General features: G+C 37.9%; 1 protein-coding gene and 1 long non-coding RNA gene across 2 annotated transcripts; one reads left to right on the top strand and one right to left on the bottom strand.

Moving 5' to 3' along the window:
• Window positions 1-549: 549 nt before the first annotated feature.
• On the bottom strand, window positions 550-114,024 carry ntn1b (netrin 1b). The gene is made up of 6 exons (XM_022665111.2): window positions 112,342-114,024; window positions 56,093-56,281; window positions 38,571-38,720; window positions 34,349-34,402; window positions 25,349-25,423; window positions 550-4,853 (listed from the first exon to the last, which is right to left on the bottom strand). The coding sequence occupies exons 1-6, from the start codon at window positions 113,411-113,413 to the stop codon at window positions 4,531-4,533; spliced, it is 1,863 nt and encodes a 620-aa protein (XP_022520832.1). The 5' UTR covers window positions 113,414-114,024; the 3' UTR covers window positions 550-4,530.
• Window positions 61,680-66,600, top strand: LOC125784407 (uncharacterized). The gene is made up of 5 exons (XR_007427200.1): window positions 61,680-62,018; window positions 63,447-63,502; window positions 63,649-63,696; window positions 64,722-64,814; window positions 65,352-66,600. It is a non-coding gene; the product is annotated as an uncharacterized LOC125784407 (long non-coding RNA).
• Window positions 114,025-115,124: the final 1,100 nt, after the last annotated feature.

The following is a 115,124-nucleotide window of genomic DNA, read 5'->3' as shown; positions in this document are numbered from 1 at the left end:
AATAGAAAAGAAGCTGTTAATGGCAACAGACTAAACTCAGTTATTATAAGTTAGTTCAACTCAAAGATCTCAGTTTGAACGTTTATATATGCGCTAAAATGGGCAACTAATTCAAAATAGTTGAGTATTGTTAAGAAATATCCAATTTTATGTAAAACAGAGTAAAATCATTTGGGTTTATACAACGTATGGGTTTACAGTGTGGATATAATGGATTCTTTTCTGTATTAATGTTATTATCCTGGAACTTTTAAATGCATGTATTCATGGCACTATGGAAAAGTGCCATGAATGGAAAACACTAATGGCTGCTGAGATGTTTATGACAAGATTTTTGATTACTGGTTATATATATATATATATATATATATATATATATATATATATATATATATATATATATATATATATATATATATATATATATATACTTTCTTTGCCTAACTAGCCATTGGTTAGGGGGTATATTATTGCTTATAATGTGGATAATAATGAAAGCAAATAAATAATTGATAAAAAAATACATAATTCTTATCATTACACCACGTGTGTATTCAATGTTTACAAGGGTTTATTGAAAACAACTTCCATTTTCTCACTATCTGCACGTCGAATGGTTACAACTCGTTCTCGGCACAACACCCAATCCCGTCGCGAGACAGAAACAATACCCAGAGACAATAAATGATAGCAACAATAACAAAAAACAAAGGCATGTAAATTCAGGTATCATTAAATATATTCATTTTTTGTTTTTTTATGAGAACCATTATATATTAGTATGCATTACAAGACAAAACACAGCTTTTATTTTATTTCGTTTTTTTTATGCAAAGAATACAGCTAAACTCCATTTACAGGTGGGTGAACAATGAACAATGGCTGGGTCTTCATTCAGAACCTGTCCTGCTGGATAATTCTCCGCACAGGAGAGCTGGAGAATCGGTTGAAATGTCCATGTTGTTTCAATGTATTTATTTATATATGGCTCTAACTGAGAGAATGCACTAATAATATTCATTCAAAGCCAACACTAGAGTTCATAGCTTGACGTTCATAGTGGCTTTTTAGTGAGTGCACTGTGTGTTGGACATTCTGTGTAAAGTACACACACATATATATATATACATATATATGTACTGTAGAATGTAGTATGATGTTAAAGAAATATATGTATATATATATATATATATATATATATATATATATATATATATATATATATATATATATATATATATATATAGAGAGAAATTGCTGAGTGTGTATGTGTGTGTGTTCAAATATTTCATTCTCAATAGCACAGATACTGTACAAATTCCTCTCTATCATGTAAACAAAGCAAAACACAACCCTATCAATCTTATTCTCGTGTTTATGGTACTAAAAACATTCTGGTTAATAACATGAATATACTCTAGTTAATGTTATACAAAAAAATATAACTATACAACTATACAAATAAAGACCAATAAAGAACAATCAATACCTTCCACAGAGTACCAGCAAACTGTAGGTCTATGTATGTATGAGGCAAAACAAGTCATATTGTCATATTATCATATATTGTCATATTTTTCTGATCCTGTCCAAATATATTATAATATTATGGACTAAACTATATAGCTGCATGACCCAGCGAGTCATGATTAATGAATGAAGTAATGAAGTTCGTACAGGTTACTAACGTTTCACGTAAAAAAAAAAAAACAGGAGGTTTCGGTGGTTGTAGTCTGTGGACGCCAATGTTTCGGGGTGTGCTCGTGTCTATGTTACCTTCTGGCTCTCGCCTTTTAGGGTACAGTCCCTCCTACTTATTTATATTTCTTATATGTTTATCACTCACTGGAGGAAAAAAAATGGTTTTCCCAAAAGCTTCTAAACCCAAAGACCATTCTTAAATGGTTAAGCGAGCATCACCCTAAAGACTCTCTCTGACACTGGGATTCTTTTTTGGATCTGGATTAGAATTTGAATTAATTCTGAATTAGACTAAAAATGGGATGTGAGAAAATATCGTTGGGTTTTGTGAATTTCAAATGCAAAATTGTCAAATTTTTAAATGAGAAAAAATCATATATTTCTAGTTTTCACACTTTTAAAATGTTTATTTTTCACATTGAACCTTATTTTTCTAATTTGCCTACTTTTAAATGTTCAAAATATTCATTTTTTTATACGTTCAATATATGTTTATATGCTTTTTTCCAATTTACCTTATTTTACATTTACAAAAATATAGATGTTTTTTCCAATTAACAAATTTTGCTTTTTTTAAATATTTGTATTATTTTATGTTGTTTTCTCTCAACACTCATTTTTTTCACACTCAAAGACATTTATTTTCAACATATTTAGATTATCTTCAAAATTAAAAAAAATTTAATTTCTCATGTGTAGCCAAATTTTAGGTAAACACTGACTGTAAGTATTCAGGAATCACGAGCCGTCCCTGTGAGCATCAGTTATCTTGATTGATCTTGATTTATATTGAAAGTAAGACCGGATCCCTTTGTGGAAACGTTGTCTTTTTATAGCTGTATCACATTCCAGGATGAGAAAGGGGTTAAAACTCTGTTCTTAGACTCACACTATGGTAATCTATGGTCAAACATGTTATAATGTACACTGCAAAAAATATATCACTGCATTAAAAAACAACATTCAACTTACATTAATAGTGGTTCAAGCAAAAATTTGACGTATATCACTTTTCCATGGCACATTCAGAATTGCTGAAGAAGCAATGAGGTATTATCTGTGATGCTGCAGGTGAAGGTGGGGGTTATAGAAGTATATAACATATATACTGTATAATTACAGCATACTGTATACTGTACTGTATACTGTGTTTAAGGTCAATTTGTTTTCCATTTTTAAAAATAATTTTACATTTTCAATTTTTTTTTGTAGATATTTGTACAATTTATTTTTTTCTTTTAATTTACCTAATCTCACACTTTCAAAATATGTAGATTTTTGAAAATGTACCTAACTTTACATTTTCAAAAATATTTTTTCCCCACTTTACCTAATTGTATTGTTTTTTTCCAATGTACGTAATTTAAATAAAAAAAAAAACTAAAAAAAAAAAATTCCTTGATTTAAGTATTATTTTCTCCAATTTACATAATTTTATATTTTATAATTTACCTAATTGTACATTTTCAAAGTATTACTTTTTTCAGTGTATATAATTTTCCATTTTCAAAAATTATTTTTTCCCTTAATTTACCTAATTGTACATTTTCAAAGTATTACTTTTTTTTCAATTTACATAATTTCCTATTTGAAAAAAAATAATTTTCCCTCAATTTACCTAATTGGACACTTTGAAAGTATTATTTCTGCCGATTTACATAGTTTTACATTTTCAAAAAAATAAAAATTTCCCCTTAATTTAGCTAGTGGTAAATTTTCAAAGGATTATTTTTTTCCAATCTACATAATTTTCCATTATTTTACTTATCATCCCCCAATTTACCATATTGTACATTTCGCTAATTTTCCATTTTCATAATATTATTTTTTTTCCCAATTTACCTAATTGTATTTTTTTTTTCAATTTACATAATTTTATATTTTAAAAATCGCAGTGAGGTATACATGAGCTGTTAGTTTATTCTTTATACTCATCTTGCAGATACCAGTTTGTTTAAAGTCAATATACAGTATAGTGTATAACTCATATATAACATATGATGTATAACTTCCCCAAGATCACTTTTCTTTCATTATTAGACCATGTGACCAGTACAGATGAGTAGAGCACATATATATGTATTTATACCCCAGGTAAAATGCCCATGTGGGGGCTGTATGGGGAATCCATGTTGGCCCCATGTATGGACGTCAGTGATTGGCCCCATCAGGGTCAGTGGGTTAAATATGGGTTAAACCTGATCTGAGATTGGGACCCATGTGAGATTGATTGGGCAATGAGGGCTGAAATGATGGGGCCCATTTTTTGAAAGCCTATGCCCACCTGGAACCCACCGAGTCCACCCACGTGAGCCCCTCATGAGCATGTTGGCTGGGTGTTGGCTGGGTATGGTATGAGCTTGGCAATAACTTGACAATGACTCAATATCTCCCAATCAAATCTTCATCGCCTCAAACAATTAAACACAGTCTACAAGGGCTTTTCAAGCCAGAGTTGGGACACAGTAGCTAAAAAAAATGGCGGGAAATTTGAGGCTAAATATATAAAAAAAGAACCAAAACTGATGGATCGAAAATGACTTATGAACATACTGTATACGTAACATTAGGTGCAAACTCTGCAAAAAAATCCACAATATGGAACAAACGATAAACCCTCAAATAAAGACAGCTGAGGACGAATCTGTGAAACTTGGGGTTCCTTCACAACAGTTCCTACAAAAGTCTAGTAATATCCATCTGCTTAGCAGCGCTCAGTCCATCTCATCCCGTGTCTCTCTCTCTCTCTCTCTTTTTCTCTTTCTCTCTATCTCTCCTTTGTTTTCTTCCGTTATTCCTTCTTCTTCTACGTTCTGCTGCCGGGCTCCTCTAGCACTTGCCCCTCTTGTCGCGCTGCTGGAACTTGCGGAGCCGCCGGGCCCACAGGTCCTTCCAGGGGATCAGCAGGCTGCCCTTGTCGGCCACCACGCCGCTCTGGCCGCGCGAGTCGTCGTCGTCCGAGCCCAGCAGCAGGTACTTCTTCCCGGGCTTGATCTTGGGGCACTTGCAGGCCACGTCCTTGGCGCGAACCCAGAGCAGCTGATCACCCCGGCGGATGCGGTGCTCGCCCTGTTTGTAGACTGAGATGATGTTGATGGTGAATTTCCACCACTCGCCCGCCTTGTCTCCTTTCAGCACGTGAACCTGGACAGCTGGGGAGAGACAGATACACAGACAGAGGTTAGAAAATACAGCATCAAAGAAGTGAAAAGTTTGAATATCATTCCAAGCTTTTTACTCTTAAAGTAAAAGTGTAAAAGTGCTGGTTTCAAAACTTCAGCAGCACTACAGGATTCTATAGTGCACTACCCCCCCTCCCCCAAAAATAACCACATTTTCTAAAAGCCATAATGACCATAATGTTATATAATGTTATATATATAATGTTGATAATATATCAATGCTAATGTTGATAAATGTCAGATGCACTAGGTTTCTTAGTTGGTAAAAGCTTAGAGATGGTATATGTTTATACTTCTCTACATCCAATCACAATCAGATCTCATCATTCTATCTGGATGAAGAGATTTATCTGGATAGGGGTTTTATTGAACGATGAGAAGCCGGAATGAAAACGAGCTGAAATGAAATAGGAGTAATGAGGCTATTTTTATTAAAATGTAAGGAGTAGAAAGTTCAGATAATTGTGAAAATTATGTAAAAATTAAAAAAGTAAAAAGTAATCTGAAAAATAATAATTACTCCAAAGTGGAGGACAGTGACTGAACTGCTGTATCTGATCCATTCTTTCCATTGAGGAACATAGTGAAAGAACTACAGTCGGTAATTATAGAACTACACATTGCTCTGATATTCTCAAAATATGCTCTAATATGCTGAAAAAATGGAAAATGGGTGTAGAAACAAGAAGAAGTGATCATGTTTTGCTTGATGGGTATATATATATATATATATATATATATATATATATATATATACATACAGCTCTGGAACAAATTAAGAGACCACTTTAATTTCTAAATCAGTTTATCTGATTTTACTATTTATAGGTATATGTTTAAGTAAAATGAACATTGTTGTTTTTTGTTCTATAGAGACAACATTTCTCCCAAATTCCCAATAAAAACATTGTAATTTAGAGCATTTATTTGCAAAAAATGAGAAATGGCTGAAATAACAAAAAAAAAAGAAGCAGAGATCTCAGACCTCAAGTAATGCAAAAATAAAAAAAACAAGTTCATATTCATAAAGTTTTAAGAGTTCAGTAATCAATATTTGTTGGAATAACCCTGGTTTTTAATCACAGTTTTCATGCATCTTGGCATCATGTTCTCCTCCACCAGTCTTACACACTGCTTTTGGATATTTTTATGCCTTTACTCCTGGTGCAAAAATTCAAGCAGTTCAGTTTGGTGGTTTGATGGCTTGTGATCATCCATCTTCCTCTTGATTATATTCCAGAGGTTTTCAATTTGGTAAAATCAGATCTGTATGTATGTGCTTTATATGTATTCTTCCTGTTTCTGGGAGTTTTAAAATGTCTAACTTGCTTTCTCTCCTCCTTTTCCCTCGTTCTCTCCTTTCTCATCCGACCCCTGACCTTCCCTTGTTGTCCTGGCCAGCGTGTTCAGTATTGCAGCAACAGTTGCCATAGCGCTCACAGCCAAAGACAATGCATGCCCACAGTGAGTGTTCGGAGCGACCCCTCCCCTTCCCCAGCGGGACCTGCTGTAATGCTGGACTACAGTGGACGGAGCCTGGAAATGCTCTGCTTTCCTCTATTAGCCCATAGAGAAGGGAAGAGGGGGGGGGGGGTGTGGGGTGAAACTCATATATTATATATAGATGTATTAAACACAGGGTGATCTATTTTAAGCATTTATTTCTTTTATTGTTGATAATTATGGCTTACAGCCAATGAAAACCCAAAATTCAGTGTCTAGAATATTATATAAGACCAATTGGTTACTTTTGGTTGGCAGTGTGGGCAGTGTGCCAAGTCCTGCTGGAAAATGAAATCCACTTTTATCTCCATAAAAGTTGTCAGTAGCAGAGGGAAGCATGAAGTGCTGTAAGATTTTGTGAGAAAACAAAACTGCACTGACTTTGGACTTGATAATAAAACACAGTGGATCAACACCAGCAGATGACATGTCTCTCCAAACCATCACTGATCATCAGTAAATTTTACATTTCATTTGTTAATCAAGGGAGCAGAGACTGGAGGAAGAGTGGAGAGACACACAGTCCAAGCTGGTTGTCTAGTGTGATGTTTCCACCAATCAGTAATGGTTTGGACTTTAGACTCACTTTAGGCTCTGCCCTTTAATGAGTGGTAAATATATATATATTGGTTAGAAATAATAGATTAAAAGTACCAAATTAGGAATTTAAACCAAATTTGTAACCCCCCCCCACCCCAATTTACATGGCCAATTCCCCAATCCACTCATTAGGACGCCCTCTATTTATCACCAGTGATGCTCCAACACCAGGAGGGTGAAGACTAGCACATGCCTCCTTCGATACATGTGAAATCAGACTTCGCCTCTTTTTGAACTTCTGCTGATGCAGCATTGCAGAGTAGCATCACAGCGCTAATGCACGGAGGAAAGCAAAGCTACTCAGTTCCGATACATCAGCTCACAGACGCAGCCTTATGCTGATCGACATCACCCTTTGCAGTGATGAGGGGAGAGAAAGAGCGCCATCTACTGTACTCACCCAGAGAGAGTATAGCCAATTGTGCTCTCTCAGGGCTCCATTAGCTGATGGCAAGCTGCATGAACAGGATCCAAACCAGCAATCTCCCAATTATTGCAACAAAGCTTTTAACCAAAGAAAAGCTTTCTATTAAAGGAAAGTCTTTTCTTTATTTTTTTCTAGTATTAACAGACCATTTACAGACACTTTATGCCACCTGTACATGTATTATTGGTCTGTAATTTGTAAAAAAAAAAAAAAGGATATAAGAAATCCGAGAGCTTGTTCAGACGAAGTCCTGGGTTAGTTAGTAAAGCTGGAACTCCATCAGGCTGGTGCAGTAGAAGTGTGTTATGCAGGCTGGCGGGTGAAGCTGGACAGCGGCTGTGTAAAGCAGCGAAAAGGTCAATAAATGACTTAATCTATAGAAAATACCGGCGCATACTTTACTGCGGAACCAACGCCGCACCGGCTACACCAGCATCACATCATCCTAAACACATGCAGTCCAAGCCTGTGAGATAATCTGAGCTCACAGGATGAAGTGGTTTGGCGGGGAATGTTCTAGAAAGACCCCGGGGGGTGGGGGGGTCTACCTAAGAGTGCCTATTTTACAATTAGAGAGAACTGACCTGCCTGGGAGAGAGAGCATGCCCTCTGGTGCGAAATGAACAAACGCTAACAGAATTTCAGCAGAAACACAAGAACTTTTTAACACCATTCACAGAGCAAATTAAGACAATGGGAAAAAGCACTTATAAAAGCATTTTTAAAATGATAAACTTTGGAGTAACAAGTATTTTCTGAAAAATTAATAGGGGTTCTCACTTTACACTTCACCAAGCCTACAGTACTGAGCAGTGCTACAATACTTCCTTACTCAAGTAATTAACTGAAAATTTTACCCATTAGGGCCATCATTTTGCTTCCACTTTGTTCAGTCTGATGGTAAATCAAATTATTTTGAGTAAATAATCCCATTAAATGGGCTATGAAAATGGTAACTTGCTCTTATGGCCTACAACAGGTAGGCAGTGTTCTATTAACCATCATATATAATATAACTGAATAAGGAAAGGTATCTAAGGAAAGGTGTCCACACACACACACACACACACACACACACACACACACACACACACACAGTTATTATACAGTAATTAACCAAAACGTAAACGTTTACGTTATAAAAACATTTGGAAGGTAGATTTAATACATTTAAGGCATATTGAGACCTTTTTAGATAAATAAATTAGATGTAAGGCTTTTAAAGACTTTTTAAACTTTTTTAGAGACTGCAGACACTCTGATACACACACACAAACACACACACACACACACCCACCCACACACACACATGTACACCAGTGCTGACAGTGACCTAGCAGAGGTGAGGCGTGTTTTAGAAATAGGCTATTGGGGGCATTATGTAAAAGTGACAGGGGAAGTGCTGTATTTCCCCCTCTCCTCTTTCTGTCCCGCACTGTTGAATGCGAGCGCTGTTTAGCGACGGGGGCACGAATCGCCCCCTCTAACAGAGTGGAATGTCCCGGCGGGGCAGCGGGGGGCCTGCTGTGAGCAAATTGCACCCAATTTGAGAGAAGAAAAGAGAAGTGTTAGTGTGAGGAGAGCGCACTCCCACGGGCCCGCCATTCATCCCCCCGGCCCGCTGGGCCCGGGCCCGCTCCTCCGGCCAAAGAGAAGAACACAGATAAAAAGAACGGAGGGGTTTCAGAGGAGGAGGGGGGCTGTGAGGAGGGGAGGCCACTATTTATCTTCCCAGCCACAAAGAAGCTTCCAGAAGAATCGTGGAAGTGTTCCGACCTCATCGGCTCGCCGCGCTCCAGCAGCAGTGTGAGAATCCTCCAGCGGAGCCTCATTCTCCTCTCGCTCTCGTCTCACTGTAGGAGCCAGCCGTGAGCCAACCGTGAGCCAGACATGAGCTCACAGCCTGGGTACCACAAGCACCAAACAGCACACCACCACCAGAATCAGGGTGAACAGATGCAACACCAGTAATCCCGGTGTTGTGCTGAATTCAGCACCCCTGCCAGGAAAAGCATCCTCTCTCTGAAAGAATTTCTAAGTAAAGTTAAAGCACTTTTTTTCAAGAAGATGGTGCGTACGCACTGCCAAGAGGGGGTGCTTTTCATGGGGGTGGGGGGGTGCAGATTTCGGCATTATTATGGTGCGAAATTCAGCACTCCCGCCAGAAAAAGCACCCCCTTTCAAAGCGAATTCCTAAGTGAAGTTTTATCAAGAAGACAGAGTGTACACGCTGCCGAGAGAGGGTGCTTTTCATGGGGGGGGGGGGGGGGGGGGGGGCAGATTTTGGCACTACTATGGTGCCATTGAGATCCATCAATGCAATTATTAAAATCTATGATAATATTCTTTTTCACACATATATCTGAACTTTCTACTCTTTACATAAAAACAGCCTTGTTACTGCAATTTCATTTCAGCTCTTTTTTTTATTTCGGCTTCTCATCGTTCAATAAAACCCCTATCCAGATAAATCTCTCCTCCATCCAGATAGAGTGATGAGATCTGATTGTGACTGGATGTAGAGAAGTATAAACATAAACCATTCCGACATCCTATTGGTTTATACTGTGATCCATCACACCTGCAAATCACGTCCCGCCCCGCCCCCCACAAACACTCCAGTAAGAACATAGCAGACGTATGTAGTCTAGTATGAAGATGATCCATGCAGAGGCTCAGTGCACTATAGGACTCTGTGATTTGGCATATGCTTTTGTTCTTAATGGCTTTATTTTTTCCCCCTTTTTACAGTACTTTTACTTTTAGATTTCAAGTAGTTTTGAAACCAGTACTTTTACACTTTAACTTAAAGAGTAAAAAGCTTGAGTTGATGCTTCAACTTCTACAGAAGCATTTTAAACATTAGTATCTATACTTCTACCTACAGAGTAATGAATGTGAATACTTTTTTCACATCTTTAGATTCTTTTGACTCTATAGATACAGATAGTTTATTGTGATCAGCCTCTATATAGAACTTTACCTATGGTAAATATGTTCTAGACTAGTAGCATCATATTTAGTTGTAGTCTGTTTTGTGATTCTGCCGTATCCGCTGTTACTGCAGTGCTGAGATGGCTCAGGCTCAGTGACCAAAAGCCAACATGGCTGCGTCCCAAAACACAATTAGATCTGAGTGAATAGGGGACAAGGGGATAATTCCAAATCAGAGAGAGAGAGAGAGAGAGAGAGAGAGAGAGAGAGAGAGAGAGATAGAAAGAGAGAAGGAAACAGAGAGAAGGAAAGAGCAAAAGAGTGGAAGAGAGAGAGAGACAGAGAGAGACAGAGAGAGATTTTTTTCACATTTACATTAATTCATTACACACTCTTCAAACAATGGAAGTCAAACTGATCCTCAGTGAATCAACAAAGATAAGATTTATGACCTAAAAGACAAAAACCTTTCAGAATTAAATCAATATAAATCTCAATTATCAGAAACTGTTTGTTTTTAATAAAATAGATACTGTCTAGTCTGTCAAGTATTCGGGATGTTCTTGTAATATATTTTTTATGTTTTTAATTGTTCTTGTAATTTTTAGTTATGTTACTTAGTTTATGTTACTTATAACATTTCCATAATGTTTTATCTGTTTTTATAGTGAATGTTAACTGTTTAACATTGAGATGCACACCATTATTATTATGTCACATGTTTTTAGAACATTCCTGACACATTATTTCGGTAAAGTTATAGTTTAACTTTGCTCAAACTTTTTTTAAATGTTACTAAACGTTCTGATAATGTTCTCTTTTAGCTAAGTTGTTACTTTTGTCTCCTGAGTTAAAAAAAAATCATGTATGATAATTTATTACTTGAAAAGTGGCCTTCGGTTACTCTTTGTAACAAAGGCAATTTACATAACAGATTTAATACTATTTATAAATGTAATAAATAAACGTGTGAAGTTTCAGATCAGAATAACACACGCTGGATACAGCTTCATTTTGCTGGAATGCTTTGCTTGAGTTTGAGTGATGTTTGGAGGTGTGAGGACCACACAGGGTGAAGAAGAAGAAGGCAAACTAATTCTTTACCACGTAATTTGATTAGCTGAGACGTTCTCGTCGCTGTTACACAGCCGTTCTATCATCTTGGTTGTCATTATGCCAAACCCAGCGACACCAGTGATTGATAGAGTGAGTCTATGTTGCCTGGGAAAGCTGACAGGGTGAATCTAATTATGCAACACATTCCCATCAGAATAAATCTGGTTATACGCGCATATGATATCATAGGTTATACATGTTTAAGAACTCAAAAAAATATATATTTATATTCTACAAATATGACTTTAGTAATATAAGTAGCATATAAAAGTATTTTATTTTGATAGTAAAGTGAGTAGAAAATATATAAATAGGTAACAATTTATATGAATGGTCGATTATTGATGCATCATAGATGCTTAACCAACTGACAGCAAAAAGGGTAAAGATATGTACCATTTAACCCTTTTTTCTCCGTTTTTGTTTTCAGTTCCTCTTTCAGGTCTTATAACACAGTAATAATATCAGACAGACACATGCCCTGATCTCTTTTACTGCAGAAGACATACGGCTGCTTAAAAATATAATCATTTAAAATGTAAAAGGAAGCAGAATTGTTATATTTTCCTGGAACTGATCATGTTTTGGTCAAAATTTTACCAATTGCCTGTTTTTTTTTTTTTTTACTTATTTTTGAATGTATAGACTTTAAATATATTCACACCATCACAAGATATCTTTCCAGAAATATTTGGACTAGAGTGTTTATGAGTTGAAAAAGCATAAGAATATTGATGATTTGAGTTCATTACATGACTTATTAATTATTACCTTGATAAAATACATGGAGAAACAGCATCAGGCGGATTTATTTATTTTTCTTGATAATCAATAATCACACCTCTAGGATACATGTAGATACTAAAAACCTGACACTCAGAGCAGCCTATGCCCTTCAGTATTTTAATCAGGACACACAAAGAAAATATACTATATACAAATATGTAAACTTTTTAGTCTAAATAAATAAAAATATTTAGTGCAAAATAACTACTTAGTAAAAATGTGCAAGTAAAATAAAAACTATATAAATTAGTGCGCACACCATACCTAGCTTTAGTTTGAGTAAAGCAGGCAGTTTCACACCTAGTTTTTCTGTGAACACTTTTGAGTCTGATATTTTACTGATATTATTTGGTTTGAATCATCATATAAATATGTTTGAAGCACTAAAGGTAAATAATATTGGTTGGGGAAGGAGATCTCATCTCTTTTTTAGGTGTTTCTCTCTCAATGGGTTTCTTGTAGATTTAGCTTTACCGCACTGGGATGTTATTATCACTATTTTTAGAAAGAGTAAGTTCCGCCCTTTCTAACCACATATGGATTATGTTTATCTGTGAAGGGATTCCTGAGTAATTAAGCTACTAATATATTTCATTTGAAAGCCAGACGATTTTGCATCATCAAGTTCTTGACTCACATATTCAGTTGATGATAATGTTTATAATCTTTATCATCTTTATAAAATATCAGAACAAAAAAGACTTTCACTGAAAGGTACTCTATTGTACCTCAAAATAAGATACAGACTCAGCAACAAGCTTTGTACCCTTTTAAGTACAAATCTGTACCTATTTTTCTTACCCAGCGACAACGCGACAGGTGACCATTCATTTTCTATGGTAGGGTGAGATTTTCTTAATTTTATGCAAATGAATTATGACGTGGTGAAGCGACATTCTAATCATTTCTTTGGTCAGAGGTCCTCAAGCTTCTGCTCTCTGAACTTTTCATTCCTTTCGCATTTCCTTCCTACCACACAGAAACCGCCAAGAGCCTCTCGAGCTCGGGAGTCACAGCAGCAGAATAAAGTGGCCGAGCGATTCCTCATATTTGTAACATTTTACTTCCAAAACGTATATTTTTCAAGCGGTAATAAAAATGACTTGATGGCGAATGATATAAATATATCATATATATATACAGTACAGGCCAAAAGTTTGGACACACCTTCTCATTCAATGCGTTTTCTTTATTTTCATGACTATTTACATTACAGTAGATTATCACTGAAGCATCAAAACTATGAATGAACACATGTGGAGTTTTATGTACTTAACAAAAAATTAGCTGAACCTCCACAGTCACCGGACCTGAACCCAATCCAGATGGTTTGGGGTGAGCTGGACCACAGAGTGAAGAAGACAAAGGGGCAACAAGTGCTAATAAACACCTCTTGGAACTCCTTCCTCCTTCAAGACTGTTGGAAAACCATTTCAGGTGGCCACCTCTTAATGAAGCTCACCGAGAGAATGATGCCAAGCGACAAACGTGGGGCAACTCGATGAATTTTAGTGCGAACGCAGGGTTAGTGTGTGGCCCATTTCTCTGTCTGGACTGGCTGTAGAAACTTTTGACTGGGATTCCCGCCAATTTATTTTCAATTACGTGTAATGTAATTTAGTATTTTTTAGACTTGAATAAGTCGGTACTACTCCTTGAAACTGAAGAAGTTGCTATTAGAGACCATGCAGTGAAAAATTCAGAAACTACAGCTTACTTCCTTCCAGCAGTTATAAATTACATACACTTATAAATGTGATGATGTTCTCAGATGTTGTAGGACTTATGTGTTGTAGGATTGTGGCCATGGTATAGAACAGTAGTTCTCAATCTTTTTAGGCCATGTACCACCAATCAACAAATTAAAACCTAAAACCTTCAAATACCACCTACAAGCCATTTCTCAGAAACGTGTATAGTTACCATACACACTTAGTTATTTATACACAGTAATTTAGATGTGTATTCCACACGTATACATGCCATCATATATTTAGGTAATTGTTCTTCACCTGGTGTGTGGAGCTTGCACGCTTTTGTAGTCTGTAAGTTAGTATAATTAGGTTGATTACAGTATCTTATCATACTGAGATTCTCAGAATTAAGATTTAGACAGAGGAAAATAGACTACAGGAGATCCAAGCAATAAACTCCAGAGTTTTTTTTTTTTACCTTCTTTTACTGTAATGTAGTGCAGAAACTGTAGTGAACTGTTGGTGATTTTTGGTTGATAGAACCAGAGACTGTAAAAAAAGATGGACGCCGTGTCGCCGTTCCCATTCATTCAATGAAAATGAAGCCAAAATCTTCCGCCATGTTGGTGATCCTGAAACCCGAGTCTGCGCAGTAGAGACCAGAGGAGGGAGAAAGACTGTGGAGAGACAGCCTACTCATTTAAATAACCCCGCCCCTGAGAGCTGCCTCGAGGTCACAGGCTGCAGAGCAGAGCGGAGCTGATGGTCTGTTATTGGTAACCAGCCCTTTTGAATAGAGCTGAATAACGTTTTTAAAAACTAATTCTGTGGGGATATAAAACATTGACAATATAAGCAGAGGTTACACTAGCTGTTGCATTTAAATAAAGCAGGTAGAATTACAGTATATTAGAAAAAAACGTGATTGAAAGTTGTCTGTTTTGCCATTGAAACATATGGGGATGGGTGGGGTTACACAGCTTTCTGAAACTGAACAGCAGGGGGCACCCGACCTGTGGTGGCTTCACTTTTGAGAGACGATGCTCTGTCCAGCTATATACAGTCTATGGATAGAGCAGATCTTGGGTTTTACAGTAGGACCAAGGAAACTGATGTTAATGATGATAAAACTGTAGTTTTGAGAGCTTTCATACAGGTTCTAATGTGTAAAAACTAAACACTAACTAATATCATGTTAGATAGAAAATTACAGATACGGGAAACTTAGAACTATAGATTTCAGTTCTTAATATTTCAATGAAAGCAGATGTTTTTCTGAGGTCTTCTAGTTAGTGTACCACCTTGGGATGCTTCAAGTACCACAAGTGGTACCTGTACAACTGGTGAAACACTGGTGTAGAGGAACGTGTGAGGAAGGGGTGGATGCAGGGAGAATGGGAGAATGGTAGAATGGTAGAGGGAAGCTGCCGGGCCTCCTGCCGCTGATCTGTGTTGGGTAGTGGCAGTGTTGTGGGCAGTGTGCTGGGGCGTGACCCACGCGCTCCACACAAGCCAGCCTAATCTAATTAGTGCGCCTGATTAGCGCCCTGAAGCTCCGGCTCACACCCCCGCTGAGCCGCCCTACGCCCAGCCGCTTATCACACCGCTGACTGCTGGCCCTGCCGCCAGCCACACACACACACTCTGACACACACACACACTACACACAAACACTCACACACACACATGGTGCTTTGATTCATTGTGGTTCTCTCCTGGCCCTGGACCAGGGGTGGGAGGCGGGAATGCAGGCCTTTATGCTCGCTGTCTCCGGAGAGACCGGCAACAAAAGAGGATCAGCAGGGAATATTTCTCTCTCTCTCTCTCTCTCTCTCTCTCTCTCTCTCTCTCTCAGATTTAACACCTGACGTGGGCTGGTGTCGGACTGGTGAGATGGACGAGGCTCTGTTTAAACTGGGTGTCTCCCACTCCGAGACAGGGACAGACACAAACACACACAGACAGACAGACAGAGGGCTTTAGGGGATCTTTTAGAGTCTTTGAGGGAACCAGGGTGGGCAAATACGCAGCCCACACAAAGTGACATGATTGAAAACTCTCAGGCTTGGATTCAACCAACGAGAGCTCAGAAATAAAACCCCAATTTACAACCCCAATAGTTCCAGTAGCGTAACAACATTAAGTATTTTGGCTCCATATGGTCAAAGTTTAGAGTTAAAGCGACAGTCTTTAGTCTCGTTTTTGAGAATTGTGGATTTGGGGATTTAGCGACCTCTCTGGTGAGAATATGTAATCACACAGAGTACTTTTAATGTTTTAATTTATCATACTGTAAATAAAACAATGTTGTTTTGCTCATTTCGTTGATTAATGAAATACTATCAAAATGTAGAGTGCAGGAGACTTCAAGTGGTCCAGGGGTCTAAAGCACTGCCACTATGACTAGGAGATCGCTGGTTCGAATCCCGGTCATGCAGCTTGCCTTCAGCTACCGGAGCACAGAGAGAGCACGATTGTCCTTGCTCTCTCTGGGTGGGCAGATGGTGCTCTTGTTTTCCCTTCATCACTCCAAAAGGGTGATGTCGATCAGTACAAGGCATCTGTGAGCTGATGTATCGAAACTGAGTCGCTGGATTTTCCTCCGAAAGTGCGCTGTGATGCTACTCAGCAATGCTGCATCAGGAGCAGTTGGAAAAGCTGTACTTAACCATTAGTTACACTGTTATTACCATCACTTTTAACGTGTAACTACACAGTTATTAGAGACACTTATTATAAAGTGGGACCCCATCTTTTGCCAAGATTACAATCAAGTTTGTCCATGCTTTGGGCAGCTTATCACAGCTTATAAACACTTTTTGTTGCCAGCTTCATGTCTGTTAACGCCAATTCTTTTAACAATTTTTTCCTTGCAAAAATACTAAAAAAATATTGGCAAAAAAGCGTTTTTTCACTTTGTATTGTTGCCATTCATTCTCACAGCACTTAAAATATGTTTTGGCACCAAATAATCAAATAACGAAATACCTAAATGATCCAAATAAAAAAGTTTGCCTTCAGGCATCACAACTATGTCGAAGAAAGAAGAACAATGATGGCAGGAACTGTGTTTTCAACCATTTCTAAGCAGTTCGACCATCTTCATAAAGGTCAAAATGAAAAATATCTCCACATGCATTAAAAAATGAATTATGGGAAGGATCACGACAACTGGGGTTCCTTTTTTTTCATCCTCCCAGTTGTTTCAGAAGGATCACATTTTCTCCATCTCTTTTTATTGCCCTATGAATGAGGAAAACAGAAGAGTCCCCATATTTCCACGCTCATTTGGACGCGTTTGAAAGCGCTCGTGACCGTTTCTCCCCTCCCCGGCTGTGATTGATGAATTGGGAGGCTTTTTGGGAGGCTGACAGCTCTGTATAGGAACAGCATGGCCCATTTGCTGCATGCGATGCGTCTCGAAAAAATTACCCAGCCGCCCAGAACGCTCAGCGCTGAGCCCTGAATGAGCTGTGGAAGCTCCCAAGCTCTGTCCCACTGATTCATGCTGGATCCAATACAACTTCTGATACTCAATAAAGTTCAAAGTTCTGGGGGTATGAATGCTATAAAATGAGTTTAATTCACGATTGTGATTGGACGATTCTGTTCAAAGTGTCTGCCAGGCTCTTTTTTATATATGTATTGGGATTATTGCAGATTTTTGGATGTTTGAAATCATTAATATGGTGAATCAGTAAAGATAAAGTCATTATCTGCCCTTTGTTTAGAGTAATCATTGTACCACTTTTTCTTTTTGTCTTTTTAATAACATCATTGTTTGTTAGAAATTATTCTGCTAAACATTAAAAGTGCTTCATTTGCTTCTTTATCTGAATATCAAGTATATCTCAAATAGACAGTGTTTTAATTTATTTTTCTGAATAAAATGACCCAACTGCTTGACATTTTGCACCAGGAATGGCAGAAAGTTACCCAAAAGCAGTGTGTAAGACTGGTGGAGGAGAACATGCCAAAATGCATAAAAACTGTGATTATTCCAGGGTTATTTAATTAATTAATTTCTGAACTCTTAAATCTTTATAAATATGAACGTGTGAAAGCTGTGCATCTTTTTTGTTATTTCAGCCATTTCTCATTTTCTGAAAACAAATACTCTAAATGACAATATTTTTATTTGGAATTAGGAACAAATGGTGTCTGTAGTTTATAGAATAAATTAACAATATTCGTTTTACTCAAACTTATACCTTAAAATAGCAAAATAAGAGAAACTGTTTCAAAAAAATGAAGTGGTCTCTTAATGTTGAGCTGTATACCTAGTTGTTTTTTTTTTTGTGAAATGATTGGAAAAAAGAATAATACTGACTTAAAATGTGAACTCTGGGTCATTGAGGAGGCCCAGACTCAACGTCTCATTTCTGTAGTGTTTCTCATGAAAAGATATACAGATATACAATACAATATTTGTAGATATGTGAGAGGTGCTCTCACTCTTGGGAGATACTCTATACATTCATACACAGGCAGGAGAATCTGTAATCAGAGCCATCCTGAGAGATACTGAAACTGTATGTGCTGAAGATACCGCCGCCACATTCTCTCTTTCTCTAGTGTTCTCTCTCTAAAGGGAGCAATACTGTGGTCAGGAGACACAGTTCTGGCTCCGTCTGGATCTCTTCCTGAACATCAGCATGATGAACAGCTCCCCTGCGCTGAACACAGCGAACAATGTACGAACAACTGCTGCTTTAGAGACAAGAGACACCAGGTAACTTTATAGCTCCGACTCGAAAACACAGAATAGAATCTACAGAGAACCATAACCTCTGTTAATAAGGTTCAATCCCATTTCACCTCTTGGTCCTACCTCTTACCCCTACCACTTACCCTTACCCCTACCACTTACCCCTACCCCTTACCTCTACCCCTTACCCTACCCCTACCCCTAGCCCTTAACCCTACCACTTATGCCTACCCCTTATCCCTACCCTTACCCCTACCCTTTGCCTCTACCCTTTACCCCTTACCCCTACCACTTACCCATACCCCTTACTCCTATCCCTTTCCCTTACTCTTACCCCTAACCCTTACCCCTAACCCTTACCTCTAACCCTTACCCCTACCCTTTACCTCTACCCTTTACCCCTTACCTCTACCCCTTAGACCTACCCTTATCCCTTACTCCTATCCCTTACCCCTACCACTTAGCCCTCCCACTTACCCCTACCCCTAACCCTTACCCCTACCCTTTACCTCTACCCTTTACCCCTTACCCCTACCCCTTAGACCTACCCAATACCCCTTACCCCTACCCCTCTGTCTTGAGGGTGTTGTCCCAATTCTTGTTAGGATGGAAGGATTGGGGGTCAAAAGGAGAGGGCTTGTTAGTCCTTCGTACTAAGATTTGGCACACTTCAAACCGAGGGATATGAGAACCACTGGTAAAATGGCAACACATAAGTGACGCTTAGCACTATTTTACCAGAGTTTAATGTGTAGTTTCAAGGTTTATAATTAAATTCTTCATAAAAAGGATTTCTAGTAGATTGTCTCAGTAGCTAGCTAGCTATCTAACTTTCAACAACAGCGTTCCGAGATCCACAAATTTGAACAGTTTGTCGAAAAACCCTTCAGACTGCTTGTGCACTTTTTAGGTTATTAATGCCTTGTTTTTAATGTTTGGGCTCTCGGGTTTCTATCAATGAAAGTAGTGTGGAGCTACTTTGAGCCTTTATAATGGTGGAAAAAGCGATTTATCGGGGCAAGTCTGAATGGTTTTGCACAAACTGTTCAAATTTCTGGATCTTGTAACACTGTGGGAGAACGGAGATGTGCTATTTATCAAAGGTAAGTACTTTTTATCATGTTTTCTCATTTAAAGTTCTTCTTTAAATGATGCAACCGACAGCAGAAGCTGCGTCATGTAAGGGGGAACAGAACAATAAAATGAAATAAAAGCTAATTAAAGCTAATTTCAGCTCCCCATCACAGAGGAATCACCATCTCCCAATACGCCCTAAAGGTAACCAGTTAATCAGCAGCAGCAGCTAGGTTACTGAACTTTAGCGCTCCTGATGACGTATCGGATGCTTGAAGGGATGCCCCAATTCTTAGAGGAAGGATTTCACCCTTTCCTCTTCTAACTCTGTTCCAAGGAGAAGGGTTACACTCGAAAAGAAGGGGTAGGGGTAAGTGGGGAAATGGGATTGAGCCTTAGATTCTCCGTCCCTCGTTCTTCTTCTGCAAGAGCTGTTTTAGATGATAGAAGTAATAATGCAATATCTGTCATTCTCTGCCCACAGCAAGGTTGGCCAGGATCAGGTCTGGAAGGCAGGCGTGGAGTGATTTTAAATGACTGATTAAAAGTAATAAGAGGTAATGAGATATTAATATTGATATGCTGCTAATGATGTACCGACGCTCTGCACTCTGGATGGCCTCTGCGGCTGCAGTGGTGCTTTATCAATACTAAGAATGCGCTCATGTGTGTTTTCTCTTTCTTTTCCTCCCTCCCTTTCTTTTCTGCTGTCCTAACAGAAATGGGAACGGCAGGAACGAGCTCAAGATGTTACACCAAGAAGTCAAACATCGCCACTGTTTCCCTGAAGTCTGCACACAGCTTTAGCTTTAGCGTAAATCATGCAGTGACAGATACAAGTCCAACTGACATTACATTCCCTCTGCTTAGAAACCTAGAGGATAGTTTAGTGTAGAAGAGTCTAGTAGTGACTTTTCACAACTGCCTCTATAGTAAACACGGTACCACTTTAAAATAAGACTACCTTTATAAAGGGTTAATAAATGGTTTACAATTAGTTTATTAATGGTTACTAACTAGGTTGTAAATGCCTTAAAAATCATTAATAATCAGTTATGTTGCTGTGGGTTCACTATTTGGCAAACAACAGGTCTATGTACATTTCTACGTATGTGTTATAACTGATTATTAATTATTTTTAAGGCATTTACAACATAATTAGTAACCGTTAATAAACTAAACCATTTATAAACCCTTTTTAAAGGTAGTCTTATTTATATAAAGTGGTACCGTAAACGGTACACAGATACAGATTAAGCTTAAAAGTTTGTGACTTCTTTAAAATTATCTTTATTTCTGCGTAAAATGTGACTGAAAACGTTTATCAGAGTCCTAAAAGTAGATAAGAAGAAGCAAATTAAACAATTGAGACTGCTAAGTATAAAACCTGTCATTTATTTATTGCGGAAAACAATACTATATTACATTAACAGAAAAATAATTTGAACCTATACAACTATTCAATCATTTGAAGGTAAACGTCTATTCGGATAATTGACCTTTTTGGTTTGAATGATTAGCAAGATGTTTGGAGAAAGAAAAACACTGCATTTCAGCTTAAAAAAACATGGTGGTGGTTGTATCATGGTTTGGCTTTGTTTTGTTTCGCTTGCTAAAATTTATGGAACAGTGAATTCTGAGCTAAACCGGGAAAATTGAAAGGCAAAAATGTCATAAAATCTCTATGTGAGCTAAATCTCATTCATTATAAATGCTCATGTATTTCCTAAAGAATCTGATCCAATATTCCTTTCAGACGATTGTTTAGTAGAATGGCTTGTGTGCTTAGGGTCATTGTCTTGTTGCATGACCCACACTCTTTTAAGTTAGAGCTTTTTTGGAATTTTCCTTTGGATGTACATTTTTCAGATGCATATTTTGCTGGTATAATTCTGAATTACCTGTAATTGTTCTTGCCATCGCGGCCCACATGCAGCAAAACAGCTTCAAACATGATACTACCACCACCATGCTTTACAGGGGTGATTCGTTTTTTTATGTTGAAATGCAGTGTTTTCCTTTTCCACAAATATAACACTTCCCACGTAAACCAAAAAGATGATTTTTGGTCTCGTCCATCCAATTAGAAGTTCATCTTCAAATGAAACACTTACTTTTGCCACTCACAGATATGTAATATTGGATTATTTACATTTCTGGAAAAAAATAAGAGATCACTTAAAATGATGGATTTCTTTGATTTTACCAAATTGAAAACCTATGAAATATAATCAAGAGGAAGACGGATGATCACAAGCCATCAAACCAAACTGTACTGCTTGAATTTTTGCACCAGGAGTAAAGGCATAAAGTTATCCAAAAGCAGTGTGTAAGACTGGTGGAGGAGAACATGATGCCAAGATGCACGAAAACTGTGATTAAAAACCAGGATTATTCCACCAAATATTGATTTCTGAACTCTTAAAACTTTCTGAATATGAACTTTTTTTTGTTGCATTATTTGAGGTCTGAAAGCTCTGCATCTTTTTTGTTATTTCATCCATTTCTCATTTTGCTCCAACATATACAGTATCTATAAATAGAAAAATCAGAGAAACTGATTCAGAAACTGAAGTGATCTCTTTATTTTTTTTTAAACGTTGTCTTGCTTGTTTAGCTTCTTGGTTCTCCTACTGTTAGGATGTTTGTGAAAATCTGATATTTATGCAGAAATATAGACAATTCTATTGGTTTAAGCACCAAAGCACGAGGCATTGTGTTAAACTGAATATATACTGTACATAATACCAACTCAATGTGAATAAAAATGGCTGTATATTTGAGGGATGTTCATATATCTGCGGTTACTCTGTTGATAACATGATAACACTCTAGCTTGCCCTTCAACTGGTGGTCCTAAACTTTCTACAGAGGCAAATCAGAGACGCTGAAGGATTTGTGACCGTGCCGCTGGTTCGAGGAACACGTCTTTGGAAGGTGTGATGGCGTTTTTACGGCTCTTATAAATCCTTTAACCTCTATCAACACATATATGAGCATGGGTGCTCATGAACTCTGCTCAAATCTGCGATTCCAACAGGAAACAGCTGTCCCCTTTGTCCTCTGGAGGCTGGGAGACAGTCTGAGCACGTCCGTCAGGAGAGCCGTGCTGGGCCATAAGCTTTGATGCTATAACTTAAACCCATAGCCCATGAATAAACCATCAGAGCTATAGGGGGCAGAAAGAGAGAGAGAGCAGCTGAAGAGAGTGGGAGTGGGTGTAATTATTTGCACTATTTGCACAAGGACGCTGAATTGGATGTGAAATTGTTTCACAACTGTATGTCTGGACATTGTTGATGCATGGCCAACCAATGGCTTCACTTATTGTCAGAAAAAAAGAAAAGAGTTGCACCCAAATGGACTACAGAGATGGGGACTCGAGTTTGTGACTCAAACTCGAGTCGCACTTAAGTTGCAGAAGCAGACTTCAGACTCGTGTTTTGAGACTCGTGAACAATCGTGGTTTTCTGTTTTTGGAGTATGAACACTGAGGAAACTGTGAAATGTGGGACTAGCTTCTATGGACCGATTTAATGTGGTACACGGCGCTCTGTTGTGTATTTTTACATTTTAATTATTTCACTAAAACCGTCACGCTGCCGCTGATTCTTCTGTTCTATAGGTGTTTGGTATCATTAAGCTGGTAAAGCTTTATATTCTGGCTGTTAAGCTGCTGCTTTGAGATTAATACAACTTTAGTGTCTTTTAAATTGTTGTTTTTGTTCATTTATTATTTTTTTGTTTGGTTTTGTTGCCCAGATGCAGTTTATTTAGTTTATTTACTTTTTTTTTTGTAATATTACTTTATTATATTTCTGCCTGTGTTACTACTATTTAGTTTTTATCTTCTAGAATTCTTTAGATTATATTTCTTTTAGCTTTTTGAGCTTTATTTAGTTGGCTATTTTCCAATTTCATATTTATTTTTCGTTCATTCTCTTCTATCTGTTATTTACTTTGGGATATATTTGCGTTTTTTGTAATATTACTTTTTTCTTTTCCTACTGCTGTATTGATTATTTAGTTTTTATATTTTGCAATTCGTTATATTATATTTCTTTTTTTAGCATCTTGAGCTTAGTTTAGTTGGGTATTTTCCAATTTCATCTTTATTTTTTTGCTTTTATTAAATATTGTTATTAGCTTATTAGCTTCCAGCTTCTTGCTAGTTTCTTTGTCATTTAGCATACAGAACTTCTCACTGATCTTTTCAATAAATGTTGATTTATTAATTTAATAGCTGTACCTAACTATTTTAAGCCAGACAGACACTGTGTGATTTTTTTAATCGGGTGCAGAGAGCTCATCCGCACGTTCGAATGGTTTGTCCTGTAGGAAAACGCACTCAATTTATATGCCGACACTGTAAAACTGTCCTTTTAACTACAATTCTGAGATGTACGTGCTGTACTTCATCATTTCTGCCCCAAAACTGTCCATTATCTTGCTTGGAAGAAGCGCCAAGTCCTGTGTCTTGTGACTTGACTCGGACTCGTGCCCAAAGACTTGTGAACATCTCTGATGAACAACCCAACTTTATGTTCTAGTAAGGTCCTGCAACCAGCGGCCATACTTTTTCTGAATGCAATCTCTGGTGCGCTATTTCAACAGGACAATGCTCGTCCTCATAATGCTTCTATTTCAAGAGCTTGCTTGATATTGCCAGACCTATACCTAACTGAAAATGTGTGGAATGCTATTGGACGCACTATCAACACTCTACTGTAAAATATGCAGGAATCTACTAGGAACCTCTACTAGGAACTCTGAGACATGCTAAGACATCTGTCATGTAGCAATATTGAATATACATGCATTACTCATGCATTGAACATGTGTTACACATGTGTTACTAGCTACTTCTGTGTGTGAAGCTCAGTTAATATATTCTTAGTCATTTATTATTTTTCTAAACCTTAATATTCCCTCCGAATATTATTACAATCTGATACTTCCTTCTGGTTGCATCCACAGCTCTGAAAAAGAGACAACTTAAAAATGATGAGTTTCTTTGATTTTACCAAATTGAAAACCTCTAAAATATAACAAAAACGAAGATTGATGATCACAAGCCATCAAACCAAGCAACGGCTTAAATTTTTGCGCCAGGAGTAAAGGCATAAAGTTATCCAAAAGCAGTGTGTAAGACTGGTGGAGGAGAACATGCCAAGATGCATGAAAGCTCTCAAACTTTATGAATATAAACTTGTTTTCTTTGCATTATTTGAGCTCTTGATCTTTTTTGTCATTTCAGCCATTTCTAATATTCTGCAAATAAATGCTCTAAATGGCAATATTTTATTTGAAATTTGGGAGAAATGTTGTTCATAGTTTATAGAATAAAACAACAGTGTTCATTTTTCTCAAACATAAACCTATACATAGCAAAATCATAGAAACTGATTCAGAAATTGAAATGGTTTCTTACTGTTTTTCCAGAGCTGTATTTTTGCAACCATTTCTTTGTCAATAAATGCATTTTATGCTTACTCATGTAGATCCATACTACCCTCTAAAGCTACTGACTTAAAATATGAACTCTGGGTCATTGAGGAGGCCCAGACTCCACGATGATAATCATCCACAGGGATCAGCCCTGTCTGAAGTGTCGTTCACTCACCAAAGTCCTTCTTGCAGTACTTCTTCATGGTGACCTTCATTTTGCCCTTAGAGGCTTTGCAGTGGGAATCGCAGTCTGTGAAAAGGAAAGCAAAAGAGAAAACAAATCAGATGGAGCTTTACAGACAAAAAAAGGACAATGGAAGACCTCAGTAGACCTGTTCAATCTTGGGTCTTGGGCCATTCATTTTATAGAGTCCATTGGGTGCCAAAGCCCAGAGTCCCAGAGTCCCTGAGATCATACTCTAGTTGACGAGCACTTTTGAATTTGAATTCTGCTCTGCAGTGAGTCACTCGGATGCTCCTCAAAAGTTGGGATTGTAGCTTGCCAAACTGTCCTGACAAATTCTCTCAAATTTTCAAATTCCAAGTGTCCAAGAGTTTACTTTGTTCTACTAAGAGTTCTACTCATGTGTAGGGCTGCAACTAATGATTATTTTGGTAGTCGACTAATCGGATGATCATTTTTTCGATTAATCGATTAGTCAACGATTATTTCTGCCATGTCCTCCATCTCTAAAAACAACAGAAAAACTGCTAAACATGAGATTTAAAAGGCATTTAAATGTCCACATGTTGTTTAAACATGGAGAGTACTGATATTTAGTGAATAAATATGTAATCTGTTGTGTTTGGGCACTTTTGGAGACACAGACCAAGTTTCTTCTTTCTTCAGCACTTTGTGTAATTCAGTACTGTTACAAATTATCGATTAGTCGACAATGAATTTTTGACATTGTCATTATGTTTATATTTTGTTTGGCATTATGTGATTTTGTGGTCATGGTCCAGACCTGGGTATAGTCTAAGTCAATCGATTCACGCAAATCAACCCCCATCCAACCCAAACCATCTATTTTCCAGTGAGAGTCCCCCAGTAGCTATTGCTTACTAAAGCAGTCTGAAGCTTAAACCCAACCCTTAACTACTATTGTTATTTCCCCTCCAACCCTCATTACCCAGGCTAGTCCCCCAGTCCCTCAATTCCCCTCAGTTCCCCCTGCTCTGTCCTAGACCCTGAAATTAACCATGTCAGCGCAGGGGCTAAGGAGGTTATTCAAACTCAAAGGAAGGCCACTGTGAGGGGTGGGAAACACTGCCGAGAGTTCTCCTCCGCAAGGCCCTTGATTTAATTCAAATCAAGTGAATTAAATTAAGCCCCACTCCATTCACTTGTAGAACCTGGCCTATACGCAACCCAACCGAGTGGATCTCAGTTTTGGGATTGAATGGTTTGAGCTTGCTATGCATTGACTCGCTGTCAGATCAGACTCCAGGACCTATGATTAATAGCTCCCGCGCTCAGCACGTCCATTTGAAACCGCCGCGGCGTCCCGAGCCACGGGCCGTGCCAGACGACCTCGACGATGGCTGCTGTCGAGTTGGGTCGGCGCCAGGCAACTTTTGGACAGAGGCCGGGCTTAAACCAGGCCAGACAGGAAAAGTCCCTATCGACATCTCTTTCTTGACGGACACAAATTGGAAGCAGAAAGTCTCTCGGTGTGGCTACCTCACGCAGTTGGAGGTTTCTCGTTTGGGTTTAAGAAGGGGCATTAAGAAGGGCATTGGTGTTGGGTGCAAGAGGAAGAGAAGAAGAAGAAGAAGAAGAAGAAGAAGAAGAAGAAGAAGAAGAAGGAGAAGGAGTAGAAGGAGTGAGGGAAATGGGAGATGGGAGAGAGAAGACCTTTCAGCTTTTCGCCTGAATATGGACAAACTTCATTATTTTTTTTTTTCCAGGGCCTCTGTTCAGCCCTCCCTTTTCACTGCCCTTTCTATTCCGTGTGAATGAGGTTGCCTGGGCGATGGCGGAGCAGGAAAAAAACGCCACCCAGAAAAAGAAGTTTGAAGGGGGGAAGAGGGGGAGATAAGGTTTTGGAGAAGGGGGTGGGTAGGAGAAAGAGAGAAAGTGAGAGAAATAGAGAATACGAGGTAGAAATTGAAAGATGGAAAGAATGGCAAGCGTGAGACTGTACTGTAGTTACTGTAAATGTGAATATCCAAGTAGAAAGAAGCCTTTCTAAAAAGAAACCAGCTTTCCGATCGTAGAAAAGCCAAAAAAAGTGGTCAGAAAATAAGGTAATTATGGAAAGGCAAATGGGCAAAAAGTGGTAAAGATAGATGACAACCCTGAAGTAAATGAATTTGATGAGTCCATATCAACCACGCCTGATTTCCATGTAAATGTACTATGGCGGGATGGGAGAGCTTTGTGCACCCGCAAGGTCCATCCTCCCCCATCCTGCCTCTCTTTGATATGCCCGGGCTGCCATTAGTTGGGCTACACAAAGCCCGGCACTGCCCATCCCACCCACAGCCCTCATTAACACCCGGCCCCCGCTGGGAGACAAACGGCTGCTTTGTGTCCCCTCTTAAGCAAGGCCTTGCTATAGTCCACTGGTCCACCAGGGGACCACACCAGAGGTTTTTAATTCAGCACAGCTTTGGGGGGAGAGGTTCCAAGCTTTTTTTATAGACCAGTGGTTCCCAATTCCAGTTCTCTAGTTCTAGTGACAATTTCTTCTAGTGGTTCCCAACTCCAGTTCTCTGGTTATCCAGTTTTGGGGACAATCTACAATACAGATTCACGAGTTCACTCCAACAGATGATAACCAGTCACTGGAGTGGCTTGATTAGGCTACTTGATGATTTGATGAACTGGGTGTAAGGGTATGTTATGGATGATGAGGTTATGGAATTCACTGCTTGAATGCTGCAGGGTTTCTGAGCAGTAGTCTCAAATTGTATACCAACATGCCAAAAGTCTGGTGGTCTGATGATCATCAGGTAGATCATTCAGGGGAATGACCATACCCATTTACCCATGTTGTGAGGTGTTATCTTGTGAGTGAGGTTAAGAACTGCATATAATAAACTATTAACAAAGTATCAGTAACATATCAACAACAATCAGTAATGTAGCAGTAGTAAAACATCTAAATACACTGAGGTAAATATTGAAAAGAAATACACTTAATTAGCTACTTCCATTACCCAAATCCTAATCTTAACATCAGATCAATTATTACCCTAATCTTAACCTTAATCCAAACACTAACTCTAATCCAAATCCTAAAATTAATATCAGCACAATTATCACCCTAACCTTAGCCTCAATTCAATCCCTAACCCTAATCCAAAGCCTAATCCAAACCCTAACCCTAATCCCAATCCTAAAATTAACATTGACCAAATTATTACCCTAAACTCAACCCTAATCCAAACCCTAACCCTAATCCCAATCCTAAAATTAACATTGGCCATATTATTACCCTAACCTTAACCTCAATCCAAACCCTAGCCTTAACCTCAATCCAAACCCTAACCTTAACCTTAACCCTAATCCAAACCCTAATTCCAATCCTAAAATTAACATCGGTCAAATTATTACCCTAAACTCAACCTTAATCCAAACCCTAACCATAACCTCAATCCAAACCCCAACCTTAACCTTAACCCTAATCCAAATCCTAAAATTAACATCATCTGAATTATTACCCTAATCTTAATTTTAATCCAAACTCTAACCTTAACCCGAACCCCAATCCAAACCCTAAATCCCAACCTTAACATCAGCCCAAACATTACCTCAACTTTAACCTCAGTCCGAGACCTAAACATGACCATCACTCTTACCCTTCTTCTAACGTCATCCTCAATCTAGAACCTAGTTCTAACCTTGATCTAAACCCAAACCCTAAATCTGGACCCTTAATCCAGTTAAGAGTCTAATCCAATTAATATCCAGCTACAGATTGGAGTCAGTAGCAGGTCTGTAACTGCTTGTTGAGCACATTGACATGTTTTGGATGGCGTGTTTTAGAGCTGTTAAATTATCAATGATTTCCTAAGTTAACATCTATTGACTAATTCTAAATAAAGTTAAAAACAACTAGAATTCAGTAGATATACTGAATGTTTTGATGCTGCTACATCTCAGAATAAAGTGTAACACTAAAAATATAAATGCAAGGTTTCATTTCTCCAAAGTTCCATAAACCCAGTGATTATTCCGAAGCAGAAATCCTTCTGCAGAAGAAGCAGACCCCAGTCTCTAATTCGAGATGTGCTGTCAGGGTTTGGTAGAACATCAGAACGCAATTACTGCGCATTAGCAGCCTCCTGTGGAGCTGACACTGACCAACCTGCTGAGATAACAAGTGTGAAAATCAGCTCGAGAGCAGCGTCTCTCTGCTAATTCTGCACACACAAAGACTCCATGGTGAAACAAACCCATACAAATGAAGCATGTAATCAGATTAGAGCCCCAGCGAGCCTTTAGTGACGGAGGCTGGGGATGCTCTGAAGAAACGCTGAGAGAGAGAGCGCACCAACCAGTCGATACAATGAAGAGGAGAACTCTTACTTTCCTTATTGCAAGCTTATTTTCCTTAAAATGACACCAGTGATACAAATCATGAATAGGTTTTGACTCTATAGGAAATCTGTAGAAACTGTAACAGAAAAAAATGAAGTAGTTGCACCCAGAATGAAGGGTTGCATTGCAAAGCAATTTGAAGTAAAGGCAGAATTTACGAGGAGCAATAAATGATATACATTACTGTATATACTGAGCTATATACACATACAGAAGTAGTACGTAATGCCTATGTAACTCAACATGCCCAATGTCTCAGCATTTAAAGAGTTGTAGAGGTTCCTAATGGAGTCCTATGATAATCCAACCATCCCATGCAGCTCCAATGTTCTCACGCAGTAGGTGTGGTTGTCAATTTCTGTAAGTCTTCAGCTGACTCTCTAGGATTCTTCCTCACCTCATTGAACATTCTGCGCTGTGCTCTTGCAGTCATCTTTACAGGACTTTACCACGGCTGGGGAGAGTAGCAACAGTGCTGAACTTTCTCCATTTGTAGAACGTCTGTCTTACCGTGGACACATGAACATCAAGGCTTTTAGAGATACTTTTGTAAAACTTTCAAGCTTCATGCAAGTCAACAATTCTTGAACGTAGGTCTTCTGAGAGCTCTTTTGTGCTGAGAGGCATGATGCTTAGGAACAGCAAACTCAAAACTGGTGTGTGGTTTTTATTTATAGAGCAGGGCAGCTTTAACCAACACATCCAATCTCATCACATCCTGACTCCAATTAGCTCTTAGAAAAGTCATTAGCCTAGGGGTTCACATAATTGTTCACCCTGCACTGTGAATGTTAACATGCTGTGTTCAATGAAACCATGCAAACGTATAATTTGTTGTGTGGTATTGGTTTAAGCAGACTGTGTTTGTCTATTGTTGTGACTTAGATGAAGATCAGAACAAATTTAAAGACCAATTTATGCAGAAATCCAAGTAATCCCAACTGTAGATCAAACATTATTAGTAACAAAAATTAATAACTAATATTTCAGGAGATCTGTAGTTGAACATCTCAGTCAGAACTTGTATTTCTGGTGTCATTTTCGACTGAAAAAGGCTTGCAGCAGGAAATACATCTCACAGTGTCACATCACGGCTCTCTGTTCGACATGCTTGTTGCATTTTCCATCATGGAAAAAAGCAAATCATGTGCATCTGCTGTTAAGACGTCCTGTAAAATGGAAAAATTCTGGGAATCACAATATTGGCAAGCTTCCTCTCCAGTTCTCTGCCATGAAACGGTTATAGTCTCAGCCCTCGGGTCAGAACGATGACAAAAATACAGAATAGAGAGACGAGGAGAAATATGAACAGATAGAAGGAGATAGAATAGAAGAAAGAATAGACTCTCTCAAAGATGTTGTCTCTCTCTCAAAGAAAAAAATAATAATTAAGATCTATATCTCTGGTCTAGTGGCGACAGAAGATCCAGGAATGGCTTTTTTTTGTTGATAAACATGAATTTACACACTTACACTTACAATTATTTAAGTTAGAGCAAATGAACAAGTTGAATAACAAGCGCATCTCTATAAGGGCTTTCATTATACAGTATTTGCCAGATCCTGACAGTAAAAAACTGATAAGACTGCATGAAAAGAACAGATTAAAAATAATTAAGTAGTAGATTTTGTTGAGTTAATATGTTTAATTGTGTCAAAATAATACAAAAAAAACAGGAAAACAGCCCAACAGACTTTAGCTCTATTTGGACAGAATTAGTTTTACATGAGCAGATAATAGTATAGGAGTAATGTAATTATTAGTATTAAGTTTCTCAATACTTTAGACCTAACAGCTTTGACTATATTCTAACCCAATTTGTATATAGGGTTAGGGCTTGCTATATTTGTTATTAAGCCATAATGTGATGTTAAATTTGATATATGTTTTTTTATATATATATTTTGCAGTTCAAATCAACTTAAAATGTAATTTTAGACTTAATTCCATATAAACATTTAGAACTGCATTTTATCAGGAACTGCATTTTGTCTCTTCAATATATGCTCTATATACAGCTCTGGAAAAAAATAAAAAATAAGAGGCCACTTAAAAATATTAGTTTCTCTGATTTTACCAAATTGAAAACCTCTGGAATATAATCAAGAGGAAGATGGATGATCACAAGCCATCAAACCACCAAACTGAACTGCTTGAATTTTTGCACCAGAAGTAAAGGCATAAAGTTATCCAAAAGCAGTGTGTAAGACTGGTGGAGGAGAACATGATGCCAAGATGTATGAAAACTGTGATTAAAAACTAGAGTTATTCCACCAAATATTGATTTCTGAACTCTTAGAACTTTTTGAATATGAACTTGTTTGTTTTGCATTATTTCTGTTATTTCAGCCATTCCTCATTTTCTGCAATTAAATGCTCTAAATGACAATGTTTTAATCAAACATATACCTATAAATAGCAAAATCAGAGAAACTGATTCAGAAACTTAAGTGCTCTCTTAATTTTTTTTTTTTCAGAGTTTTTGACAGATGTCACCAAAAGTCTGTGATCCAACATGCGATAATTTAAATAATGCTTTCTGTGCATCAAAAATTGTTGTAAAATAAATGATACTGAACCGATGGATATACAGTATTCCATTTTTATAATACAGAAAACAAAAACAAAAAATAATGTTTAAATGTGTAAAATGTAATTTGCTTTACATAGCATTGCACATCAATAGAGATTTCTGAGAAACAGAAAGAAAAAATGGAGGAGAAAGAACTGTTATCTGAAACGTCATCTCACTCAAAACAAACCCTTCTAAGATCTTTATCCTTTTTCCATGTAAGATATCAAGTGATAGCTTTTTTTATGCTGATAGACATGAATGAACATTTGATATTTTTATCTAAGTTACATCAAATAAACAAGTTAAATATATATATTTTTAGATCCACTTTTTCCTGGCTGAAGTTGCAGTTGGTCTAGATCTACCTGGAAATACTTGTTGCATCTGAAGAGATTAAACACTACAGAAAAAAAACGATTAAGGGACACATATGGAATTATGTACACTCTAAAAAACAGAGGTACGATATGAGTACTTTTTTGTACTCAAAGGTACACTCTTTATAATTGTACCCTTAAAGGTACAATATTGGTCTTTACAGGGTCAGATTTGTTCCCTCTGAAGTACAAAGTAATTTTTAACAGCAATAAGTACAAATTTGTACCATTTAACTAGACAAAAGGTACATTCAGTGTTCTGCATCACTGTACTAATAAACAATATATATTTTAATTGCACATTTTTTATTTGAAAGCCAGACAATTTTGCATCATCAAGTTTTTGAGCCGTATTTAGTTGATGATAATGTTTATAATCTTTATAATCTTTACTGGCACAAAAACCATGGGTACAAAAAAGGACTTTCATGGAAAGGTACTTTTTTGTACCTCAATATAAGGTACAGCCCCAGCGACAAGCTTTGTACTCTTTTAAGTACAAATCTGTACTTACTTTTCTTAGAGTGTAGTAAACAGTAGTAAAAAGTGTTATTCCTCCACATTAATCCCCTGATCTAAAGCTGATGAACTGAGATGGTGATTTGAGGTGATTTAATTGGGATGAGCTGGAGCTTCACAGCCTGAAGGAAAAGCAGCAACTATTGTTCAGCACCTCCAGGAACTCCTTCTTTCAAGACGGTGAGAAAACTATTCCAGGTGACTCTCCCTCATGAAGACACTGAGATTAAAATCTCACCAAGAGTGTGCAGATCTGTCCTCAAAAATATTCTGGTTGGTAAAACACTTTTTGGTTACTAAATAATTCAGCATGTGTTCCTGTAGAGCTTTAATATAGTCTTTAATTAAATTTAAAATGTAAAAGATCTTAAAAACACAGAAAGAAAACATACTAAATGAGAAGAGGTGTGTTCAAACATATCACTGGTACTGTATATTAGCACTATAAGTGGGTTTTAGAATTTTGAGAACCTTTTTGGAGGTGACTTTTTTTTTGTACAGTGCCTAAATCAAGTAGCCACTCCCATCTCAGGCATTTACTCTATGCTGAATTGATCAAATATTTTATATTTATTAAATAAAAAAATAAATATAAAAAAATCCTAATAATTCAGATCTCACATTCTGCCATCTACTTGCTTGTTTTTATTCATTTTTTTTATTTCTTCGTTTTATTTCAGTGCTACTGTATTTGTGGGTGAAGTGTTTTGTTGAGTCTTTTCTCTAACAAGAACAAAAGACCTTTAGGAAAGATAAAGACCTGGAAACCTTGGTCCTCTGGTCCTCCGGGTCTTTAACAGGAGGCTTAACAAACAAAAAACTGAACTATTATTTATTTATTTATTTATTTAGGGTGAATTAAGAGTAAAATGGCCAGTTTTTGTTTTTTGCTTTCTTGTTGTAGCAAAAATCTATTTTTTTTTCTGTAATTGTGAAGCTTTTCATTTTGAATTTGTAGTTTTACAACAATTGCCATATTATTTATTTATTTATCATTTAACATTATTTTTTTTCTTTCCATCCAAAAAATAAAAAATAAAAAACCTTGCACAGCTAAACAATGCCATTTGACCTTATGTCCCAATTTTTTTTTTTATAATTCTTTATTTCCCTCTAGTTATTTATATATTTAATTAATTTATTCAGTAACTCACCTGTTGGCTCCTCTGCACTGGTGTAAGTAGCTGTGGGGGAGGCCACTGGAATCTCTATTGATAAAACAAGGACAGAAAAACAAAAAAGAGACAAAATTAGAGACAAAAACAACAAAAATACTCTCCAAAATCTTCTCAATGCTTTTGCTTTTCCCATTCGCTCAAGATTTCTTTTTTTTTTCTTGTTTTATTAAACAGAAAAGAACTATTAAACTGCACTTCGCTCTGAGAGCTGCACGTATTGTGCAAAGTAATGATTTATGGAGACGCTGAGAGTCTCAAGGTCCTTTTTAATAGGAAAGTTATTGATCACTGATGAAAATGCATGTATTTGATTTTATTAGTCTCTATTTACGCTCTACACTGTTCTCTCTTCGCTCTTCGCTGTCTGCACTGCTGGCTACAGTAATCTCTCCTCCGCCGAGGGGATTCAGCAGCCGGTAAAAGTGTAGTTGGCTCGACATCTGACATCAGAAAAAAAAAACTTTATATCAACCTATTAAGAGTAAAACACATTATCTGGAGAAGCACATGAGAAACCAGATCTCTGCAGCTCATGCTCTCGCTCTCGTGCTACAGCTTTTACACTAGATTTGATAGTAAGTAATAATATGATGCTGTATTTGATATACAGCTCTGGAAAAAAAAAACGAGAGACCTTTTAAAAATTACAAGTTTCTTTGATTTTACCAAATTAAAAACCTCTGGAATATAATCAAGAGGAAGATGGATGATCACAAGCCATCAAACCAAACTGAACTGCTTGAATTTTTGCACCAGGAGTAAAGCAGCATAAAGTTATCCAAAAGCAGTGTGTAAGACTGGTGGAGGAGAACATGATGCCAAGCTGCATGAAAACTGTGATTAAAAACCAGGGTTATTCCACCAAATATTGATTTCTGAACTCTTAAAACTTTATGAATATGAACTTGTTTTCTTTGCATTATTTGAGGTCTGAAAGCTCTGCATCTTTTTTTGTTATTTCAGCCATTTCTCATTTTTTGCAAATAAATAAATGCTTTAAATGACAATATTTTTATTTGGAATTTGGGAGAAATGTTGTCTGTAGTTTATAGAATAAAACAACAATGTTCATTTTACTCAAACATGAACCTATAAATAGCAAAATCAGAGAAACTGATTCAGAAACTGAAGTGGTCTTTTCATTTTTTTTTCCAGAGCTCTATTTGTGTTAGTCTTTTTTTAAGTCAAGATTTACAATTAAAATCGCCCTAAAATCTCATTTTAGACTTAATTACACGTAAACATTTGGAACAGCATGATATTAAGGAGAAAATTGATGTAATAATTTTGGAAGTTCAAAATATATAAGTATATACTGTGAGCCATCAAACTGCTTGAATTGTTGCACCAGGTGTGTAAAGCATAAAGTTATCCAAAAGCAGTGTGTAAGACTGGTGGAGGAGAACATGATGCCAAGATGCATGAATGAAAACTGTGATTAAAAACTAGAGTTATTCCACCCAATATTGATTTCTGAACTAATAAAACTTTATGAATATGAACCTGTTTTCTTTGCATTATTTGAGGTCTGAAAACTGTGTCTTTTCTGTTATTTCAGCCATTTCTCATTTTTTCAGAGCTGTATTTGTGTTTAGTCTTTTTTAAGTTAAGTTTATCCTCTTTACGCTCTACACTGTTCTCTCTTCGCTCTTCGCTGCCTGCACTGCTGGCTACAGTAATCTCTCCTCCGCCGAGGGGATTCAGCAGCCGGTAAAACTGCAGTTGGCTCGACGTCTGACATCAGAAAAAAAAAAAAAACTTTATATCAACCTATTAAAAGTAAAACACATTATCTGGAGAAGCACATGAGAAACCAGATCTCTGCAGCTCATGCTCTCGCTCTCGTGCTACAGCTTTTACACTAGATTTGTTACTTTCCCACTGAAAGGAGGGGAAACCTAATTCCGCCGGGTTCACAGGTTTCATTACGCTTTAGTGGAGCCTCGCCAAACGTATCAGAGGGGTTCCATACCCCAGATAGCTTTGTCTGAGGGCCAGATTAATCATTACTGTCCACACTCGCCATTAACAGCCAGCATCAATCTAACTCCAATGCTAACTCTAATGCTAACGCTAATGCTAATGGTCCCTCATTGTCCCTCACTGTGTCCTGCACCTAGGAAATTATCTTATCGAGCGATGCCAGCTGGGAAGGGATGAGTGCCAGCCTCCCCCCACTGTGCTCCGCTGTGTGGTCCCGCCGTTTATCACCGCAGAGATGGAATCTGCAGCCATGTTGATACTGCCAATAAACATATCACCAATCACGGTTCTGGAGCAGAAGGTCTGATTGATGGCTGGACGAGCCGCGAGCGAGGCTGGGGAGCACCGAGCCGCGGCGGTCGGGTCGGGATCGGTCTGTTTGCTTTAGTGAAGGTCAAACAGCGAGATGTCCATCCAAGAAAAGAATGGAACAGAGAACGGGCGGAAATGAAAAGAGCCAGGGCCATGAATTCATGAATAATAAGTGTTTATGTAAACTGTCTTCAGGGTGTTATCCACCAAACACCAGTAGGAAAACAATGAGGGATTGCGACTGGTCTGTTTAGACATACAGTATTTAACCATTTGTTAAGTCAAATTAATTTAAAACTCTCCTTATCAAGACTTTAAGGTTTAATAAACCGGTACAACTTTAAAATAAGACTACCTTTATAAAGGGTTTATAAATGGTTTACAATTAGTTTATTAATGGCTACTAATCAGGTTGTAAATGCCTTAAATGCCATTAATAATCAGTTATGAAACATACATAGAAAGGACAACAATGACCTGTTGTTGACCAAGTAGTAAACCCACAGTCATCCATATTGTTGCCCTTTCCACGTATGTGTTATAACACATTTACAACCTATTTACAAGGTTATTTACAACCTAATTGGTAACTATTAATAAACTAATTGTAAACCATTTATAAACCCTTTATAAAGGTAGTCTTATTTTAAAGTGTTACCAATAAACCTTTAATAATCCTTCATAATCAAATACTAAGATTTTTTTTTAAATGCTGGTATTCAAAATACAGTACAGTTATGTTTGGATACACCTCTTCTACTATAATGTGTTTTCTTTCTTTGTTTCTATAATTTTTACATTGTAAATTTAATATTAAAGACTATATTAAACACTAAAAAAACGTAGGTACGATACAATTACTTTTTTGTACTCAAAGGTACACTCTTTATAATTGTACCCTTAAAGGTACAATATTGGTCTTTACAGGGTCAGATTTGTTCCCTCTGAGGTACAAAGTCATTCCTAACAGCAATAAGTACAAATTTGTACCATTTAACCTGCAGCCAAAGGGTACATTCAGTATTCTGTATCACTGTACTAATAAACAATATATATTTTAATTGCACATTTTTTATTTGAAAGCCAGACAATTTTAGATCATCAAGTTTTTGAGCCATATTCAGTTGATGATAATGTTTGTAATCTTTATATATATTTTTACTGGCACAAAATCATGGGTATAAAAAAGGACTTTCACTGAAAGGTACTTTTTTGTACCTCAATATTAATTGCTTTTCTTTTAACTGCAAATCTGTACTTATTTTTGTCTTAGTGTGAAGCCATACAGGAACACTTGTGGAATTATTAAATTGTCTTCATGAGGGAGAGTCAAATGGAATAGTTTTTTCTCAGCGTCTTGAAGGAAGGAGTTTCTGGAGGTGCTGAACAATAGTTGCTGCTTTTCCTTCACTTTGCTGTGAAGCTCCAGCTCATTCCAATTAAATCACCTCAAATCACCATCTCAGTTCATCAGGATTAGATCAGGATTACACTAGTAAACACTATTTTTATACTGTTTACTACAGAATTCCATATGTGTCCCTTAATTGTTTTTAATATTATGTCTTTAATATTAATCTAAAATGTAAAGAATAAATTAAACTGAATGAGAAGGTGTGTGTCCAAACTTTTATATTTATACTCGTACTGTAGTATAACTCTAAATTAGGGCTAAAATATAATATGCTCTATTTGTCAAAATTGCATAATTTAATATAATATAAAATGATTTTGGACTCATTAAACAACTTTCTTTATTTTTGAATTTGGCTGATCTTAATGGTAATGCATGAGCCATGGAAAAACTAATAAAGCAGAATATGGATTTATAGTATTACATTTTATTTGTGCTACTTTATTACTGGTTAACTGTTCTTATTCTAGGTGAGGCAGAGGGTCTTACTGATGCAGGGGGCGATGGGCGAGCGGCTCTGCTGGTAGCCTTTAGCGCAGCGGTTGCAGGTGATGCCCGTCACACCGTCTTTACACGGACACTGCCCTGTGGTCTGGTTACACGTCTTACCAGCAGCACCAACTGGGTGGCAGTCGCATGCTGAAAGAAGAAGAAGAAAAATGAAAAAGGAATAAATAAACATAAAAAAAATACATATATATATATATATATATATATTACATTACATTTGGCAGACGCTTTTGTCCAAAGTGACTTCCAATAGTCAAGTACAAAAATTATAGAAATTAAAGGTAAAAACATCTCTAGATAGGGCCTAAAGGAGGTCGAAGGGAAATAATGGGATAGAGGAGTGAAGGAGGGGAAGAAGGAAATGAGGTTAGAAGTAGTTAGTGTGTTAGAGGTGTTAGGAGAGTAAGTGCTCTTTGAAGAGCTCTGTCTTCAGGAGTTTATTAAAGATAGTGAGGGATTCTCCTGATCTGGTAGTAGAAGGTAGTTAGTTAGAGGTGTTAGGAGAGTAGGTGCTCTTTGAAGAGCTCTGTCTTCAGGAGTTTATTAAAGATAGTGAGAGAGTCTCCTGATCTGGTAGTAGAAGGTAGTTAGTTAGAGGTGTTAGGAGAGTAAGTGCTCTTTGAAGAGCTCAGTCTTCAGGAGTTTCTTAAAGATAGTGAGAGATTCTCCTGATCTGGTAGTCGAAGGTAGTTTGTTCCACCATTGGGGAACTCTGTATGAGAACAGTCTGGATTGCTTTGTGTGAATGTTTGTTTGGTAAAGCGAGGCGTCGTTCATTGGAGGAGCACAGCGGCCGGGAGGTAGCGTAAGTCTTCAGGAGTGATCAGTGCAGGTAGGAAGGAGCTGTTCTGTCATCACCTTGTAGGTGATAGTAAGAGTTTTGAATTTGATACGAGCATCAACTGTTAGCCAATGGAGCTCAATGAGCAGTGGGGTGACATGTGCCCGTTTTGGCTGGTTGAAGACCAGACGTGCTGCTGCATTCTGGATCATTTCGAGTGGTTATATATAATGAAATAATAATATAATAATAATGCAAAAAGAATACACATGGAAAAATGAAAATCAGTACAGTATAAATTCACTCAGAAACTGATAAAAATGGCAATAAACATCAAGTATATTTAAGTCCCAACCTGTCGTTCTCTAACCTAACATTTTTCTTAGAGTCAAGAAAAAAAAGTCAAAGAGAACAAAGCATTTAAGTCACTATGGATTACAGTGTCTGCAAAAATATAAATGTAAAAATGTTACTATGTATATTTTGCAGTGTAATATAAAAAATAATCGCACATTAGACACACCATGCTGTACTCAAAAATATAATATAAAATATATAATCCATCAGCGCTGGCATTGCTTGTTGGTGCACAGTGATACTTTATGACTCCAAAGCCCTGATGGATTCACAAACAAACAACTGCTAAGACTAAGACTTTTGTACTTTTTTTATACCATATTAATAAAATAAGTACAAAAGAGTTGTTCCATTTTAGCACTCTTTAAATATAATGATTAATAATAATGTGGCTACAAGAACACTTCAGTGCACTATAGTATAATAATGCTAAGTATACTTTAATCTACTTTTTTCACTAGGGTTCTGCACACAGTCATTACATTACACTATATTTCATTACATAGCATGTAGCAAACACTTTTTCCAAAGTAACTTCAAATAATGATGTACAATTAGCAATAAAGGACATTATTTGACAGGGCCTGAAGGAGGCCAATCATTATCTGACACAATGTCACGTGTTTGTTGTCTTACTGTATATATATATTATACAGGACAGGCCAATAGTTTGGACACACCTTCTCATTCAATTAATGCGTTTTCTTTATTTTTTTATGACTATTTACATTGTAGATTCTCACTGAAGCATCAAAACTATGAATGAACACATGTGGAGTTTTATGTACTTAACAAAAAATGAGCTGAACCTCCACAGTCACCGGACCTGAACCCAGCCAGATTTGAGGTTTGGGGTGATCTGGAGCACAGAGTGAAGAAGACAAAGGAGCAACAAGTGCTAATAAACACCTCTGGGAACTCCTTCCTTCAAGACTGTTGGAAAACTTTTCTTCATTTCAGGTGACCACCTCTTGAAGAAGCTCATTGAGAGAATGATGCCAAGAGTGTGCAAAGCAGTAATCAGAGCAAAGGGGGCTATTTTGAAGAAACTAGAATATATAAATTTTTGTTTAGATTATTTCACTTTTTTTTTGTTAACCCTTGTGTGGTGTTCATATTTTTGTTACTCGTTTACTTTGTTACTTGTATTTAATTCAGCAAAATTAAGCAATTCTACATTAAAATGCTTTACACATGCTTGCTTCACCTAAATTGCAAAAAAAATTAAAAACATAAAGTGCTAATCTTTTTTATTAGTTTTTTAATAAAATGTATAAGAAAATGAATTAAACTCAAGATATGAGTAGAAATTTTTTTTAGTGTCAAATTTACAAATGAAGCAATGTTTATTAGCCCTTGGCCAAACATACTGTATGTAATATAAATGTGTGTAAATGTGTATAAAAGAGAAGGTGTGTCCAAACGAACACAGGGTAGATGCCACACATCTGACTGTAAAGGGAGTGTTTTTCCCTTCGTTCACGTCGTTCAGAATTTTAAACATATGAATCCTGAGTGAAGGCAGGCATCCCTGGAAACTGTTTGAAAGATCTGCATCATATATAAGACGAACTGTAGCAGGAAGGTAATAGAAATTCTCCGCTGCGCTTCAGGACGCAGATGTGGAGCTTAAACTCGGGCTTGTTTAACCTCCCAGAGCTAGATGTGCCCTGTGAGCTGATAGCCAGCCTGGAAATGTGTTCGGGGGGAAGCCACAAATCCTCAAACCTCATTTTGACATTGTTCTGCTGGGCCATTTGAACAGTTATGCCCTGCACCTGTGAGTGTGTGAGTGTGTGTGTGTGGTGTTTTTCTAGTTCCTAACTTGTGTGTATGAGGACTACCCATTGCGTGCCTAAGTGTGAGTAAGTGAGTGTGTGTAAAGGGCTGGCAGTTGCCAAAGTTTATATCTGGACATTTTTTGGCGCTACTCAAGAGTCCACCGCTCTTTTGTCCAAACCGCCATTAGGTCGTAGATGTTTCTGTGGGTACAAGATACTCCACTTCCATAAAGAATGAGGACGTAGAAGTAGTTTTAAAAGTAGGCAGTGTTGTGCCAGTTCACAGTTTTAATTCTGAACTAGTTCAAGTTCAGTTCATACATGCTCAAAGTGAACAGTTCACGTTCAAAGTTCACAATTTTAATTCTGAACTAGTTCAAAGTTCAGTTCATTTTACTTTTTTCGTGAGATATTCAAATAAATACTTTTTTTAACACTACAAGCTAGAAATCACTATACGTTCTTTCAAACGGCTCATTGTAGACATTTGCTCATGACACTGCAACTGTGGGTTTCTTACCAGGTGATGAAAATGTTCATAAGGAGAATCAATGTCTGTCTCCGTGCATCACTTTTTTTTAATTGCAATGCTTTCTCTCACTCTTGTCATTGGTCTCTTTCTCTTTCTCTCTCTCTCTCTCTCTCTCTCTCACTGTCGCCCTCGCTCTCAACGCTCTTCGCGTCGTTGCTCCTCTCTCTCTCTCGCCCTCGCGCTCCGCGCTCTCCGTGTCGTTGCTCCTCTCTCTCTCTCGCCCTCGCTCTCAACGCTCTTCGCGTCGTTGCTCCTCTCTCTCTCTCGCCCTCGCGCTCCGCGCTCTCCGTGTCGTTGCTCCTCTCTCTCTCTCGCCCTCGCGCTCCACACTCTCCGCGTCGTTGCTCCTCTCTTTCTCTCTCGCCCTCGCTCTCTCTGCGTCGTTGCTCCACGCTCTCCGCGTTGTTGCCAGTATGTTATTAACTAGCCAACGTTCATTTACAATGATGTCTGCTGTTCATGACACATACTGTGAACTAATTCACGTTCAAGTTCTTTATTTAAAAATGTGTTGCGTTCAGTTTAACCTTCACGAAAATAAAAAGAATGTGTTCATTGAACCCCAGACTTCTTTAAGAGTGTGGGGTTTTTGTTTCTTGTTGTTGGTGTTTATTTTTGTTTTTGGAAATTATATTGTAAAAATGTTATTTAATGCTTGTATTTCGAATACCTATGCAGTGCAATAAAAAAATTATTATAAAAAAAAGAGGCAATGATAGTTATTCCATGCTACTTTGAAGAATCTAGAAGAATCACTTATTTCTTTAACTTCTATAACTAAACAATTCCATATGTTTTTTCCTCATAGTTTGACTGACTTTAGTATTAATATACAATGTAGAACATTTTAAAATAATGAAAAACCACTCAATTTAAGGCCTGTCCAAACTTTTAAATGATAATCTATGTCTGGTCAATTCCTGGAAAACCTACACATACAGTACAGGCCAAAAGTTTGGACACACCTTCTCATTCAATGCGTTTTCTTTATTTTCTATTCTATAACTAGAATATAAAATATGTTTTAAGTTATTTCAGCTTTTTTTTGTTAAGTACATAAAACTCCACATGTGTTCATTCATAGTTTTGATGCCTTCAGTGAGAATCTACAGTGTAAATAGTCATGAAAATAAAGAAAATACAATGAAAAAGAGAAGGTGTGTCCAAACTTTTGGCCTGTACTGTATGTGCATGGCCTGATACATATATAATACTATGTGAGTGTGCATTAAAAGCCTGTGCGCTGTGCTGTGGGGCTGTGATGTGCCCCGTAGGCCGCTCGCAGCTCGCTCTGATCGAGTTTCCAACGTAAAAAAAGGCTCTTGGCCGGCGCAGCCCCTGCAAATAAAGGCAGAATAACGTTCCCCATTAATGGGGCAGAGCGGCGCACTTCAAAGCCCCTCTGCTTAAGCTGTTAGTCAGGAGGATCGCACATTAAAAGTGAGAATTTCTTTGCGTGCTCGCGTTGCCAAACGTTCACCATAAAGCTGCATGTTTGAAGTCCCAGCCCAGCTTTCTTCATCAAGCCGGTAGGTTTTTATGGAGCTGAGGAGTAATTTGAAAACAGCTTGAAATGGGCTTGCCTCGTGAACTCGCCGAGCCGCTGGTTAGGAACCAGAGACGCTCGCAGAGATCAGACATCGCTGGCTGAGTTACACGTACACGAAAGCGGCGGAAAAACCTCGCTTTTCTGGGGATAGTCCACAGTAGAGTCTCATGCACTGTAAAACCCGATAAGTTGACTAAACTCAAAACTTTTGTTGTAACCGATTACCTAATAAATTTTAAATTCATGAATCATTTGAGTTCAAACAACTTCTGGGTTTACAGTGTGTAGATTAAATTAAACATTAAATTAAACAATAAAACACTTTCTTTTTTATTTATATTTATTTTATACGATGGTAGCTGATTAAACTGGTAAACAACCCCCCCCCCCCCCAAAAAAAAAAAATCACACTTTCCATAAAGTAAGTGCTAAATTAAATCCAGTTCCATCAGCCGTCAACAGAACCGGAGTACAGAACTACGAGATCATGAAACAGACATTGTTTTTCCTCTCATTACTGCCTTTTCCAACAAGAGCATAAATTACATTCTTCTTACGGACTTGCTCTGATCTGAAAATCCCGCCTCTGTGGATGCAGGACCTACATTAAGTAATAATGTAGCACAATTATGAATATGAACGAAAACATGAAAAAAAAAAAAGAAAAGAAAGAAAAGCAATGGGATCGGACCGTGACTGAAATCAAATGAAATAAAAGAGCGGCTGGTGGAACTAATTTGGAACATCCTCCGGATGACGCTGTGTGTTTTCTCAGACCACAATACGTGTGGGAGTAACAACCATGACATACTGCACTTGAGAAAAAGACGTGTTAAAAAAATGTGTTTTTTGACTTTGATTCCACAGAAGAACCACTTCTGATTCCTCACACTCGACAACTCTACACTCTACACTGGCTGCATCACTAATGGACAGAACAAACTCTGGTTTAATCTTTGCTATCAAACTGGATTGACCATTTGGTTTATATACACTAATATTGGATTAATTGCATTAATTATTCAATATTTATTAATAGTATATTATTTTTTGGGTACCACTTCAAAAAAAGACTACCTTTATAAAGGGTTTATAAATGGTTTACAATAAGTTTATTAATGGTTACTAATTAGGTTGTAAATGCCTTAAAAATCATTAATAATCAGTTATAACACATACGTAGAAAGGGCAACAATGACCTGTTGTTTGCTAAATAGTGAACCCACAGCCATCTATATTGTTGCCTTTCTATGTATGTGTTATAACTGATTATTAATGATTTTTAATGCATTTACAACCTAATTAGTAACCATTTATAAACTAATTGTAAACCATTTATAAAGGTAGTCTTATTTTAAAGTGGCACCATTTTTGTTAATCTCAACTCGTTTCAGGAGTTACAGTAAGCTTAGAATTCCAGTATTTTGTCCAAGGGTGAGCGTTAGCCATGATTGGCAAGCACTTAACCATCCCCAGTTAGCAGGATTAGCCAGCCGCAGCTAGTGCTAGTAATTTCCGCTCAATAGCACCACACTGAGGGACCCTGAGTGTTGCGGTAACCCAGGGTGCTAGCAGCTAGCGGTTCATCCCACGTAGCTTATTTTAAGACAGTAAACATAAACACCACAGTCTGATGTACTTACCTCTGAACAGCGAAAGAGCTAGCGCTGCAGTTAGTGGCTAATGCTAATGCTGCTGCCCTCAGCCTTAGTGCTGGAGACACTTCACTAAAAAACTTACCCTTATATTATTGAAATTAAAGGATTTTAAATGCGCATTATAGTCTGAAAAATACAGTAACTTGCTTTTACAGCCCACAACACTGTAACTCTATATACATATAATAACAGTGGAGGACTACTGGATGCATTGTTACAGATGTATTACAGCTGTACAGGTTATTTAATTGCATTTGTCAGAATCAATTTGTAATTTAAGATAGTGTTTAATAGGGCATAGTAATGGTGCGTATGGATTAAGTTGTGTATAAATGTGTTCTGCTAAAATGTGTTCTTTGACTTTGATTCCACAGAAGAACCACTTCTGAATCCTCACACTCAACAACTACATGGCTGCATCACTAATCTACAGAACAAACTACTCTGGTTTAATCTTTGCTATCAAACTAGATTTACCATTCTACCACTTATATTTTGGTTTATATACACTCATATTGGATTAATTGCAATAATTATCGCATATCTATTAATTATATATTATTTTTTGTTAATCTCAACTAATTTCAGGAGTTAAATCTGAACTCATGTGAGAGTTATGCTATTTAGAGCAAATTATAGTTCTCAGTTTGAGTTTGAGTCTTTTACAGATCAGTTAACAAAATACCACTGCTGCCAAAAAAAAATTAAAAAACACTGCTGCATGTTTGAAGTTTGCAAAAGAGCACCTGGATGTTCCACAGCACTACTGGCTAAATATACTGTGAACAGATGAAACCAAAATTGAGTTGTTTGGAAGGAACTAAATAAGGCACAGCACACCATCATCAAAACCTCATCTCAACTGTGAAACATGATGGAGGGAGCATCATGGTTTGGGGCTTCTTTGCTGCCTCAGTATTTGGACGGATTGCCGTCATCAACAGAAAAATTAATTCCCAAGATTACCAAGACATTTTGCAGGAAAACGTAAGAGCATCTGTCCACCAACTGAAGCTCAACAGAGGTTGGATGATGCAACAGGACAACGACCCAAAACATAGAAGTAAATCAACAACCGAACGGCTTCAACAGAAGAAAATATATATGCCTTCTGGGGAGTCCTGACCCCAAAGGGTTCACATACCTTTTTTTTTTGCTGAACTGTACTTTCAAATCTCTCTGTAAGAAACTTTCAGGAACCTTCATTTCTCAGAGTAAAGGCTTGTTAGCTGTTAGCATAATTACTGAGCAGCAGCTAAAGTGACACCAGATCTCAAGTCATAAGTGTGTTTTTGTTCTGCCTGAGCTTATTTAATCCATCCAGAGATACAAGCACCCAGAGTCCACTTCAGAGTCTCCAGTCGTCACTAATAAGGTGGAACCGTACTTTGAGGCGAAGCTCTCTGAATTTCAATGCACACTTGACGTGACTTCTTTATATTAGTCACTGGAGAGCTCTCCTGTTCTCCTGTACTCCAGCCACCCACCACCTGGCCTACCTACTGTTGTTTTAAAGCACTACTCTACTTTTACGCCCACCTCAGAGCTCTGCAGACCACCATCCAACCATAGAGAAGAACTCTAATGAACGCTAGAATTTGGGGTAGTGGGTGTTGGGGGAGCTGCAATGTGGCCTTCAGGGTTCAGTGCCTATGGAAAAAGTCCTTTTTCAATTAACTTGGTCTGTGACTATTTATACTAAGCATCAACGAAATGGCTGCAAAATTAAGTAATAGTTGCAACCAGACTAAACTGTTGGATTGTAATACTATTCAGAAGAAAGATAAAAGTTACCAGCTATCTATGGCTATCTATGGCTGGATTTAGATGGTCTAGATTGGTCTTTGCTGGTCAAAGTTTAGACTTTTGGTCATATTTATTGATCTATACATATTGTAGTAATGTGTAATGTTTATTTTTACTGCAACATGCTAGATGCCTCAGCATGGAGTTGTAGAGGCTCCTAATGGTGTTCCTAATATCTATCTATCTATCTATCTATCTATCTATCTATCTATCTATCTATCTATCTATCTATCTATCTATCTATCTATCTATCTATCTATCTATCCATCCATCCATCCATCCATCCATCCATCCATCCATCCATCCATCCATCCATCCATCCATAAACCCACCCACCCACCCATCCACCCACCCACCCACTCACCGATCCATCAACCCACCCATCCATCCAACCATCCATCCAACCATTCATCCATCCATCCATCCAACCAACCATCCGTCCAACCAACCATCCATCCATCCATCCATCCATCCATCCATCCATCCATCCATCCATCATACCTGCTACTGGTAAGGTACATTGGTTAGGTTGATGCAAATGCTGTTTTTTCAGCAGATGAAAGGTAATTAGTTATATTATTATATCATTTGATTCACTTAAAACACTAAATACAACTTATAAAGATATTTATTTTATATATTATATATAATGTATAGTTTAATTCAATACTTTCAATACTCAAGTAAAGGGAAACAAAGTAACAAAAATCTGAAGTTTGTTTACAGAAGAAAGATAAGAGTTACCAGTAACAATATATAACTGAACATTTCTAGAGGTTCCTAATGCTGCATTTATCCATCCATCCATCCATCCATCCATCCATCCATCCATCCATCCATCCATCCATCCATCCGTCCAACCATCCATCCATCCATCCATCCATCCATCCAACCATTCAACCATCCATTTACCTAAATTTACCCTTTAAAGAGCACCAACTCTCCTAACACCTCTAACACATCTAACTAACTCTAACAAACTAACTACTTTTAACCTCATTTCCTTCTTCTCCTCCTAAATTTCCTTGTCTATCCCACTATTCTTTTTCATGTTTTTTGCCTTGCACTTCTAGGTCCTCTCTTGCTAATGTACATCATTATTTGTAAGTTGATTTGGATAAAAGAGTCAGCTTAATGCTGTGTAATGTAAATGTAAATCATGACTTTAAATTAAAGTGTAGAATTTATTAGATCAGTAATAGATCAGTTAAATGGGAAGGAGGGGTGCTTTGTGATGAGAAAGGTAGTGAATTATTAAGCTGTAAAAGAAAGAAAGAGACATGCGGATGGATTAACCCCTTAACAGGCCAGGATTTTTGTCAATTGTCTGCCTGACATTACACCAATTAAATCTTGAGGATTTCTATTCAAGCATTACATAAAAAGCTTTCATGTTTGATAAGAAATATTACTGAAAATCATATAAAATAATTAAGTAAATCTGCTGATGTCAAAATATAATAAATGAATAAAATCATAAAATTAGCTCTTTACTGAACTTCATTTTAAAATCAATATTTTCCTGAATACAAATCAAACACTTCATGTTCTCCAAACCTTTTGTTTTGTTATGTTTGTCTAGTTTTTACGTCTATTTTCAAACCTGCAGAATTTGGATTGATTCCTGATTGATTACTAATCTGGAATTATTAAGCGGAGTAGAGAGAAAGTGAACAGGCAGCTTCTCTAAGCGTCCTGTAGGAGATTTCAAACCCTCAAATTTTCAGTATGTAAAAAAAAACAAAAAGTTATTTTACTGCCGAAAAATAGGGTTTTGTTTCACCTACACCTGTAGCCTGCATACTGGACGTACTGGGCATGTTAAGGGGTTTTAAAGCACTGAACTGGTGTTTCTGCTGCAGCCGGTGTGCTGTTTACACTGCGCTCGATGAGGGATGAAGTCGTTAATCTGGGAAATAAAGCAGGAGGAATTCTGCACTGCCACTGGAGACGGATTCGGTTCTGACCCGCTCTGTTTCCTTCTTTCATTCCCCAGCGCTTATCCCAATGCTCTGCCCTTCACTAACGGGTCTGTGCAGACGGGTCTGCGGGAATTAAAGCCGGTTTTCTCCTGAGCTCCGCTGGCACCGCCGCCACGTTCTCTATCCAATGAAAGCGCGGCGAGATGGTCGGCTGCCTCCAACAATAAATACGGCCGGTCCCCTGACCCATGTCACGAGAGAAGGCTCTGTCACCTGAGGAGAGCGCGGCAATCAGGCTGTTTAGCTTTTATACTCCCACCTCATTCAGAGGCCAAACAAATGAACACGTGCGCCTGGAACCTGTCAGGGTCTCGTTAAGCTCCTCCCACTTTCACTGTGAGTTCAATCCATGGACTGTATAGAAAACTAAAGTCGTGTCGTCATTTTGTAGTCGGCGCCCATATTTGGGGTTCCGTTTCTAAGTGGTTCAAGTAAATAGGGAATTTGAACGGACCTTTCAAAAACTGGCCTTGGTCACATTCTGTCACATTCTGTGGTAAATAAATATGTTCAGAACCCTGTACGTTTTATTCTGTGCTAACATCTTTTAAGGGGAGTAATTAGAAAAATGCTAACTTTAAGCTAATGCTTAACTGATGTCACAGCACAGTGGCTGGAAATGACCCCGGACTCGATTCTGCAGTACACCAGTAAACTCCGGTCATATTGCATTTTGGATTCTTCTTCTTCTTCATTACACAGTGGTTGGTCCCACGTAGCTTGTTTTAACATGGTAAATGTGTAGACTATAGTCCAGTATAGTCACCTTGAAATGGCAAAAGCGCTAGTGCGGTTAGTGGCTAATGCTAATGCTGCTCCAACAGTGCTAGCAGTGGTAGCTGTGAACAGGGTGATCGTGATTAGCGGCTAATGCTTATGCTACTCCAACCAAACTGAAACTCTTGTATAACGCTGCGCTTCAGCTGAAAGGTTTCACTGCTCCTTAATACCGGACTGGTAAAATTCATACATAAGGATTACACTGGATTAAAAGGCGCACTGACGATTTTTGGGAAAATCAAAGAAATGTAAGTGTGCCTTATAGTGCAAATATTATTTATGCAACACAAGGGGTGAAGTATATCCAAACAAAGTAAGAGCACATTGTTGCTTCAAGCTGCAATAAAGCAGTAAAGGCACTGGGTGGTGATAGAGTGTAGCTAACTAAGTAAAGCTAATCTAAGTAAACAAAACTGTAATGAAAATATATTTTTTAATGAAAATATTTTCTTTTAAAGTCAAACAAATGCTGGATGTAAATCTACACCGATTTCTCTCCTGAAAACGTAACCACTTATTTGAGTAAGTAAAATGCTTCTGTTTATTTACAGTAAGCTTAGATTCTCGTATTTCTCCAGCACTAAGGCTGGAGCATTAGCATTAGCAGCTAACTGCTAATGAGGATCCCTGAGTGCTCCAGTAAGTGAAGGATGATATTAGCTAGCACTTCATCCCATGTATCTTGTTTTAACACAATAAATGCGCAGACTACAGTCCAGTACGCTTGCCTCTGAACGGCAAAAGAGCTAGCCTGGTTAGTGGCTAATGCTAATGTGACTCCAGTCCTGGTGCTGCATTTAAAATTCATACAAGGCGCACTGTTGTGCAAAAAATTTGGTAGGTAATATTTTTACGCAACACATGAGGTAAACTCCACCCAAAACAAAGTGAGAGCAAATTATTGCTTCAAACTGCAACAAAGCAGTTAAGGAGAATCAACACTAAGAGATTTCTAAACTGCAAAAGATTACCCCTGAACTCTGAAAGTTGTAGTCTCCAGATTACCCATGTTATACGTGTGGAAGCTACGTAGTAAGCTGGTTAGATCGAGAGAGGGAATCCTGGCTCCAGGCCTATCCATTCTTCCCCCTGCCCTCCTAGCGTCCCAAATATAGCCTGAGTAAATGTTTTGGCTGGCAGGAGCGAGTCGACGTCGCTGAAAACCATTCGTAACCTTCCTATGAATCAGCAGCATTCCTCCGGTGAGAATACAAACGTGATGACAGTGAAGCATGGCGCCGTGGTCGCCATCCATAACGCCTCGGCTCCAGGCTCGGACGCTCTGCTGCAGAACGACCCTGACGAGCCACCCTGGTGATCGGCAGCGCGCCCACATATATCAATTATACTGAATTCTATTAGCCTGTTCACTCGGTCTGAGGCTAATTAGCCGGCGTGAGCTGGGAGGAGGGAGCGAGGGAATGGGAAGCTTCAGGCCTTGGGAAGACTGGGAGGGGGTGGAGTTTCTTGGTGGAGGGTGGAGGGGAGGCAGCAGAATGGCAGTTAGAAGAAGGGTACTGGTGGAATGACATGGTGGAATCCAACTCAGAGCCAACTGGAATGCAAACATGACGGTGGTTAAAAACCACACTGTGGTTTGTTCTAGACCTCTTCAGCAGCTGTGCTCACTATAAAGTATGGGATGGCTCTAAAGGGCAAATGGTAAATAGGTCTGTAGTGTGGATTCTTTGACAATAGACTAGAACAATAGTTAATTGGAGTTTTTTTTTATTTTGGCTAAGTGTACTAGGAATCAATCAATCAATCAATCAAGTAATCAATCAATACTAACTTGTATTTGCCAATTAACCCACTACCTAACCAATCACTACGACCCCACAACACTCTAAAAGTATGTAGACACCTGGGGTTTTTTTCACAATGTTTCGGAGACAAAGTTTTTTTAGTTGCCATGGGGTAGAACTTTTTGGCAAGGGTGCCAAATTTGGCACAACACCTGTTTTTTTATTTTTTTATTTGCAGAGACAATTTTTTTTTGGTTCCCATGGGATTCTAGTTTTTGGCAAGGGTGCTAAATTTGGCATATTTTTTTTTTCAAAGACAAAGTTTTTTCGGTTCCCATGGGGTAGTACCTTTTGGAATGGGTGACAAATTTGGCACGACACCTGTTTTTTTTTTATTTTACGTAGAAGTTTTTTCGGTTCCTATGGGGTAGCACTTTTTGGCAGGGGTGCCAAATTTGGCACGACACCTGTTTTTTTTTTTCAAAAAAATTTCGGAGTCGAAGTTTTTTCGGTTCCTATGAGGTAGCACTTTTTGGCAGGGGTGCCAAATTTTGCACAACACCTGTTTTTTTTTTTTTTTAATTTGGGGACAACGTTTTTTCACTTCCCATTAGGTAGCACTTTTTGGCAGGGGTGCCAAATTTTGCACGACACCTGTTTTTTTTTGTTTTGTTTTGTTCTTTCAAAAAAAAAAATGGGGACAACGTTTTTTCAGTTCTCATTAGGTAGCACTTTTTCGCAGGGGTGCCAAATTTGGCACGACACCTGTTTTTTAAACATTTTACGGAGAAGTTTTTTCGGTTCCCATGGGGTAGCACTTTTTGGCAGGGGTGCCAAATTTGCCACGACACCTGTTTTTTTTTTTAATATAATTTCGGAGTCGAAGTTTTTTCGGTTCCTATGAGGTAGCACTTTTTGGCAGGGGTGCCAAATTTGGCACGACACCTTTTTTTTTTTGTTTTTGTTTTTTTTCAAAAAAAATTTGGGGACAACGTTTTTTCAGTTCCCATTAGGTAGCACTTATTGGCAGGGGTGCCAAATTTGCCACGACACCTATTTTTTCAAATAAATTTTGGAAACTAAGTTTTTTGGGTTTCCATGGGGTACCACTTTTCGGCAGGGGTCCTAAATTTGGTATGACACCCGTTTTTTTTTATTTTTCGGAGACAACGTTTTTTTCCGGTTCCCATGGGGTAGTACTTTTTGGCAAGGGTGCCATATTTGGTACGACACCTGTTTTTTTTAAGGCATCTTATCCAGACTTACAGTGTGGAGTGAAGAAGGGAAATCTAAACATGTCTTTAGGTTTCATGGGTTAAGTTTCAGTATATTACAGGTATTTTCCCCATAAATGGCCTTTTTTACATTGAGCGCACACTGACGATCCAATTAGGACGCATTGGATACTCAATAAAAATAGTTCTTTCCCTCGCAAACGACCCAATTATCTCAGCTGTCGCAACTGAAATTAGACCAATAAATACGAAATACCTCATTACATGCATGCGGATCCTCAGGCTCAGCCTGCTAATGCAGCGCAGTGTGAGGAATTACGGCCTTGTTCAGGGACGGATTGTTAACATCTACTTTTGTCCTGAATTCCATGGCAGCCGCTCCGCTCTCCTTGGCCTCGGCCGGCTTTTTTCGAGGGAACTCCTTTTACGCTCGCGCTGTCTCGTTCCACTCTCAGGCAGCTCATTCTCATTACACTCCTCCAAGCTAAGCAAATAAAGGCAAATAAAAAGAATAGGGAGCTCGCTCGCTCGGGACCACCGATATTATGACCCTGCTCTGCTTTAATGATGGGAGTTCACCTTCCAAGTGCTTTTCTAAAAGCTTCGAGAGAAAAAAAATGAGATGTTGGCTTTAAATTTATAGATGAGAAAAGGCCAGAGGTTAATCTCGGGCTAACTAAAGGTTGATTATATTTATCTAAGCTGTTTTGGATTATTTATTGGTGTCCATATGCTTTGAGTATAATGAAGCTCTAAAAAAGGAATTAATTTAATGTATGTTTGAATTTAAATTGCCTGATTAAAGCAACATTTTCTGTACTGTCTGTACTAAGTCATAGTCATATGTAGTTTATACTAAGCTTAATAATACAGACGTATGCATGCTTTGACAATATACAGTAACATACAATAACATATACAGCTTTGGAAAAGTATAGAAAAAAATAAGAGACCACTTAAAAATGATGAGTTTCTTTGATTTTACTAAATTGAAAACCTCTGGAATATAATCAAGAGGAAGATGGATGATCACAAGCCATCAAACCAAACTGAACTGCTTGAATTTTTGCACCAGGAGTAAAGGCATAAAGTTATCCAAAAGCAGTGTGTAAGACTGGTGGAGGAGAACATAATGCCAAGTTGCATGAAAACTGTGATTAAAAACCAGGGTTATTCCACCAAATATTGATTTCTGAACTTTTAAAACTTTATGAATATGAACTTGTTTTCTTTGCATTATTTGAGGACTGAAAGCTCTGCATCTTTTTTGTTATTTCAGACATTTCTTATTGTCTGCACATAAATGCTCTAAAAGACAATATTTTTATTTGGAATTTGGGAGATATGTTGTCTGTAGTTTATAGAATAAAACAACAATGTTCATTTTACTCAAACATAAACCTATAAATAGCAAAATCAGAGAAACTGATTCAGAAACTGATTTATATATATATATATATATATTTTTTTTTTTATTATTTTTTTTTTTTGTACACAGCATAGAAATCAATATTTGAAAAAGGTACAAAACCCACACACAATCACAATACACTAGAAATGTATTTGCAAAATTCAAATGTTGGCTTTGTTAAGCAATACACATTTACTGTCCTTATAAATAGCTTTACGTAACGTTCTCACTATTTAACAATCATTTTGCTATAGTTAATGAGGCAGTTTCAAGGACAGGGATTAAGCCTAGTCATAAACATTGTTTTTCAAAATGATGCTCATGTTTAGGATTCTTACATCAAACAGTGCAGAATTAATGAGAGGCTTCTAATTGGTTAACATTATTCTAAACCCCCAGAAACAGAAGGAGCTCAACATTTCCTTACAGGAAAGTGGATTTCCTCCAATCTCAACACACTCTGTGCTGTGCATGTGTCCATATGTGTGTCCATATGTTGTGTACACCGTTTGGGAATTTGTGCATGACTATCCATAATCTCACACTTTGCTTGCATTTGGATGCATTAAATAAAATTCCCCAGTGAATACAAAACTCTGAGCGAAGTCCAGGTGGGTAATAGTTAAACAGGTGGGCACAGATGTTTAAGCTGGACTGCAAATGCTTTTCTAAGCAGAATTCAACTCTGCAGTCAATTTACCATTCTTTCCTTCTGAAAAGGATGCTACTTAAAGCTAATATAGGAGAGATCTTTTTATTATCTTTTTTTTACTTTTTTTGCCTTTTTTTACATTTCACTCGTGTAAATTTAATGAAAAGAAGTGTTACTGTGTCAATAAATGTTCTGTATCAGTTTAATCAGTTTCTACTGCTTCACTGCTTTGCTGCTTTACTACTGGTAATATAGTACCTTTGTATGGGGTAGTATAAGAGAGTATAGGGTAGTATATGGTAATACAGGGTAGTATAGTATCTTTGCAGGTGTGTCTGGGGGAGATGGCCTTGGCCATATCTCTGTAGTATATGGTAGTATAGGGTAATATAGGTAAATATAGTAAATAATATAGTACCTTTGCAGGCACGCCTGTGGGTAATGGCCTTGATCATGTCTCTATAATTTGGGTTGTATAAGGGACCATAGTATTGGGTAGTATAAGGTAATATATGGTAGTATAGGGTAATATAGTACCTTTGCAGGCGCGTCTGTGGGAGATGGCCTTGGTCATGTCTTTGTAGTATAGGGTAGTATGTGGTTGTATATGGTAGCTTGGTGTAATATATGGTAGTATAAGGTAATATAGGGTAGTATATGGTAGTATAGGGTAGTTTAGGGTAATATAAGGTAGTATAGTACCTTTGAAGGCGCGTCTGTGGGAGATTGCCTTGGTCATGTCTCTGTAGTATATGGTAGTATATGGTAGTATATGGTTGTATATGGTAGTATAAGGTAGTATAGGGTAGTTTAGGGTAGTATAGGGTAGTATAGGGTAATATAGTACCCTTGCAGGTGCGTCTGTGGGGGATGGCCTTGGTCATGTCTCTGTAGTATGGGGTAGTATGTGGTTGTATATAGTAGCTTAGTGTAGTATATGGTAGTATAGGGTAATAAAGGGTAGTATAGGGTAATATAGTACCTTTGCAGGCACGTCTGTGGGAGATGGCCTTGGTCATGTCTCTGTAGTATATGGTAGTATAAGGTAGTATAAGGTAATATAGGGTAGTAAAGGGTAATATAGGGTAGTATAGGGTAATATAGTACCTTTGCAGGCTCGTCTGTGGGAGATGGCCTTGGTCATGTCTCTGTAGTATATGATAGTATATGGTAGTATAAGGTAATATAGGGTAGTAAAGGGTAATATAGGGTAGTATAGGGTAATATAGTACCTTTGCAGGCTCGTCTGTGGGAGATGGCCTTGGTCATGTCTCTATAGTAGCCCTCTTTGCAGTAGTGGCAGTGGCGGCCGGCAGTGTTGTGTCTGCAGTTGAGGCACACGCCTCCACTTCGGCGCCCCGACAGTTTATACAGTTCCATGTTGAAGCGGCAGCGGCGGGCGTGCAGGTTACAGTGACAGGCTGAAAGAGAGAGAACAGGAGCAGAGAGAGAGAGAGAGAGATCATGAGTTTTATGTAGCAACTTAAAAAAAGTACTTGAAAAAAACTCTGTGGAGCATTTAGGTGCTCTTATCTGGGGAGCTGCTAACTTGTGGTTTCTGAGGCTGGTAACTCTGATGAACTTATCCTGTACAACAGAGGAAACTCTTGCTCTTCCTGATGAGCGCCAGTTTCATCATAACGTTTTTGATGCTTTTGTGGATACAATTTTTTTTCTTTTTTTCTTTACTTACTTGAGTAGTTCTTGCTTCTCATAATATGGATTAGAACATTACTCAAATGTTCACTATTCACTGTATACCTGTAACTCTACCTCTTCACTACGTTACAACTGATGCTCTCAAACACTTTATTAAGAGACAAGAAATTCGAGTCATTAACTCTGTGTAAAAAAAAACTATTATTGCTGCTATGTCTGACACTGGTACATTAGTACTCAAATAGTATCTGGTCAGTGGTGGTCTTAATAAGGCAGTGTTTTGGGAAAAATATGGTCATCAAAAAGCTATCACTATACAGTTGTTACAATTTTCAATACAGTTGTTACAATATTTTGCAGTATAAATTGTGGTACTGTAAGCAGGGCAATATATTACAGTTTATTAATACCAGTGAAAAAAACACCAACAAACACCAGTGCTTACTCAGAAATTACAGCACCCACAATAAAAGTGAAACATTCTCAGAGTAACCCAGTCAGAAATAAGCAAGGTTTCTCCTGTGTGTACACGCTCTCAGCACAGGGAGGAGAGAGAGTTATAAGAACAGAAGAGATGTTTGATGAGCATCTTGAGAACGCTGTGTTATTCTAATGACATCACTGGATCTCCGGGCCTACATCCATTCCAGTAATTCATTAAAATACAATAGATTAACAAAACCTCTGCCAGGAGACTGGAGGACCTCTCTCTCTCTTTTTCTTTCATTTTCTCTGTCTTTCTTTTACTATTACAAGCTCTCAGGTTTCTGAGATGAAACTGAGCATTTCCCCAGTTAAACCTTATAAACCCTCAATGAGAGTTTCTCAATCTACTAACTTCTAATACGTCTAAAGTACAATATTAACTACATCTTGTTTGTTCTGGACTTTTTCAGACCTTTCCATTTTGAACTTTTAGTTTCTTAAAATCTCTTTTATTTAATAGCAGGCAGTAGGAACCATGGATATTTCATGTTTTCCAAGCAATACTGTCCTGAGTAAACCTTTTAAACCTTTACTGTGCAAAACAGTAGAGTAGCCTTTTTTGGTAAACCATGTCCAGAAGCAGCATCACCTGTTTTTTGGCTCAGAGGAATCTGGATGGACCATCTCACAGTAGAGTTGCTTACTTTGTCTAGGAGAATTCCATACAGACTTCCAGCAACATGTGCTGCATATTTTCCAGGGTTTTCCGTGCATTTTTCAATAAGTCAATGCAAAACCACATGCTGCAACTATTTAAAAACGCATGGCTGTTTAAGACAAGGGTATGGATACCAGACTGGCACAGAAAATGTGTTTAAAATGGAAAAATGCAGCAATTACTACTAAATAACTTGATATATTTGGTGCCAAAATACATTTTGAGTGTATGGTGAAGGAATGGAAACATTAAAAATTAGAAAATGCTTTATCATTCCATCTTTTTTGGGGGGATGTACAGTCCTAGAAGCAGGCCTAAAATGTAGGAATGTATTTCATAACTTTTTATAATTTGGGGGAATGTACTTGTCTACTATGGAGAGGAATTAGCAAAAAACTATTAAAAATGTACTTTTTCAAAACCAAATGCTGATTTTGTGTCAGAATTGCACACACAAACCAAATCACGATGCACAGGATTGCATTTCGTCTAGGAGCAGCGCAATATTCCTGCCCAAATGAATGAATGAAGTTACACTAATATAGAACTTTTCTATCATCACCATCATGTTTTTACACACAATCATTTTATATTTAGCACTCATCCACACACTGGTGAGAAGCAGCAGCCAATAGCGCACAGCGTACTCTTAACCGGAAACAACTGTCCACCTGGAGGCGATCCATATCTGGGCACATTTATACACACACACACACACACAATACATGCCTACAAATTTACACATATACACACCAGATCATTTGAAAGTATTGAATAAAGTATCATATTGAGCTGATTTTCTACATAGACACAGCACGGGGAACATGGAAACTCCACCCAGAATGGGACTTGAACCCAAGACCGCAGTGCTGGGAAACCATCATGCTAACCACTTAAAATGTAATTACTGTCCAATCAGAACACACTACTGAAAATGGGGCGGGGCATTAAAAAAAAAAAAAACATATTGAGCATTTGGTTTTGAAAATGTAAAATTGCACTTCTAAAGAGATCAAGTGCAGTAAAACGTATTGTTATAGTGATTTTGCTTTTATTTTTAGCTCCTATTCTGCATTTTTTGGCTCTAATTTCTTTTCATAGTCTACTGATAACTGGATTTACTTTTTAGTGTATCTTTAGTGTGTATTTTAAGCTTTATTAATATTAATATTATTAAAAATAAAAGATATTATATATCTTTGACATGTTGAAGATGTAACAGAAGGACAGAGCATGAAAAAACAGGCCTGCTTTTTAAGGCTAAAAGAGCAGGAGATAGCGGGAATGTTCCAGACACACAGTTCCCCTCAGAACAGGAGAAAAAGTAAACAGAAGACAGTGACAAAGACCAGCGAAACGGGACACAGCCCACAAACGCTCTGTGTGAGGGAAGCTTTCATCAGCCAGTTTCATTCTGTACAGCACGGCTGACTTTTGTATAGAAGATAATGTAATAATAATGAAAGTAATCAGAATGCATTGTAAGCTTGTTTTAGATTACATGACTGCTTTGTGCGGGAATCAGTAGTTCCTATCAAAATAAGTATTTAAAAGTCTCTGCTTTAAGAATAACTGCTTTGTTTGTTTGAAATTAAATTGATTTCAGATTCTTGTCTGCAGTAGACACTGTTTAGGCCTCGAATTTCAATATACTGACTTTACTGTAGCATCTCCGACACATCCGTCCTGATCCAGGAACAGTGTGCTAGTGTACAGCTTTTGATGAAATGCAATAATATTAATAAAGCAAGCATCCAAATAAAGCTAATGCCTAAACTCTTCTATAGGAAAGCAGTCAAATTTGTCAATTTACTTTTAATTAAAACTTCAGATTTGGTGAAATCACAGAATTAATAGTTTGTGGAGACAATTGTTTTTGAAATCCAATATTTTGCCAAAAGTATCTGGACACAATTCTATAATTTCCCAATTTTTGCATTACGTTATTTAGTAAATGTTTTCATTTTCGACTTAATTTGACTGTATCACTTTAGTGATTTTTAGACTTAATTATTAACTCCATTTTAATTCTTAAACATAACAATAGTATCCATATGCAGTATACAGAAAGCGTCCAAACAAACCTAATTAGGCCTAAACTCTCCCATAGAAAAGCATTAAAATGTGTCAATTTACTTTCAACTAAAATGTATTTTTAATTTTTTCATAATTTATGTTTTTAGCAACACCTTATAGCAAATAGCAACACATTAGCAACCACACCACACTGCAAAAAACTAAATCTTAGCAAGTGAAATTTTCTAAATTTAAGGCAATACATCTTATTTTCTTCTCTGACTTTTTGTCTTACTCAGCATTTTAAGTGTTAGATTATTTTGCTTATTTTAGGGATGATTATCTTAATCATTCTTACTGAGAATTTGTACCTTATTTTAAGTCATTTGAACTCAAAATAAGACCAATCAAGCAGCAATCAAGTTATTCTGATTCTTGTGTCCAAAAACCGTGACTTTTTGCTTGATTTAGGTGTTACTTTACTCATTTTGAGACGTTGTCATTGCTTTTTGTAAGAAATCTTACTAAGAAAATTTTGCTTACCCCATTGGCAGATTCTTTTGCTTAATATACATATATTTGTCTTAATTTGCATATATTTTGTCTAGTTTATGCCAATTGATTTTTTGCAGTGCACGTAGCAACACCTTAGCAACCTACACTTGCTGTATATCAAGTCACACTGCAATCACACTCAAGAGTTTATCTTTTTGCTGAACCAAACAGTGTATACAGTGTGTGTGTGTGTGTGTGTGTGTGTGTGTGTGTGTTTTCACAATGTTGCCAAATGTTTTTGTAAATATTAGTTTATAACAAATAGAGTTTACCCTGTTGTCTGTTGCTTGGCTGAACCAATCAGTGTATGTATGTGTGTGTGTGTGTGTGTGTTAGCTAAAAGATTCATTAAAGTCAAGTTTGTTTCACATGCTAAAGTTTAGCATTAAAGCATAAGCATTAGCTGCTAACCGTGCTAAGCACTCTCTCTTCTCTTTTCCATTCAGAGGTGAGTATTATTGGCCTGTAGCCTGCTTCTAACCCTGGCTAGCACTGCTGGAGCAGCATTAGCATTACTCATTTACCATGCTAAGAATCTTAACACAGCTCTATTAGCCAAAAGTATTTGCATTCATCTAGCAAAACCTTAGCAGCCACCTAGCAACACCTTAACAGCCAACATATACTGTATATCAAACACTGTGAAACGCAGTAATCACTGTAATCTCATTCATAGTTTACCATGTCGTATTTCACATTGAAAAAAACAACAATCTGTGTGTGTGTGTGTGTGTGTTTAAGTGTGTGTGTGTGCAGGTGTGGTGAAAAAAGGCCCTCATCATGGCTCATTCTCCTCTAATCTCTCCATCTGTGGCCTTTTCACTTTGAGGTTTCTGCTCCAAGATGGAAGTGATAGACAAAAAAAAGAAAAATGAAAAAACAAAAAAAAAACTAGCTACACGACACGGAAACAGCGCTCAAACCCATATAATACACACTGCTGCAGTCCGGCTCACACCTGCCTCACAACACAGGCAGCGGTTAGTCACCACATAGGGGTTACACACACACACACACACACACACACACACACAGGAAGGAGGTGTTAGGCAGCTGTCAAGTTTTTTATCCCCCACACATCTTAAACACTTGGCCCACTCAGCACGTTCACGGCATACCAAAGCCAGGCTTTGAATTTCTCTTCCCTCCTTTTCTTTTTTCTCTTTTTCTTTCTCTCTCTCTTTCTATTTCTCTCTCTTTCTTGTTCTTCGTCTTTCAGTTCACTTCTTCTCAGATATCAGGCCCCATTCTGCTCATTCACACTCTCACAGGAATTGTGTTCGAAAGTGTGCACTGACTAGGATTGTGTCCCATGACTTTTGTCCTGATGTCCTGTGTGCCATGTAATCAAACAAAACACTGTATTGACCTGGGAGTAGTCTAACGTACTGAATGTGGATGTAATTTCTGTAGGCACGGACAATTCTAGCCAGACACTGCACTCTAAGAAATGAAACACTGATATTGTTCTCATTACATAAATGATTATGCTGAAATTACTCTTACTTTTTAAATTTTTACAGTCAAAATAATCAAGTTTCATTGCATTAAAATAATAGTATGAGATTTCAATGCAACACAATACTGCAGATTCAAACCAATGTAACCAACTTACTTTAAACGCACTAGCACTTGAATTGTCCCATTGCGGTTTCCATACCCGCAGTTTCGCACATGCACGGTATTTCTGAGGGGCACAGACGCCATTTTCACCACCCCAAAAGCTTGCGAGAGACCTCCAGGTGTGTCTCGGGTTTCAACGGTAGCCATCCATCATTTATTCGGTAAGTACAAAGTTTTACTTAATAGTGCTTTTAAAACGGTACCTTTGAGACAACAGATAAGTGTTAATTTAGTGTTTTTTTGCTCTCTGCTGTACGTTTTGACGGCATTTAGGGCTCCACACAAAGTCAGTCAGTATGTATTTTTCACGTGCCAAATCGTATCTTGCCAACTGTAAATATTCCAACAACACACCTAGGTTTGCTTGTAATGTCTTTAGTTTTATGTCCATTTCAATTCGTTTAGAACTAATTCTGACTCTAACTGTGTACTTTTTAAGCAGAAAATGTGCAGTAAATATGAGACTAACAGCCGGTGTTCTGTCGGTTTGTGCTACCTTGTCAAACCTTGCTACCCCTGTGTATTTAAATGTAAAAACACCAAAAATTTTTATATTCTCGCAGAAGCAGGCTCTGTATGGTAATTCAGTAAGTCTAAATCGCTGTATCAAAGTATATTTAAAGAAATATAGGTGATAGTTGTTTAATTTATAGCTAATACATATATGTTTTTATATTACATTTTATATAGCATTTTTTACACGGGTTTAAACCTCAATCAAACAATGAGAGTGAGCTCAGATTTGTATGATGCACCTGAAAATACAAACTAACAAAATTATCAGGGGAAACGCTTGAAAACAGTAAAAAAAAGATGAGTTGACGCATGCGCAGTGCCGCTAAGTAGCACGTATCGACGGGTAGCACAACTCGGCAGAACACCGGCTGAATGTCAACACTGTGTCGTTTAAGGTGGAAAAAAAATTACTTAAATATACAGGGTGTGTCAAAAGTCTTTGGACATCCTTTTATTTAGAAACAAAAAGTGGAAATTTCGGCGTGAAACTGTTCCTCGCCCCCCCCGCTGCTTTTTTTTCTCTCGTGATTTGATTTTTTCCGTCGGCTGCTCTCTGCGCGCGAGAGAGATTTTTGCCCGCGCGTTTTCAAAGTTTGGGGGCGGGACATGTGCCGGACCGCTATTGGCTAATAGAACCTGTTGGTTTCGTGACTGCCTGCTCACTTCGAACAGCCTCTCATAGTACAACTAAAATGGTGAGGGCAGAGGAGCCGACAGGAGAGAGAGATGGATAAAACTCTGGTTTATGTCACTTACAGTAATGATTTCATAGTCTTATCACTTCTTATTAGCACGTATTCACTCGTTGCCGCTGCAGCTCGGCAAGATTTTGCTTTAGACTAGAATGCGTTATTTTTGCATAAGGCAACATTTTAAGAATCATATTTTATCATATTTAACTGCTTAAATAGTCTTTATAAAATAATAAATAATTTTTCAGATTAAAATTCTTAAAGGCATAATAAAATCTAAAATTGTTTTACAATAGCAATTTAAATAACCTTGTGAACTTTTCATGTTTGTCTTCCCATGAAATGTTTGTGATCAGTAACTACAAATTGTCTGGATTGCAGGTTTGTCAGCAAGTGTCTTACCTCACTGATGCAAAGCCAGTAGCTCAAATGTAGTTGTAAGTATTCTTTACTTCTTAAAGCAATTATTTTAAGTGCTATAGATTCTTGAGGGATTGTGTAACAATATCTGTTATTTATAAATGATACATTTTGATAGTTTCAATTATTGCAGATCATTGACACATCCAACTCTTGTTTTCAGGCTCTGAATGTGGAGGTGCAAACAGTGTTCTGAAAGTGCATCTACGAGGTACCAATTACTAAAACATTATAAACTGAAGCATGGCCATTATGGTCAGAGACACCCATATCCATGTGCATACTATGAATGCCCATGCTCATTCAAAACATGGAATGCTCTTAAAACTCATTTGAGTCGATTTCATGTTGATACACATCAAAGAAGTGCAGAACTAGTAATATTTACGTGCCTGTTGTGTCCTGGAAGTGAAATACCATCTAGCAGAGAATACTTTTCTCATATCAACAATAATTTGAGGCATTATGAAACAGTAACTTGTATGTTTCAAAATTGTTCTTTTCAAACTAATATTTATGCTACTTTCAAATCCCATAAGAGTAGGAAACATGCTAATTGCACAGTAAAAGACTTTAAAGTTGGATTGGTGAATTGTAGGGATGAAAATGATGAGCATCAGCTATCTGAAGAACATTCAACTGATCTTGGAGAAAGTACTTCTGACTTAGTTTGTCACAATTTGATTGAAGCTAATGAAGAAAATGAGAACTTGCAAGACACAATAACTAAAAAATTAGCATCTGTCCTTTTGAAATTAGAAGTTTTTTCCCATGTATCATGCTCTGCAATTCATTTTTACCTCTACTGCACTGCCTGTCTCTCACAGTGCAACTTTAGACATTTTCAAAAAGCATAACCTACAGGTTAATCAGTCAGTAATTGATGAACTCAGCCTTGCCATTTCTACTAATAATCCATTGATAAAAGCTATAGGTAACGGTGGTCCACTAGCTTCAGCCTTCAAAAGTCAAAAGTCACAGGACACCCTTTTACCTAAATGCTGAGAATTACCTGACAATGCTACTTGAAAGATGATCAAAGATGGCAGTTTCCCCATTTGTTATTTTATTCAGATACGTGTTCAGGTATTTAGATATGTTGTCATTTTCCGTTCGTTTCTGAAACAAAAAGGTGTCCTGTGACTTCTTACTTACCCTGTAGATGTAAAAAATGAACCTAAATCTGGAAGCTTTGGTGCATTTGTAAAGACTTGTTCTAAAACTGTTCTCCCACAGAATCCCAGTATTGAAGTACGACGGGAGTGCATCCTGAAAGCATTGTGCATCTACTTGAATGAAAAGTCTGACGGCCTTATGAAGGAGTACTTGGTAAGTTGCAACTTTATTCAGCTATAGCGAAACTGATACAGAAAATGTATAACTTTTTTTAAACATGCTTGTTACATGTTAATTTAACAAAACTATGTGAATGGCGTATCCTGGAAATTCTTGCTAATTTATAGCCTCAGCAACTTTTTCACTTGTAACTGCATAAGTGCTAGTATTTGCATGTTATGCAAAACTGATTTGGCCAGTAATACAGCGTTACATTTTCCAAAAATAAGAGACAAATGGTTGATGCAATTAATCATCAACCAAAAAGGGCAGCAGATTATACATTAGTGGTACCCCTGTTCTTTAATTTCTTTCTAGCTTGTTGAACTACAATGCTTGGCTGCTGTGTGCCTTTTTAAGGGAGAAGTTTTACAGTCTTTGTAGAGTAGGGCCTTTGTAAACTGAAGATGTTTTAGGTATATACAGTTAGTTGGACAAATGAAGGGGCATTTATTATTGCGTCATGGATGCATAATTAATACTAATATCTATCTATATATATATTTTTTTTGTTTGTTTTGTTTTTTTCAGGATTTTGATCTTGCTTCAGTGAGAGAAGTGGAGAAAATGGTTTTGGGCGTCTACATCATCCGACATGAGGGAGCAGACTCTACAGATGTACCTGAGGATGTTGGCATAGTCATTGAGGGATGCACAGTCCTGCAAGATCTGGGAGATGTGGCAAATGGATGTGCGGTCTTGCTTGGCTTGATCTACTGTTTAAACTTGAGCTATCCCAAGGACCTGCGATACACGTTCGATTTTTTTCAGAAAGTGTTGATGGAACTGGATGGGAGCAAGCTCTCCAATAAAGTGCAGGTCCTCAAAAACAAACTGCTTGAGTAAAATCACGTACAGTAGATACGACTTCTTGGAGTTGGAGGACTTCTTGGACATGGAGTTAGACTTCTGTTGACTCTTGATTAGGCAGAGATATTGTCTTTGGATTTTGGACTAATGATGGACAAAACAATGTGAAACATATTTTGGTTGATTTTGTAATCTGCAATGTTTCAAGTTTTCAGCTGTGATGCATGTTTGAATTTCTTCAGAAAGTGATGGGAGTTGGATGGGAACAAGCTCTCTAAGGTGCAGGTCCTCAAAAGTGAAAATGCAGTAAAATCACCTGCAGTAGTCAAAACTGGGAATGAAGTTAGTCTAGTCTTTGGATTTTGCACTAATGGTGGAAAAAAACAATTGATCTATAGACTTTTTTTTTTCTCAATAATAATTGCTGTTTCAGCTGTAAGCACATGTAACTTTTGTTTTCTGAGCTGGACCCAAAAACAGTTTAAAAAGGACAGCCAATTTTGATATTGTTGAAGCTGTCTCAATGCTAATGTTGTATGGTCAGTTTTATTATTTTTTTTTTTTTTATAATAGTATTGAAAACTGTTACAATAAGCTTTAGGTCTCAGGTCTTCTAATCTGGACATCATGAGTCAGATATTTTATGAGACATAAATGTAGCTTCGAGGTACTTTAGAGTTTTTTCATGTTTGGAAATAAAACAGTTAAAAGGTATTCAACTTTAGTATAAAGAAATTGACAACCCTCTTAAATATGTGCATTGAATAAGTTTATTTATTTATTTTTAATTATTTTTGGACTATTTGTTTTAGTGAAAGTACATTTTCAGTTTGTAAATTTGTGCTTAATTTGTTTATGTATTAAAGAGCAGGTTTTATTTTGTATTTGTTTTTTTACATATTGTCTTTGATTTATAATGGTCTTAATATAATACCTAATGAAATACCTTTCATAACTTTTGACAAAATGTAATGTTTGACAAATTCCTCACTGTTTCTGAACCTGATTGTTTAATAAAGTCAGGTGAACAAATGTGACTTAAGTTGTATTTATTTAACCTACTGCCTTAAATGCAGCAAACCAGGGTTCAGTCATTAAGTGCAATCAACATGAACCTAAAACATTAATATAGCTTATTTACGTTGAGTAAATTGAACTTAATCATGTTAAGTTAAGTCAACCTGTTCTAAGTGAATTCAAGACAACATTGTTACATTAATCCAACATAACTCCATGATGTTGCATTTAATTAAAACAATTTTGTTAGATTTACTTAGAATATGTTGTTGCAATTAATTGAATATTGTTTTCCTGATTTAAGCAACCAAGTTTTGTGGGACCGGTTGACATAACTAGATTAAGTAAATACAGCGTTTCATTTCTTAGAGTGTGCCGGTCACGATCATTACCACCCACTGCACTGTCCACTGTGGGGTGTAATACCTGGTGTTGTTGTTTCAAGACCTCTAAAATCTAAAAGTCCAAACTAAGACCAAGGGCTCTATCTTGCACCCTGTGCAAGGTGCATCATGATGCTCACTGCTATCTCACACCCCACCATCTGTCTATTTTCGCACCTTGCGCCTGCATCGTTTAAATAGCAACACAGGTGCACCACTGACTGAAAACAACCTAGACAAAGGTCAAGAGCCAAACGTTTATTGCTATCTCAGCATACACCCCCACCTGAAACGTACACATGAATACGCAGTATAACAAAACTCAACTCTTACAGCAGAAATAAAGAGAATACTAATTAAATTAACATTGCCTTTTTCGTAAATGAGCTGCTTGTGCACCTTCACAGCGTGAACAAGCAGGTGTGCGCTGTTAAAATATAAATCCGCCAAAGTCAGAGCACACCTGGCACGTAAAAAGGGAATGACAAGTAACACTGATCGGTTTATTTTACGTTATGCCGAAAACACACCCATGATAAATTAAAATAATTAGTACATGCCTTTTGAGCCACACAATGCATACTTTTCACGTCGTTATGATAGCAAAGATGCACTGACACATCCCAAATCAAGCTGTTCAGTTACGGATTGATGGCTCTAAAGATAAATGGCTAATATAGGGACCCAAGACTTTTAGTAGTCAAGACCATTTGAAGACCAATTCAAGACATTTATGATGTATAAATAAATTTTTTTGTAATTCATTGTTCATTCATTATTATTAATAATACAAATACAAGATATATATTTATAAATATGCTTCATCACATATTTTATACAATATACAGCTCTGGAAAAAATTAAGAGACCACTTCAGTTTCTGAATCAGTTTCTCTGATTTTGCTATTAAATGAACATTGTTGTTTTATTCTATAAACTACAGACAACATTTCTCCCAAATTCCCAATAAAAATATTGTCATTTAGAGCATTTATTTGCAGAAAATGAGAAATGGCTGATATAATAAGAAAAATGCAGAGCTTTCAGACCTCAAATAATCTTGGCATGTTCTTCTCCACCAGTCTTACACACTGCTTTTGGATAACTTTAGTTTTTAGTCAGTGTATTGTATTTTATTTACATTAATTAACATTAGCAATGCTCCCTTAAAGTCAGGTTTATTTCACATGCTAAAGTTTTACTGAGCTCTATTTGACTATTACAGTACTATTAATATAATAATTGGCCTCAGTTGATGATTATACAGCGTTATCACTGCAGCTGTCTCCAGCTTCTCGTAAGCAGGGCTGTAGTATCTCTGATACACGTCACAGTGCTGCAGCATTTATCTCAGGCCTAATTGTGCTGCAGTGATGATGGCCGCCTCTCTGATAAGCCATATTTAGACCAACAGGCTGAGAACGTCCCACAGTCTCCAACAAACCGGACAAACAACCGGCCTGACGGACCACGGACGACCACAGGAGCAGACGCAGCCAATGTTGCTGCTCTAGTCTGGGTCAACAAACTGCAGCTCTGTGTCACAGTGTATGTGTGTGTGTGTGTGTGTGTGTGTGTAGTATCACTTGAGTCTTGCCAGGGTTGCCATAGCCCATCAATCTGTTAGACCAAAAGACCAAAAGAATGATCATTAAATATAAACTAAAAATGGAAGCTCAAAAAATATGAACTGATCTGTTAGCAAGGACAATTCTAGCCAGACGCCATCATTGACCAACCGCTGCACTATCCACTGTGGTCAGGTGGTAATTTAGCCTTCTATGATGTTTTCATTAAAGATCAAGTAATGTTAAATGCCTCCAATATATAGTGTCCCATTCATATTTTTACTCCAACTCACTCACAAGATAACACCTCACAACATATGCTGGTGTGGAGATAGCAGCTTCTCTTTAGATACAATCCGGGTTAGCACCCGAACATCCCTTTCAGACAGCTTCCTCTTACAGCGTCCACAGTTAATCCTGTTGGATGTGCTTGGTCCTTCTTGGTGGTATGCTGACATTACCCTGGATACCGTGGCTCTTGATGCATCACAAAGACTTGCTGTCTTGGTCACAGATGCGCCAGCAAGACGTGCACCAACATTTTGTCCTCTTTTGAACTCTGGTTTGTCACCCATAATGTTGTGTGCATTGCAATATTGTGAGCAGAACTGTGCTCTTACCCTGCTAATTGAACCTTCACACTCTCACACGCTCTTACTGGTGCAATAATGTGCAATTAATAAAGATTGACCACCAGGCTGCTCCAATTTAGGTATGAAACTCCACACTAAAATGTCAGGTGTTTCAGTTTCATTGTCCAACCCCTGTAAATGCTTGGTGGCTTTGTTTCTGAGTGCCGATGCCTGATAGCTCTGAACTAGCACCAAGGTTTGGCAGATAACTTGGTTTTAGCAGATAATTTCTAATAGCTTGATAGATTTCGCCGCTTGTCTTCTTAAGACACAGACAGACAACGTCTCTCTCTCCGCTGTTTGGATGAAGCGAGGCATTCCTCTGAAATAGCTGTTTATCCCAGATCAATTAACCTCTCACTGCCTGAAGTCCATAATTACAGTTGCCCCATTATGGTCGCGCGGTGGGTGCCAAGTCAAACAAAGCGCTCATCTTCTAGAGGCGCAACGACGTGAGGGACTGACGTCTCGATACACAGCGGATTAGCGCTCATGTCAGGAACACTCTGGCCTATCCTGCAGCAGGTTTTCACGCTGTCGCAACGCTTAATAGCTCAGCAATTCCAAGATCTGTTTGCGCTCGTCATTTTTCTGTGATTACTGTAAGCAAGGCGAGTGCCACAGATCTCTCTTTGTATGCGGAGTTGAGGGATCAGGGAGGGGTTGGTTGGCTGGGTTTGGGTGAGGCTGAGCTAGGCCTGGTGAGATATTGTTTGGCCGTGTCAGAGTGTCCCTGTCTGGAGTACACCTCCGAATTTCCCTAGCTAGGATAAGAGTATGGATTTCACGTGTTTATGGAAAATTTTATGAGCCTGGACATTAGTCAAGCGGGTTTTTGTTTCAATATCCTGGACAAAACAAACACTGGCGTGATGCTAAGCTAAACTCGTAAAGCCTTTAGGTTTAGACGCATAAGGAGAACCTAAGCTCCTCAATTGCTCATTGGAAAGCCCACACAAAGCACTTGTACGACTTGCATAACTATACAGTATATAAAGAGTAGGGTGTGTGGGTGGTGTATGAAGAACCCATTAAAGTTCACAAGAATGCATTAAAATTCACACAGAGAGCACACGTTACGCTACATTACCATCACCAATTTACCATTGTGCTCCAGATGCAAAAATTGATGCAACAATTGTTTAACAATGCTTTAAATAGTATGTGATAGGATTATTCATTCATAATGAGGTGGTGGTAATACATTCCCAAATAATTAAAAAAAAGTCTGTGAGAGGTATTATTCAATTGGGGACATTTGGGTTAACACTGCCGGTAAAAGAAAAAAAAAAGAAACTTTTCATACTGTCTCATATTTTTTTAAATTCTGTATTGAGGTTAGAAAAGAGAATAATGAACTAAATTAATGCTTTGCAAAAGCACTCATAGAAGCCTGAATAAATAATGTTATATACTGTACAGTATTTTTCACATGATAAGATGCACTTCCTTTAATTTTCTCAAAAATCGACAATGCGCTTATGTATGAATTTTACCAGTCAGGTATTAAGGAGCAGTAAACTCATTTTGCTGAAGTACAGCGTTATACAGGAGTTTCAGTTTATTTCTCCAGCACTGAGACTGGAGCAGCATTAGCATTAGCTGCTAACCGCACCAAGCGCTAGCTCTTTTCCATTCAGAGGTGAGTATTATCAGATTGTAGTCTGCTGCTAACCCTGGCTGGCACTGCTGGAACAGCAGTATAATACTCCTGTGTAATTGCTAACTTTGCTAAGAAGTAAAAGATTTCACCATGCAAAGGTGAGTATTATGGGACTTTAGCCTGCTGCTGGAGAAGCATTACCATCAGCCGCTAACCGTGCCAAGCACTAGCTCTTTCGCCATTCAGAGGTGAGTATTATCAGCCTGTGGCCTGCTGCTAACCCTGGCTAACACTGCTGGAGCAGCATTAGCATTACCGGCTAACTGTACTAAGAGGCAAACTCTTTCGCCATTCAAAGGTGAGTATTATCAGCCTGAAGCAGGCTGCTAACCCCAGCTAGCACTGCTGAAGCAGCATTGGCATTAGCCACTAAGCGCTAGCTCTTTCGCCGTTCAGAGGTGAGTATTATTGGCCTGTAGCCTGCTGCTAACCCTGGCAAGCACTGCTGGAGCAGCATTAGCATTACCGGCTAACTGTACTAAGAGGCAAATTCTTTCAACATTCAAATGTGAGCATTATCGGACTGTAGCCTGCGAGTTTTTTTGAAATTTGGAAATCTAAGCTTACTGTAAATAAACGGAAGTGCTGTATTCACCCAAATAAACGGTTTTCAGGAGAGAAATCTGTGTAGATTAACATCCAGTGTTCATTTGACCCCTGTTCCTTACTAGTGTTGCATAATGTGCCTTATGTATAAAAAATAGACCAAAAAGATAGGCGTTTATTGTTAGTACGCTTTATAGCCAGAAAAATACGGTACTCTTATGTTATATCTGCCCTGTACATAAATCTACTCCTCCTCACTGGAAGATCATCAAGAAGCTATTATCTTTTCCTGGTATCTCCAGATACTGTCAACCGTTTCCTCCACTGAATATTTTGACAGGAGGTTTGAAGAGCGTCTAGTTTTTTTCTGGGAATGTGAATTAAAACAAAGCTCTGGCAGAGTGACATCAACATGTTTAATCTTCTTTACAAGTTTCCGGAATGCTTTTGATTGAATGGGTTGGGGGGAAATTGGCTGAGTTCTGACTCTGGGCAACTGGATTCATTCGATTACCGGCTCATGCCTGCACCACTGGCACGGCATCACCTTGGCATTCCATAAACAAATAAAAGATGAAGGGAGCGTGGTGGCAATAGACGGAGAGAAATTCCAGGCTTTGATGTGCTCTGGTTGTTAGGAGGAAACGAGTGATTGAGAAAAGAAGGAAGGAAGTCGGAGGCCTAATAATAATAATAATAATAATATTAATAATAATAATAATAAACCTGGAGCTGTCTCAAAGAGCTGTGCCATCATAACGTTGAGCTAATTATGATAACATCAGAGTCAGAATTAGAATCAGAATCAGAATCAGAAACTATTTACCCCTCTACAGATTTCTTTTTTTTTTTGCTTATTATCATACTGGAAAAAATAAAAGGCCACTTAAAAAGGATGAGTTTCTTTGATTTTTCCCAATTGAAAACCTCTGGAATATAATCAAGAGGAAGATGGATGATCACAAGCCATCAAACCAAACTGAACTGCTTAAACTACTGAAACTGCTTGCACCAGGAGTGAGTAGCATAAAGTTATCCAAAAGCAGTGTGTAAGACTGGTGGAGAACCAGTCTGCCAAGATGCAAGATCCAAACGCTTGGAGAACATGCCAAGGTGCATGAAAACTGTGATTAGAAACCAGGGTTATTCCACCAAATATTGATTTCTGAACTCTTTGTTGATCATTTTTTTTTCCAGAGCTGTATATGAAGGGAAAAAAACTATCCAAACCAATCTAGCCCTGTGTGAGAAAGCCTTTGCCGCTAAACCTAATAAATTGGTTGTGCAAAAACTGCAATCAAGCTTTACCGATAACTGTGATCCCAATAAATTCTTGAATTTTGGCTCCTCTCTTCCTTAGAGATACAGAATACACATTTTAAGGGGTTTTCCAGCATTTATGGACAGTTTAGGCCACAGCTTCTCAGGTTTTTAAAACCTCAAAACAGTTGTCATTAATATTAAGCATGAATCTGGCTACACTTTAGAGGCTGTTTTTTGAAACTTTTAAGACTATAGAAGTAATACTTAGCATTTGCATACTAGCAATATTAGCATTTAAGAAGCAACTTGAGTCCATTTTTATGCTAAATCTGGTAACATTACAGTCTGGTCCATTATAGCATTTATTTAGCCCAAAATAGGTTTAGTCTTTTTTTTTGGATGACATTTAGCCCTAACATGAATCATTCCACTCACTTCGCTGCTTTCTGTGGAAACACAACAAAGGCTAAGGCTATAAAAGCAAAGCTGAGATCAGCTTCTGAGATGCTATCAGCTAATATCGCTAGCAGGCTAATGCTAGGTGTTACTTTCATAGACTTGAGTCTTCAAAGATTCAATAAACAGCCTCTAAACTTTCTTTTAACCTTTTGTTGTGCTGGGAAACAGGACTTAAAGAAGTTTAAAGGAGATAAAATGATAGTGAGTTATCAAGGAAGCAACTAGTGTTATTGCTAGTGATATTAGCTGATAGCATCTCAGAAGCCACAGTTTTGCTTTTACAGCCTTAGCCTTTGGTGTATTTCCACAGTAATCATCAACTTGAGTGTATTTTTGATGCTAAATCTTGTTAGTTTATCACAGCAATTATTTAGCCCAAAAATAGCGTTAGTCCTTCTTATTTAATCCAAATTTATTCTTGGATCACCGTCTTTTTTGAATGACATTTAGCCCTACATTTAACATTACATTCACTTCGCTGCTTGCTGTGGAAAAATACTAAAAACTAATGCTATAAAAGCAAAGCTGAGATCAGCTTCTGAGATGCTATGAGCTAATATCACTAGCAGGCTAATGCTAGGTGTCACTTTTATAGAGTTGAGTCTTCAAAGTTTCAACATAAACAGCCTCTAAACTTTCTTTTAACCTTCTAAAACAATTCTCGCACCCTCAGGAGGTCTCAGCATGTTGTGATGGGAAATAGGACCTAAAGAAGATTAAAGGAGATAAAATGATAGTGAGTTATCAAGGAAGCAACGCTTGCTAATTGAATGTTCCAACAACAAGCTGCTGTGCTAGTTACCCTTAAGGCAGAGCTTGGTCATAAAAACTGTAGTATTCCAGGATCCAAAACCACCTATAAAAGCAAAGCTATGGCTTTTGAGGTGCTAGCTACTATAATATGACTAGCCAGGCTAATGCTAGGTGTTATTTTTATAGCCTTGAGTCTTTTTTTTAACCTTTAAAAACCTGTCTAGCACCCAGAATGTACTGCTAAGTCAAAGAAATCTTCTTCCTTGACTGGATTCCATATATAAAAGTAAAATAAAGCAAAGCTGTGGCTTCTGAAATGCTATTGTGCTGATATGGCTGGATGCAGGCTAATGCTAGCACTGCTAGTCTTTAACATATACTAGTAACCCTTCAAGGAAAGCATTCTACTAAAAACTGTAGTGTTTCAGTATTCAGAACCTTCTACTAGCCTTCTAATACAACTTTTTCTAATAAAATATTAGTTTATTTTATGTTTTTATACACGTTTTTATACGTTAAGCATAATTCTTTTTTTCTGGTGTTTGTTTTTTGACCGTGTGCTGCTGCTAACCTCTTTTAGACTCTTGTATTCATTATAAATCTTCTTCTTTGACTGGAGCCCACATATAAAAGCAGCGCTGCTATCTGCTAATACAGCTAGCCAGGCTAATGCTACTGTTATTGAGTCTCAAAAGTCTCAAAGTTTCAGAAAACAGCATCTAAATACTTTTTAAAGCCGTTTAAAACCAGTCTAGCACCCAGAATCTTTTAAAACAGCTACTTTTCATACTTTTCAACTTTAAAATTGTAACAGATAGTCCCTTTTTTAACCCTTTAGAACCAGTCTAGCTGCTAGAACGTCTACTACAGCTACTTTATAAAGGTTTAGTAACCCTTCTGCTGTGTTTTATTATTCATATCCTTGTATTAACCGTTTATTACACATTAGTATAGGTTTAGCACAGCTTGTTTGTTAGTTGTTTTTAGTTTTTTGATTGTACACTGCTACTAATCACTTCTGGGCTCACGTAATTTTATTTATTTCAATTCCAAGTCCAAGACAGCTTCTTCCTGGACTGGGTTCCTCATATAAAAGCAAAGCTTTGGCTTCTGAGATGCTATCTGCTATAATATAGCTAGCCAGGCTAATGCTAGTTGTTATTTTTAAAGGGCTGACTATTCAAAGTTTCAATAAATAGTCTCTAAATTCTGTTTTTTAACCTTTTAGAACTAGTCTAGCACCCAGAACCTTGTTTATAAGATGCTATCATATTATCATATTTGACTGTATGCTACTGCTAATCACTTCTAGCCAAGCCTAAAGACTTCAAAGTTGTAACAAATAGTATCTAAGTTTCTTTTTTAACCTTTTAGAACCAGTCTAGCATCTAGAACGTCTACTACAGCTACTTTATAAGGGTTTAGTAACGCTTCTGCAGTGTTTTATTATTCATAACCTTGTATTAACCGTTTATTACACGTTATTATACGTTTAGCACAGCTCACTTTTTGACTGTATGCTGCTGCTAATCACTTCTGGGCTTATGTAATTTTATTTAATACATGACAGCTTCTTCCTGGACTGGGTTCCTCATACAAAAGCAAAGCTATGGCTTCTGAGATGCTATTTGCTATAATATGGCTAGTCAGGCTAATGCTAGTTGTTATTTTTTATAGGGCTGACTCTTTAAAGTTTTAATAAATAGTCTGTAAATTATAATTTTTAACCTTTTAAAACTAGTTTATCATCTAGAACCTTCAACTACAGCTACTTTATAAGCATTTTAGTATCTCAGACTTCATTATTTTTATTCCAACACTAAAACATCTTCATGCTTCAACATACAGATGTGGAAAAATGTGGGAAAAAAAGAGACCACTTAAAAATGATGAGTTTCTTTGATTTTACCAAATTCATGAAGACATTTGGAATATAATCAAGAGGAAGCCATCAAAAGAAGCTGAACTGCTTGTATTTTTGCACCAGGAGTGAAAGCGTAAAGTTATCCAAAAGCAGTGTGTAAGACTGGTGGAGGAGAACATGCCAGGAACATGCATGAAAACTGTGATTAAAAAACAGGGTTATTCCACCAAATATTAGTTTCTAAACTGTTAAAACTTTATGAATATGAACTTGTTTTCTTTGCACTATTTGTTATTTCTGCCATTTCTCATTTTCTGCTAATAAATGCTCTAAATGACAATATTTGGATTTGAAATTTAGGATAAATGTTGTCTGTAGTTTATAGAATAAAACAACAATGTTCATTTTACTCAAACATAAACCTATACATATCAAAATCAGAGAAACTGATTCAGAAACTGAAGCAGTCAAAGCTTAGTAATGAAATCTGCTTTGTTTCAGTATTCAGAACCTTATATTACCCGTTTATTACACGTTATTATACATTTAGCACAGCTCGTTTTTTTTTTTTTTAGTTTTTTTGATCGTACGCTGCTGCTAATCACCTCTAGGCTCACGTAATTTTATTTATTTCATTTCCAAGTCCAAGACAGCTTCTTCCTGGGCTGAATCCCACAGTGGCAGTCTGGGAGGCTCGCCGCTCGCCCGGCCGAGGGAGCGCTGTGATGTAATGGGGAGGAGGGCATTCTGTTTTATGAGCGCTGCTCTGTGATCTCTTGCCGACACCAATTAGCTGAGCAATCAGACCTCCGTGCTTTTGTGTGAGTAACTGCTCGTAAACGCCGCAGTTGCCTAGCGAAAGTTAGGCACAATGACTCAACAAATACAATTACGCTGAAACCAGACCAGAAGTTGAGCCGTAGACGGAGGAAAGATGACCTGGAGAAGTTTTCCTTTCTTCTGTTTTCTACGAGAGCGGCTGTAAAAGTGTCATTCCTCGACAAGTGTGGGCAAGCGAGGCTTCTTATCCTGTCGTTTGCTTTTTTTTAAAAACTTTTCGCACCGCGGTCTGAGGGGATTATCTCATAACCGCAGTCGTGGATCCATTTCTTGGGGGCTTCGTTGGTAATGTAAACAAAATTAATCTCTCGGAATCTCGCCTCGTGAAAATACACAATGCTCCCCACTTGTGCTAATCGCCGCAATTTTTCTCCCTGAGAAGAAAAAAGAAAAATTGAACCCATTTGAAATGGGTAAATGAGTCAATATCAATATAACCTGTCTTTTTTGTGCCACAGAAAAGTTTATTATTTTTTTTTTTGTGTATTTCATACAAACACTGTGTAACAATAAATTTTACTTTAATAGATTTACTCTGAATGATCACATTATTACACATATAAAGGAATAATATGTGAATAATATTAAAACATTTAATTTTATTATATTTTGAATTTATTATCAACATCATTCAATTTAGTCATATTTAAAGGAAAAATAGTGAAACATTATAATAATTATGAACTTTTGGCGTATAGCCCGCCACCATTCACCCCCAGCATTCCCAAATACAGAGCTTTTAGCTGATGCTTATAATACTATAAGTATAGAGGCATAGCACTGCCCATGTGAAGAAATTACTATTTTTACACCATTAATTGGTAGGATAGGGGAACAGATTGCAAAATGAATTGGGAATTCTTGAAAATGTATGGATATTATAGAGATAGTTTCAGGAACAGCTGGAATTCTTTTAGGAATGTTTCCCTATTAAATCTACAGCTCTGGAAAAAATAGGAGAGCACTTCAGTTTTGAATCAGTTTCTCTGATTTTGCTATTTATAGGTTTATGTTTGAGTAAAATGAACATTGTTGTTTTATTCTATAAACTACAGACAACATTTATCCTAAATTCCATATAAAAAATATGCAAACTTTCAGACCTCAAATAATGCAAATAAGGCATGTTCTCCTCCACCAGTCTTACACACTGCTTTTGGATAACTTTATGCCTGCACTCCTGGTGCAAAAATTCAAGCAGTTCAGTTTGGTTTGATGGCTTGTGATCATCCATCTTCCTCTTGATTCTATTCCAGAGGTTTTCAATTTGGAAAAATCAAAGAAACTCATCATTTTTAAGTGCTCTCTTGTTTTTTTTTTTCTAGATTTGTATTTGTCTGTGCTTGTCAGTCGAAGTATCTACCTAAAGGTAATGTGTGCATAAATAATGTTTTTTTTTTTTTTTAATAAACTAGCTGTTCACTTTTAAAGTTCTTAGTGCCCTGTTTTAAATGTCAGGACCCTCAGAATTGAAGTGTGGAGCCACTTTGAGCTGGTTGTTAATGGTGTAAAAAAAGTTTTTTCTTTGAATGGGCATCTCTATGCCCCTATCACGAGCATTGTAAGCTTGTTGGAGGTATTTGGGATTGCTGGGGGAGAATGGAGGTGGACTATTCTATAAAAGTTTGTACTCATTATTATCATGTTTCACTACAACCCAAGTCCATTTCACATTGGATTTCTCCTTTAATAATGTCTTAACTAGAGTCAATGAATAATAAAAAGTTATTAAGTTTAGAAAATGATGTGATTTATGTGTAGTATGAAGTCTTATAAATATGATGAACAGTCTAAATAATTAAAAATCGTTCAATCTTTTAGGTTTTAAGGGCCAAAAAGCATTTTTACATGCAAGAAATGTATAATTTTCCTAATTTTCTGTTTTTTTACTACTTTTTTTCCTCTCACCTTATTCAGTCTGGCTGCAAAATAGAAAAACATGCTGGTAATTCATCAAACATCAACGCAAGAGAGAAATTGCGCTGTAAGAGAGTGAACAATCAAAAGTGTTACGCTTCAAATCCCATCATCATTAGGTCGGCTGATGTAATATTGGGTTTAATACCAAAGTGGACCGTTAACAAGCTCACTAGCTCATTTGTCATGACGTTTAATGATTTGAGCGCGGCCCGAGGTGACAGTATAATGCCTCATTGAATTCAGAACAGACCCGCTGTCATATGTTTGCAGTTTCTCGCTAGCTCTGCCATTGTTGCCCGCTGTCTTCTTACCAAACATGCTTTCCTTTTCTTTTTTTTTGTCTTTTCTCTTATTTTTTTCGCTGACGTACAAAAGCACAGCATCTCGGTTGTGCTCGACCATGCTGGATCCTTAAGTAAGTAAATGCTGAATTTTGCTGAATGCTGAAGTCCACTGCCTTGGCTAAATGAGAAACACTTGACACAATGGGTCTAGACAGTCTCATAATTGTCCATAATGCGTCCCTTTCCTAAGTCAACACGGCTGGCGCTCCGAGCCAATCGCAACACATCGTGTCTAACAGTTAATAATATATAATAATCAGAATGTCCTGAAGTATGCGCACTACAGAGGGTTGCAGAAATTAGCCAGGCTATCGCTGGAGGATTCGGAGAGCACCTCCGCGGTAATTAGCCTCAAATCAAAGGAAACGGCTTCAGCTGTTCACCATTTAGCGACCCCTGTTTCTCATGCCCTCTGGGTTCCTCCACCACAGTCTGTTTACTCTGCGTAGAAAAGTCTACGATCTGCCGCTGGATCTCAGGGGAGGCATTTCTGAATGAAAAGAAAAAGTGTGGAAATCTCCACACTTCAGTAAGTACACTGGTCCTCGCAGTAACAGCACAGCACAACACACAGTTAGCGCACTCTCTAAACTGCATGAGTGACCAATGTGGGAAAACAGTGGCCTATAAAATTCCCAATTAAAAGCTTCAGCTGTGGTGGAATTCCAGAGCTTCTGGGTCTCGGGTTCTGGTGTTTTTTTTTTTCGTTCAATGACTGAGCCTAGCCTAGAACTGATCTAATGTGGAAAGATGCACCATTAAAAAAATAAAAACTAACTACCACTACAGTTTAAACTGGTTTATATTGAACCACCACATTGCAAAAAATCCATTGGCAAAAAATAGACAAAATATATGCCAATTAAGACAAACCTAGTATGTATATTAAGCACACAAATCTGCCAATGAGGTAAGCAACATTTCTTAGTAAGATTTCTTACAAAAAGCAATGGCAAAGTCTCAAAATGAGTGAAGTAACACCTAAATCAAGAAAAAAGTCATGAGGATAACTTGATTGCTGCTTTATTGTGCTTATTTTGAGTTCAAATGACTTAAAATAAGGTACAAATTCTAAGTAAGAATGATTAAGATAAGTATCCCTAAAATAAGCAAAATAATCTAACACGTACACAATGCTTAGTAAGACAAAACATCTAATCAGAAAGAAAAATAAAAGGTTTATTGCCTTAAAGTTAGAAATTTCACTTGCTAAGATTTAGTTTTTTTTGCAGTGCACAGTTTACCACAGAACTACAATGTTTCAGACTCTGAAGGTCATTTGTCCCTCAGGCCATAAGACTGACTGTTCAACTCCTCTCAGCACAGCAAACTAAAGACTCTGGCACTCAATGGACACAGACTGTACATGTACACCCTCATTCATTACACACACACACAGCTTTTACATGAACAATAAACAGAATAAAGATAAAAAATAAGCAAAAAAAAAACGCTGTTCAACAGCGTGAACGTGCAGCTCAGTATCCTCTGCTGAGATGCGCAAGTTAAGTTATGCGCTGTTAAGATACGAACGCGCCAAAGTCAGAGCTCACCTGCCTCTTAAAGGGAATGACAAGTGACACACTGATTGGTTTATTTTTCATTTTATGCCAAGAACACACCTATAATAAATAAGGATTCAAGCTGCGCAAGGCATATTTTTGGAGCGCTCTTAATACCAAAAACACACCTTAAAACGTCCTTAATCCAGCTGAGCAATGCGCAAGTGACCAGTGCACTATATATTACTAAAATAGGGGCCTAAATCATATGCTGAAAACAAAAGAAAGTCTCAAATTGGTCAAAAAATGATGTGTTTTTTTTTTTCAGTGTCACACATGACTACATGACGATTGACTACTGATTGAACATTGATTGCCCGAGCTCAACCAAGAGTCCGAATCAATATGTTCAAGCAGTAGAATTGTAAAGCGGAAAACATCAGATATGAACCCATGCGTCATTTCTTTCACAAGGGACTTCAGAGTTTGACTGGCAAAACAATCAGATTAAACTGTTGTTCTTCGCATACTGAAAACAATAGTTAATGATTATTGTTTGCTGTGTCTCTGTAGATTTTGTTAAATAATAAATAATGTCATGCAGTAGATGGCATTAAAGAAATGCTTATGTTTAACAGTGATTTAATACTGACTGCAAAATAAAGCAGTAATGTATCATTCTGCACACTAAGAGAAATAAGTACAGATTTGTACCTAAAAGAGTACAAAGCTTGTCTCTGGGGCTGTATCTTATATTGAGTTTTTGTGCCAGTAAAGATTATAAATATATTAAACATTATCATCAACTAAATATGGCTCAAAAACTTGATGATCCAAAATTGTCTGGCTTTCAAATAAAAAATGTGCAATTAAAATATATATTGTTTATTAGTGCAGTGATACAGAATACTGAATGTACCTTTTGTCTGGTTAAATGGTACAAATCTGTATTTATTGCTGTTAGAAATGACTTTGTACTTCAGAGGGAACAAATCTGACCCTGTAAAGACCAGTATTGTACTTTTGAGGGTACAATTATGAAGAGTGTACCTTTGAGTACAAAAAAGTACTTCTGTTTTTTAGAGTGTGGTGTGAAAACACTAATGTAAATAAAAACACAATGCACACAATTATTTTTTGTAAAGTCTGATCAATACAACTATACACAAAATTACAGTATGCATGAAACATGTTTACAGACTAATTTACTATTCAGCTGCTGCTAGTTTTTTTTTGTTTGTTGTTTTACAGTAACTTACTGTTAAGTTTTTGCCAGTTAGTTACTGTGATTTCATTTATATGTGAATTACTGCCAGTTAATTACTGTAAATTTCGAAGCAAATTTTTTACAGTGTACGAGTGCGCCAAAGTCAGAGCTCACCTGCCTCTTAAAGGGAATGACAAGTGGCACACTGATTGGTTTATTTTAATGTTACACCCAGAAAACGCCCGTGGTTTTGAGCCGTGCAAGGCGTATTTTTTTTTTTCTAGCCTCCCGATACCATAAACTCACTTTTAAAATTATCACATTTAGTGTGTTTTTTTTTTTCTGTGTCACATATGACTACATGACGATTGACCGCTGATTGAACATTGATTGCCCGAGCTCAACCAAGAGTCCGAGGTAATATGTTCAAGCAGTGTTCAGTAGAAAATGGTAGCATCTGGAATCCCAGCTGTGACGTCCTCCTCGCTGCTCCTCGCTGCGCTCGTTAAATCCCGACACTAAGCCCAAAGCGTCGCAGGAGCTCAAGCCAAACCACAGAAGCTGAGGATCTCCAGCTCCTCAGCGAGATAAAGACATCCCTTAAAGCCCTGGACACTAGACACTGCAGAATCTGGCATGAATGGATATGCTTCCCTTTGGCTCATAAATCAGCCTGGACCTCAAGCAGAGGGAGTGTTTGAGAGGGGGGGATAGGTGGAATGGGGGGGCACAATATGAGCTCTTCCCTTCCCCGGCCTGCATTCCTGCTGCTCTCGGGTCCGGCGTAAATCAGCGCAGTGACAGCCAGGCCTGCAGATGTGTGGCCCTTCAGCTCCACCGCTCTGCTCCCAGGGTGCAGCAGCAGCAGCGGGTCCGAGGACCTCGCTCTCAAATGATGTGTAAACAGGAATCTCTCCGAGCCTGAGCTTCATTCACGCCGTAACCCGCGCGGTACAGAGCCGGCCCAGGAGTCGAGCAAAAAAAAACAAAAAAAAAAAAACGGAGGCCCGACTCTTCCCCGCTGCAGGTGTCGTCAATCCGTAACACGTCCAGCTTCGTTCTCTCCCGCCGGAGGAGATTTACGACCCTTGAAGGGCCGTTAGAAGCCTCATTGACGCTGCTTTATTGGAACACGACCTCTGCAGCTGGGGAGGACCGCTTTGGTGGGGTTTACTTCGCGTGAAGTTGACTTGGGTGATTGCAGGAGTTGATTCGGAGCAGAAGGCCCTCCATGCTTCACTGATGCGCTGGACTGAAGTATGGATATTTTCTCCGTATTGGGAATTCAGAGGTTAAAAGGAGCCCACTTGCTTTTATTGGCAGAAAAAGTGAGTTGGCCAGAAAAAAAAAACAAAAAATCTATTAAGAAACATGCTAAATTTATTTTCTTTCAAATAAAAGTGTAGACACTAACATTAAGTATGCATTCTCTTGATAATTGATGATTACATAAATATAAAGTACAAACCAGATCTGCCAATTAATCAGCTTCTTTCACTAAGAGGGTACTCCAAACAAATTGGCCAAAATGCTTAAAATGCTTGGATAACCATTTTGAAGAATTGGATAAAGCAAGGTATTCTGGGAAATTAAGTGCTGTCCTATCATTTTCTACAATTTAAAGATATTCAAATTGAAATATTGATATTGTCTGATATTGATATTGTAATTATATGTTTTATATATATATACTGTAAATTTTATGGAATTCCAATTCTACTTCCTGCGATTCGAATTTGAAATGCAATTCCACTTCCTGCTTGCAATCTCAATTCAAATTCAATAAAATCTGATGTGCTGGACTGAAGTACAGATCTTTTCTCTGTATTTAGAAGCCACCGGGAATTTAGAGGTTAAAAGGAGCCCACTTGCTTTTATTGGCAGAAAAAGTGAGTTGGCCAGAAAAAAAAATAAAATAAAATAAAATTAAGAAACACGCTGGATTGCTGGATTAGCAGATGGATGGAAAATAAAGAGATACTGTATATTAGAGCTACAAAGTTCGATTTTTGCATTAGATTCCGCTTTAAATTTGTAATTGTAATTCTGACACCTGACACCTTTAAAAACACTAGTTTCTAAATTCTATCTTGAAAAGATTTTAACCATATCGTCGCTGACCAATGAAAAACAAGCATCTCCAAAAGGCAGCAACACCTTTACAGGAGGGAAAGAAAAAAAACTTCTATACTTTCAATGGATGTAAAAAGAGTTTATTTTAGTTCATTTTGAAGTATTTCTATTGTTTCGTTCATCAAGACATTTAAAAACCTCTGGAATATAATCAAGAGGAAGATGGATGATCACAAGCCATCAAACCACCAAACTGAACTGCTTGCATTTTTGCACCAGGAGTGCAGGCATAAAGTTATCCAAAAGCAGTGTGTAAGACTGGTGGAGGAGAACATGATGCCAAGATGTATGAAAACTGTGCTTAAAAAACAGTTTTTTTCCACCAAATATTGATTTCTGAACTCTTAAAACTTTATGAATATGAACTTTGCATTTTTCTTTGCATTATTTGAGGTCTGAAAGCTCTGCATCTTTTTTTGTTATTTCAGCCATTTCTCATTTTATGCAAATAAATGCTCTAAATTACATTTTGGATGTATTTGGATTTGGAATTTGGGAGAAATGTTTTCTGTAGTTTATAGAATAAAACAACAATGTTCATTTTACTCAAACATAAACCTATAAATAGCAAAATCAGAGAAACTGATTCAGAAACTGAAGTGGTCTCTTAATGTTTTTTTCAGAGCTGTATTAATAAGAATGTGATATCCTACTCAAGGCATACATTTGTCTTCGAAATGGAAGTGCAGACACTAATATTAGGCATAAATTTTCTTGATAAACAAGCACAGATGTGTTTTTGCATGTGATATCATTTTGCATATTGCTATAAATACATAAATAAGTACAAACCAGATCTGGCAGTTAATTAGCTTCTTTCACTAAAGTGTACTCTAACAAAGCACAGGTGTGAATGGGATACAATCCAAGCTAACAATTTTTGGTGGGTAGAAGGTTTACTGGACGTTACAGTTAACGTTCTTAGAACATTTAATCTGTCAAGTTTTCTGGATGCTCTTAATTTAATGTTTTTAAACATTCTGGTTACATCACTGCAATATGACATGGCTTTTGGTAATGTTACTTTTAACATTTGCACAATGTTAGTTTTCGTCTAACATAGTACTTTATGTGAGAAACGTTCTAATAACATTGTGATACAAACCATTTTATGTCACATGTTTTCAGAACGTTCCAGGAACATTATTTCTTTAATGTTACGGGCTAACCTTCCTGGAATCTGGCATGTTTCTTTCTTGAGGATGCATCGTATGCACATCAATGCCCCTGCCAGATCATACGCAATAACAGCGAGAATACACCATCCACCGTCCGGAGTAGTTAGCAGAGCACACTACAATAACAAGCTAACGGATAAAAGCTAAAGGCGATACTTTCTAGTCAAAACAGCCATTAAGTTATACACAAGTTATACATTTTTCAGACATATTATCAAGGAGATTAGATTTACGATAGCTCTAAAAAGATACTAGAACAACAAAACCTCTCCCCACCACAAAGCAGCACTTAAAGCTTTGATCTTGGTTAGAGAAGATAAAATCAAGATCCAATCTCTCTTCAGATCTGAACACATCCACAGGTGTTCCTGTCCATCTTTCCACTGTGAGAAGATGACTGAACACAAAGCTGTGGGTCTGAAAGGATGTAGAGCTGATTAAGAAGCTTGAAGAGAAAGAAAGAGACACAAAGGAACGACAGACTGAGAGTCCACCACCTTAGATCTAAGACTGGACAATTCTTCCAGCAGGTTTCTGTAGAATAATTGAAAGAAAGGGGTTTTAAAGGGCTTTTGCCGTTATCTGTGCACACTAAAGAAAGCTGCAGTGAGCTTTGGGATGTGTGGAGGGACTCCTGCGTTGACTGTGGATGGATTTCTGCATTTTTTGCCTTCCAGCGCTGGGTTCTTGGGTTTAAGTCCCTATCTGGGTGGAGTTTCCATATTGTCTCTGGTTTCTCCCACAGTCCAAAAACTGCTTGACACTGATATAGATTTTTTTTTATTATTTATTTATTCTTAGGATTTTTGGTAGGTTTTTGAGTTGTTGTTTTTTTTTTGTCTTTGTCAATTTCTCGTTTACTTAAAAAAAATCATTTTACAGTTTCTTTTACTTATCTTTGTTCTTATTTTATTGTTTTTAGTTATTGCTCATTGTTCTTTTTACTTTATAATGTCCTTAGTTGTATTTATTTATCTGTAGTTGCTTTCTTATCATTTTCATTACCTATGATTTTATGATTCTTACTAAATGCACATTGCTATCTTACACTTAGCCCACTGACAGTCTCTATTCACACCTTGTGCCTGCGTCAATTTCTGGTGTATTGCTATCTTAGCAACGGAAAACACAGGTGCTCCTCTGACTGAATACAACCTAGATAGACGTTTATGTTCATCGCTATCTTGGCAGTGAATTGCCAACACAAACTAAAGCTAAAGGTAATGGCAAATGACACTGAATGATTGGTTTATTTCACATTGCACCTAAACACACTCATGTTTAATTAAGAGAAATAGTACATGCCTTTTGTGTATTTACAGTAGAGCCACGCAAGGTGTACTTTTCCCGTCGTTATGATAGCAAAGACGCACTGACATGCCCTAAATCAAGCTGCACAGTTTGAGGTTGCTGGCCTAAATATTGCTAAAATAGGGCCCTACAATGGTCTTCATCAAATTTGGAAAAGACAATAAATGTGAATCACGAAACTAATGTCAACCATTTTTCAGAGACTTTAAACAATGAATTGGGTCAAATTGACCCCAAAGATAATAAGAGTGTCAAGAGAATTACTGTAGTAAATGCCTTTTGCGCATTTAGATCTGCGCAAGGTGTACTTTTCCCGTCGTTACAATAGCAAAGACACACTGACACGCCCTAAATCAAGCTGCACAGTCTCTGTTTGATGTCGTAAACATTGCTGTAAACATAACAGGGCCCTAAGTCTGATCTCCTAAACCATCATTTACACCAGCTTTAGGAACAGGGAACATGGTATGGTACCACATAGTCCAGGAGGGTCTACATTACAGTCGCTTGGCTAAAAGAGATGAAATGTTTTTTTCTGGGCAGGATTCCAGCAGTTCCCCGCCGGTCCGCCACACGCACTGGCTGCAGCCCGGACAGGGAGCACACAGGAAGTGGCTGAGCTGTAAATTACTAACTCCGGGTGACCATCTATCCTCACTGCGGCATGTTTATTGTACCTTTTTGCCAAGCTGGTCACGGGAATGTCATATATATAACTGAGCAAATCTCTCCTTTTGATATGAATCTTCCATGCGACAGACGAATGAGTGAGGAAAGCACGTCTCCTCCGAAGCTTCAAAGACTGTGTAAGACTTTGTAAGTAATGCTAATTTATGGCAACAATAAAAAAACTAATTGCTGGATGAAAGAGTGGAAAAATGGAAAAACGTCAAGTAGGCAAGGTTGAGATAATATAATAGAATATGAGAATTCTAAATGAATATTCAGAATATACAAAAAGTTTTACTTTATGTCACTAATTCAGTTCCAAATGTGAAACTCATATATTATATAAATGTATTACACACAGAGTGATCTATTTCAACCATCACTGATTGCGGAAACTTTACACCACTGGACTGTGTGTCTCTCCACTCTTGCTCCAGACTCTGAAGTCCCTCAGGTCCCTTGATTTCCAAATGAAATGTAAAATTTACTGATGATCAGTGATGCTTTGGAGAGACATGTCATCTGCTGGTGTTGATCCACTGTGTTTTATTATCAAGTCTAAAGTCAGTGCAGGTTTGTTTTCCCAAAAAACCTTACAGCACTTCATGCTTCCCTCTGCTACTGACAACTTTTATGGAGATGCGGATTTCATTTTCCAGCAGGACTTGGCACAATGCCCACACTGAAATAAAGCATGAGTGGACTGATAAATCACTGATACCACTGTCGATAGATCCCAAATTCAAGACACTTCCAGTGTTTCATTAGACAAGCAATGTTGTGGATCGAGGAATGTATATATATATATATATATATATATATCTCAGCATGCCAAAAAGTCATGGGACAGTATTACATATAAACATTATTGATTGTGGGGGCTGTGGTCATTATTTTTTATTGTTTTTTATTGTTAATATTACTCTTGATCTTCCTTTCCTGGGGCAGTCCTGATAAAAGCCAGTTTCATCATAACGTTTTTGATGGTCTTTGCGACTGCACTTGAGAATACTTTGTCTTTTAGAGGACAAGAAATTCAAGTAATTAACTTGTGATGAGTTCAGCACAGCTGTTAACTGAAAGCCTGAATTCCAGGTGACTGTACCTCATAAAGCTGACTGAGAAAATCCAGCCAAGATGTGCAAAACTGTTTATTCTAAGCAAGAGGAGCTACTTTGAAGAATATAAAATATATAAAACATGTTTTGCTTTGTTTTTCTTCATAGTTTTGAAAAATCACTGAATTTAAGTTGTGTCCAAACTTTTACTGCACATGAAAAATGTGCCAACCATTAAGAAACACATGAGAACAAAAACAAGTACTCTGCCCACCTCTGTCTACAGACCAGGGTCTCATTCATCCACACCTGTTTTTTCCTTTTTTGTCACATACCTTTCACAACATTCCCAAACAGACTCGTAGCTAGGTGGCTTTCAGCGACTGGGCAGGACAGGAAGTGGGTGAGTACTTCCTGCCACAGGCCAAAAGGGTGTTGTGCCTGGAAACAGGCTGATGTGAATGATTTCCTGGTCCAATGGGCATACAGTCTGATATGATCGGTGTCTTCTGATTGGTTGTTTGGTTATCCTTGGTCACACCTACATGTCATCACTGTAACCGGTTTCCTCCCTCTGTTGATTTAAATGAATGAGGCTTAAAGTAGATCCAGACTTGTTTGAATGCATTAGACGTTTAAATAATTCTAGTAATCACAAGGTATTTCAAATGCTTGGCAGCATCTCATTGGCTGCATATTATGAGACAAATATTGTTTTAATTCAATGTATTCTAGCCACTGAGTGAGCAAAAACTTGAGGCCCGCTGCAACAAGGCAAGCAAACCAGCAAAATTGAACAGCCAATTAATATTTCTCGATCCACACTTGTGTACTGGGATTACATCATAAGAGGCCAAATTATCACCCAAAGTGGACAGCGAAGTGGGTGATAATGATAATGTTATCTGGATAGACTTGTAGAAATATCCCAGAATTCAGTACAGCCTTCCTTAGCTTTTTTGGGATGTGGCAATGGCACATCATAGGACATAATGCCAGTACCTATCCCATGACTTTTGGCATTTCAGGCTACTTCCACAATGGTTCTGCAGAACAAATTAAATTACTCAATAGATGTATTCAGTTAAATCCTTCAGATGAATTAAAAAAAAAAAAAACACTGCAGCAAGTACATCAAAAGAGACTATTTTAAACACATTTTTAAAAAGTTGTAAAAGGGGACATATTGTGCAAAACTTAATTTTTGCATGCTTTTGTATTTCCCCTCAAAAAGGGGTGTTGAATGCTCTAATAAACACTTGTAAAAAAAAAAAAAACGTAAAAAAAAATATATAAAAAAATCATCCTTTTCTGTGAATCAGCTAAAAGAATGACCCTCCCTTACTGTGACATCACAATAAGAAAATCTGCATAAACCCACCCTGGCACCACCCCTTTTCCATCAAACCCCCACCACCAGAGCCAAACCCACTAGATTAGTTGACAAAAATGCCATTCCACTGGTTGAGAACAGACAGACAGACAGTACATAGCAGGTTTAGCCAGTAGACTTCTTCTGAGGGAGGGATCTGTACCTACTGTTTGTGGCACGTCAGCAGATGAGGGAGATGAAAGTACTTTGACATAATGAGTTTTTTGTGCTTCTATTGCAGTTTAAAAGGCTAACCCTTAAACGGCTTATTATAAAAGGGACCGAAACATGTTTTTGTATAAAAGAGATATAATATGCCCCCTTTTAAAGGCAGTCATTGGGCGTAATTTACTCACACACTCACGCTCTGTTGTATAACCTGTTAACTTTACGAGTTTATAACGATTTATAACCTGTTTTTCTGTAGAGGGAAAAATGGAGTCCCTGGACCTGTGGTTTTATTGATTGTTTTTCTTATGGTTCAGACTCGGACGCTGAGGTCACGCCCTGGAAGTGTCGGAGGAGTCTTAAACCTGACATGGATATGGACGTATCAGCGTGTGGCGGTGTTTTGATGGAGAGTGCTGAGGAAATGCCAGACTCTGACCCACTGTAGGCTAATGTACGTTACATCATACCCTGATCTGGGACTCTGTGTTTAATCGTGGGCTGGTGAAGAGCTGGTTCCGGTTTCCGTCAGTGCGTGTGAAAGGCAGAGAGTGTATCTGGGCACAGCTATCCTGAGGAAATGGATCTCAGCGTCTGCGCAAATAAATCAGCGTACATTATGTGTAATGGCAAGTCCTGGGGAGTGAGGATCACTGATTGGCCTCTTAGTTCTCAGGCCACCCTTCTCAAAGATGGTGCACATGCTCAGTAGAACAAAAAGAAGGACCAAAGTGACCACACTGTAAGCTCAGATAAGTTGAATTTACTTAAAAAAATTGAGGAAACTGGTTGCTTTAAAAAAAAGTTAAGTAATGGGGAATAAAAACTTAAGTTAACATAACTTAGAACATCAAGCCATTACAACTAAAGGGGAAGTTGATTTAACTTTTTTATTTTTGTTTTACTGTAAGACCGGATAAGTTGTGTTTACTTAACTTTTTTTTAAGGCAGCCTGTTTGCTTAATTGTTTTAAGTAATGGGGAATGAAAACTTGAGTTAGCATAAATCAAAACATCAACTTATTACAACTAAAGGGGGGAGTTGATTTATTCCTAAGGTAGCCCAGGGGGAATCACTATGATCACACTGATGGTGAGTGTTAATCAGAAACTGTTGGACACACCCAGTATGCAAATAGATTGTGACAGAAGCCAATGAAAAAGAAGCTGTTAATGGCAACAGATTAAACTCAGTTATTATAAGTTGGTTCAACTCAAAGATCTCAGTTTGAATAGTACAGTATATGTGCTCACAAAAGTTCAATTAACTCAAAATAGTTGAGTATTGTTTAGAAATATCCAATTTTATGTAAAACAGACTTAAATCATTTGAGTTTAAATAACATATGGGTTTACAGTGCAGCTACAAGTTTCAGTATGTAAACACCCCCACCAGCGTAATATACCCACATTCTTAATGGGTAATCATGTTTTTTGCACTGTATACACCTGGAGAATTTGGAATTACTTAAATAATTTGAGGTCATTCATTGCCTTAAATTGTTTAAGTAATGTTCACTAAAAACTTGAGTCAATTAATAGAAAAATCGTGCATTGTTTATACAGCTTAATTACTCAGGAATGCATCAATGCATCAACATGATTCATACATTGTTGACAAATAGGGAACACTATTGTTTCTAAAAAGAAAAATAGCATTGACCTCGCACTGAACTCAAGTGTTTTTGAGAAATCTATTGTGAAATACAGCTAAAGAATAGGCTTACCTTCATATTACTTTCATATTTTCATGCTTTATTCTTAATTCATTATAAGCAGCTGATAGTAAATATCCAGTGTACCATATTAAATCACTTTCATTAGGTAGGAATGTATTGGCCATATTGGCCCAAATTACTCAAACTCTTAGCCAGCTATGACTGTGAAGGTCTTAAAAATCTGCATCCTTGGGGTGGGAATATCAAGAAAATTAAATCCACCAAGTGCTGCTCATGCATTATGTTATAGTCATGCAGTCCTGACTATAAACTATCATCAAAATACTTATGATTTCAACTAATTTACACTCTAATCTCACTATTTCTGAAAATGGAAAAACTCTTGTGTGAATTGATTTGAAGTCTGTACAAATATAAGTAAAAAAAAAAACAGGCGCTGGGTAAAATTTTGATCAAAAAATAATTGATTCCATGAAGATCTACACATTCTGGAAGCATTTACATCTCAAATAATGACTAATAATGCTAATCCACTTTTGCACCACCTTAAATATTCTTTAACCTCCACATACTTAGACTATAAGCTTTTTGGGCTACTTTTGGTAAGGGTAAATTTAATGTCAAGCCGCATCTAAAGGACACGCTTTACACATGCATTTCTGGACAAGCTGAACAGATGCAGACCAATCAATGACAATTAAAGGAAAATGAATACTGAGGCAGTAGAGCACTATTACAGGATTCTACACAAATATACAAATGAGAGACCACCTAAAAATGATGAGTTGCTTTGATTTTACAAATTGAAAACATCTGGAATATAATCAAGAGAAAGATGGATGATCACAGGTCATCAAACCAAACTGAACTGCTTGAAGTTTTTGCACCAGGAGTAAAGCAGCATAAAGTTATCCAAAAGCAGTGTGTAAGACTGGTGGAGGAGAACATGATGCCAAGATGCATGAAAAAAACTGTGATTAAAAACCAATCAGGGTTATTCCACCAAATATTGATTGATTTCTGAACTCTTAAAACTTTATGAACATGAACTTGTTGAATTTCTTTGCATTATTTGAGGTCTGAAAGCTCTGCATCGTTTTTGTTATTTCAGACATTTCTCATTTTCTGCAAGTAAATGCTTTAAATTACAATATTTTTATTTGGAATTTGGGAGAAATGTTGTCTGTAGTTTATAAAATAAAACAACAATGTTCATTTTACTCAAACTTAAACCTATAAATAGCAAAATCAGAGAAACTGATTCAGAAACGGAAGTTGCTTAGGTGATGTTGCTATAAAATGAACTATAACTGAAGTAGCTGAACGACTCAAACCTCAAACTCTTTATTCCACCACAGGAAAACAAAAACTAATCTAAAGGTAAAGCTAAAGCTGCAGGATGTCCTGTGTGATTTTCCAGGATAAATTCATTACAGCACTGGATTCTGAACAGGATGAGCAAAAATTCATAGTTCTCCACAGTAGCCCAGCTGGTGACCTGATGTGTCTGCCCTTCACCGGAGTGGTCTGGGATTAAAGACCCCCGACACACACACACACACATATACACACACACATATACACACACCATAAATGTCCCTGCATTCCCCACCACGCTGCGCTGGAGAAATGGATGAATCCCCTGCTTCTGCTTCACTCTCTACAGCAGATGGAGGCGGTGATATTTACAGGCCTGCTGGGGATAGGGTCTCTCCCTCCCTCCATCTCTCTCTCTCTCTCTCTCTCTCTGTCCTGCTGTTCTTCATTTCTAAATCAAATCCAGCAAGTGGCTCTAGACTCTCAGGCGGAGGAATCAGTCAGTGGTGCAGCTCAGGAGACACACAGACAGAAGGATGGATTAAGAAGAAGAGGAAGGTGCATGCTGGAGCTGAGAGAGATGAAGAGATGGAGGGATAAAGAGATGGAGTGACTAAGTGGTAAAGAGATGGAGGGATAGAAAGATGGAGAGATGGAGGGGTAACAAGATGGGAGATATAAATAGATAGAGAAACAGATGTATAAAGAGCTTGAGAGATGGAAGGGTAATACAGAAATATAGAGATGGAGGTGTAAAGCGATGGGTAGATAGAGAAGTAAAGAGATTGAGAGATGGAGTAATACAGAAAAAGAGAGATGGAGGGGTAAATAAATGAAGGGATTAAAGTATGGAGAGATGGAAGGGTAAAAGAATGAAGGAGATTAGAAGTGGGGTAATAAAGAGATGGAGTGATGAACAGATGGAGAAATGGAGAGATGGAGTGGTAAAAAGATAGAGAGATGGAGTGATGAGGAGATAGAGAGATGAAGGGTGGTAAAGAGATGAAGGAAGTGAGTAAAAAGAGATGGAGAGATGGAGGGATAAGAAATGGAAGGGGTAAAAGCTGGAAAGACGGATGGATAAAAATAGAAAGATGGAGTGGAAGTAAGATGGAGAGAAGGAAGGATAAAGCAATAGAGAAACAGAGGTACAAAGATATGGGGAGCAGGCAGGTAAAAAAAAGGATAGATGGAGGGATAAAGTGATGGAGAGATAAAGTGATAAAAGGTTAAAAGATTAAGGTGTAAAGAGATGGAGAGATGGAAGGATAAAGAAACTGAGCAATGAAGAGGTTAAGAGATGGATAGATGGAGGGGGTGTAAAGAGATGGAGAGGTGGAAGGATAAAGAAACTGAGTGATGGAGGGGTTAATAGATGAATCGACAGAGGGGTAAAGAGACGAGAGATAATAAGAGTGTAATAAAGAGATGAGGAATGAAGCAATAAAGAGATGTGAAATTAAGTAATGAAGAGATGGAGATGGAGAGATAAAGAGAAGAGAAGGAGGGATAAAGAAAAGAGATGGAAAGATGGCCAAAGAAAACAGCAAATAGGAGAAATAAGTAGTTGGTGGAGAAGTTGCTGAAGTTCTTTAAAGTCATCACAGAGTTTTACAAAGAAACAATTAATGATATAATAGCAGGTCTGTGTTTCTGCTGGGTGGATATTTGTTATTGCACTGGGTGTGTCAGAAGAGCTCCTGAGAAAGATAGAAAATTACGGGTCAAGCCTGTAGTAAAGTCCACAACAGAACCAGAAATGCTGTATTAAAGTCCTGTACTTGAAGAAGAACAGTATTGTAAAATTGAATTATTTCTATAGTAAAACTATATTTGCGTACATTTAGTGTGAAAACCATTTCTTAAGCTTCCTCAAAGTAAGGGATTGGTATATTTCTTCCTCTACAGCCCATAAAATCACCATGTCCAGAAGCTCCGCCCACTTCTCTACTACAATACAGAGTTACTATATTCACTAATACCACTTACAACTTTACTACTGTACACAACACAAGCCTTATTTATATTCACCATGACCAGAAGAAGCTCCGCCCACTTCTCTACTACAATACAGAGTTACTATATTCACTAATACCACTTTACTACAACTTTACTACTGTACACAACACAAGCCTTATTTATATTCACCATGACCAGAAGCTCCGCCCACTTCTCTACTACAATACAGAGTTACTATATTCACTAATACCACAACTTTACTACTGTACAGAACACAAGTCTTACATTCACCATGTCCAAAAGCCGGTTGAGAACATCAAACAGTACACACCAGAATTAGCCAGCAGACTTTGTCTGAGGGAGGGATCTGTACCTTCTGTCTCTAGCAAGTCTGCAGATAGTCAGAGAGATGTACTCCACAGTGCACCGTCAATATCTGGCTAGAATAACATCCGAATTCAGTAGAGTACACCCCACACACATATCCCACATGTCAATGCAGTGTTCCTAAGCTTTCGTGAGACATGGCAAAAGTCATGGGACATGATACTATGTGTCTTAAGGTATAGTGCAAAAACTATTTGATAGGAAATTAGAAAATCAGAAATTCTAGGCTTTGTTAAGCTTAACAGGTTAAAACCGAGCTTTCCGTCTTGTTCTTTACAGACTACAGATGTTTATAAACCTCTCTTTGGATTAGGTTAAATCTTGTAAATCTTGTAAAACTTTTAAAGTTACCTTGTTTTAAGTTAAACTCAGGATACTTAACTCTGAAGCATGGCTGCAACTCCTCAAGCCTGCCAGAGCGGATTGAACAGCAGCCTGAGCCAATAAGCTGATATGATTAAGACTCTGGGTTGGCACTGATGTGGAGATGTGAGTATACATGTGCATGAGCATATGTAAGTGTGTGTGTGTGTGTATTCGTTTTTGTGTGTGTGTGTGTGTTGTCTCTGGCACTGGCGGGTGGCAGCACAGCAGGAGACGCAGCGAGGGGTCGGTGGTGTTGCGCAGAGTGATGAAGCGTGGACTATGTGCGTGCCAGGGGGGTGTGTGTAGTTGTGCATGTGTGTGCAGGCATGTCGGCTCACTTGACTGTCATGAGAATTCCCCGATCTCCACACACACACACACACACACACACACACACACACACACACACACACACACAAACACACACACACACACACAGGCGCATTAACGCACTTGCAGTCAGGGTGGTCCTGTCACTAGCCACGGGTCTATAACTAATACACCCACATGCTCAGGGAGGAGAGCTATAAGATGTGCATGTGGTCTATGTCCTATCAGAACCTCTCTGGAATATTCATCAAACAAACTGCCATGCCAAAAGTCACGGGACAGGGACATGTATTATGTCCCATGATTTTTGCCACGTCTCATGGAAGCTCAAGACCATTGCGCTGAGCTGTGGGATATGTGTGAGTGGGGTCTGCAGCATTAAATTACTTTTTTTATTAGTTTATCTTTTTTCTTATATTATTTATATACATATATATTTTAATATATTTATTTATTTTATTCATTTATTTTTTGTTTATTTATTATTACTTTTATTTTTTATTTCATTTTAATGTTTTGTATGTTCATTTCATTTCATTTCATTAGTTCTATTACTCATTTAATCATTTATCATTTTTAATATTTTACTTTACTTCTACTATTATCTATTTACTTATTTTATATTTTATACATTTTTATGTCAATTTTTATAGTATTTTAGAATTTTCTGTTTTACATATATATTTCTATTAAATATTGATTGAAAATGCGTACTTTTATTTATTTATTTATTTTTATTTATTTATATTTTACTATTTTATTTCTTATTTTTTCCAAATTATCATTGAATGTGTTCAATCCCTTTGATGTTATAAAGGCTCGGCAGCATTGTAAATGAGGGTCACCCTCAATGTTTCTTCCAGAGTGAAAATAAAGGTTGATTGATTGATTGATAAATGTAGAATCTGAGTTCTGCTGGAGCTGTCCAATGAAAAACAATCAATGGAAGTAAAGAGTTAATTTCTGGTCAATCTGGAACATTTCAATTGGTGCATTCATCATAAAATATTGAAAAAATGGAGATTTTTTTTTTTTTTTTTCCCGTTGGACACCGTCAACATTCGCATGGACAATTCTAGCCAGAAGCCACCAGTCACAATCATTGCAACCCACTGCACTGTCCACTGTGGGTGGTAATTTAGCCCTCTATGACGTACTGCATGTGACACTATGTATAAAGTAACCTCCCACAATATGATAATTCACCTCACCTTGCTATTTGCTATGAGTGTTGAACCTGGCCAGTGTTGAACCTCACTCACAAGATAACACCTCGCAACTTACAGTATACAGGAGTACACAATCCCAAGCAAGTCATCTCCTTCGAAATAACACTTCATCATCAATTTACTGTACATTGCTGTGCATACCGCTGTCCCATGACTTTTGGCATGCCAGCATAGGTTATAACAGCATTAGAATTCCTAGCTGTTGTTTTTTTTTTGTTTTTTTAAATCATATTGTTCAAGTATAAATATGAATAATAAACATGTATAACATCACAGCAGGTGTTGTGCTGCTCAGGAGTTTGTGCCATTACCTTATCATGATACCTTATTACCTTATTATGTTTCTCATAATGATTATTATGACATATGGAATATCATTAATTATTTACTATTTATTGCTTTTTTGTTTAGTGTTAACTTATGTACAACATAACTAGTCACTGCTTATCACAACGGGAACATACTGGATAAATGTTAACTTTTAAACTAGATTCATATTTTCTAGCACTTTTTAATTTTCTTGTATTTTTGTATATATAGTTTTTGTATATTTATTGTATGTCCTAATATTTTTGTTCTGTCCTCTGTGCTGCTGTAAAATGTACGTATCTTACTTTACCTAGCTTTGTCTTGTCTTGTCTTGTCTTGTCTTGTCTTACTGATACGCTAAATATATTGGCAAATATATATTAATATAACAAAATATAAAAAAGTAATGGGACGCAATACTAGTTCCTATCCCCTGACTTTTGGCTTGTCATACCATAAATGGTATCAGTTATGAATTAGAATAGTACAAAGGTTTGAAACACTGAATATTTTATCTGGAAATGTGCATAATGGCAAAAATGTATGTACTGCAGTGGCGTGTAGTGAATATAGTGGGTACCCCTTCTGCAACCCCCCCCCCGCCCCCCCCCCCCATTACCCTACACCCTTCTCAAAATCAGGAGAAGGGGCTTGCAGTCACGTGGAGGCAGAAGCCATTTTAAAAAGCTTTGATTGGTTAAAACTGCTGTCAGTCAGATAAGAGTCCTGTAGCAACTGAAAAAAAAACACACACTAATGCTTTAAATTAGTTGCTGTTTTTTTTATTTTAGTTAATTTATAAAATACATTCTTACACCTACAATAACTATAATATATATTTTCTGATTAAATATTATGTAATTATTTACATGCATTTATTGTCACCCCTTCTCTGAAGGATTAGAAGGGCCTCACTGCACACCACTGATGTACTGTATGTGGGAATTATTGTTCAGGAGTTAACGCCTATAGAGAGACTGCAGTATTTTAATGATAAAGCGTTTTTTGTTTTTTTTTTGTAATGGAAGCATCTGTAGATGTAGGAACAGTGGAACAGTGGAACGATGGAACGTCCCTTTCCCTCACTTACTCCCATAAACTCCCTCACCTACCACAAACCACAAGCGCACTGTTAACAGCGTTTTTTTTGCTGTTTTTGTTGCGGTTTTCATGCAAGTCCAGTGGAAACGTGTTCGCAAACTCCACTCGTACAGCTGGAAGTGTCCGAACTGACAAACACACGAATATAAAGCAAACACATTCACTTCTACTGAAGTCTTTAACCTCAAAAAGAAAAATAGCACGAAGACTTTCAGACTTCAGTTCCTTCTCCCGGCCTGTCTGCCCTGCTTATGACTGGCTGTCATCTCCGTAATGTATTTAAACCAGGGGCTGTAGCCACTCTAAAGAGCCCCCACTCCCACTTTCTTTAGCGTCCACGAGATCTGAGTCATGCTTAGGACTGTATAATGTGTGGCTGGTGTTTTTTTACACAATATTAATCAATCAGCTAAGATTTGGTTCGTGTACAAAGTTTTGTCTTTTAGTTTTGCTCTGGAGACACAAATCTACTGGAGCTAGTATTGTGTCCCATGACTTTTGTCATCACACTATGTAAGCTAATGAAAGCGAGTTGCTTGTCTGTTTAAAAATTGAATTCACCAGAAATTGAATGTTTCATCCACATGTCAACCACTATGGTGCCTCGCTCCATTTCCAGTAGTTCACGTAGTCTTGGCATTTAACCGCGTTTAACCTCACTGACAAGATAACACCTCACAACTTATACAGGTGTGGACATTCCAAACAAGCCAAACGAGGAAGTCGTCCCCTGATGTAACAATTAATGACCCAGTTTTTATCCCTAAGCAATAAACTGGATGAGTTTAATACTTCAGTGTCATCAAGTGTCATATAGATATACACTAACATGGCAAATGTCATGGGATAGCAGTATTTAAATTGATCATAAATGGTAACATCAGTGAATAGCTTTGAAACACCAACAGCTCTATAAGTTGTGAGCTGATATCTAGTTAGTAAGGTTGAACACTGGCCAGTTTGCACATTGAAACCATCCACAGTTTTCCATGTGTACCAGGAATACACCATAGAAGGATGATATTACCACCCACAGTGGACAGCATAGTAGAAGGAGTGTGTGGTAATGATCGTGATCTGCAGTGTCAGTCTACAATTGTCCATGTGAACAGTGCAGGAGACTTCACACCAGTTGTGTCATTGGGGGACAACCACACCCATTGTAGAGGATATCATTTTGCTCAGTTTCACCTAAAGAAAGGAAAAAAAATATATATACAAAAAAAGAGATACGATTTGTGGCGCTACTAAGAATTCTTTAATTGATGCCAGAGAATAAGAACTTTTTTTTTCGTTAAAAACATCAGTACCACTTTAAAATAAGACTACCTTTATAAAGGGTTTATAAATGGTTTACAATAAGTTTATTAATGGCTACTAATAATGTTGTAAATGCCTTAAAAATCATTAATAATCAGTTATAACACATTAACACACGTTATTTCTCAATTTTCAATCAAAAACCTGTGTTCTAAAGTATAATCCAGTGTGTGTCAGAGTTTCTCCACTGCTGTGTGTACACGAGTTCAGCGTGTTAAAACCAAACAGATCACATAATTAAAAAAAAAAAAATGTTTTATATTTTTAAGCTACTTGCAAGACAAAGATCTTTACTGATATAAAAGTGATTATTTTTTTGCATCGCTCACTACTTTAACATTGAAACATAACATTGCGATTTTGTTTTAGTTTGTGTTTTTGCAGGGCATAGTTGCAAATTTGTGAGATGAACCATTTTTATATTATTATATGTTGATTATATGTTGAAGAAGAAGAAGTTTCATACTGAAAAAAATATTTTTAACTATTTTTCCTAGATCAAAAAACTTTAAAACGGGTCAATTTAACCATTTGACCATAACATAACAGGAGGGTTAAGTGTCCAACATGTATGTCATTCGATATCAGTCACAGTACAGTTCCCATGGACGTAAGCAAAAGACACGAGGGGCGTTTCAACAGTGTCGCATCATCCTCATCATTATCATCATCATCATCATCATCACCATCATCATCATCATCATCACCATCATCATCACCACCAGCTGCAGAGCATTCCTCAAAAGTGCAACAGTCCCGGACACCAGACGAGATACAGACACACAGACCCAGCGAACGAGCCAAGAAGCTGATCACGAACATTCGCCAACTGAGCAAACTGCAAACATAAATATTAGGAGGGAAGCAGACGCACAGCCAAAGCAAGCACATCCCTCCACCAGAACACGGACCACCTCTCCCGACCGCACTCAGAAAAGCAGGATATATTATGTTTGCTCTGAACTCCCTTAAAGACGCAGCAAAGCCTTTCGGCTCGTAAGTCATGTCTGCCTTGAATTATGAGCTCAGCAAAACAAAATCCCAAAAACACGCAGCGCTTTTGCCCAGAGGACTCCCAATTCCACCTGGGTTTGGATTTGGAAATCCCAAAATGCATCTCTTTTGTGTTGTTTTTTTGTTTTGTTGTCTTTTTACTCTGATAATTTCATTGTGTATTCTGTGAACCGCAAGAGCAATGGTTAATAGCTCCTTCAAAGCCAATAGAGTACAGTACTAAATCTGAGGCTTGGGTTGGAGGAGTAAACACGAGGTAACCGCATGGCCACGAGGTAAACGCTTGTAAAAAGCACAGTTTTGCGGCGCAGAGATTTCCAGTTACAGCTAAATTTAACAGCCTTTAATCCCAGAAAAACGCGCCTTTTTTACCTTTAAAAAAGACGTTTAAATGCCTGATAAAAGGGTTGATGACTGTTGTTTTGCTGTTTTCCTCGGGCTTTGAGTTGAGCTCAGCGCTGACTCAGCTCTCGATCGGTCCGGACGCGAGACAGTGCACAAGTGGGGGCGGGGCTGGTCACGTCATGGGCCCTGAATTGTTTAATATTGTGATATACTGTACGTGTATCGCTGAAAAAAGACTATTTGTGATGTACAGTTTTTCCAATATCGTGCAGCCCTAAAAAATACCCAAGGCACATTTAAAAAAAAATCAGTATTGCAAATTTATCCATCAATCTGAGAAGCATTCAACAACCAAAATCCTCCCAGTACGAAGATTATGGAAAAGCCAGTTTTAATGGCAAAGCAACAAACAAATTAGTATATTTTATCCTACACTGCGAATGGATTTTATTCTTTATGAACTGAAATACATTAGGTTACCAAGAGTAAATGCTGCTAATGTGGCTTAATGTGTCTAGAATCTAATCAGGATCAGGTGTAAACAGATTCTAAAACCATTGCGCTGTAGATTCCCAGGCTTAGTTATGAAACACATGTAAAAATGCAGTAATAATAATAATAATATTATTACGCAACATTTTCAGACGACCAAAAATTTCAACTATGTTCTTTTTTGTGAAAATCTCTCAACAACCAAATGAAAAATTGCTCTTTTTATTAAGCTGGAACAGCGCTGTAGAAGCCGTAACCTTTACTGTTAGGAAACCGGTCCTGCAGATGGCTAGTACTGCATATTTATGTGTCTAACATACCTATATCTCACTGCTCAGACTCTCCTCAGTACCCTGCAGACCCCAGCCCGTGTTTTCTCTCCAGGCCTGCTAATGTGCTCAGCTTCTCTCCAGTGGCCTCCATTGTTTGCCCGGGGACCGGTTCTCAGCGAGGCGGTGAGGCAGGCTTGCTGGCAGTGATCTCCCGGTGGGGTATTAGTAGCTGTCTAAGTTTCCATGTGGCTGAGCTTCGCCAAATTGGTGTCAGAACCAGCTCCCCGAAGCTGACCGGCAAGCCACCTGCTTCTGATTAACAACTCAAACTCAAACTGTAGAGCTCTCTCTCTCTCTTTTTCCCTTTTTCTTTCTCTTTCCCTTTTTTTCTCTTTCTCTCTGGCTTTCTTTCTTTCTTTCTTTCTTTCCTTCTTTCTTTCGCCATCTCTTTCTTTTTTTTCTTCTTCTTATGTTTGTTTTCATTTTTGTGCTTTTTTCCCCACGCTTGCCTGGCTCCATTTTCTTTTCATTTTCATTTCGCGACACTGTTCAAGGATGACAGAGCAGCATTTTATGTCCATTTGCTAAATTTCATTTCCTGTTTTTGCGCAACGCAATTACAGAGTTCTTTCGGCACGTTGCTGAAAGGCTCCGGAGCAGCGCTGGCTTAAAGAAAGCACAGCACTCTGCGGATTACGAGTGTATTTCACTCGTTTCAGTCTTACGGAACTTATTGTAATTATCATTGAATAAAAGACAGTTATTCAATCAATTTAACTAATTAATCAGTGCTTTTGTGCAGTAATATGTCTTCAACCCCACTTCTAAATCTCATAAAGCCGTGTTTTATCATTTTATGGAAATAAATGTAAAAAAAATCTCAACAAAGTTAAGATGAGGCCGCACAAAGATGGACTGCAGTACCACCTGAGGGCCAGAAGATCACCAGCATCTAATACTGACCGTCAACATTGTCCTTTGTGCTTAAGGAATTTCCATAATTACACTGATTTGGACACCACCACTACCAGCTTTCCCATTAGAAGGGAAAGATTTGCTCATTTCGATGTTGGAAAATAGAAAATGAAAATAGACCAGAAAATAAACATTCATTGATAGTGTGCTTTATAAACACCTGTCATCTGCAACAAACTCACACGAATAGGTATAAAAAAAAAACAGAAATTGAGAAAGTATGTGTCTCTCAGAAGATAAGATTAAACTACTGTGGAACAATTTTAAATGTGTTTGTCTCACAGGCCATCGTATCATCAAAAGTCTGGCAGTCAATATTGGGTGTTGGTGATCTTCGGGCCCTCAGTTTGTCCTCTTTTGAACTCTGGAATGTCTCCCATAATGTTGTGTGCATTGCAATATTTAGAGCACTACTGTGCTCTTACCCTGCTAATTGAACCTTCACACTCTGCTCTTACTGGTGCAATAATGTGCAATAAATGAAGATTGCCCACCAGGCTGCTCCAATTTAGCCATGAAACCTCCCACACTAAAATCACAGGTGTTTCAGTTTCATTGTCCAAACACTGTATTTTGTATAGTGAATACAATATGAGTCTATAAGATTTGCAAAGATTTTGCATTTGATTTATTTAAATGTATATTTTACACAGCGCCTCAACTTTTTTTAGAATTAGGGTCATATTTCTGAAGGCCAAGTTCAAATATCTATTCTTTTATTTCATCGTCCCAGACTTTACTACCGCACACACACACATACTGTACACACACACCAACGTCTGGCAGTGAAACACTTCGTTGCTTTGCTGGAGGGTTTCACGTCCATTGCTGGTTCTATGATGTCATCCTTTTTACAGGATTCCTTCAGTGGCCTCGTGGTCCAGCATCGGCACCAACAAAAGCCCCAGATGGCCTGCAGACTCGCGATCTCCAGCACGGCGGCCCAGATTTAGCAGAAATGCTCTTCAAGGTCTTCTCGTTGCTCCACTGAAGTGAAGCCCAGGCCAATAACAAGTCTCGCCGGACTTGGGCTGGAACGAGAGCAGAACGGTGAGGTCCAGTTTCGCGTGGTAACGATTCCTCAAAGCTCCAAACACTCCAACACACCGGTAACCCTCTGCCTAGCCTCGCGCTAACTTCCAATCACTCATAGAACTGTTTACGAAAAATGTGCTGCTCTACTTCAAGGTTATGGCAGCCTGTATGCAGAACTTAGCGCAGGATTAATGACGACCAGGAGTTTGCTACGTACATCTGAGGACCAGCGTGCCTGGGCTCTATTTTTAGCGCTCTAGACCAAGCTCTGCACTGGTTTGACTGGGAAGAACGCCAGTTTGCTATTGATATGATCATAGCCCCTTCTAAAAGGAAGGGGGGAAAAAAGCCACGGCCTGCCACGGAGGACATGTTTGTGCACTGCGAGGGAGCTTTCTGTACTTCTTTACTTCTGTACTTCTGTATATCTGTTTTAACTCGAGAATTATCAAATGTCCTCTGGAATAAACAGGCTGATAAGGCTCCTTGAGCCACGTCCAAAAGTTCACAACGTGTCTACATTTGGTTCTGCAGGCCTTGGTTTCCTTACAGCCACTGTAGAAGTCTTGAAACCAGGGTGTATTTCACTTATTTTAGTCTTGCAAAAGATTTTTTAACTAAACCACTGAATAACAGACAGTGTTTCAAGCAATTTAACCAAGGATTTCTATTAATCACATAAAGATGGTTAGAGAGGTGGAGTCTCCTAGAAGCAAATATGGGCAGATATTCACCAATTTGCAGAGACTAGTGTCTAAAAATGGTCAAACAATTTTTAGAAAAATGTTTCTCAATGTAAAAATGTAAAGACTTTGGATATCCCACCATCTACTCCTCAAATAAACTCCTCCAAGTACAGTACAAACCAAACTACTCCAAGTACAAACCAAATTCCTCCAAGTACAAACCAAACTCCTCCAAATACAACCAAACTCCTCCAATAATAATATATATTTTTTGTAATGTCAAAGAAATCCAACTAAACTCCTCAAAGTACAGTACAAAACAAACTTCTTAAAGTACAACCAAACTCCTCCAAGTACAAACAAACTCATCCAAGTACAACCAAACTCCTCCAAGTACAAACCAAACTCCTCCAAGTACAACCAAACTCCTCCAATAATAATACATTTTTTTGTAATGCACTTTACATTTCAAAGAAATCTCAAAGTGCTACCACCAAGTACAACCAAACTGCTCCAAGTACAATCAAACTCCTCCAAGTACAACCAACCAAACTGCTTAAAGAAAGTCCTCCAAGTACAACCAAACTCCTCCAAGTACAACCAAACTCCTCCAAGTACAACCAAACTCCTCCAAGTACAAACCAAACTCTTCCAAGTACAACCAAACTCCTCCAATAATAATACATTTTTTTGTAATGCACTTTACATTTCAAAGAAATCTCAAAGTGCTACCACCAAGTACAACCAAACTCCACCAAGTACAACCAAACTCCTCCAAGTACAACCAAACTCCTCCAAGTACAACCAACCAAACTGCTTAAAGAAAGTCCTCCAAGTACAACCAAACTTCTCCAAGTACAATAAAGTTCCTGCTTCATTACTCCAAACATGGTGGCACTATAATCAAATGAATAGGGTATCTGTGGTGAAAAATATAAAAGTGTATTTTTTTCTTTTTCCAGTAACACAGATGTTGTAAAGTATTGTAGAGAATTGTTTTGCGATATATTGAGTACTGTAGAATCACAGTATTGCAGACGTCCCGAGTCTCCTGGAAGTTGCGGGAGTCTACAACATATCCATAGTGGCTCCATGATGCCTGCAAGTCAGATAAATTCTCCCAGATTCTAGAATAAGTGGCCCAAGAGTGAACACAAATATGCGCACAGGCGAAACAGACTTTTTTTTTTACCAAAACAGAGAGGGTTCTGATTGCCCTGTTCTCTGCAAAGAGTCTGTGAGTCAGCCAATCAGTTTTTAGTGTGGGAGGGCAGTGTTTTATTTTTTCCATTCCTGGATGGGATGCATTCAGGAGCATCATGGCTCCCATTAAAACTCATTTCCCTTCTGACTACTCTAAAGTATACGCATCTCTGGTAAAAGTAAAAAACTGTGAAAGTTCAAGATTTTAGTGATCTATCTATCTATCTATCTATCTATCTATCTATCTATCTATCTATCTATCTATCTATCTATCTATCTATCTATCTATCTATCACCATATTAGACAATGTATTGTTATAATACTGTATTTTGAGATGCCTTCCAAAATTTGATCCAAAATTTGCTGTTAGAAAAAAGTTCACTCAGCAGATTTACCTCATTCTAGAGCTCTCCTCTAACCATAGAGTAAACCATAAGGAGTCAGATAAGGCTCCTTAAACCACGTCCAAAAGTTCAGCATGTGTATACGTTTGGTTTTGAAGGCCTATATACCCTTCGGCCGCTGCAGAAATCCAGCGTTTATGAATCAGGAGAAATTATTGTTTCTTTTCTTCTCTCTGATCTGGAGTGGAGACTGACAGATACAGTCTCTGTATGGAATGAATTATATTGCTTTGTGCCCTCTGCCAGACGGAGGGGCATCGCCTCCGATCCAGCCAGCACAAAGGCGCCTACTGGCCTGCTGACCCCGGGGCACAGCGAGAAGAAAGCAAACAGGTTGAGCCAGACATGAGCGCTGGATGCCAGTGTCTGATCTTCCTCAGCTCTGGCACTGGCAGAAAGAAGTGAGTATATACAGAGTGGGTGCTGTTCATTGAATTACCTGTTTCTGGCTGGAGAACACAAGACTGCATCCGCCGAGGCTGAGCTTTGCTGGTGGTATGGACTAAATGTTCTAAATGTTTTGTTTCAGCCTTTGGCAATGGAAATGGGTTCAGATCAGGTACATTTCTGATGAGGAACAGGTTCGAGAAACGCAATCAGTGTATAATGGGCAAACTAGAGGTGGTAAAAATGTCCAAAAAGTGCTGGATTTGCAGTAACAGAATAGATGATTTGAGCAAAAGTAAATTAATGATGTCCTTAATACCGAATTCAAAACTCAAATTCAGTTTTAATTCAGAGCCAGTTTGACTTTTTATGTTTATACATAAGCCATATGTACACATACTTAAACACAAAAGATACTGGATGGTTCTTATTTATATTTTATACAATGGTTCTCGATCAAGATATACAGTTTAATCATGTATATACTCTCAAAATAAAAGTGTCTGAAACTTTTTTGGTCTGAAATTTGGTTGCAGTCATATATACTCTCAAGGTTTTTGCATAGTTATTGGTCTGGATATACAGTTTGGTCATATATATACTGTCAAAAGCAAAACAGTTCTGGATGGTCCTTCATCTGATTATACAATTTATTAATATATATACTCTCAAAAAACATTTCTGGATGGTTCTTGATCTAGATATACAATTAAGTCATGCATTCAATCTCAAAATAAAAATGTGTAAATCTGTAATTTGTTTGCAGTCATATATAATCTCAAATATAAAACATTTCTGGGTGGTTATTGATCTAGATATAGAGTTTATATACGCATATACTCTCAAAATAAAAGGGTCTGAATGTTTTTGGATGAGTTATTATTCTGGATATACAGGTTTATCAAAAACAAAATGTTTCTGGATGATTCTTGATTGAGATATAGAATTTAGTCATATATACTTTTAAAAAAATAAATGTTTCTGGGCGTTTCTTAATCAAGATTTTATACACAGTTTCGTTGTGTATATACTCCCAAAAAAATGTCGGATCATTTTCTGATAAATTCACTTGGTCTTACAATGAGTGTTTAGTCTCACTTATAAGATAACACCTCACAACCTATAGATTATTTTAAAGCCAGTTTAAACTGCTTTTATTGACCTTTCTATTTTGTTCACACAATTAAAATAGTGACTGGAGCTTTGTGAATTATGTCAAAAAGAGGAAAAAAAGTTTAAAACAAACATTTCTGCATGGTTCTTGATTTAGATACACAGTTTAGTCATGCATATACCTTCAAAACAAAAGTGTCTGATTGTTTTTGGTCCAATATTTGGTTAAAGCCATATATATACTCTCAAATATAAAGGTTTCTGGATAGTTATTGTTCTGGAAAAAAACAGTTTAGTCATATATACTGTCAAAAACAGAATGTTTCTGGTGGGCCTTGGTCTGATTATGCAGTTTAGTCATATATACTCTCAAAAATGAAGGTTTCTGGATACGTACTGGTCTTGATATACAGTTTAGTCATATATAATGTAAAAAAATAAAACATTTCTAGATGGTTCTTGATCTAGATATAGACTTTAGTCGCATATACTCTCAAAATAAAATTGTCTGAATGTTTTTGACCCAAAATTTGATTGCAGTTATTGGTCTGGATCTGAAGGTTTATCATACATACTGTAAAAAAAATGTTTCTGGGTGGTCCTCAAAAATAAAGGTTTCTGAATAGTTGTTGGTCATATATAAGTCAAAATCTAGATATGGAATTTTGTCATATCTACCTAAAAAATTAACGTTTCTATGTGGTTTTTAATCTAGATATAGAGTTAAGCCATGTATATACTCTGAAAATAAAAGTGTCTGAATGTTTTTTGGTCCATGTTTTTTGACCACATGGTCTTACAATGAGTGTTTAGCCTTAGTAACAGGATAATTTCACAACTTGTAGATCATTTTGAGATCTATTGACCCTTTTGTTTAGTAAAATTTAACAAAATTAAAATAGTGACTGGAGCTTTCTGTATTAAGTCAAAAAAGTGAAAAATGAACTTTGAACCAACGTCAACGTCTTGGTCTTACAATGGCCAACATCCCAACGTCAGTTTCACAGCATTGTCTATAAAAAACAGTCCCTAAAAAAATGAACTTTGATTTGATTGGTCATCACACAGCTCTGAGAATAATACAGCAAATGTAAATGTACCCTCATCTGCCAGTTCATGGGAAGCTTACTTTGTTTTTTCTCCAGATCCTTTATCCTTCAGATACCTGCAGCTCAGATACTGACACAGTTCACACCAGAGCCGGTGTGCAGCCTCCCGTACGCTGGCAGCAGATCAGCGGCTGCTATAGCTGATCACTGAACTGTGGCAGCAGCCTTCAGACACCCTCTCTCAGCTTCTATTCACACACCCTCCCACACCCACACCCACCCACCCACCCACCCACACCCACCCACCCACCCACACACACACTGTGCTGGAGCCACGCCCACCGCCACCCCCACAGCTTTACATTTCAGCATATGGTTACAAGATCTGATCAGTGCAGTGATGGGGAACCTTCTCCTGCACTGCCACACGTCTGAGATCGGCTGCTGACAGGGCGGGCTAGCACTGAACCTATAATAAAAGAAGCCCCCCCCCGGCACAAGCGGAGGGAGTGGAGGAGAGGGGGGTGGGGGGGCTTTTGTTAAATATGAAAGAGCAAGTAGTCTGAGGGTGGTCCTGCTGTATCTGCTAATATGCAGAACATGCTGAACCACATCAATCATATACTGTATACTCTCAAGAATCAAACCACAAAAAGTTTTGGATGGTCCTTGGTCGGTGAATAGGGTTCAATCATATATATATATATATATACTCATATATACTCATAAAAAACAAAATATATGTCTGAATGTACAGTTTGGTCATATATACGCTCACAAATACAAATTTCTGGAAGTTTCTTGATCTAGATATTCACTTTAGTTTTATAAACTCTCAAAATAAAAGTGTCCGAAACTTTTTGGTCTGGAAATAGTGTTTCCATCATATATACACTCTTAAAAATCTGTTTCTGAATAGTTATAGATATACAGTTTAGTCAAATATAATGATAAAAGTAAAGCTTTCTGGATAGTTATTGGTCTGGATATACAGTTTAGTCATATATACGGATCAAAATAAAGGTTTCTAGATGGTTCTTGATTATATATATATATATATATATATATATATATATATATATATATAGAACAAAAGTAATTGGATAGTTCTTGAATAAGCACTGGTTGGATATACAGTTTAGTCAGATTTACTCTCAAAGATAAAACGTTTTTGATGGTTTTTGGTCAACATACAGGGTTCATATATACTCTCAGAAATAAATGTTTCTGGATAGTTATTGGTCTGGATATACAGTTTAATCATATATATTCCCAAAAATAAACATTTCTGGATGGTTCTTGGTGTACATACCTGGTTCCAGTCATGTTTACTCTCAGAAATAAATGTTTCTAAATTGTACTCTGTCTATAGACAGAGTTTTATAATGGTTCTTCTTCTAGTCAAGTGTTCTTCAATCCTAGGCCCTTGCTGCCCAGCCTATTATAGAGGTTTGCCTGCTTAAACAGCTGTTTAATTGTTTAGTTGAAAACATAAAGCTATTTGGTTCTGGATTTAGGGTTATAGGACACATTTAAAACTTTCAATATTCTGTGAACGTTCCTAAATTTTAGGGCCTTCTGAATTGAGATTTTAGGGCCCACTTTTTTGAGAATCATTGCCATAAAAAACTTTTAATGGATGGTTCTTCTGAAAGCCATTTCAGATAAGATCAAAATGAGATCCCTCATTCAACTTTATAAATAAAGTCTACATATTGTAATAACTGAGAAACATGGATAATAATACATTACAAAAACTACACAAGTTTTAAAAGGATCTCAAAAGTTTTAAGAGAGCAGAGAAAAAATGATAGTTTGATCAGCCCAAAGTGTTACATTTTCATACTTACTGTGTTAATTTTAACACACAAAGTGTTCATTTAATACTGGTAAGTATACTGCATGCAGGCCACTACCAAAGTTTTAAAAAGTTTCAACTTTTTTTTTTAAGTGAAACCATTAGAAAGCTATAAATAGTTAAAATGACATTAGCCTGTATATGAATAACATTGAAGATAAACCCTGCAACCCTCAGAGATTCCTCCCATAGCACAGGAGTTTCAGTGCAGGTATTATCTCTCACTACCAGCTAAACCTTTTTTTCCACCACTATTTATTTGGCTCAAAGTAGCAGTTTGTTCTCAGCGTGCCAAAAACATGTTAGCAAATCTGATCTAATCTTCCCTTCGATCTGATAAAGACACCTGCCCTGTAAAAACACTGCATGCATGACTTCACTGAAGACCTCTGCCAGACTTACACAGTCCAACAGCTGCTATTGTTGGACAAAGCAACTTCCTTCTTTCCTTCTTTCCCTTTTTTTGTGCGCAATCGTGTTTTACGGCATAATGTTGAGTATGGTGGGACAATAAAAACAGAGCGGGATCATCCAGATTTATTATAGTGTCTGAACAGAACAACAACGGCGGTACTTTTACGCACATGCAACGCCATAAACGTCTGTTGAATCGTTTATTTCGTAATTCTTGTCAACTCTGTTGTTACACTTGTTTATTAATTCATTAAAATATTTTGACACTTTCCGCTGAAAACAAGTAAATAACGCTATTTTTCTAATATGCTAAATGCGCTAAATGACGCAATCTATCTCCGTTAAATATCTTAAATAGATCACAGCATTATTTATTTTTATTGTAATGTATAACTATTTATCAACTGGTGAGACACTTGCATTGACATTGACTGGAATGAGATTTAGCACCAACTTTGGATGGTTTGGAGAAAAAAAACCTTTTATAAATTAAAGTATTCTTATTCTTTAAAAAAATATTTAAAGGAGGTGTATGAAGTGCGCATAATCTTTCAACTGGTAAGGTAAAGGAACTCTGCATCAGTGTAGGTTCTTCACGCTGACAGATTTAATCTTTATATAATAGATTTGTTACATATACAATAATTTTCTTTCTAAAGTTTCTATGTATTGTGTTTCAACAAAGATGACTGATTGTAGAACATTAATTTTATTTTTTATTCTGTGATTTGAGAATGCACCTAAGTGTTCGTTAATTAATCAATCATTTTTTTTCGTTGGTTCCTTTGTTTGTTTGTTTGTTTAATAAGATATTATTATTATTGCTGTATTAGCCATAGCTCTTTATTATCAACTATGTTCTCATCACCTTTTCACATTGATAGATTAGTATCTGTCTCTACATTATCCATATCTTTTTATATTCATAAATAAGTACCTGTTACCTATAAGCTTACATTATCTCTCTGTATTGTTGTTTGTTCTGTTATTTGTTTTCGATGGGTTCCTCTGACTGAGTCTTAGTTCCTCTAAGGTTTCTTCCTCCTAATGTAAGGGAGTTTTTCCTTGCCACTGTCTCACCACAATAATTGGCATCTCTGTGGTGCTGCTCATAAGAGGCGTGGACCTGTTTTCTCTGTAAAGCTGCTTTGTGACAACTTCTGTTGTAAAAAGCGCTATAGAAATAAAATTTAATTGAATTGCTGTCGGGCTTAGTTTTTTAGTAACAGGTTACTCTACAGAGAAATGGCACTTTTAATTTAGATGATAAAAATAGCAAGTGGTTAAGTCAACGAGATTTTTTTGTGCATGCGCGACTGTAGTGTGTCATTTTAAGAATCAGAAATAAAACATGAATTTCCATTTTTCTTTACATTGTCTACAAATATCATGTTAAATCAAAAATGCTCCAAATGATTTTGTACAAAAACTTCAACTGAACGTTAAGCATTTGTTTGTTTCCTACTGCTCTATTACTTTTTTTTGAGGCAATTTTGGTTTTGTGTACAGTATACAAAAAAGGCGACACAATTTTCTGTAATTTTTTTCTCCACACCCAGACCCGCAGCCCTCAGAGACCCCATGCAGCGGATGTCCCGGCCGTGAAAAAAGACTCACCCACGCACTCGTTGGCCTCCCTCGCGGTGGCGCGCTGCCACGGCCGGTCGTAGTGGAAAGGCTTGCAGCGGTCGCACTCTGCGCCCGCCGTGTTGTGCTTGCACTCGCACACGAGGCCGCCGCCGTCGCGGTCCTTCACGCACTTGGACGCGTGCCCGTTGCACTTGCAGCGGCCGCCCACCTGCAGGTCGGACACCGCGTAGAAGTAGGAGTCGCGCGCCAGCTCCGAGTCGTCCTCATTCTCGTCGCCGAACGTGTGCAGGCGGCTGAACGTCACGCGCACGTCCGTGGCCGTCACCCAGTCCTGCAGCACGGGCGAGTTGTCGAAGTCGTGCGCGGACGGGCGCCCGTCCAGGGTGCTAAAGGCGATGAGGCCGCCGGCCAGCGGCCGCATGTCGGTGTGGGAGTCCGTGCACACCGCCTCCTGCTCGTTCTGCTTGGTGATGGCGGCGCGGCTCGGCCGGTTGAACATCTTCTTGCACTGCGTGGAGTAGAACTGGAAGGGGACCCAGGTTTTTCCGTAGTCCATGGACTTGTAGATGGCCATGGACTCGGGCCGCGGCGAGCAGAACTGCAGGCTCACGTAGGTCACCTCGAACTTCTTGCCCAGCGAAAGCGTGAGCGTCACGTTCTGCGGGTGCTGCACGTAGCTCTCCGACTGCCAGCACGTGAGGTTGTGCGGGTTGTTCAGGTCCGTCAGGTAGGCGGCGGGGTGCGCCTTCTTGGGGTCCGCCGCGTCGCACGTGTGGCACTCGCGCGAGCGCTCCTCTCCGCGCTCGGTCACCACGCAGTAGCGCGCGGCTGTTTGAGCGCCGCAGGTGCTGGAGGCGCGCACCTCCTTGCCGAACGCCGCGTTCACAAAGTCCGGGATGCAGCGGCGCGGCTGCCCGTTCTCATCGTAGCAGGGGTCCGGGGGGGACGACTGTGCCGCGAACACGCTCGCGCCGCCGTACGCGTGGCTGTAGCCACCGCCTCCTCCTCCAATACCACCGCCGCCGCCACGCGCGCCCTCAACCAAGAGCGCGGCGAGCGCGATTAGCGCAGTCCCGCACGCGAAAACAACCCGCAGCATCGCCGCGTGCGCCGGAAAACCGCAGCAAAGGGCTTGTTTTGATTTTTTATTTTTGGGTTTAGCGGTTGCAGTGACGGCTTGTTTTTAATCAAGACCACGTGCGCTGTAATCAGTCTAAAACTTCCTAAAAAACACACAAGCGCGCCTGTCCCACTGCAGCGCGCGCACGCCGCATCCGAAGCACAGGGTCAGGAAAGTTAAAACTTGAAAAAAAAAACTGGTGAAAAACTCCAGGATAAATGAAAGAAAGCCTCGAGGAGTCACCGCTGGACCCGCGCGCGCCTCCTCTCGCTCTGTTCTAGCTGAACCAGTGTGCGTACCGCAGCAGTTCCAACGGAGCCATGCGCCCAGTCCCAGAGAGAAGCGCACCGAGGAGCTCAGGAGAGCGCAGAGTGTCTTCAGCGCTAATTACAGCCTCTGCTCTGCCTTTCTCTCTCTCTCTCTCTCTCTCTCTCTCACACTTTCCCCCGGATGTGTTGTAATCTCTCACTTTTCTCCTCTCTCTTCAGACCTGAATACAACAACAGCGAGGATGAAAACGAAAACCTGCTATTAGAGTCCTGGCTTAGCCTCTCTCTCTCTCTCTCTCTCTCTCCCAACTCATTCACACTGCCTTCTCAGAGTATCTCACCCTCACCTCCAACCCTCCCTCCCTCCCTCCCTCCTTCTCTCTCTCTCTCTCTCTCTCTGTCTCTCTCTCTCCTAAATCTCCCACCAATTCATTCGCATTGTAGTCGCAGACTATACAGAGCAATCTGAAAGTTTGTGAACCCTTAGCATTTTCTATGATCCTGCAAACATTTGACGTAAAGCATTCTAAAAGAATTAACAGACTTGTATAAAAAATCCAATACAGTATTACATGTCTGTGAATGTCAAAAGTATGTAAAACTTTGTGATAAATAATTAGACAATAGCAGCTAAAGGCATTTTTCACATTAGCTAATGAACACTGAACAAGTCTGAGGACTATTTATGATAAAGATTTTGTGGACATATTAAAAAATACTGCCTTCCATATAACAAAAGCTCAGGACACCTGAGCTAAATTTAAATAGAACATGGGACATGCAGCAAAACAAGCCAACAATCTATGTGCAGGACAAATTAACAAATTTTAATACTTTGTAGATTTTTTTTTTTTTTAGAAATATAGAAAATTTCTATGAATAGAGTGTTTACAAACTATCAAGCACCATTTCATGTCAGCTCTACCTCCCTGTCTCCTTATCTCTAACTCTTCTTCTCTCTGTCTCTCTCCCTGTCTCTGTCTCTCTCTCTCCCTCTCTCTGTCTCTCTTTCTTCTATGGAAGACATTAGATAGTAAAGGTTGGTTTGTTAGGGGGTGATTGATTAGTAATAGTTTACATATTATTTACGGATCACTGTACTGTTGTTCGCTGTAGTGTAACTGAGTGAAGCTGAGTAAGCAACCTCATTTAAATAAATGCACTGACTCATTATGTTGCTTTGGAATGTGTTTGCTGGGTGGATACAACCTTTCTCAATACAGTGCATTACTGGCTAATAATGTCACTTGTAAAACGCCTCTCATCCAATCAAAATGCAAAGTCGGACCTAACTGTGGTTTAATTAAGAATAATTCCAAGATCTAGGCTGTGTCCCAATTGCATACTACCCATTAATACTATTGGGTATGTAGTACTATAATAATCCTGAGGGTTTGTACACAAAATATTAATGTGCTAAA

This window comes from Astyanax mexicanus, chromosome 19 (assembly GCF_023375975.1).
Source record: "Astyanax mexicanus isolate ESR-SI-001 chromosome 19, AstMex3_surface, whole genome shotgun sequence".
Classification (NCBI taxonomy): Eukaryota; Metazoa; Chordata; class Actinopteri; order Characiformes; family Acestrorhamphidae; genus Astyanax; species Astyanax mexicanus.
The sequence above is the reverse complement of the archived record's forward strand: the minus strand, read 5'-3'. Positions and strand labels throughout refer to the sequence as shown.

Bases quoted from the DNA above. Each gene is read 5' to 3' on its own strand.
- ntn1b (XM_022665111.2), bottom strand. From the start codon at position 113,413: ATGCTGCGGGTTGTTTTCGCGTGCGGGACTGCGCTAATCGCGCTCGCC. The intron at 38,721-56,092 runs GTACTATATTAC...TTCTTCTTTCAG, and splicing joins CCACAGACGAGCCTGCAAAG to CATGCGACTGCCACCCAGTT. The intron at 34,403-38,570 runs GTAAGACCCTCT...TTTTATCAATAG, and splicing joins GCCCATCGCCCCCTGCATCA to AGATTCCAGTGGCCTCCCCC.